The sequence below is a fragment of the Pelecanus crispus genome, chromosome 7 (genome assembly GCF_030463565.1).
Source record: "Pelecanus crispus isolate bPelCri1 chromosome 7, bPelCri1.pri, whole genome shotgun sequence".
NCBI lineage: Eukaryota > Metazoa > Chordata > Aves > Pelecaniformes > Pelecanidae > Pelecanus > Pelecanus crispus.
In genome coordinates this window covers 13964658-14084090 of record NC_134649.1, presented here as the reverse complement: position 1 = coordinate 14084090, position 119433 = coordinate 13964658, and the positions used below count along the sequence as shown (strand labels likewise).

Here is a 119433-nt window from a genome sequence, read left to right as displayed (position 1 = left end):
TGAAGAATATTGTGTCCTGCCATTTTATGATTCATAAAATTAACCTGACAGCAATGTTTTACCAGCTGTGTGGCTCGAAACACCACTTAGGAAGATTGCTTTAAACTTTTATTTTAAGGTAGTTGGCAGTTTCCTCTTTGTGCCAATCTTTAATTGCTTCCAGTATAATTGCCATGTGAGTTGTTTGCAAATCCAGAGCTCTTTCAGCCAAAAGTTTGCCTTTTCCGGGAATAAGGATAGGAGAATATATGTTGCTGTTAAAACATTCTGGTAGGTTCTAGCATCTCCACGTTTAGGGCAAGGATTTTAAATCTGTCAGGGGTGTGTCTTCTGTGTAACTTAAATCATATTTAGCTAAACTGAGCTAAATACATGATGGAAAACTTGCAAGGAGGTGCTTGGTAGAGAGCTAGATCTCGACATGTTACATCTGCTCTGGCCCTGACACAAGCTTCTTGTGTATCTTCCAGGCACCGCTCAGGCTGAGCCTGGGCAGAGGCTGGTACCTGAAGGCAAAAAGCTTGTGCCATTTCCTCCACAGGGCTTGTGAGGGAGTCTCTGAGCCTGGGGACTGAACCGCACTACTAAATGCATTGAGCCAGCATCATCTGTTAGCTCAAGTGCTTGAGAACTTGGTGGAAAAACAGAAATTCCATTTGCTGCTGATGCATGTTTGTCTTGCGTGTGTGATGCAACAGAAATGTGGATTTCCGGTTTTCTTTTAAACCCTTAAACTGTCCGTCTGCCTTCCTCTTACCCTCACAAAATCTGGTCATCAAAGAGCATTAGGGCTGCAAAAGTTGAAGGTGACAAGACTTAGATTACACAAATTTCCTCTTTGTATTGCTTAACTTGAGTTTAACATTGGATGGCAGAATAAATCAAAAGGAAACAAAGGGCAGTAATCACACATTTTTTAATCCACAAATATGATAACACGTCATATACTTAAGGTGACCTGAACATTGCCCGTATTTTAGCAATGTTACTACATACCAAGCTACAAGTACAAAAGTAAACAATGAATATACAGGATATGCAAGTATGAGAAATACTTGAAAACATTCTCTTTCCTTAAGGCTACTCAGATTTATAAATAAAACAACAGATGTTCAGCTGGTTTGTCTAAAATACCAGAATCTGAATATTGATACTTGCAACACACAAAAAGGTCACAGATACAGGATATCCCTTTCCTTTGGATATCTTGAATGTTGAATAATCTCTTTTTTTTTTTTTTCCCCGGGTTTAAAAAAAGAACTTGAGTTTGTCACAAGTGAAACAAACACGCAAAATCTGACGTGTGCACTGGGACAGGAGTGTTGGGTACAATAAATACTGTTCAAAAGCATCAATTGATGAGTACGTGCTTGGAAAAAAATGCAGCTAATTGTGCATGTAAATATGGCTCTGCAAATGGCTGAACTTGCAACCCCAGATGTTGGTATTTCATTACTGTGCTGTGTTGCAAAGGAATTGTCTACCTTCATTGCTACTAAATACACTTTTTATGGTCAAAGGAAATACATGAGGAAAATTACATCATTACAAATTGCTCTGGTAATGTGCTGCCATTTTTACTGTGCTCCAAAATGAGTTCTCCTGGGAACAGAGAAAAATCCATCTAGCACAACCCTAGTGAATACATGAACTGGGTAGGTGTATTCTCAACTGTATAAAGGTGTGATAATCAAAATTGTTGTTGCAAGAGGTACAATATAGTTATTCTGGGGTGAGGAAAGACGGAAGAAGAATAGTATTTTGAACAATTTTCTTTACCACCATAGTATTTAAGAATTTAAATGAGAAACACAAATTTTTCTTATCCTAAAGTAATGGGTGATCAACACGGGAAGTTTTCCTTAGAGAGGAATGGCTTTCAAATATATTTTCTTGTCTTTGCCAATTTTTAAGTACATGCACTGTGTATTATAATATCTTTGATATGGAAGGTGTTACCCCCAGATAATGGGATTGTCTGCTATCCCTGTCAACTAAAAGGAGATGGTACACGACACTGAAGTGTCAGTACATAGAGGTGAGTCTGGAGGGTAAGATGCAGAGGGCAAGGAGAGGAGAGATTTCTGAACATACTTCCTTTACTTAGGGTCAGCCAGCTCCTTCTACCCAGCTGCAAGATTCTGCAAGTGGCAAGCTGGTCTCTCTGCTCTGCTCCCATTCTCCCTTGATCCTAACAAAACTGTACAGAAACCAGTACTTCTTTGCAAAATGTTTTCAGTTTGAAGACACTATATATATTTTTTTTTTTAAAGAAAAAAAAAATCACTGAAAACATTCTGAACAAATAAGTCAGTCATGAAGCTCAACAGAGTCACTAAGACTGTTCTCTTAAGACTACTATGGATATACTACACTTAGATGGCACTGCAAGCATAGCAGATGGCATTCCTTTTTTATCACACCTCTGTTTTACTGTAGGCACAAATTAACATCATGGACATGTTAAACTGAGAGTTTTATCTAGGCTGAATATTTTGACGATAGGGAATGTAAATGTCGCTTCATAGCTCCATTGGTGTCTTAGTTGTGCTCCTCTTCACAAGTGCAATTTCAGAATCTTCACGAAGAATATTTTGTTCTGGCAGGCAAAACAGTAAGAGCACAAAGAGCGGTACAGCCTTCAGCCTAAACTCACCTGATGTTACCAAATACACAAACCCTGAGAGTGGGGAAATGGATGCACTACTTTATCTAGTTTTCTGGTTACCCTTGAGCTTGAACCACTGAGCTGCTTTTCAAAATTAAAATGAAACCTTCTCTCTCATTAGCAGGTATAAAACAAAACTCTCTAATGAAAACAGTGCTTCATAGAGCAGCTCTTCAAATTTTCTCCCACTTCTACACAGTTTTTATTGTTTGTTATTCCTATTAGACTTAAATACTATGTAAAATCAGAGATGCCTTCTCATACTGATTCCTGATCCTTTTGAAAGAAGTGAGCTTAATCCATTACAGCCCTACTTTCTGTCTAGGCTTTTTTCAATTAGCGTGGGAGTAATAAAAACATAGATACCAAGGGCAGCCTGTGGGTAAATTCCATGTGTTGCTCATTTGCCTTCACCTGTCTGTTTTTACATAGCCATGCGTTTGAGTTTACTTTCTTTTCACACGTTCAGCCTTGAACACAAAGCTGGTAAGATCATGGTGTATAGCAATCTGTTTCTGAACAATATATATCAGCAGCCTTGTTCACTCCGGTCCTTGGAAAAGACTGAATTATCTGAATAAAACATTAAAATTGATAGCTTTTTGATTTAAGTTTGCCACTTCATCATGAGCCTGGTGAGCACTTTCTGGCCCCTGCTGGAGACTGTAGTAAGAGACCGGTAGGAAGGAAGCTCGCTTGCTCACCATGGCTCATGAAGGGTGGCCAGTTCCAGAGAGAAGTTTTTGGTTGGTTTCTTGGTTTTGAGCGTAGTTTCAAAGGACCTTCTCATCAAGTAGTTTGTTGATGCCATCGCAGATCTTTTTGAGGTACGGCCGACAATCCCCATCAAGACTGTACAGGGCAGTTAGAAATTCCACATCCGCAAAATGATTGAAGACATGGTTGATGCGCCCGTGGGATCTTGGTGTCAGGTGTCGATCTACTAGTTCATGCACAAGGTCTTTACATTCATTCAGAAGTTCTGCAAGAACATTTCTGTCAAAAGTGTATTCTACCTCGTAGAAACTGACAATTGTCATGGCAGTTTGGTTCAGCTTCTTCCTGAACTTGTCTACGATTTCCAGCTCTTCTTGGTTGAACTGATTATTTCGATAGAGGATCCCGATTTTTATTGCCACTTTAATCAGGTCTTTCATAATTTTATGGGCTTCCTTTTTGTTTCTTGTGTGTTCCTTTGTTACTTTGTACAACTCATCGAAGATTTCACTGCTTGTGTCATCAATGAGCATGTTAGCCATTGTTTTGGTTGCCATTTTACTCAGGATCTTTTTCTGGGCTTGCAGTGCGAGGTTCTTGGAACTGAAACAATCAGGACCTGTTTTGGGATAGCAGAGAAGAGGGAAAATGTTAATTTTATTTGGTGAATAATTTTCACAGTCAGTTAAGGAAAGTAGTACCTATGTGCTTAACTGAGACATTACATGTATCACTGATCATAACATATAGTTGTGATTGCAATAACAGGAACAACTCCAGCACTGTATTTCCATGTATCCTTGGGGTCTCAGACATCCATGTTTCAGGTCTTGCTGTTGGTGAGGTTTTTTGCTTACAAATTAAGAACAGAATATTCTGGTAGGGGATATCTATGCTGGTTCTCTGCTAGTCTTTTAATTTTGAAGTTCAATATTAAAGCTTTCTTGGCAGAGAGATGTGTTGAGATGTTGTGGTTGAAATAATACATAAGCTATCAGAAACGAGCAAAATGAGATATGGACAAATAAATACACGAACCTGAAAATTATACTTTTGGTCATTGGGAGGCACTGTTGTTCCATGGTTAGACTAAGCAGCCTCTCAGGTAAGGGCTAATAAAGCAGATTCATAAGTGTGGATTTGTTTTGCTTTGATCTCTAGTAATGGTGCCTTTCCTGTTTGTTACCAATTTGCAAAATTATAGAATGGGATTTTTGTAAAACATTGGTGCTTTAGTACATCCAGTTCCTGCCAGATGAAGATACCCGAGCTATTTGCTCTACATTTATCAAATATCTTGGGATTTTTTATCTTTTACCCATCTGTGCAAGTTTCACTCAGCATAGCACCTGAGCATGTGGCTACTCCTGCTGGACTGTATTCAATGAGCATCCATAATTATTGGTAGAGATTAATTTGACCTTCCTCTGGTTTTCATATCGATGTTGGTTTTTAACTGACCCTGTGTGGACAAAGTAAAGGAAATGGAAAGATTTCATATGAAATAATCATCCAGTTTAATACTAGGGTAGTGAAGTCTCTGTCGGATCAAAGGGCATTTTATCATTGTAGCAGAATGGTGATGAGTATGTGTATATTCAGGCTTACAGCCGGTGAGTGCCAAGCGCCAGCAGAGTGGCCTCTGTGGTACAAGACACCTTCCTTGCCTTCCCCTGACATCTCTTCTTGGCATTTGCTCATGCAAAGGAGCCGCCTGTATTTCCCTGCCAGCTGGGGACCTTGCTCTGCTCACTGGGAGGCTTGGCTGGTACAAGGGGGATGGAGGTAGCCGTGTCCTTCACCAGCTGCAAGGAAATCAAACCACTGAGATTAAAACCAACAAAAATTAAATCTTCCACTGCTGCTGATTTTTTGGAGCCTGAGTGGGTCTTAGGCTGGTTGGTTGAGCTCTGGAGGCCCTTTCCAGCCTTCAGCGCATGAATGCTCAGCTGAGACAACCACGCTGTCACCCCCCTGCGCAGCTGTCATCTGTCCGTGTTTGTCGTACGCTCTGATCCACGGCCTCGCTCGCGCTGCTCTGGGTTCACCGCAGCCTCTCCTTCCTCCTTGCACTCCCTACATTCTCGCATGAGGCAAAAGCAGTGCTGGGCGCCAGTGCTCACTTGGAATAAATAACACTGAATTTTAACAGTCTTGTGTTTAAATCCTATTTTTCAAGTTAGCTAGAATATTAAAGTTGTCATCTTTCTTTGTGTGCTGCAGCTGTACTACTGAGCCATATGAAAGAGTAACATTTAATTTCAGCTGAACCACCACCTGGAAAAAATAATTCAATGTGCTTAAAAGAATTGCCTGTCATTTGGAGAGAAAATTGTGGGGCTGAGTTGCTGACTGGAGGAAATAGAAAAATTGTGATTTAATCTAGAAATGATAAAACCAGGATGAAAGCATTATTTCACTTAGCAGCACGTGGGTATATAAATAGTATTCGTGGCGAATAATTATTCACCATTTGACACAGTAAAATGGAAGATTAATATTAATGTCTGTTTCTGTAGTAAGTGTTTGCTATTAATCAAGTTGACACAGTTGTTCAGTATCTGTTTTCATCAATAACTGAAAATAATTGCAGTAGATTTTTAGAATATTAATTTTACTAACGTTCATGACGCTTTAGCCTCTGTGCCATTTTCACCAGAGGAGAGCCTACTTGGCTCCCGCCATGCTCAGCTCCGCTGCAGGGAGAGCTTTGTAGAGCCATTGCAATTCTATAGGTCAAAGCAAAGCCTGCAGTCGTGCATGCAGAAGGGTGGCCAGCGCAGTACCGCGGCCCCCATCGCATGCCCTGCCTCTTTGTTATGCCAGCGCATCTGTGGGAGAGCCGGGACCAGTGCAACCACCAGCATGTTCTCAAACACACATGACCTCCCATCTATGTGATTTCTGAGAGACAAAATTCAATGCTAAATTAGCACACAAAAGTTCCTAATAAACTTATCAGAAGAGAGGTTTGTCTGGCACAGAAAAAGTGGTTCCGGGGTATGTTCCTCTATTCAAAGTCCTGGCTCTCCAAAAAATAACAGAGTGTGATCTTCAAAGATGGGTTTCTTTCCCCCGTGACCCCCCTGGGTTTGGTACCTCAAATGATGATAACACAGCTCCTAGTGAAAGGTTCAAGCTATGAAATGGGCAGCGCAGCCAGAGAGCGTCAGGCTGAGTTTAACTAATGTTAAGGCGGGAGTGTTTTTCCATGGAGAGGCCCAAGTGTGGGATCTGCTATTTAACAGCATGAGACCAAGCTCCTTCTCATCTTTCTAAAAATAAAATAAATAAATCTGTTATTACATTGGAGCTGCTAAACTTTTCTCTAGGAGCTGTATTCGTCTTTCCTCTATCATTTCCTTTACCAGGCCCTAATGCTACGTCTTCCCCTTCATCTCGTATCTCTTGCTCCGTTTTGCTGAAAGCAGGACCCCAATTTCACGCCTCAAATCCCTGCTGTGGCCCCCTTCACCACTTCGAGCTGCTGTCTCTCCAGCCTGTCTCACCGTGGCATCTCTAGCACCAAAGCTGTGCCAGCCACGAGTGCTCAGAGCCCTCAAACCAGGCAGATCCAGATACTTTGTGCACATTCCTTTTCCATGATATGCACTGCTCTGTGTATTGTAAAATCTGTAATAGCTGGTAATTAGTTTCACCACCGTGACTGCCACGTGGTCTCTCCCAGTCAACTGCGAAGCAGACAAGGTGCCGGTGGGGAAGGCAGGGCTTGGCGGGGACGCAGGAGAAGCTTGCGCATCGGTAGCATACTGCGGCGCTCTTTGTTAAATACGGAAGCTGCAGCCTGCTGCCGCAATCCCTCCATGTCGGGAAACCACTGAGGAGCTCAGGGAGGAGGACAACTGGTGCATCCCAGCTGCACTAGCAAGCCGCCGACCTGGCCGCGGGATCGGTGCTCTGCAGAGCCTCAGCCCGTGGTCTCCTCCCGCCCGAGCGCCTGCTGGTGGGCTCAGACAACGTGGGTGCGATGAGGGCGAGGTAGGCAACAGCCATCGGCTTGTGTGCGCAGCCTAGACGATGGCGTGGGGCAGCTTGTGAAGGGCTATGCTCGGCTTGCTTAAATTCAGGGCGTGCACGGTTTTCAGCAGTGTACCCTGGAAGGCGCATGAGAGAGTGGATTGATTGTTTGGAATCCTGCCTCCAAAATCACGCAGTGCTCAGACACCAAGGTGACGCCTTGCCTTTCAAAGATCACAAGTGGTTAGCCACATGATTAAATTCAGGCTTTCATGGGGACTGCAGCTTTACTGTGGCGGTCTTTTCTTACTGCAGCACATTACTCATTACACAAAATACAACATCTTTGCCTCCTACATACAGCAATTCTATTTTCTGCTTTCTTTCATACGGCAAAACAAATCAGCACAACATTACAGATGCCATTAGCTTTCAAGAATGTTACACCAAAGCTGAGAAAGACAGACCAACCTCCGAGCATACTGCTTTGCTGGGTAATGATTAGCTTCCATAATAGAAAGTCTGACATCTGAGTTTTTACTAAAGTAAGGACCAGTTCTGCCTTCAGATCTGCTCTCTCCCTCTCTCTCTGTCTGTCATCTAGAGAGTTGTATATGATAAAAGCTATTCAAAAAGCCCCATGCGATGGGATTAATCCCATAGCAATCTTCCATCCTTCAAAAAGTGCAACACTTCGGACCTGTATTTCCACAGCTGTGATACCCGCTGTGGAATGGCGCATGCCCAGCTGCAGGCGGGACGAAGGGGAGAGGCTCCCTGCCCTGGGCAGTCCTGCGGTCAGGGAGCTACACCACTCCCCGCCAGTGACAGCCCAGCTTCTGGCACGCAGTGCTGAACATGACAAAGATGTCTCACATCCACTAAACTTAATAACAGGATTGCTTAATAACAGAGTTGCTTAATAACAGAAGTGTGGAAAAAGTTTGGCAACTCTAGAGAGTGGATGGAAGTGTTTTATATTTTAAGAGTTTTTGAGACTAACATGCAAGAGCATCTGTAATATTCTCAAAATATTTTAATTCCAGATGGCTGTACCAAGTACAAAATGATTAGAACGAAATGCTCAGCAATAGTATTTTCATGTAAATATCCATTCAGCCTCTCTGTACAAAACACACGGCAGAACCAGTGAACCAGAACATGCTCCCACTATGCCCAGGAGAGAGCATGGTCGACGTTTTCTGAAAGCAATTACGCGGACGTGGAAACAAACCCCCCGAGCACAAGAATCCATTTCCCTCCCAGTTGGCCACTTCTCAGTCAAAGCCTTAATAAAGTTTTGCAGCCAGGATATTTTCTCCTGTGGCAAATGGCTGAAAGGCATGTTGAAGTGAGCGCTGGAGGGAGTGCTGCTTCACAGGTAAAAATGGACAGAGCAGGAGTTAACCTGCAGAGTCTCTGTGGAGTTTGTCCAGTGCATTTTTAATTATATTAACAGGCTGGCTTGGAGAGAAGGGATACAAAGCAATTTCTTTGGTTTTGCTGCACCTGTGGTATTATGCCTGACACTGGGACTTGTTACTGTAGTGCCTGCTGCAGCTTGTACTAATTGATTACCTCAACCATTGACTTCACCTGGTCTAAAGTGAATTGCTCTTGGAGCTGTGTGCCTTCTCTCCCACTTGGCTGTGAGTGTAACCCCAGCTCCCAGCAGCTGGTGGTGGGCTGTGTTTGAAGCTGCTGCCAAGCAGTGCATGTGTGGGGGGCACCGAGTTGGCTTGAGAGCACCCTGAAGAGGTGAGTTGAGCTGTTTTAAGTTAAAGGACTGAGCTAAAAACATGAAGAGGCTGCAGGAGCCCACTGCAGTCCTGCAGCCTGACAGGAATGGGAGGTGATGGGAATCAGAAAATGTCCCTGCATCTGTGCTCCAGCTGTACTGTAAGTAAGCGAAGGGCTGAATCTGAACTGAACAAGAGGGAAATACATAAGAAGGTAAAGATGATGAAGAGGCTGAAATATTTTTAACACTCCTGAATCCTCAATTTTCAGATACAGTGCAGCCTCTGCAGCAAAAGACAGGCTTTAAGGAGTCAGCAGTGCTGCTGGAAATACGGGCATCCCTCCAGCCGCTAGCAGTTGCTCAGGCTTGTGGGAGATGGACTAAGCCAAGGCACAGGCACACTCTCAGAGTCTGCTACAGCATGAGATAGCTGGGTTGTGAAAATTGTTGTAGGAATGTGCTGTTTCAATGACTTGTGTGACCCAGTTTGAATGCATCTGTGTATTTTAACCTAGTGACATACCTGCCCCTGAGCCTGGAGAGTCTGGGAATGCCAATGAGAAGGAATAAGGCAGCCGTATCATAAAGCTCTTGCAGAGAGTTAAATGAGCAGTGGATATCTGAATGGTTAATCCAGTGTTGCTGCTCCTGTTGATAATTTACTGGGCTGGCAGCTTGTTTCATTATCACCTGCAGTTACCTGTAATGTCTCTCTTTCTTGACATAAATAGTTAAGAAAGCATAAATAACCTTTGAGGAAAATAAGAGCATGGAGTTTTATTAAGCTGTTATGTAAAGCTATAAGGACAAGAAAAAACTAGTGCAGATTTGGAAAGGAGAATGTAGAAAAAACAGCAAAAAAATCTAGCTGCTTAATTTGCAGCATTCAGGCAAAATGAGGTAATGAGCTGCAAAGTTGTGTGTTATATTTGTCCTTTAAGTAGCACTTACATGCTATAAGATTGCTTAGAAAAGTGAACTGCAGAACTCGGGATTTCAAAATAGCTCTAAAAGCAAACAGGAAAAAAAGTGCAGTAAAAGCACTTCTCCCGTAGTATTTTAGTTCTGAGCAGCCAGGGAGCTAGCTCTAAGTGTGTGTATTACTCTTGGACAGCTACAGGATCACTGCAGAAGAAACATTCAGTGTTTCCAGTAACTTTAAGCCAAGAAACCAATAGACCAGATGGAATGTATCAGCTTTCAGGGAGGGCCAATTTAAACATGTGTAAGCACCAGGGGCCCGGCGATCAAACTTTTAACACTTCTAAATTGTTACTATGAACATAAAAGCGTTGCTCATTTCCATAGTGGAACAGGAGATTACAGACTGATAATTATATGATCCTGAGAGAACGTACCGGTGTCCAAACATCTGAAGGCAAAACTTGGACATACTGGAAATGGCAGCAACAGCCCTGTGCAGAGGGAACATGACTGAATGGAAAAAAGAAAAAGACCATGTTTCCTTTCAGCGCTTTATACGAGCAGCAATCATGCAGCAAAAAAGCACTGTCTGGGAATCTAGCGACTAGAGATTCCTAATGATAATCTTACTTCAGCAGCTGGCTTGTATTTGGCATTTACTTTACTAATAATATATTGTTGCTATATACTGGAGTGTGCCTTTCAATACCTGGCAGAGGTGGTGGTAGGCTGGGGAGCCCCTTCTGTAAAAGGGAAGAGGTGCAATGCAGAACAAGCAGTTAAACTGTTGTCCTCATCTCGGTGATGCCTCCAGAGATGATATCCAGGGGGAGAGGAGCTCAGCTGCGGTTTCCATCAGCTCTGCTGGAGTTGCCAAGAAAGGGGCTGGCGAAGCTGTTCTCCTGCCACCCCCGGTAGCTGCCTGGGAATTGAACTACACCACTGTACTCTCCCAGCTACTAAAAGCAGTAGCTGGCAAGCAGTGTCTGGACAACAGTACTGTCCTGTGGCTGAAAGTGGCCCACAGTGTGGAAACCTTCACAAGAGCTCCCTCGATTATATGGGACAGCTGACACGGTGCTGTGATTTCGTATGGCTGCTGCTTGACGTTACAAATGAGACATTATACTCGATCACATCCTGAAAACTCGTATCCAGCTTGTGAGAGAGGAAACCACTCCCTGACAAAAAGGCTAAGTGAGGACCACCTCCATGGCACTGTGTCTCTGCCACAAACCAAACGGAGGTACCAGAGAGCAACTGCTTAGCCAACGACCCAGCCCTCGGGTCTAGCCCGCCAAGTATGAGCTTGGCACACCCACGCAGCAAAGTCACCTCTCTGAAACTGGCTACCAAAGCTCTTAATTTTTTTAATCTGATAACATGTATCAGAACCAAAACCTAAACCAGGCTGAAGCACAGGGAATGGTATCTTTGAAGAGTGACTTTCAAGTGTTCTGTTTAAACTTTGGACCTCCCATTTTGTAGCATGCGGGGAAGCTCTGCCAAGGCAGCAAACACATCTGGCCAACTTTGGCAATTGGTGGCGAGCCTAAACAATGCAGAGCCTGCTTACACAGCACCCTGAGGTACACGCACGGAGTACAAACAAGGCTTTGCTCTTATCTGCAAGTGCTCAGGTGCTACAGAAGTGAGTAAGTCTGTCTGCCAGGAGTGATAGTAAAATGCTGTGGTGTTTGGGTTTTTTAAGCTTTGCTATACCACTAAAAGAGGTTTTGATAAACTGACCACTGTATTTTATAAACAGGCTTAAAGTCTTTCAATGTCAGCTCATTATGTTGATAGCAAGTGCAAAATACATTGAAAAGACTGAACATCCCTACCCCAGAAAATGCTGTTTTAACTCTGGCTGGCACTGCAAGACAAAACACTTTCACACGGACAGCAAAGGCTTGACAAGGGAGGTATTTGCAATAGATTGAGCCATCATAGACCAAGACTTTGCCTGGGCTATCTTTAGGGAATGGGAATCCAGGAGGATTGGTTACTACCTGTTGCAATGACCTATCGCTCCTGTTCCTGTATTTTGAGACAGATATTTGTGATTATATTAGTGTGTTTTTTCTATAAATGCTAGCTTTGCTCAAAAAAAGTCTTTTAGAGTGGAGAAGCATGCTGACATATCTAAAACACTACAGCAGGATCTTAGGTAAGCATGAAGAGCTCAAAAAACTCAGCAAATAGCGCTTTGGTGGCAATAGGGGGCATTGGTTAGGATTTTTTAGCCTTCAAACTGTCAGTGATCCCCCTCACCATATGTGCTATATAGCAAATCCTGGGCAGTAAGTGTTGAAGAGTTTAACTTCAGTCTCTGAAACATTTTGTGTTTAATCTCCTTTGTTTCCTCCACAATTACCACATTTCTTACACCTTCTTTTTAAAGACACTGTATTTAAAAATAAGGTATCATGGTAACTATGTAGCAAAAATGTCTAATTAGATGAATAATTGTTATCTCTATAGGAAAATTATGCTTGTTTTAATGTGTGGCCATGTAATTTTCACAACAGGACAGTAATGAGTTCTTTGATATGTGCTAAGGAACTGTTTATTGCTTAGATGGGACAGTCTCTGGCGGAGCATCAGGCATATAATGAATGATAAACCAATCATCTTGTTAAGGAAAAAAGCCTCATAGGCTTCTTTAAAAGGACTCAACCATCACATTCTTCCACGCAAAAGTAACAATTATCTAGAAAAGAAAGGATTTTCTTGCCAAAGTATTATTTGCCACTGAGACTCTTACAAGCCATGAGAAACCTTTCAAGGTCTTGCAGCCACCCTGTTTTTATCTAGATGCAATTATTGTAGCAACTTCTCATTGTAGACGAACTGTAGAAGTTGCTCGCACTGTTACTGTATGATCAGTTGCCAAACTGGTAGATTCTGGTTTGAGCAAAAACTTGAAGAGAAAAAAAAAAATTGCAAGCACTGAATAATAGAAAATCCAGCCTGTGTTATCTAAGTATGGGGGATACAGCTATGTATGCTGGAAGCCAGCAGCTAGAATCGCCTCACTTAAAGCTGCTGAGGCTTTCTGTTTTCAGTACATACAATCTTTCTTGCTCCAGGAATGTAGTAACAACTTAGTCTCTCCCTTTGCCTCTTTAAAACAAACACCCCCCACCCCCCCCAAAACCACACACAGAGGAAACAGAGCCAGGACAGACAGTGTACAACTACATGGCAGGTGCTTCCCACCTACTGCATCTGTGCTTTAGTATTCACTTGCAGTGGCCCAGGAGCAAATCTCCTGGTCAACCTCTGGCTATGTTTTCCTGGTATAGATCAGGGATTTGGTGCCGGGGAGCAGCTATGCCCTTTTTCTGATGTTTGAGTGTTTGAACACTGTGACACTCGCAACAGATCCTGGGGGAGTTGAGTGCAATTTCATTGATGACTTGGATTCTTGATCAGGATGCATGAGTTTTCCTGTGTATTCTTTCATACCGTCCTCTGGTACGGTGAGGGAAAGAGAAGGGCTGTGGAGGTATTTGTGCTTTTCTGGGCTTGGAAATTACCACAGTCATCACTCCTGGTTAACAGGAGGTGTGGATTTCCCTGTGCTTCTGTAGCTCAAATGCTTTCTATTCCTTCCACAGAAGTCTCTTTAGCATGCAGGAGCCAATCATTCCCAGTAGGAACACAATAATATGCCATTAGTAAAGCAGAGCCTGGCAATATCAGCCCAAAATATTAAACAAGGCCTCCATGCAATATGCATGCTTTAAACAGATAAAGTGCAGCTAAGAAACAGGCTAGTGGGTACTGGTTCACCAATCTCCACCACCCCCACCCCCCTCCCCCCATTTCTCATCCCCTCAGGAAGAAAATTCTGAGTGTTTATTTTTGTGCCTTGGAGTTGCTTGTTGTTGCAGTATGCTGCTCTTTCTCCAGAGATAGAACGTCCTTGCCTTTTATATAGAGTAATTCTATTTTTGACTCTAATAAATTAAGAATGGCATGAAAAACAACCATGTCTATGCTCTAGGGATGCACAAAATTCCATGAGAAAGCAAGCAATTGGGACCCCAAGGATAGCTGGTCTGAAGATGCTGTGAAACTCCAAAACAGCATTTCTCTGTAGCTTAATGTAAGGCTGAAAGAAAATGGGGGGAACAATATTTCTGCTAAACCAGGTCAAGGTGAATAAACTTTCAAAAAACACACAATAGGCTGCAACTGCAGAAGGTGTCAAGCTGCTGCTGACCGAGTTGCAAGTTGACCAGCTGCGCTAGGCTGAGCTCTGCCACATCCAGGGGCAGAAGGTGGGGGGTGGCAGCTCTGGCACCGCAGCCCTGCAGAGCTACACCAGCGTTGCTGCTGAGCATACGGATCTCTGCACCATCCTCCAGCACGCTGCTCAGATACACCCAAAATAGCCCACCTTGTCCCGCAGAGGGGGAGTGAGTAGAAGCAAAATGGCAATTCACTCCTGTTGTGTGTGTTTGGTTTGTTTTTTAAAAACAAAAAACCCCACTGACAATACTACTTAGCCTTTGCTTGAAATGCTTTGAGGACACTGACGCAGTGCAAGTGCCGTAGGTAGGTAGGGGTAACGGAACACTGTGTGTGTTAATGAGAGGAGGCCAGGGAAGTGGGGGGGTGGAGGAGAAAGGCAGGCTGTTTAAGCTTGGAATTGATTTAAGTTAATGGCATCTGTGCATCTCGCAGACGAGGGAGATATTTTTTCATGAACACCATGTGCTATTGTTTTACTACCTTGGTATTTGCTTGCTTGACCGCTAGGGTTTGAATTAAGAAGGTGATAGACGGGAGTGAACTAAAACAATGGCAGAGATCAGGTACATCTGGAAAAACATACAGTGGGTCCCTAAATAAAACACCAGAGGGGCTATTAATTTTCCCAAATAACTCAAGCCATGCTTCCAAACTCCGTTTAAACTAGCGAAGAAAGTCAAACGAGGGGAAGATGAAGAGGACAGTAGGGCAAGAAGTGTCTGATAGCAGTTAACACCGCCAAGTCAGGAGCAGACACTCTAGACTGATCACAACATATTTAAAACTGTTAAGAAAAGGAAGTTTAATTAACCTTACACATAGGCTATTTATCATCTCATTTTTATTCTTTGCTTATATTATGCTTATTATTATATCATGATCTTTGGGGGAGTCAACTAATTAAAAGAAAAAAATATTTCAAAGATGCTGGTTAGTACTTACAATTCAGCTGCTAGTCACAGGGCTGTGGAAGATGAGGGCCTACAGGTTATAACATGTTTGGACCTGCTGTTTGGCAGTCAACAAATAGGGACAGCTATGGCTATAATACAGCTCGAACAGTAGGTGCATGATGTGACTATCACTAAAGAAAACAAAGGATGCCAAACCTGCTGCAACATGAGGGCTTGATAAGGGCATAAGGGAGTTTAAAGTGTGGCTTATCCTGTGACTGATTAATGTTCTTAAAAAAACAACCAAACCACCCCCCCAAACAACCACAAAAAAACCTCCCCGTAACAGACCGAAACTCTTCACAGAAGAGACTCTGCAGGTGTGTAAGTCAATTACTAAAGAAATATTCTTCTGAACCCCCACCTTGAGTCATACCTAGTTATACTATTTTGTATGTCACAGCATCCTTTACTTACAAGGTATGTGGGTGTTACCTGTGTCTGTGTATTTATAACGGTTTTAATTTCCTATATGAACGCAAAGGCCTAGATTTGTAAAGGCATCTAACGTATCACTAAGTGCAGTCTGAAATTTTAATTCCGAGTCTGAGAATATTCAGGAGGGAAAAAGGAACTACAAAAAATCTGGAAGAGTTACTGCAACTTGTGAAGTCTTTTGGGGTAAAGAAAATACTCCTAATTAATGCACCACTCACCATACTAGTGACCCTCCTTCTGCCTCCTGGCTGCAGAGCACCCCTTGCTCTCTTTGCCCGACGTCCTTCTGCCCTAGCGCGCGGTGCCTCGGCACGTAGCCACGCGCCGTGTTCTGCTCTGTGCCCCTCTGCAGGGTGGAGAGGGTGTCTGCTTTTCCGATTCAGGTTTTAAACTATTCCACTTCACTTACCGTAATAGGTTGCAGGATGCAGGTCCAGGCTCTGCCCGCACAAACGTGGCAGGGAGAATGTCATTGCCACTTGAAGCAGACAGTTTTGTTTCGCCCAGCTCCAAATAGCTGATGCTTTGTGCTGCAGCTTTACAACAGGGGTGCAATACCAGATGGGAATGTTGCTTGTGCGAGTCCATAAAAGACCTGAGGGCCTGCTCCCTTTCTGAGTAATTGCTGCTGATAGTATCACTGTCTGAATGGTGCCTGCTCTGGTTTCTTTTAACTCATTTGAAGTATTGCCCCCGCCCCCCCCCCCCCCCCCCCCCAAAGTTTAAAGATTGCTTTAGAGACTTTGAACAGACAATCCCACTGTGGCCTTGCTGAAACAAAACCTGTTTACTGTTTGATTATAACCATCAGAATTGATATTGTAGAATCCATCTTCAATGAGTTAGTTCAACGGTAAGTTATAAACGAACCAATGGCGTTACAAGTTTCAAAAAAATATGTTTTTAAATGTCATCTGCTTATCTTGGCTGACAAGCAAACGAGTAAATTCCTTTTCCTTGTAGTTTAGGGTTTTTTTCCCTTCTTCAACAGAGAACAGATTAAGCACGTGCTATACTGAGATAGCTGCCCACGCACAAGCACTGGTGCTCTGCATACCTTTACAAGAAAAATCTAAACTAAATGTGTCAATGCTTTTCATCCAGGGTGAAATCAAGTGTCTTGTTTTCAGTCTGAAAGTGCTAGAAAATTAGTTCTTAACAACAGCAAAGCTGAAACTGAAAAGGCAAAAGACATGAATACTTAAAAAGAGTCTGCTTATGCCTGTTTACTGTTGTTCCCAAAAGAGGACAACAAAACTAGAAGAGTCTCCATTTACTTATTATTTTAACCAATACCCTACTGTTTGCCTGGTTATTTTAAAAAAAAAAAAAAATACAGTTGCAGAATACTAGGCTGTGTGGAATCCTTTACTTTTTTTTTCTTTTTTTTTTCTTTTTCTTTTTTTTTTTTTCCTTCCCCCCTGACTCTAGAGAAGGATTAGCTGCTGGGGAGATGGCCAACCCAGATTCTAAATGCAAAACTCCTGACCAAAGGAAAAATTAACGCTGGGCAGTGCAGCTGGGATTCATCACACTCTCCATCTCTTACAAGTTTTTGTGTATCTGATTGGGGATTTGTTGGTAGGAAGAAAGCACATGTTGCCTCATGCCTCAGATATGATCTATAACCCTGTTTTCCTTTAAGATGAAGCCCGATTTTGACTTTAATATATCCTTTGGGTGATCTGCTCTGCACTGCTCATCTGCAGTGTTAGGTCAAGCATCTGATCAAGATGCACAAAACACTAAGAATGGAATACGTGATGGCTTCCATCCGTGTGGAAAAAAAGACACAGACTAATACGTATCTATCCACCCCACATGAACTAGACCACCTGCTGTATTCTCCATACTTGTTCTCTGTAATCCTGTCATAAAGAATGACCGCTGTTTATCCAGCATTTTAATAAAAAGGAATAATTTTTAAACCATGAAAACCTTAGTATAGCCAAATGAAAATATAAGCTGAGTCTTACAGTAAGAGCAAAAGATTATTTCCTGTGGAAGGATACAAATCTCAGCAAGGTGGGTTTGCAGGTCAATTCTGTTCCTCCTTTGTTCAAGATCTGCATGAATAATATCTGCCAAAAGTTACAGTGTCTTGCTGTCTTGCACTAATGAAAGAAATAAATCATAGAATCTTTTAGGTTGGAAATGACCTTTAAGATCATCCAGTCCAACCATTAACCTAACACTACCAAGTCCACACTAAACCAATTAAGGGCAGACTAGACTAAACCATGTCCCGAAGTGCCACATCTACCCGTTTTTTGAATGCTTCCAGGGATGGTGACTCCACCACCTCTCTGGGCAGCCTGTTCCAATGCTTGACTACCCTTTCCATGGAGAAATTTTTCCTAATATCCAATCTAAACCTCCCCTGGCGCAGCTTGAGCCCATTTCCTCTTGTCCTATTGCTAGCTACTTGGGAGAAGAGACCAACACCCACCTCACTACACCCTCCTTTCAGGGAGTTGTAGAGAGTGATAAGGTCTCCCCTCAGCCTCCTCTTCTCCAGACTAAACAACCCCAGTTCCCTCAGCTGCTCCTCATAAGATTTGTTCTCCAGACCCTTCACCAGCTTTGTTGCCCTTCTCTGGACACGCTCCAGCACCTCAATGTCTCTCTTGTATTGAGGGGCCCAAAACTGGACACAGTATTCCAGGTGCGGCCTCACCAGCGCCGAGTACAGGGGGACAATCACCTCCCTGCTCCTGCTGGCCACACTATTCCTGACACAAGCCAGGATGCTGTTGGCCTTCTTGGCCACCTGGGCACGCTGCTGGCTCATGTTCAGCCGGCTGTCAACCAGCACCCCCAGGTCCTTTTCAGCCAGGCAGCTTTCCAGCCACTCTTCCCCAAGCCTGTAGTGTTGCATGGGGTTGTTGTGACCCAAGTGCAGGACCTGGCACTTGGCCTTGTTAAACTTCATACAGTTGGCCTGGGCCCATCGGTCCAGCCTGTCCAGGTCCCTCTGCAGGGCCTTCCTACCCTCCAGCAGATCGACACTGCCGCCCAACTTGGTGTCATCTGCAAACTTGCTGAGGGTGCACTCAATCCCCTCATCTAGATCATTGATAAAGATATTAAACAAGGCTGGCCCCAAAACGGAGCCCTGGGGAACACCGCTCGTGACTGGCCGCCAACTGGACTTAACTCCATTCACCACTACTCTCTGGGCTCGGCCACCCAGCCAGTTTTTTACCCAGTGAAGAGTACGCCTGTCCAAGCCATGAGCTGCCATCTTCCCAAGGAGAATGCTATCCTGACATTATACTGGAAAAAAGGGAGGAGAAACCAGACTACACATGGTTGTTTCCTTGTTACGGGTTTAAACCAAAGTGCTAAGCATGGCGTCAGTCCTTTCACAGTGATCTAACTGACCCAAGTAGCATAAGTAGTATCTTACAGTCAAAGCTCCTGTAGAGGATAAATGCTAATGAAGATAATCTGGTTTCATACTTTTATCTTGTTCATTGTGTGTATATGTATTGCAAAACATATCATGCCAGGAGGAATATTCTGATAACAGGGATACTTTCTCTGTCATCAGGGAGTCTCTAATAACAGTTTAACAGCAGTAGCTGTAACCACCCATGATGTAGAAGTTCACTCTAAATGCAACTCTCTATTTCAGGAGAGCAGAAATGGCAAAGATGCTGGAAAAGTACTGAAATGATCAAGACAGTTCTTAAGAGGCCTGTTTCATTATTCTGAGGCATGTGAGTAACAGCAATGTGTTGTGTTTTTTTTTAAATATATGTGTATATATATGTATCCCCATTATATGATACTGCAGCTATATGGAGTCAGGATTGAATTTGCAGAGGAAAAACAAAAAAAATCACTGCCTTTGTTACCTAAAGAAAACCCTGCAAGGACAAGCCTCAATGATAAACACAGATAAGCAGAATGTGCCATCCCTCATGAGGTTTCAGTTCTGTGAAATCTCTGAGTACATATGTACTGAGTTTATTTGTGGTGATACCTACATATGTACTGAAAGCATCCAGCTGAATATCCAGGATAATGCAGAAATGTTACCTCTGAATACAGCAGCCACAACAGTCTCTAGAGAGACTCTACATGAACTGAATCAGGCCCAGCCTGATACTTAGAGAAAGAAATGTAGCACAGCCCACGTGCTGTTATCATCTCGCTGTTTCAGATGCCAGCAAAACTGCTGCCTTTATATCTGGTTAATGGTAACAGAATAATAGACAATTCCACAGCTCTGCTAAAAAATAAAAATTGTACCTTGGATCAAAAATTCATTCCACCAAAAAACCTGCTACTTCTGAAGGTAATTTGCTCAATTTTGCTGTTTCTTAACCTTGAGCATGAATTTCTAGAGTGTCTGTGGTACATGCTGAAGAAACAGAGCCACCGTCATGCTAGTTTTTCTTCTGGAGCTATTCTACGCTTAGGCAGCTTCTCAGGGCTGATCAAGAAAATTTCCAAAGGTGAGTTTAGACTCATCTGATCTCTCCTGGATTTCACATGGTATTCAAATAGTGAACAGCCTGTGGAGCTTCCTCAGATAGTCTAGGAGTTGCCTGAAGGGAAATACTGCTTAGTTTCCTCTTACTGCTTTTTAGGACTTGGTAAGTCCTTCTTTCCTAGAGACCTAATCTTGCATTTCTTAGTCCTGTTCTAAGGCTCTGCTGGGTTCAGTGCTCTTTCTGCCTGAAGAAGCGTGACAAAACCTACTTCTTGTTCAGCTCTCATCAGTCCCATAGGAACAAACTGGATTCCGCCCAATCTCATGTATCCAATTCAACTTTTTCTACAATGAAGAAAAACATTAATTCCTTTCTTGAAGAGGGACTTGAACAGTTCTGGTCTGTACTGCTGTGTACAGGCAACCCCTCAGAGCAGACTTTGTCAGGTAAGGATGGGCCAGACCACTTGGACCCCAATTCTGATAACTGGTCCAATTCCCTTTAGCAGAAGAGTCTAACAACCCCTGTCATATGCTTGTCTAGAGAAGTAAGACTACTATGCTCTTGCGTTTTGTAGGGTTCAGCTTTTCCTGAACAACATCTGTCCGTAGTTCCTGCTCTGTACTCCTGCAGTTGCCGTAGCATAACCCAGGGACATTCACATCTAATTACATAAACAATGAGCAGAAAGCAATCACTGCCACGGAGAGCCTTCGATCAAATGATACATTTGTATGCTTTTAAATGGAGACTGGAGCCTTAGAACAGAATGACTGTATATCTGTCATTCATTACTATATTTCACATACCAAGATAATCTCAAGAGTTTCCCATGGGTTTGCACCACAAAGCCTAGAAAACAGTAATCCAGTGTTTGTGCTCTGAATATACGTATTGCTATATTGCTCATAAGGAATAAACTGTTAGCAGGAGCATTTAAATAAACTCTATCATCAAGTTGAATGATACTCTGAAATAGATCATTTAACTTTTACTAGCAGTCGTTATTAATTTAATGAAACTTCCCAGGATGATTTAAGCCAAAAGGGAGAAAGTTTGCAGTCCTCCCCATAGAGATATAGCACATTACATACTCAACATAGAATCATAGAATCATTTAAGTTGGGAAAGACCTTTAAGATAATCAAGTCCAAACATTAACCTAATAGTACCAAGTCCTCCATTAAACCATAACCCAAAGTGCCGCATCTACATGTCTTTTAAATACCTCCAGGGATTGTGACTCAACCACTTCCCTGGGCAGCCTGTTCCAGTGCTTGACAACCCCTTCCATGAAGAAACTTTTCCTAGTATCGAATCTAAACCTCCCCGGTGCAACTTGAGGCCATTTCCTCTTGTCCTGTCACTTGTTACTTGGGAGAAGTGACTGACACCCACCTTGCTGCAACCTCCTTTCAGGTAGCTGTAGAGAGCAATAAGGTCTCCCCTCAGCCTCCTTTTCCCCAGGCTAAACAACCCCAGGTCATAGAATCATAGAATCATTTAGGTTGGAAAAGACCTTTAAGATCATCCAGTCCAACCATTAACCTAACATTACCAAGTCCTCCACTAAACCAATTAAGACTAGAGTAGCAATTTTGTGTTTCCTGGCTTGGAGGCTGGGTTATTTTTAATGAAAGTAAAAACTAGGAATCATTAAGGTTGGAAAGGCTCTCTAAGATCATCAGTCCAACCATCAACCCAACACCACCATGCCCACTAAACCATGTCCCAAAGTGCCACCTCTAGTGTTTTTTGAATGCTTCCAGGGATGGTGGCTCCACCACCTCTCTGGGCAGCCTGTTCCAATGCTTGACTACCCTTTCCATGAAGAAATTCTTCCTAATATCCAACCTAAACCTCCCCTGGCACAGCTTGAGCCCATTTCCTCTTGTCCTATTGCTAACTACTTGGGAGAAGAGACCGACACCCACCTCACTACACCCTCCTTTCAGGGAGTTGTAGAGAGTGATAAGGTCTCCCCTCAGCCTCCTCTTCTCCAGACTAAACAACCCCAGTTCCCTCAGCCGCTCCTCACAAGACCTGTGCTCCAGACCCTTCACCAGCTTTGTTGCCCTTCTCTGGACACACTCCAGCACCTCAATGTCTCTCTTGTATTGAGGGGCCCAAAACTGGACACAGTATTCCAGGTGCGGCCTCACCAGCACCGAGTACAGGGGGACAATCACCTCCCTGCTCCTGCTGGCCACACTATTGCTGACACAAGCCAGGATGCTGTTGGCCTTCTTGGCCACCTGGGCACACTGCTGGCTCATGTTCAGCTGGCTGTCAACCAACACCCCCAGGTCCTTTTCAGCCAGGCAGCTTTCCAGCCACTCTTCCCCAAGCCTGTAGTGTTGCATGGGGTTGTTGTGACCCAAGTGCAGGACCCGGCACTTAGCCTTGCTGAACCTCATACAGTTGGCCTCAGGCCATTGATCCAGCCTGTCCAGATCCCTCTGCAGGGCCTTCTACCCTCAAGCAGATCAATACCCCCAACACCCAACTTGGTGTCATCTGCAAACTTGCTGAGGGTGCACTCGATCCCCTCATCCAGATCATTGATAAAGACATTAAACAGAATCAGCCCCAATACCGAGTCCTGGGGAACACCACTGGTGACTGGCCTCCAACTGGATTTAACTCCATTCACCACAACTCTTTGGGCCCGGCCATCCAGCTGTTGTCTAGGTAGACAACATCCGCAGCCTTTCCCTCATCCACTAGGCAGGTCAGCTTGGCATAGAAGGAGATCAGGTTAGTGAAGCAGGACCTGGCTTTTATAAACCCATGCTGACTGGGCCTGATGCCCTGGTTGTCCTGTACGTGCCGTGTGATGGCATGCAGGATGATCTGCTCCATGACCTTCGCCGGCACTGAGGTCAGACTGACAGGCCTGTAGTTCCCCAAATCTTCTTTCCAGCCCTTCTTGTAGATGGGCATCACATTTGCTAACCTCCAGTCAACTTGGACCTCTGAAAGGTCTGGAATAGGAGCCCTTTTGTTTATTCTTATTTCATTTTAATTAAAGCTAATTTGAGCTGCTGGAGTTATGCTATTAAGCCCTATACTACAAGCTATTTGAAGCTTCCTTTGGAAAATAACTGAGCAGAAATTTAATTCAGCTGACCTCACTTTAGTGGAGCTGGTTTTGCTGCCAAACTCAAGAGCTGGCACGCTTTTTTTTTCCTCTGCTCCCTCCCCCCCCTCCTCCCCCCCCAGTCTATTCAAATAGTTTCTTTTACAGCAATCTGTTCTCTTCCTCTGGGCCTGATGGTTTTGCTGAGGACCCCTTGGCATAGTGCTAACTATTCAGGCCTGCCTTTGCCTTTGGGGTGAACTTGCTCACCTGCATTTCTTCTGCTTCTGGCAGCATTGGGCCCTCCCTAGCTACGGATCTCTCAAGATTTGTTGTAGGAGTGATGCTACCAGCATCTCCCCATCAGTCAGCTGTCTGTCTGTCCTTTCTTCAAGCCTAAAGCTTGAAGATGATTTACCACTTGCTTCTTTTCAATAGTCTCTCCCCAAATATTAAATACTCTTGTGCTTACAGAGAAAACACATGCAGAAGCTTTCCACCCTGCTTTACCCTTCTAGCATGCTTAACAACCATCCTTCCAATGCAAAATATGCTCATGATAAAGTTGCATTTTCTTACAGCAAATGGACACCCCAGTGAGCTTCTCAGACTAGCTTCCCACTATGTGAACTCTCATGAAGTGCAGCCCAGTGGTGCTAGCGTAATGTTGCATCAGTTGGCACTTATTTGACTTTAATATACACAGACATTGCTTGTGCAAAGCTTTTATCAAATAAATAAAACTCTTAATTCCAGAAACTTGTCTTTTATATAGTGAGAGACTGCATAGAAATCCAAGCAGTGCATTACAGTTTGCAGAAGTTCTGAGAAACAGAGACAGTGGGTAAAAAAATAAAGTCAGCTGTCATTGCCTACACTTTGGTCCCATGTTCATGCTCAGAGTTGGCTGATACTTTTTCTTCCTGGAACTCACAGAGAAGATACATCCTAAGACAGTAACTGAAGAGAGATTTGTGTCTAGTGACTTTTGGTTAACAGAGAATATTAAAAAGCTATAAACACAAGTCTATAAATGTGCTGATACGCCGCAAGTATTTATTCAGGGCAGTGCTGATTGTCTTAATCTAGATAGTTGTAATAATTATACTGCTTTGTAAACCGGTGTTGCGGTTTAGCCCCAGCCAGCAACTAGAGCACCACGCAGCTGCTCGCTCACTCCCCCTGCCCCAGTGGGATGGGGGAGAGAATCGGAGGAGTAAGAGTGAGAAAACTCCTGGGTTGAGATAAGAACAGTTTAATAAAGTAAAATGGTAATGATAATAATAACAATATACTAATAATAATAATATACAAAGCAAGTGATGCACAATGCCATTGCTCACTACCCACTGACTGATACCCAGACAGCTCCCGAGCAGCGATTGCTGCTCCCTGGCCACCACCCCCCCAGTTTATATACTGAGCATGACGCCCTATGGTATGGAATAGCCCTTTGGCCAGTTTGGATCAACTATTCTGGCTGTGCCCCCTCCCAGTTTCTTGTGCACCTGGCAGAGCATGGGAAGCTGAAAAGTCCTTGACCAGCATAAGCAGTACTTAGCAACAACTAAAACATCAGTGTGTTATGAACATTCTTCTCATCCTAAATCCAAAACACAGCACTATGCCAGCTACTAGGAAGAAAATTAACTCTATCCCAGACGAAACCAGGACAACTGGTCAAATGGAAGCTGATAAATCTCATTAACATTGTGGTGGGTATGGTCTGTAAAATTCTAGAGATGCTTGACAATTCTCCACCTGTCTGCTTTATTCCAGAATAAAAACCAGACCAACACCATAAAAGCAATGTGGCATATTTCAATATTTAAAAAACATACACCTGAATGTCTGAATTTGGATATGCCTGTAATGACTTCTTCTAGTGTCATTTACTTACTTACTTGTTTCATATTTACATATAAAAGATCTTTATTTTTAAAAAGCAAATATTATCTAATACCTATGTATTGACAGAAGAATCAATGAAACTATATGCACTTGGAGGCAGCTCTCTCCTTTGTTTTCTTTCTAAAGAGAACTTCATAAAAATTGAAATAAATGGCCAAGATGATGTGGTAAGAAAAAGTTAGATATCTGCTCAGATAAACTACAGAAAATTAAATGTTCAAAGAAAATATTTGCTCTTACTTTGTTTACCTTTGTAAAGCTAAAGAAAATGCTACCTTGTGGAGGAGCATTTGCTGTATGAGGATCTACCTCTGAAATACCTGTAGACCTAAGGTTGCATATGAACAAGGAGGTTTAGGACACAATTCTACCTCCTTTTGCATAGATCAGAATTGTTTTGCTATATTCAGTGTTTCATGAAAGAAAGTGTTTACTGATATCAGTGATAATGGCCTAACGTGGCCATGTAAAATTATGATGTATACAACGACAGGGAGATTATTTTTCCAAAGATGCTTCCCTACTTTCCGTGATGCACTCAGGTTTGTCTCCAACCATTTCTCCTCCAAGGCTAATTTAATATCCAGTACGTGCTCTTCCCTAATTCTTTTAGAGGGAACTTGCTATTTAAAGGGGACATATTCCAATCAAGCATATTTTTTTGAGATTTCTTGCATCATGTTTCTCAGACTGTATTGACTCAGAACAGGATATCTGGTGCTATCATTCTAATTTCCCACAGCTACCAGAGGATAACCACGCATAGTATGGTGGCTACTGCCTGAATTAATGTCCCAAATACAAAAAGTATGTCTTTGTCATACTTGGGTCTCATCCTCCAGACTGGGGACTGGATCAGTAAGTGCAGAGAAGGACTATTTTCTGATTTCTCCTAGTTATGTTTACTTTTCACTATGACAACTTCTCAAGCAGAGAACAAGCTGAAATCTTGCTGTGTCTGTTCTTGCCTCGTTCCTCCTTTTTTTTCATAAAATCATTATGCAAGTCATCTGGAATATGGGAATATATATTACTTGTGTCAATGGCTAGATTTAGGAATGACTTTTAATAGCATTATCTTTGCTTTAGCTTCAGAAGTGAAGAGACCAAAGGCAGAGGTCACCCAAGCAGTAAATGGAAAAACCAGCTTCAGAGATAGGAATGGAGAAATGTGTGCAGTGGATGATTAAAAAACCACAGAGTTTTGACATATTATAGGCTAATTCTACCAAGCTCTCATGATTTATAAGATCTCTGGAACTCTTAGTTCTATGTTATTTTTTGGCTGTCATTCTTATCACATATGCTAGTTAATGTGTCTTGGTTAAATACAGGCAACTATAATCACACTCTGTTCTTAAAGTCCTGCTTGTGTAATCTTTTTCCTTTTCTTTTTTATACAAGAAAAATGGACTTTCCTCTACAAATAAAAACCCATGCCAAAACCAGTTTAGACCTCTGATAATGTCTAGTATGGTCTAAGTGATAAGGGTATATTTCTATGAAATTTAGTATTCTCCTGCATGTGAATTTTGATTTTATTTATTTTCCCAGTTGATTGTAGGACTACCTAGGTATTCATTTGACCTGGAAAATCTACAACACGTCTCTATTTGGGTGAGGAAAGTTTAGATGGAGAGTGTTGAACAACACATAATGCATTAGCTTGCTCTTTGTTGTTTAATAGACAGTTTGTATTGCATTAATAGCAGCATCTCCTGTTCTGTTCATCCCCTTTGCAAAACATACCTGGTTTGTTTTCTTTAGTGGCAAAAGTGCAAGCTAAATGGACTTTTCCTTCCTCCCTCATTTCTACAACATCATGTTCTTTCCGATATCTTGTTTTATAGTAATCCTTCAGTAGACACACAAACACTCCCCTGCTCTCCTCCCCGCTTCAGAATAGGTTTATCTGTGGGCCGCTCACTATGCTAGCAGCAATGATGCAGAGGTGGAAATTGTTCATCAGACACAGGACTACAATTATGACACTGCAGCTTCAACTCGTCTTGCCATAGGAGTGAGTTGTGCTGTCACTCTAGGGGCCAAGGAAAATTAATGTGGCTAGAAATTGCTTTGGGTAATAACTTGTTTAGCAGATAAGTGCAGGGCAGGATTAGGTCCTTTAAGCACTGCTTTCTTGGCTTCCTCAGATAAGATACAATGCCTGCACAAAATCTAACAAACACGGCATTCTCGGCACTTTTGTACCTCCGGAGCACTGACATAGCAAAGGAGCCATTTGTAAGTGCTAAGTAATCTGTACAGAAATGTTAGCATGGGAAACAGACTCATAGATGCAACCCTCGGGATGACATGAAAGTAAACCACTGAATTCCGAAGGGTCATCGCTTCCCTTTCACAACTACATGTCTTCTTTCTCATACAAATATATAGTGTGGTACTTTCCAAGAAAAGTGTTCTGTAATTATAGCAATTCCCAAAGTGTCAGTGAGTTCTAATTGCTGCCTTTTGCTGGTTTTTTGGACTTGCAGCTTAAGATGGTCGCTGTTGGTTTAATGTTTCAGACTTAATGTTTACTTGGGGAGGGGAAAATGCTTAGCTGAATTTCATGGTAATAGACATGTTTACATGGAGCCTTTAAATGATTGCGTGGAAGAAGCTTCCTCTGATTCCTTACAGAATTTGCAACATTACATTGCAGCACACTGTTAATGCATGAGTTCCAGGGAGTAAAGGTGTTTGCTTTGCTTTCCCTAAATGAGATCTACAGAAATGAACTGAATGATCCAAGTGGTAAGTGGAGCAAAGTAACACTTTTGAAGTCCTAACTAACTGCGAGAGGTTAGTAACACCAGCAAAGCCACCTCCACATAAAAATATAAAATCCTTATCCTTTGAACAGGTATAATAATGAGCTTATTCTACTCGGTTAGTCCTGCCTAAGCCACTGAAGTGGGAAGAAAATGAATGAAAAGCCGTTTCTTTCTCCATTGCCAGAGAACAGCTCTCAAAACAGTGCTTTTCAGCGGTACCCTGATTAGAATGGCTGGCGGCTCAGGGGAATCCCAGTTGCCAGCCTTGGCACCTCGCTGATTTTCAGCACTATTTGTTACTTTTTTTAAACCCAAAGCAAGTTGAAACTAATCAAAACACTCTTCTTTAACAGCCAGGGATTTCACAGCCAAGCCCTGCTTAAACTTATTCATGGAAATAGCTTTGTCATTTTATAGGGTATGTTCTGAGTAAAATGAACAGACCTTAGTGTTAAATTGAATTTAAAAACTCTTGATTTTTTTTTCCTTCCTCTCTCATATCTTTCTAAATGTGTCCTAAATTTTTTGCCTGTAACCTTGTTCATGCAATCTGATGTTTAATAGCCATATTGAATAATATTCCAAAGATGAGTCAGAGCGTTGCTGAAATTTGCACTGAAGTCACAGAAAAACATAACCCCTTAATCAAGAAGAATCTGTGGTCTTTCCTCTATCTCCTGTCCCAAGGTACAGATCCAGCCTCTGAAACTATTTGCTCTTCTTTAAAAGAAGCAGCTAAATCCTCTGGTGTACGCTGGCATAGTTCCACCTGCACTGATAAACTGGTACAGTTCTATACCAAGGGAGGAAGTACTCCCCTCATCAGATTTATTTTTAATAGGTTGACTCAAGAACAATAATCACTCTGGACCTAAAGAGACTTAAGACTGGACACATATTATGGCTGTATCTCCTTATGCAATTGAGAACAGGGAAATACATGAATTAGGGGCTATCTCTAGCATTAATATAAGCTGGAAATGTTCTTATTAATCTATTTTGATGGAAAATGTTGACTGGTTGAAATATTGTTGGAAATTCATGTATTTTTCATAAAATTCCATATGATTTCCTGTCAATCTCTTGTTACCACAGCCCCTTCTTCCTGTGTCTGCCGTTTGCATTACCTTTGCTGCACAGATTTTGGCTGAAAAAGTTAGTTGTTCCTGTTGTGCAATAGGGAATCCAGCTCTCTGCCTCCCTTCAAACTAACAGAGCTGATACTGCCCTTGGTCTTGTAGACTCGGTGTCCTTTTGGAAAAAAAAAAGAAACAAAAAGAAAACAAAATACCCCCACCAAAAAACTGTGTGTATATGTATGCATAAATATGCATACACACACATATATTTTTAAATTTTCTCAGGAAATTTTTCATTCTTAATGACAACACAGCACCACTAGATTTTGCTAATCTTTCAGCAGTGTAAAGATTGCCTTTTAATCGGGTCTAATCTTGCATACACTTACATAGATTTCCCTAATGATATTGTAATTTCATCTCTGCGACACCATAGGACTGATAATAATTGTTTCAGCATTTGTTATTACCTTCTGTCCAAAGTCTTTGTCATTTCATAGGATACCAAATGCATTTATTGGGATACCCTACTTCTAAAATATACATTGGAAATTATTGTTGTCATACAACGTTCTAAATGTATGAAGCACGAAGGGAACAGCCCTATTTCTCACAAGCTCTGGAGGATTAAATCACATACTTTGGGAGAACTGTTGCTTATTAAGAAATTATTTATGAGCTGAATTATATCACATCTAAATATATAAAGTGTTGGGATGGCTTCCAACAATTATTAAAGAAGCCAGCTGAGTGATGCTTTCCAATTAAATCAGGCTGACTTTTTTTTTTTTTTTTAACTTCTCGGTGTCCTGTGTTCTTTCTTCTATTTTTCCATGATTCAAGTAGATAATGTATTAACCTTGTACAACTGAAGTCTCGCACATCTCCTCTTTGGTATCCTTTCATGTGGTGGTGATCAGTAGGAGTCTCTCTGTAGGTACTCGCTACATGAAAGGTTTCTTTCTTGTCCATATAACTGCTGCTGGTGATGCTTAAGTTCTTGCTTTTATTTAGGGCCAGTTGTTATACAGAGCTTCAAAGCTTATAACTTCTGATGGCTCATTTATATTTGTATTGTTCATTCTTTGATAATGACTGTGTTAAAAAACCTGCAGAAAACAGTGCAGCACAGAAAACATTGACTTCCATGGTAGCGCCTATGCAGTTGAAGTTATGCAAGGAGACAGATGTAACTCCACGACCTAATTTATTAGCAGGGGAATAAAGACAGATTAATTAAAACCAAAAGTGCCAAACAAGAAAATCCACTAAACCATAAATCGTTCCCTTTCCCACTTGTATTGGATGAAACTCAGATGTTTACAGAGAGGTTATGCACCACTGCTCATGTGCTATATAGCACTCATACCAGCTCTCTACAGAGTAAAAAATTTCACAACTCTCCGCAGAGGTTTGGGTTTATTTCCTAGGTAAACCATATAGAAAGTACAGTCTAGTACTCAGCCTAGATAAGTAAGACCTGGGTGGACGTACCCAGACTAGAGCAGCCCATGAACTTTTTCCAAGATGTCAGTGAAAAAGGTAACGAAGAAAACCTAGTAAATTATCCATAAGCTTAAATTTACTATATAAGCGTGCTCAACTGAAGAAAAGTTAAGTAATCTGCAAAATGAAACAAAATATTGAAAAATCACTGCAGTAGACTGTTGGGTGAGTGTTTATTCCTTGGCAGATCAGCCTTCCCATAGCTGGCTATAGTCATCGTTGCTGCAGAGTTCACTTTGTTCTATGCTAAAGGAGCGTGTTTGCTCCAGAGTACATAGGGCCTGCCTTTATTGCTGGGGTTGGAAGTTTGCCACTCAAAGAACTAATCAGAATTATTTAGTTTTTCCAGCACTTTGGAGTAGATAGCAAGCTCATTTGGGTATCTGGCGTATTTATTTAGCTCTGTTACTGGTTCATCTAGTTACCGATGATTGTTTACAAGATTTAAATAACGGTTTTTCCTCCATTAGTGCTGGAAAATGAAACCTGATTGTGTCACTTGGAACAATGATTTAAAATGATGGAAATTATTCTTGTACAAGACAGACAGAAATAGCCCAACACAAGTGTATTCCGCAGTTGCCAGTTGAAACAGCAGCCTATTTTGTGCTATGCCTTTCACTGATTCATTTCTAGGGTTGTTCTCTAAAAAGAATCTACAGTTAGTGGGTCTTAACTGCTGCTTTCTGTCAAGTGGAAACCGAGTGGCTATTCCATAGCCTTTTTCCAAAAGCTCCTTTTGAAAGCTGAAACACTGGAGCACAGAGATGTGCCAGAGTGCACCACTAGGAATGCAGTCCTTGCCTAATGTCTGTACGTCCTGCCAGCTCCTCCCTTTCTGCTACGATAATTCATACGCTGTAACAGCGGCTATCGCTGCTCATGCCACATGTAGGAGTTTTAGCCAGAGGATTCATGAAGCCAAATCCATTTGTCACACATCCACATCTCCACCAGCATTTACAAGAACTTCACTGAAACAATGTTCAACAGTACTCGGACTTGCAGGCAGAGTGCAGCTTGACAAAAATTGCTTTCCTTCCTACAGAGTGGAATTACCCTGTCATGCTATTCCATGTGACCATATATTAAAGGGTTGGCACTTACAGAACTATCTACTGTTTTCAGTAAAGGCTCCTTTAGGTTGGTTTCAGGACCTCAAGTTTTCTGGGCACAGAACTACCATCGGAATTGATGCTTTTAGGATAACTGCAACCATCTCTGTGTGGGAGACAATACATTGGGTAGTTCTTGCTGAGACTGATAGAATTAAGGTAGTGAATGATGTGCCTTGGGTAGGGGGAGGACAGTCTGACTGTGTGCAGAATACCTCTGCTTTTCCTTTACACTGTATACGGGCAGCCAGAACCCTGGCTACTCCCAGTGAATGCAGTTCTTGCTCTGAAAGTCCGTAAGAGCAAGCCAGAAGAGGGGTAGTCTGTGAGGCATTAGCCAAAGAGCACTCACAAGGCAGTGGATGAGTCTGTGGTTATTATAGTTGAGCTAGTCTAACTCATGGTTAGTTTTATTCACAGATTAATCTCATAAAAGATAATTTAAAGCCACTGTGCTAGGCTCAGGTAGGGCTGTCAGTCCCTTGGGTAACATTCCGTACACTCAAACGATGCATTAGATTTGGGAATCAGCTATAAAACTCGCCTTCTCATTGAATTATACCACACCTCACTACATTTTCACAACAACATTCAAAGGGCAATGGCACACTGAAATACATATTTGTGTACTTTAAACACATGCCCTTGAACAGATTTTTGTGGAATGTCTACCATGCTTTTTAAAACTGCATTCTCACAAGCCAGCAAGCTTTTGTAAAACTCTTACCAACCACAATCAACCATGGATAATCTTTTATGGCTAGAATTGAAGATTTTTCTTAATACTATATTATCTGGGGGTAATGGAACTTATAAAGAATCCCTGCAAAACTCTTCAAATTGCTTAAGGCCAACATAAGCACTTAGCAGTACATGGACCTTAGGCCCTTACTGAAGTGTATCTTACAGAGATCTTTTTTACCCCTACGAATTTCACAGTCAGAGTTGGGATGGATAGAGGAAGGAGTGTCAGAAGGGAAAGCCTTATCCCCCTTCCACCCCCACTTCTGCTCAATTCATTCATTTCGTTACGTGCTTGTGGCTGTACAATGTATCTTCCTCCCCTAGGCCAGGGCTGCATCCATCCCTGCTGATGGTACTTTAGCATCCCGCTTTAACCTTCTTCTGCCCCTTTGAAAACAATTAAGTTGTTCAGCTCACTTCCAAAATAGCCCTTAGCTGCTCCAAAAATTATCATAGCTTCTCTTTTGCGTCACAGCCAATGTGGCTTCTGTCAAACTGTTTATTTACAATACATCTTAAAAGCTCTCTGACATCCCAGTCAGTAGTAAAATGAAACGATCATTGATTTCTTACAAGATATATCAATCTTTATACCATTATGGAGAGGAAGGAAAATAGAGGCTTGAGAAATAATCAGTAATAACTTTTGAATCTCAGTCTGGAAATAGCAACACACGCACACAAATATACACATATATTTAACAAATAAGGATTTTAAACATATTTTCTATATATTTATAATTTGAAAGCTCTCAAAGCATACTGAACACAAATATCTTTCAGTTTTTCGTTGCAGAGTATATCCCGTTTAATAAACCATCACCACATAGCATGTTGGCTCTTATAAATAACTGCTAAAATGAAGGCTGTCTAACAGAGTGTAGATCTAGCTGGTTATTAATGTCATTAACACGCAGCACCTAGGGAGTCTACAAAAGTCTCCGCTCAGTGAGAACTGAGAAGTCCCTTGCATTTGTGTTAGAAAGGTCTTTCTGTAACATCCCTATTTGGAAAAGAAAAAGGAAAAGACACAAAAGCAACTTGTTCTTTTCCTTGCCAAGCAGAAGTTGTGAAAATCCTCTCCATTTAAAATTGTACAAAGTGGGAAAAAAAAAAAAAAAAAGGCTTTCACAGCAATCAGTTTCTGAGGTATTCAAAATTCCTTTACTTGACTTAGTTAAAAAGTAGTATTACTGCTACCACAAATTTGCTAGAAAGATAATGACAGATCTGTCCTGAGCTTCAAATAGCAGGCACTTGTTCATTGTTCTTTCATAATGAAACACCAAATTTTCACTCATGTTTGGAAATCAAATGACAAAATCCTTTGACTACAGCTACACACAACAAAGGCACTAATTAGAAAATTCCCTGGCAAATAACAAAGCCAGGACTTATTTCTGTTCAAGACCATGATGTTTAAACTTATTCAGGTAAATAAGAAATGCAGAAGACAAGGATAATCAGATATATTTGTGTAACCTAAACATTTTTATTCCCAAATAATTTGTACCAGGTTCTTTTTTTGTACTTCCATATACAAAATATACCTTCAAATTTTCTACAAAAAACCCAGCAGCACCTTTTACTTCCCACCTTCTCCTAAGCTGTAAATCTCTTCCTGCTGTATATGCTATCCATGTCAGGGAACAAATTCCACTTTTTTTTTAATTTATCCAATCACATCATCTTTGTCTTTGTATCCATCAGATTTCACACTCAAGCTGAGAATTTTCATTAAGGTCTGCAAAAGGACAGATTTTGGGACACAGCTAATCATGATTCCTTTATTCTACCCAAGTATTATAAAACATTCCAGGAAATGTAAAATTTCCAAAGCTTTTTGCCATTTGAACATGTTGATTTAGAATGAATCCTCAGTTCTTCAGTTGTATTGGTTTGTGCATTTAAACATAAACTTTATCTCTCTCTTCTCATGCTCGGAATCCCACTTGACACATAGGCTAATTAACGACAATTTAGAATGGAGTAGGAATGATTACTCTACTGTAATGCTGCTGTTTCTTAGCAACCATGAAAGATATGGTGAAGGATGTGAAAGAGAGACCCAAATAACATCATCTCCAGATTGAGAACTTCCACCTAGACTAACCTGCTAGTGGGATAGTAAATTAATTTTAAATTTCCATTTGCCTACTTCAGTGCTATGTCCCTTGCAGGCTCTAACAGTGTGATTATCACAGTCCGAGATGGCACTTAAGCATTTAATTTGTACAGAGCTGATAATACCTGCTAGCTACTCCAAAAAACTTGTATAATTTTATTAGAAAATATTTTTCTGCTTCCTTCCCACATAATGACTTATGTCTAGCACTAACTCCTCACTTGATGGGAGTTTTACCAAAGTGAAACTGCAACGTTAGGCCTTGCTTCAGTGTTAAACAATAAACAAAATTTATTTAATTAATAGCAAAATTGGTGATTACGTTTTTCCCCATAATGCTAATAAAGTATTTTGAGCATTTACATTGCTTTACTACACTCTGAAGATACTTATTTCATATATTAACCAATTTTACACTGCAAGACAAAGAAAGTTGTCACTGATTTTCAAAAATATTAATAGAATTTAAAAACCAGTCTGACAGCTGAAAGTCCAATTAAAAATCAAATTCCTTTAATACCTGCAGCATCTTTTTACCTTCCTATGTAGTCCTACTCTGCAATTGCTACTTGCATATGAAAATGTCAATACTGCAGATTTAATTTTTACCCTGGAAGGGATGGAAGATTGGTCTCTGTGATCCTATTTATATTTTGCTTTTTGAGCATGGGAATGTCTGAAATGGAAAACCACATAGCAGACTTCGAAGTACCAAAGTGAGGATAAAAATGAATTAATGACTCAAAATAACAGGAACCCCGTAATCAGATTTTGCTCTATGCATCTGACACACAGAACGTGCAGTCATGGGAGATACGCACCGTAACGCTGCTTATTCTCACAGCCTCTGGAGCCAGGAAAGCCCCAGCTGGAAGGGATGGAGGTCTGCGTAAGTGTCAATAGTCTCATGGCTAACCTGCGGCTCACAGCTCCTACCAGTACACAAAAGTCCCACGTCCTCACCTCCAACGTGTAAGACAGTGCTGTAGCCTGTCATGGGAAATGCACCTGGCACAGAACGAGGGAAGAACAGCGGTGCCAGGATGCAACATGGCAATCTGCCGGCCTTTCTGCAGTGGGACCTTCCCAAGAGGGTGCCATGTCCAGGCCAAAGTGCCTTGCTGCCATCCCACCCATAGCACAAGATGCTCCTCATCAGCAGATCAAGGGCCTCGCTGACCAGCTGCACCTGGTGCTTGAAAGGGAAGAGAGGTGATGGGAGGGTGTGCTCTCCATTGTGGGGGAGCGTGGAGGAGAAGGCAGCTGTGGAAGGCTGAATCACAGGATGCGCAACTTGCAGGGTGGGTGTGCGTGCAGCTGGCGTGTCTTCTAACTTGGGAGCTCTTGGTGCTGTTGCTTGTTGGAGGCTGTGAGAAATTCTGGTGCTGGTGTTATAATGGACTTGGTTCTTGTCTGGGCATTCACTGCTGTGAGAGGTTGTGCGCTGGGCTGGCAGGAGCCTTAGCCTGACTCTGTGACCATTCTGTGTGGCCTACAATACCATGCTGGGGCCTGCATGGAAAAGTTCTGTAAAAGACAGATTTTTTTCATGGTGCTACAGAGTGTGTCTAGGGGTTCTGTGGTCCTGTGTTGCTCTGGCAGCAAGCACAGGTGGATCCAGGGTTTCTCTGGGTGGTCACCACAGTCTTGTTTCATTATCTCATGGAACTGAGAATGGATCCAACTGCTTGCATAAGCTGTTGTTTTTTTTTTTTTTCTGAAAGAAGCCAATCTAAACACATAAAAATCTCAAGCTGTAATTCTTTAGTCATAAACTTACAGTGGTGTCTGGCAGGGCATTCTGTAAAGCCCTGTGTGAACCAAGGAGTTACCCCTGAAGGCGCTGGGTGGTAATGCGTCCACCAGTCTGCCTGATCATGTATTTAAAGGACTCCTGTTTATTCTGTGACTTTAATATTAAAGGTTAGTTTGGTAGTGTTTGAATTTTTGCTTGTCTGGGTTGTGTGGTTTTCTGGGATTGTTTTGTTTGCTTGCTTTTTAAAGCAGATACATTCTTTGGTAGTCTGAAAGAGACAGAGGAAGGACTTGGATTAATTAGTGTAAGTAAATACATGCTCAAGTGGTGTTTGCAGAAACAAGTTTTCTTGTAGTGTAAGCTCAGATGGTCCCTGGGAATACCATTTTACTATATTTTAACTGCTTTTTATTGAGGTATTTTATTTTCATCTACGAGGCAGATGAATGTTTAATTCCTTTAATATTCAAATGAATATCATCAAGGCTTGATTAGTTTATTTTCAGCAGCAGAACAGCTGAACATTATGCCAACTGCTTTCTGTAGTAGTCTTGTTCATGCATTGTGTTTTGGCAATTTTGCTCTCATGTGCTTTCCTTGCATAGCCCAGAGTGACTGTAGCATGCTCTTTGAGAGGAAAAATGACTTTTCCTTTCTCTCTCCCATATGATAAAACTTAAGAAAACCTTTGTGTTCACAAGTTCCAAACTTGCCACTCCTAAAGGCTGGCTTGCAGGTAAATGGAAGGCAAGACCGTACTTGGTTGGAGTCCTATCTCCATAGCCTGCATCTCTTTCTCCTTTCATAGTCTGGAGCTGAAGAGAGCCTGTTTTCTTAGCCTTGCCATATTTTGAATTCATAAAAACAAAATGAAAGATTTGGTGTTCCTGGCTATAGACTCAGCAGAGCAACTCAAGACCTGGTCCTCAGTGTTCAGTTGAGCGACCACCTGGAAGGCATCGCACCTCCTTTACTTTGCATGGAAACCAAAGCCTGTTGGAGGAAGGCTGAAGTGTCTTAAGTCTTTCCCTTATGGATCAGGATGAGGCTGGAATTTGCAACAGGAGTCTGGAATACTCCATCTGTTAAGATGTAACCTAAAACCTACTAAACTTTGTTTCTTTCATCCATTCTTGAAAGTGAAAAAGTCTCTCTCCTTCCCCCTCCCCCTCCTTTGGTCTGCTTAGATTTTTCCAGGGGAAAGTTATAGCACTATGAAGAAAGGAGTAAGGCTAACTATAATTCATAGATTCTAACATTCCTTTATTTTTCCCTGGTTAAAAATCAGATTCATAAAGTAGATGGTCTGTTTAGTCTATCTTAGGTCACTTCAGGAACAGTCCTACTTTTGTAAGACTTCCCCCCCACCCTCCGCCCTGCTATATATGGCTTTGTTATAACAAGATTAAAATAAACTCCCCAGATGTTCAATGTATAAAATAACATTGTCAGGTTTGCCAGAAAGTGTATCTGCTCCTCAGCAACTGCACTTGGTATTAATTTGCCTCCTGGCCTCACTGCACTGTTAAGCTGTAAAACAACACATCATCAGTCTGTAGGCTGGGAGTAGATGGTGTATTTTTAATTGAGCAGAAATACACCTTTCTCTTTTCCAGGTGTAACCTACAGCCATAAAGTACTTTTAGTGGGCATTAGGCAAGTTGCATCTACAACTATGTACAGGAGATAGTTATATTTTAGTATTATTTAAGGCGGGGGGAAGTTTGCCATTAAGGTTTCAGTAATGGCTAGCAGCTATATGATACAAATATTATCGACAGTTCTACAGGTATAGTTTGCTGATGACTTAACTGGCTTTTTTTCTGCTTTCAAAGCCAGCTGGCACAGAAGGTGGCTGCACCTGGCTTCTGGAGGAACATTAGCTTCTGGAGAGGCGAGAGCAGTCTGCAGTCTATGGGGCAGTGCCTGCAGTAGCAATTAAGGATCAGTAACACCTGAGGTGGTGCTGGGAGGGATTAGTCTGAGTTTAATCTAGAGAGATCTCACAGCATAAGATACAAGCGGTGCACCCTGATCTCATGGTTTGACATAGAATCATAGAATGCTTTGGGTTGGAAGGGACCTCTAGAGGTCATCTAGCCCAACCCCCCTGCAGTGAGCAGGGACAGCTTTAACCGGATCAGGTTGCTCAGAGCCCCATCCAACCTGACCTGGAATGTTTCTAGGGATGGGGCCTCCACCACCTCTCTGGGCAACCTGTGCCAGTGCTTCACCACCCTCATTGCAAAAAATGTCTTCCTTATATCCAGTCTAAATCTATTCTTCTTTAGTTCAAAACCATTAGTCCTTGTCCTGTCACAGCTTGCTGCAGAGAAGGAAGAATAAGAATAATCAGGTGGTTTTCTTTAATTTTTTTCAGCTGTGTCTTTATGAGCCTCTGCAACTGAGCTGTCTGCATTTACATTTTGGAAATCAATGTTTGTGTTAAATCACCTGCAACTCGGTGACTAGGTAACTGACCAGTGAACAAGGCTCAGAAGCTCTCAAGTTGCAGCCAGCAAGGGTCATTTGGCTAATGTCAGGATCAGCGCGCTGTCTAGGCAATCTACACAGACATTAACTGAAGTAATGACACTCTCCGGAAAGATTGGAGCTTGTCTCTAAAAGACTATCAGTGTTGAAAATGAGATGGAGTTAGGGACAGATTTTTGGCAGAGGTTATTCTGTCTGCTCACATGGAAAGCGAAGTTAGGGTAACAGTTTGGTTTGGTGTAGAAAATTGTTGTTTACATCACTGAACTGTGCTTCAATTTGCTGTGTATTGTTTCAGTTTCAAACATGAGGTTGAAGGAGCAAACTTTTTATCACTACTCTAATCCACTCCTTTCTCTGAGATAAGTAGCAGGCTAGAAGAGATACTCGTCTAGTCTGTTCTTAAAGACCAACATCCTTTCATAGCTTAATGCAGTGCTTGCAGCTGTCACAGTTGGAAAGATTTGCCTAATGTCAGACTAAGTCTTCCTGGCTGCAAATATGCTGAGCGCTTCTTGTTCTGTCTCCAGCAGACATTGATCCCTGTGTGCATTAACTAACTTTAACAAACTTCCAGTATGTGTGAGTGGGGAAAACATTGTCCTGTAGTGATCTCACTGCCAGATTAAATAAACTGATCTTGAGAAGTGAGAGAAGGAAAATAACACTATCCACTACAGCTGTTTACTAGTAAATCTTCAACCGGTGTTTCCACAGGCAAGATTACTGTCAGAGCTCTATTAATGAAAAGCTATGCCTCAGATGGACCTGATTTCGGAGTTTGTTGTATTTCAGACCAGGTTTCATCTGGCTTTCTAGAATTGGAGGTTTAGTGCCAGGTTACTAGATCTCGTCACCTTAGAACAGGATTTGTTATTCCTTCCGCTAAGGCATTGCCTGAGATGAAGCAACAGAGGGCAGATGGCTTTAAAGCACAAATTCACACCCTAGAAAGCCAGCTTCCTGCAGAAAAGTCTTAACAGACAGGATCAGAAAATGTCCATATTCCTTGGCCTGCACACAAGTGAGCTTGGCAGCAAGCAACATCTTGAGAAGATTATGGTGTAGGTGGGTTATGGGTTGTATATGTAAAGTCCACACAGACTGTTTTATGTGGAAGAACTGAAACTCGGGTTATGAAGAAAGTGGTCTGACTCTACATGCTGTGGGGAATACTTTTCACTCTGTGACTTACAGTGCATTTCTTAGGAAGACTATGGTCTTAGACTGTGGTCTGTGTATCACAGTCATGGAAGAAAGGCTGTGTCCTATCACTTGACCAGGATCTCTTTTTGTGCTTGATCCCACCCTGTATTTTGAACGAGTTGTGTTGGAAAATATGCCAGCAGTCATGAGCATGTTAATTCTGGCAAATTATTGTCTTATTTTGTTCTGGTAAATTCTCTTTGGGTGAAAGGCTTTCCTCATCTCAGTAAGAAGCTCATGTATTAAAGGGAAAAGCAAAACAAAGCAACACACGATAGTTTCAAACTGTGGGTTCTATTTTTATTCCAAACATGCTTTCAGTGCCGGAGAGCTGACAGTCAGAATTGGAAGCAAATGGAAAGATGGCAGGGGGAAACATGAGTGTGTTCTCTTTAGCTGAATTGCTAAAAAATATGAATTTTCTACTTCTGTTTGTAACATTCCTTTATTGTCTTATCATATGCAGTAGCACTGCTTATTGAAAAAAATAATTGCAGTCATCTTTTTAATATGACAAAAAGTCAAGTGTGGTTAAGATAAATTAGCTCTCAAACTGCAGCCTTTTATGGAAGACTTCTGAAAGACTATATTGAATGCATATGTATTTTCATATTTAAGATGTGTTAACTGCAGAGGTGCAGCTTCTTTCTCAGGGATGGAAGTTCTCTCATAATATGCCTATAAAAGTATGTGTGGTGACCATGCATTGCATGGATATTAGTATTTATTAGCTTTTAAGAAGACATCTTGGGGTTCTTGCTGCACAAACTCATAGTGAAAGGCACTCCTGACCTAAAAATAGTGAAGGTAAACAGACAAAGCAGGCCAGAAGTGGGAGGAGAAATAGACACAACTGAAATACTTGCTTAAGGCTGTGATTAAGACCCTGCTGTCAGTCCAGTACTTCATCCATCAGAATTTGAAAGGATATCACATGGGAGGTTGCACAAAGAAATTAGACCGATACCTTTACCATGTCCTTAAATTTCAAATCTTATTTGCTTTGAAATTGAGGAAGGTGTTACTTAACAGAAATCTAAAGTGGCAAAGTTTGTTTTAAAAGATATACAAATGACAAATACCTTCTACAACATAGTAAATTGGTGGACAAACCATTAATATGGAAGTCCAGGCTTAATATGAATACAGTATTGCTAGTACACACACCTACTGGGATGTTACTTGAAGAAAGGAATCCTGCCACTTTTTTTAATGATGGAAAAACTGAAAAAAGGAGAAAGAAAAAAACCCTGGAAAACCTTACTCAGGTATTTTCTTTCCTCCTTTTTCTAAATGAGCATGTGGAAACATGGTGAAGCTTCCTAAATACTGCCATTTTTTGTTCCTCTGCATGTGTCTATCCCTGTGTATTCTGTTAGAACAGCTCTGAATTATGTAACCCCCAAATCAGTGTTCCATCTGTTGAAATCTGACATATCTGGGCGTATCCTAGGAGTATCCTCCCTATACCCTTTAACTGTAGCCATCTGACATTTCCTCTGTGATGTCTGCTGTACATGGGTAACTGCTATTGCAGAATTGGTCACCCTGCTTTCACTGGCTCAGGTAGTGCTATTCTGAGATTAATTTTTATTTGCTATTTCACTGTAAATTTTTTGTTTTAGGCAAGCTACCCTCTGTTTCCCTCTTACCATCATGAAAAGTATATGTGTGTATATATGAGCCCAAGTGAAAGTAACTTTAAATGCCAATTTTATGTGTGTCTCCATATATAAATGTTGGGGTTTGGGGTTTTTTTTGTGAATCTGCTAAAAAAAAAAAAAAATGGAAAAACCCCAATAAGAGAACCTACTCCAACTCCTGGCAGTCCAGGTGTGCTATCCTCAAGGCTTGAGAAAGAGTTGTAAAAGGTCAAGATGCATATTTTTTTCCAGTGCAACAGCAGCATTGTGTGCAGTTCTCCCTAGGGAGGCAGCTTCCCAGCCATGGTGCTCCCTGGGGCAGCTATGGGGAGGCAGAGATTAATTTATTCCCAATAACAGTCTGCAATTTTGATGGAACAAAAATGCCCCGTAACATTCTTTTCTTCCCCAGAGCTGTTATTCTACACTGTACCTCTCGAGAGTTGCAGAGCCTACACCTTCTATGACTTAGTCAGGTCTTGACATTTGTTAAAAATATTTAAAAACTTGGCTTTAGAGTCTTACCTACTGATGTGTGTGCACCTCCTGTTCACGGCAACAGGACACGATCATTATTAGAGTGAAAAATGTGAACCAACAGGATAATGACTTCCATTCTGCAGAACACTGCTTTTTTTACTTACTAATCTGTTTCTGTTTTTGATGTTCTGTGTATTCTTATGAAGGAAACTGCTTTTATATTGTTTGCTGTATTTCTGCCTCTCTAGGGATGATGTCAAAAAACCTACTGAAGCCTATGACTTGAAAGCATTTAGCTTTTCTATATATAGCATTTCCTTACTTAAGGAAAATTACTTTCGTCCACTTTGCGTACGTATAAAAACAGCTTAGTTATATTCAATCATATGCTGTTTGTATTTAAAAAAAAAAAAAAATTTTCAGCCCCCCAAAATGTTAGTCTAAACCAGGTTTCAAACCAAATGAACTCAAGTAGATAGCGGTACAACTTTCAGCAACAAAACTGCTGTGAGTTTTATGAACTTTATGATGTCATGTGTATTTTTATCACTTTATCATGGTAAAGAAGCCACATTGCTTTAAAAGCAAGCTAAGTACTTATTTAAAGATTTGTTTTCAATCTCTTTAATAACATATGATCTGTAGAGCAGACAGAATTTGTATTTTAGTCATTGATGAAGTGACTAAGCATAGGTATCAACTGTCCTTAAATTATAATCCCTATTAGGAAGCTAACTGCTGCTTTAATGTCTGTAAAAGTGAGGAAAGAAACAAAGTATTTCAGAATTAGTTGTTTAACGTAATGGCACACATACTATCTAAATTTCCATCAAATGTGGCTATGAGGAAAAAGGAACTCTACAAATATAGAATAGCTGTTTCAGTAATGAGTATATAATAAAAAAAAAATCTGAGAGTCTGTGGTTGCCTGCATTGGTTATTTGGTATGTTTAGTCATACTTTATTTCAGTGCACAGCCAGAGGTATTTCACATGCACCTTTCTACCTCCTTGTCATTGACTGCAGTAACTTCAAGGAAATTAAATTCTGTTCTATGAAAATATGGAAAAAATTGAATAATGGTTCCTCCCACCATCACCCTAAATTCTCTTCCTACACATCACTTGTCTCTGTCTTAATACTGCTCAGCTGTTGCTAAGGCAATATTTTCCTTGAGAAGTTCTAAAAGGTAAATACACAGAGCTTTAAGCAGTGCAAGAGCAACTGTTACTCATCTTCTGCACATGGATGGGCAAGTGCAGACATAGCTCTTGGGCACTGGAAAGCTGCACGGACATCTTGGCTGCAAAATCATGTAACGTGAGCGTGTCGCTCCTGCTGTGTTGCACCATGCAGACGGGGAAGGGCTGCACCAAGGCAGAGCTGTGCTCTCCCTGTCTGTCTCCCTATCTGCTGGGCAGGACTGCGTGTCCCCTTGGGTTCTGGCAGATCATACACAAGATGTTGCTGACTGAGGACAAATAAGGTGGGTCTGGCATTTAGGCTTAGCGATTCAGCAAGATGCTGTGGTGGAAAATGGGGACCCTGTTTCTAGCCACCCTGGTGATGGACGATGAAACCTAGGTGTCAGGGTGGCTGCTGGCCCTGCAAAGGGCAGACTCAGCTCTGATTTGGGTTTGATTCAGCTCAGCTAGGTCAGTGGTGGAGTGGAAAGGTGGATACAGGCGCTGTGTTGGTGTTCTGGTGAACCTGCACCATGCTGGCAATTCCCCTGCTTCAAGTCCTTTCCGTAAAGCCTCCCTTGGTGTATTTCTGTGCTCTCATCCTTGTCTCGTTGACAGAACAACACTGAAAGAGGCATTCTTGTCCTAAGTGAAGAAGAGTTTATTTTTTAGAAGCATCTCTCACCTTCACTGCCTCTTCACAGCTGTTAAAAGCTTCTGCTTGCTTTCTAGAGGCAACCTCTGTGAATCCTCTTACAATATCTTCATTAAAAATTATTAGAATTTTAAAGAATATATACTGGTAAACTTGGGTGGGGGAGACCGGCATGCCATAGTTCATCACAATACTCTGCAACAGGCCTAGGCTCTGTTTTCCTTTATTCCTTGTAATTAAGCTATGTCACTAGAAAGCCATGTTCTCCTCTGACATCATTTGATCAGTGACAGTCACAGGCTGCTGTGTCTGGAGAGAAATGCAATTCTCCCCTGGACCTGCTATTCAAGCCCAATGATTTGATCTTACGGGTGTGAGGCTATACTGTTTCTCCAAGTAGGTGTTTGCTCAAGAATGCACTCTGGAAATAACAGGGAGGCTCTTGTTATCTGTGGAGATGCTATTGTGTTCTCACTTTCTGGCAAATATTGCATCTACCTGTTTCAGTATTTCAAAATCAAATTAACTTCCCTGTTCTCAACGTGCTTTACTAATCAAGATAACACTGATCTCATTTGCAAGCCCACTGTCTGTATTGTTTGTTTGCCAGAGGAGGCAGGTTAGTTCCTCTGGCAAGGCAAATCTGTTTCTAATACCTGTAATTACGAAGACAAGACAATATCTTACTCCCATCAGCTTTCCTTTTAATAAACCTGACAGCACTTACTCCCTTTCATAGTGGCAGAAATCATAAACCCAAGCATATTTGAGAAGAAATGAGTTAAGGCAGAAGAATCGCATCAATACTGGAAGCTTGCAAAAGAATAGCATATTGGCCAAGGCCCAGGGCAAATGAGATCAGTTATATGCTAGAAAGATGTGAGTATGTGGAGGAGGAACACAAACAAATTGTTAGTGTAAAAGGTGAGGATGGATGGAAAGAGAAAGAATAGAAGAAGATTCTAGAGGGTAGAAGATGGAGAATATAGCCAAAATCTTGGTATCTGCATTCCTGCAAGGGATGTAGCCTCTTTGGTAGCGTGTGGCAGTCAAAGGGAGGGTGTGAGGAGGCTTTTGACCTTCCTTGCCTTCTGCATGCCACAGTACACTGCATCTGCTGGGCCTTTTTCCAAAGCAGGAGGCATTTCTGCATGCCCTCCCAGGGTGCAGTTCCACTCGCTGTTCTTGATGTAGTCAAAACATCAATTTTTGCTGGCACAAGCTGTTGCATGTAGCAACACAACATTGAAAGTGGCTATTCTTTGGTTCTTCATAACTATGCTTTTAAACACCTAGCACTGAGTAAAATCAGCCCAACTTTCTCTTGAACTTGTTGAAGTGAATGATACGAACTAGTTAAAAAGAACAATAGTTCACAGTTTGGAAATCAGCCTCAAAACTACAGAGATCCGTGGTCTGGAGGATAAACAGATACTGGCTGATTAACAACTAAGTATTAGGACTGCTCTAAGCCCTCAAGCATCTGATTTAATCCAAATTTTGAAGTTAAATCATGGAGAACACTGGTATTCATCTGTCCTTAAGATGATTTGTTCTTGGCTTTCCATCCATTCTGCATGATTTTCGTAAGGGGAAGTGCTTTGTGGAGAAATGCCAGTGGTGACTGTTTTGGATGAATATACTGGTCTGGGTTTTCTGGGGTTTTATTGTTGTTGGTTTTGTGTTTTCTGTGGGTTTTTTTTTTTTTGGAGGAGCAGGGGTGCAGGCAAGGGTGAAATCTCCGCCATATCTGCCCCAAGGATACAAAGTGTTATGTCATTCCTTCTTATGCAGGACGATATCTGTTACCAGCCTTTAAAAGCTGATATAGAAGTAGACTCTTAAAAACCAATGCAGGTAAGAGAGAAGCCAGAGAGACTTCGTAGCTGAGGTCAGGCTAGATTTATATTATAATATGATAGAAGCTGGTTTCTGATAGAGATGAGTTTAATCACTGGACAAAAGCTTCCTCTTAGTTATATAGAGCCTGGTATATTTAAAGGGCACCAGTTAGTCCAAGTTGGTAAGAATGGGACATACTGGCACTCTACAAAGTTTGCGGAAGTGGTCTTTACGTATACTTAGGCTTGAACTTTTTATCCCATTCCTAAATCTGTAATCCAAGTCAACATTTTTCTTTGCTGATTCTTTATCATTTTCTAAGAAATCTGGTAGCTGTGCATCATAATGACTGTACTAATTATTTTTGTATCTACTACTAAACATTTCTCCTAACAGTGGAGATAATTAATGAAATAATGTATCCAAACAGTGACAAGTATCAAAATAGTGAGGCACCAACTATAACTAGCTTTGAAGTGAACATGAAGGTCACTCTTGCTACCTTTAACCTACTTCCCTCTGACTTCTGGGAGTGAAGGGGAAATGATGCACAAATACACAAAGTTAAAATTAAATGCAAGTAAACAAAAGCCACAGACATTCACCTGGCATAACACTACGGCACAGAGGTTTTGTTGGAAAAATAAACTGAAAGATGGTTATCGTAATGTAAAAAACAAACAACTCAAAACCCTCACTTTGAAAAGTCCAAGAAACTTGTATTTGTTTGATCTGCATCTGTCAGTGATTTGACCATGTAAACTATGTGCTCTAAAAGTAAATGGAAAACTGCTTGGAAAGGAAACAGTAACACAGTAATAGTGTTAATACATTTCTTCAAAGAGAAAGAGAGAAAATCTAGTTTTTCCTGCAATACAAGCTGCTTGGATAAACAAAGTTAATGCCAGAAATGAGATGCTCATTGGAGGTAGTGAAGTATTCTGCTAATTTTTACTATTTGTGTTTCAGCAGATTACCCTTCACATAAACTAACACCAGTAAGAAGACCAAAGGGAATGTCTTCATGGGGAAGTGTTTGTTTTATATCGTAGATGGAAATAATCTTCTTGCTCTGTTTTCTGTTGTTACATCAACAGATGTCAGCCAAAACCTGTATCTGTACAGAAAGACCGGTCACTGTTCCTCTGTAGGAAGGCTAGACAGAACCAAGCAATAAAACTCGATTTAAAACAGAATCTCTACCAAGGAGGGATTAGTGACCACTGGAAAAGACAACAAAGTGACTTTTGCTCTTTCTCAGCCTTTTTCATTAAAGATGGCTGCCTTAAAGAGCAGAAAAATCACTGGCTACCAGCCAATGTCTGAGCTCAGCTCGGCTTCTCAAGAAGTTTGAGTGTTGGGTATAAAGTCATAATTACTGCAACAAGTTAGTCTCAGCTTCCCATGAGTCTCCTTCAGCTAGACTTGTCAGCCTATAAGATGACATCCCATAATCTAACTGGCAGAGAGATTTCTGCAGACAAACAGCAAATAATGCACTTTTAATTGGGCAAGGCTCCAAACCCAGGTCTTGGCCCAAGGCAGCTGCCCTGAGAGAGGTCCGCAAGCAGTCCAACAGCCTGGACAGCTGTGAGCGGTACACCGGAAGTCTTGGTAATAGTGAAAAATCTCTGCACCCTTCTCTGACCACAGGGTTTATGTCTGTAAATAAACTGGAACAGAACCTGTTGTACGTGCATCATACTGCCATCTGGATGCAAGCTGAATTCTTTCCCACACTCCAAATGTTGTTTAATTCATACTGGCCGCTGCTATCCTCTGTCTCATGCCAGGACATTTTGTGGGAGGCTATCTGGCATGGGCTGAAACCGTGCCAGGAAGTATATTAATAGATAAATAGTTTAGAGGATTGTGTACCACTGCTTGGGCCCACAGCACTGGGTCCTTCCTGCTTAGTTTACTAGAAAAGAGAGTGAGTGCTCTTAGAAAGTTACAAGGTTCTCCTACTTTCCTGGGACCTGGGAGGGCCTGTCACCCCAGGCCTTGTCACCACAAGCTAATGCTGTGGGTAAGATGCAAATACAAGACTTCTCAGGTGGGCCACATCTTCTGGAACTCTTTCTCATCTATCTGGCCTACTGTTTTCCTTTTTACCTGGGGTTTATAGCTTTGTTCTTCCGTTACCAACAAAATCAGGTGACCTACTATTCCTACCATGACTTTTTAGTCTTTGGTGTAGATGAGAGGAAAGGATAAAAGATTTATTTCTTCAAACAGGAAGTGTGAGATTTTGAGGAGATGCACTGATTGCTTTGTACAGGTCATCCACTATTGCCAAAATATCACATCAAATGGAACCCACTCTCATCCCAGGCCTTTGGCAGGGCAGACAGGAATGGTTGATGACTGCTGTGTGGCAGGATATTGCTTCATGTTCCTATCTATGAACTTCATCTGGCATCATAAATTCCTGCACCAAGGCTTGTCCATATCCACGTATTAGAAAAAGCAGAGGCTTTCTGTTCACTGACTGCTAGCAGCATCGTAATTCCAGGTGGGAACATGCTCAGTTTGGGGCTATGGAGATCAGCCTCCCTGCCTGAGAAATGGGCTATCTCTGACCTGGCAAAGTTGTGGCTGGCCTCTGCCTGCTATTTGTGTGGCTGGGTGGCACTAGCATACCCTGTCCTGAAAGTGAGTACTTCTGATCAAGAATATTGGATATTGATGCACTAAGGTAACTTAATACAACATCCTTCGTGTGCCCGCTGTCCCCACCCAGGAGACGGAGTCTGCTTCACCCATGATGACAAGTCCTTCTGAGGCCTTCTGTTTTCACATGCCATCCTCTGAAAAGTAGGAAGAAACTATCAAAGCTACTGACAAGAGTTGTTACCTCATACTATCATAGAATCGTTTAGGTTGGAAAAGACCTTTAGATCATCCAGTCCAACCATTAGCCTAACATTACCAAGTCCTCCACTAAACCAATTAAGACTAGAGTAGCAATTTTGTGTTTCCTGGCTAGGGGGGTGGGTTATTTTTAATGAAAGTAAAAACTAGGAATCATTAAGGTTGGAAAGGACCTCTAAGATCATCAGTCCAACCATCAACCCAACACCACCATGCCCACTAAACCATGTCCCAAAGTGCCACCTCTAGTGTTTTTTGAACGCTTCCAGGGATGGTGGCTCCACCACCTCTCTGGGCAGACTGTTCCAATGCTTGACTACCCTTTCCATGAAGGAATTTTTCCCAATATCCACTCTAAACCTCCCCTGGCGCAGCTTGAGCCCATTTCCTCTCGTTCTATTGCTAACTACTTGGGAGAAGAGACCAACACCCACCTCACTACACCCTCCTTTCAGGTAGTTGTAGAGAGCAATAAGGTCTCCCCTCAGCCTCCTCTTCTCCAGGCTAAACAACTCCAGTTCCCTCAGCTGCTCCTGCTAGTGCTGCTTAGCAGTCTCATTCACAGATGTTGCTATTGCACAAGCAGGTGAGCTTGGGCTTCAATCCAGTGCTTCACAAAGTTCATCTTTCCACTTGATTTTAAAAACCAGAAGCCTGAATAAGCTGACCTATTCAACTAAACCGTCTATTCTGCTTGCCCAAGTTGTCTATTCAACTTGACAGAAGTGGGATTATTTATGGTCTTTACTATCATCGCAGCATGATTAGATTTTTTGCCTTTCAAAGGTTTTACTTCCTTTTTTTTTTTTTTTTTCCTCCCCAGTTGGACAAGGCTCCCAGCCTGACAGTCACTGTGCTAAAGAGGGGTCTGTGTGTAAATCAGCAGTCCAGGTGTTTTCCTGGAGGGAACAGTAGAGACCCAAAGAAAATTCACCCAGCTGGGCTCTTGGCTCATGTGCCTGCCCTAGGTGCTGCTCTTACAGGCAGTTGATGCCTGCTCATCATGAAGTGTCTCTTGCCCACTCTGTCTTGGCAGAGAAACTTGGATGCATGCTTGCCTCAGCTTGCGGTGTGATCCAAAAAGGCCTGTAAGACAGTTTGGAGCATGGGTTCCCATGACATGCTAGTTCATGTCTGTTGTCTGTCTGTCTCTTTTCAACTAGCTTTGTTTTTCATTTGTTTTCCAGCAGAAGGGAAGGGAGAGCCCTTTGTTAGACAGGTGCTAGAAAGCACTTCATTACAGAAGCATCCAGCAGAGTCTGCACCTTCCACTCAAAACAGTTTTGGGGTTTTTTTTCCCTAGCTTCTTACAACATGTTGTTATCTATCGCTTCTGTTGGCTTGTCTAAAGTCCAATAAATATTATTGCATATCTGACTTGGACCTTTTTATGTAGAGTCAAAACAAGGCTTTGTTAAATCAAACCCCTCTTTGTTCAAACACACAAGTATTCCCTGGGGCAAAGTATACCTTTTGTTGTGATAAACATTGTTCAAATGACCAGTGTGATACTGCAAAAAGAGTTATAAAATACGTACTTGCATTTTATATCACATAAGCATGTTACTGGTGCCTCAAATAATTAAGTGCTAAATATCTTACAGTATACTTTCTAATTCATTTTATACTTACAAGCATATATTAGCTCTTCCATGGCATATAACTCTGTAAAACAGTGATTAAAATATATAACAGGCTTAAAAGATTAATATCACAAAAGTACAGGCAGTTCATGTAGCGTGATAAATAATTTGCAGAAAAAATTATTTGCTAAGCATTGCAAATCAAATAATATTACAGCTCCAGAAAAATTATTCATATCTGTCGGGGCTGTTTTACAACAGTAAATAATGTTTAAACCTGTTGGTTTTTCTAGCAAGTATGTATTCATTGTCCAGCGTAGAGTTCAGACAATTTTTTATCAAATAATTTTAAATGCATTAATATTTTTGTGCCAGGAGTTGCAGGGTAAGATCTTGGGCCTATTGAAGATGACAATAAGACTCCCACTGCTCTTATGGATGCAAGCCTGGTGATAAGGTTGTCTTCATTTTGTTATCCCTGTCATCATAAAAAAAACCCAAAACACCCACCCCCCCATCACCCATCACCAGTTTAGAGCTCTACTTGGAGTGCAAGCTGCTCTCTTTCCTAGGCCAAATGTCTTTTGACTTCAGTGGGAGGAAAGCCAGAGAAGGGGCCAGCAAGTTTCCTCTCCAAGATATGTTAAACTTAATTAAAAAAAAAAAAAAAAAAATATTGTTTCAAAGACCATACAGGCAAATTAGCCTCTAGTTATCATATGTTAATAGTGTGACATAATAGTTGTGTTAAAATAAACATGCAAATCTATGTTCTGACTTAGTAGCTTGTAGAAAGGCTTAAATCAATATTACATAAAAGCTATATGGCTGAATTCCTATCTGTTTCAGCCAGGGAACCTAGGACAGGGCACACCAAATGAAGGTCTGCTGCCTTCTTTCTCTTACATGCAGAATCTCCAAATCCACTGCAAAATCGCTGTGGTTGGTGATGACCTGGATTTTTGTGAAATCCTACTCTGAAAGATGGCACAGAGGATCATACTTTCATGTGGTAGGCTGCCTATGAAAGAGCTGGAAAAAAGTAGTCCATTGCTCTACTGAAGTTTTTTTTTTTTTTTTAATGTCCACTCAATAGGTGGACATTAAAACTGAGAACAATGTTCTATTTTAAGATTACCTGTTCAGTTCTCAAAAGCTTATCTATAGGACAAGAAAAGAAATGTGAGTAGTCGCATGTACAGTAAAACTCAAGGAAACTTCACTGAGGGTAGCGCTAGGAAGCATGTAACAGTTTCCTTTTGCATTACAATATGTATTTTTTTCAGGATCATGAAGACCTGTTTCATGCTCTTAATAGGGATCTGTCTCATGAGTAACATTGCGGAGGGGGGGGTGGTGGTGGTGGTGGTGGGAATGGAACCAACCCCAAACCAAAACTTTCTGACTATATGGAAAACTCAAATGCAAAGTGGTAATGGGTGGGTGTGAGGAGACTTGTACAGACCATGGCCGTGGAGCTGGATGTTCTTGTGCGCAGAGGTGTGGTGCTTCTTGTGGTTTGTTTGTTTTAAAGTACAGCTAACATCTTACACTACTTGCATATAAGGAGCTTTTTGTTTGCACCAAAGAAATATGAAGAAGCTATCATGACAACACATTCAGAATAAATACAGAAAAAATACTTCTGCCTCCTTGGAGGCTCAGTTTTTAAGTGGGCTGTTAAAGGAAATGAGGCTGTTGGGATCTCGGAGTAGGACTCGAGGTGGCTCTTGGAGCCAAGAGTGTGTGGCAGATGGTGGGGGTGTACATGGTAGCCTCCTGTCCTGTGCACGCCTGTGTGAGCCCTGGGAATGGCAGGGGTGCCGTCCCACTGGGACAGAGCAAAAGGCTGAGTAAGTATTGTACGACTAGTCCAAACCCTTAAATGGGATGTGTTTAAACATCTATATTGCGTTAGTGTCCTGGAGCCCTAGTGATAAGGTAAACTGTATCAAGCTGGGCTTGAACAATTGGACAACCTAAGAAGTGGACAATGGCATTTTAAAGGAGTTTTAGTTTAAAGGACAAAGGAGTTTTAACTGTGTAAGCTGAAGTCGTTGCTTTACAAACTTGGAAGTGCGAGGACTGGTAATGAAGAGAGTAAGATAAACATTCAAGTTGGTGTCACTTTTGGTACAAGATCCTAGCCGTTCTAAAATCAACGGCCAGAATTGAACCATTACTAGGACCTCATCCCAACTACTTCTCCGAGGCACGCCGCCTGCCCTATAAACTGCAGGCAGAATGCGCTGGTCACTGGGATTTGTGGGGTGTGGCACCTCTCCGAACAAGGTGGTGACTGAATCCCACACCATAACCCCTCAGCTTCTGTGTCTGCAAGAGTGACTGACAGCATGACTACTGAACACCCACATACAGAGAGATACTGCACTGTACATATGGCAGAGTACAGGAAAAAAGACCAAATGAAAGCTAGCAAAAATGTCTTTTTCGGAAGAGGATGGCGGATACAAACAGCAAGTAATTCTTTAGTGCATTGCAAATGATTGCAACTGATTAGGACAAACCACCAGGTTTTCAGTCTATTCCAATTTTATGCTACTGCATAGGCATCTGCCATGTATGGTCAAAATACCAGATTTTTATTCTCTTAGTACAAAGAAGGAACAGAAAAGAGGAGAGGAGACTAATGAACATCAACTCTTGGCACAGCTAGCAAGCAATGACATAAAAAGCAATCTCTAAGCATAGTTATTTTTAATTTACTTAAAAGAAAATCCTGTTCAGAACAGGAGTAAGTTGTTGGCAGGAGCTATATTACATTAATTTGTCTACAAATGTAGTGTTTGTAACTTGTGCTTCAAGCACTGCTTTGAATATTTGGATGAAGACATATAGCTGTTGGTGGTCTTTGTTAGTAAGTTCAGCCTAATGGAGCTTTATGAGTATCAGGAGCTCTATGACCTGTTGCTACTCCTATTTCATTCTCTAGATCTTGAGTAGGAAAATATAAAGCAAGACAGCAAGAGTAAATATCCCTAATATTTAAAACTGAATTTAAGACTATGCTATAAAATCCTGTTCTGCTGGGAGACTAGACAAGATAACACCTATTTATCTTATGACTTCCTGATGTTGTTCATCACTGCTGTATTAATAGGGCAGTTAAAATATTTCACAAAATATCTGGCATTTTTTTCCTGTTATAGTTAAAATGTTGTTTGATGTTGAAACCTTTCTTTTTGGGCGTGAGGGGAGGTGCCAGCTGGGATAAAGGACACGTCTAAACTGGACAGATCACAGTGAAAAGTCTTTTCTCAAGGAGGATCTCGTAATGTAACACAGCAACTTTCTGTTTGGATTTATTATGATCACTAGGACAGTTTCAGACATCATTCCAATTGCACTTACTTGCGTCTGATGCCAGTTAAATGGCTTCAGAGAAGGTGCCTGTGACTTCCACCATGGGAAGCTGGAGGTCAGACGGGTCCCTTCCGCACCTAGCGTCAGTAATCGGTGCCAGCCGTGTGCGTGATACCGCTGCAGCTCTGCTGACGGCAGGGTAACACCATCACTGACTGGAGAAGAGTTAGACACCCGGAGACGTGCGTGGGGAAGCGGGGTGGCCTTCAGCCCGAGAGCAGTCCCCTGTGGACCCGCGCTGGGACGCATGCTGTGCTGGTACGGCAAACCTACCTCGTGTATGCTGGATTTCCCACAAGTTTATTGTCCCCATTTACTGTTTGTGCAGGCCAGCCTTTGATTATGGCACATCAGCGATGGTTTGTTTTGCGTAGGACACGGGAATGTGGAGATTGGGAAACAGCAGGAGTTGGTTTTTTTTTTTTTTCTTCTTCTTCTGTCTCATCTTAGAACTATGCGGGCTGCAGCAGTCAGCAGCATTTTTATGTTTTTTGGTGACAAGTTAGGACTTGAAAACAAAAGCCTAGCAGCCCGGGGGCCCTGCGTGCTGGCCTCTGAGGGGGACTCTCCCCTTCTGCACATGGGCTGACCGCTGCGGTCCCGGGGCGACAGCAAAATAACCCTAACCAAACCCAAAAAACTTTGCAGCCTCTGGATATAAAGCACAACGCATCAGGCTGACGCCAGCACCGCTACTTTGAGCGGCTGTCGCGCCATGGTTGAAGGCAGCTCTCAGCGCAGCTCTCCCCGCTGGCCCGGGCAGCCGGCTGGCGGGGGCAGAGCGGAGCCCCGGGGCAGAGCGGAGCCCCGGGCCGGGCCGGGCCGCACCCCCCTGCCCCCGCGGGCCGCCTCGGCCGGCGGAGCCGGCTGCCGCTCGCACCCCCCGCGGGCGGCCGGGCAGCGGGGGGCTCCGCGCCTCTGCCAGCGCCGGCCCTGCTGCGAGGCCGCGTTAGCGCGGGGCGGCGGGGACCCGCTGGCCGGGGAGCTGCTCGCCAGCCGCGGGACGGCGGCGATCTCCCCGCGGCGCCGAGCCTCGCAGCGCTGCCCGCAGCTGCCTCCGCGGCGGCGCGGGGGAGACCCCTTCCTTCCCGCCGCCGCCCCCGGCCCCGTCGCGGGCGGGGCAGGCGGCACCGGTCCGTGGGGCAGCGGCCCCCCTTACCTGCGGGTGAGACCAGCTCGCCTTCGCTGAGCTCCCCGGAGTCCGAGTCCATGCTGCGGGTAGCGGCGGGGGACGCGGGACCGAGGGGCGGCTCGGGGCGGGCGGCTGGCCGCCGCTGGCAGGAGCGGTGCCGGGAGCCGGGAGTCGGGAGCGGGAGCCGGGAGCGAGCGGCGAGCAGCGCCTGCTGCCTCCTCCTCTCCTCTCCTCCCAGCCCGGGCGCCGGGTCCGCGCCACCACATGCAGCCACCTCGCTTAGTGCCATTGGCTGCGCGGGAGGAGCGGAGACGGGCGGGCTCCGGCGAGGGGAGGGGAGGAGGCAGCGGGGGCGCGGCGGAGGGACGCTCTCCGCGCCGGGCCTGCCGCACAAGTTCGCCGCGCGGCCGGCCGCGTCCCCCCAGGCTCCGCGCTTTGGGCGGGGAGCGGCTCGGCGGGGCTGCCCGGCGCGGCTGGGGTGACGGCCGGGACCCTCCGCCGAGGGCTCCAGCCCGCTCCTGAGGCAGAACTTCAGAGCACAAAACGGACCGAACCGACGGTCCTTTACGTTGGCTGCCATCGCGGCTCCCGCTCATTTTGCCTTTTCCTCCTTCTCTTTTCTTGCGGGCACCTCCCCTGACCTTCAGTCGTCGCCTTGTCTCTTCTCATTAGCTCTCCCCTCCATCATCAGTTTCCTGAAAAATTAGTCATTAGAACGGTGGAGGCCGACGGGGAAGTGTCAGTTCTTACTGGATATTAGTGCCTGGAAGGATACTGAAGGAGTGAACTTTGCTGCTGCTTGTTTGCACGTTATTTGCAGGCTCAGGGGGACAGTGCGCTATTTGGTCAATGAAAGCTAAGTTGGAGGATTGTTTTGAACTCCGAGTCTGAAAACTTTATAGCTTGAACTCCGCAGGCTTCCCCTGCGTCCTATAGGCTACTGCAGTCCTGAGCCGTCCCTTAATTCAGATGGTTGAGGCTACTTGTTCAGGTCTGAGGTTAGGTAGAACTTTCTTTCCCTTTGCTTTTACTCCTTTCTACTTTTTCTTGCCCAAGATCACTTGAATTCTAGCACAGAAATCCCAGGAAAGTAGTAGTAAGAGCACTTTTCTAACTGGGAACCAAATGTCATCCTAAAACAGACCTCATAGGTCTACCTGATCCATAGATATGTCACATCCTAAAAGCCAGCCAGTGCCTTGAATGCTTACCTGCAGATTTCTGCAATCTCCACCCAGAGGCTTATGCCTGTAGCTATGGACCACAGATACCTGTTTCTTTACTCTGTAACTCTCTTTCCCCCAAACCATGCAGGTCCTCATTGCTGGAGAAAGCAATGCCTGGACACTGCTTTGAAGCCATGTATATGAAATTATCTATTGTCGTCGGATTATGCCCAACACTCTTGATGAATGTGAAGGCTTTCTCTGTTAGCGTATACTGCAACATCTAAAAATTTTTTTTGTTTTTGAACAAAGGGTTCTTTCGAAACTCAAACGGTCCTGTCAAATTCTTTTCCGTAATGGCTTATCCTGTGCAATGCCAAGTGTAAGAACTAGAACTACAGTAGTAAAAATGAAGCCAGAGTTTGCTTTACATTCTAGGGTGAATCCTGGCATGCTCCCCTGCCTTCAGATCAGGTTGAGCCTAAAGACGCAGAAGACCTCAAGATTTCTGGCCCTGGAAGACACACGTTGATATGTTGAATTTAGACACAAAAATCTTCAATCTCTGGAGTGAAGTTAGTTGTTAAGTAATTTGGCACTTTGCTGTCATACCCTGGGCCTGTAGTGTTAAGATGCTTTTTTTTTTTTTTTATTCCATGAAAACAAGTTCTGACTTTTGCTTGTAATTGCTTTCATTAAATTTAAAATGACATTCCAAATACTGCTGATTATAACCGTATAAATTCATATCATATAAGGAAAAACATCTACATTTAAGTGATTCTAGGATTCTGTTGTGAGGAGTGAATGCAGGATGTGGAGAACCGACAGGCATGATATAAACAACGTAGCAACAGAAAAATGCCAAGATTAAGTCACGAAAGATAATCCCAGATACCACACCAAGAACAGAATCTGAGAGCTGGAAAGAGTTTAGTCTCTCTCTGTCTCTTTTTCTTGGTGGTTGTTTGCTTTTTACCAGCATAAATGCAAGCTAAAAAGCTTCCTCAATAAGAGTATAATAGCTTAAGTCTAATTGAGTAAGTTTGTATTTGAGTGCAATTAATTAATTTTCTGGACTGTCCTTAACTACTTGAAACTCGAATGGTAATTTCTAACCTGGACAAATTCTGACTTTGTAATGACAATCGCTGTAATTAGGACATGTGTACAGTGGGACTCTTCCTGTTCTCCCAGTGGCAAAGGGGCTGCCTGGTACTGCGTATTCTGGGTCACGTAAGGAGCTGATACAGTGCAGCTGTGCATGCGCTTCCAAGGTATTCTAGGCACTGGCCTTACCCTATTTTCTGCGTGGGCTTTGTTTTCCTGAGTTCATAACCTATGTTATAATCGCAATTAAATGTGAAACTCTGAATAGTCACACTTCTCTGCCACTGATCATAGCTCAGTTGGTAAAAGGACAGGTTATTTTTCATGATCCTCTGAAAGACAAAAGTCTTGGCATGGAATAGTTAAAATGAAAACCAAATCCTACTTATTTTAATTCTTGTCAGTTTTTTTTAATCTTTGCATAACCACGCTAATAAATATTATGATGGAAATGGTATAACTTAACCACTATTGTATTGTGTCAGACTTGTGATACATACATTGGGCATTCTCATTACTGTGCTGTAATTATTTTCTATTCCACAGTAAACGCTGTTTCAAGATTACTTTCCCTCTTTATTGCTGCTAACTGTAAAGCAGTTACTAAAGTTTTCAGCTGTAGCAGAATGAGCATATTGTTTCATTTCAAAACATATGGTTAGAATTCATTTTTCTCCTTCTAATGTTCTCTGCCCAGCAGAGTCCAGCACTTGGTTTAACATGTGACCTGGAAAATTCCATATGCTTGGAGCTCTGAACTTCATAGTTTCCGCTCATTACAATACTGGTGCAGAGGAAAGCACAAAAGGTTTATTAACAGCATTATATGTATTAGCGAGGTGCATGTTAAATGAAACTCCACATGGAGAAAGTTGACATTTCATCATTTACTTATTTTTTGCATTTAGTACATATAGTGCAATTACATATTCATTGTTATAAGCTAAAGCTCTGTGATGGTAGCCCTGTGACTGTTTCCTTTATCACTAGGGTAGACCTAAAGATTGTTGGGATATTTAGAAACTGGAACAGTTTTTTCTCAAGGCTCAGTTAATACATTTGCCTACAAATCTCTACAAGTATGACTTACCAGAGGAGCTGGTAAGAAAGCCGATTGGAACTGCCTCATGTGTAGCATGTATTCCCATGTGTAGCATGTATTCCCAGTTACGTGATGCTGTCTGTAGTGGCTGCATTGCTGTATGACTCCTCCATTCACATTTCAGCTGCATCTGGTCTTGATCTTCATCCCATATGGAACGTATCTGAAATCCTCTTCTGCCTACTCATTGTATCTGAGTGCTGGAGATCTGCCTGTGAGAGTTTTCAGGGTTCATGTTTTTTCACTGTTCTGTCTGAAAATCATGCTTGCATGTTCGTACAAATACAATTTTTTTGTATTCTAAATACTTAAGTAGACCAGCTACCGTAGGACTATTGTGAAATAAGGTTAATAGTACTTCTCTCTTTCAGAGAGAGGGAAATGAGGTACTGAGGTACTGAGAAGCTGTGATTTAAAGTTAAAAGTGGAGCACAGGCTTTCACCTGTATCTCTTAGGTGTACCTGAACTGTTAGGTTATCCATTTCTGCTAAATAGAAGATTGGCAAGCTGCCTCTGTGCTTTGCTACTCAAGCTTTCCTCCTTCAAATTGAGCCTTAAAACCTATCCCAGGAAGCAGTCTCTCTTTTCTTTCCATTATTAAATCTAACAGAAGCCCCTCTGCACTACCATCTTTGTGTTTGACTTGTCTGTTTTAGACTGTAAAGACACATGGGTAGGATTGCATCTTCTTTTTGGTTCTAAATGTAAAAATGAAGATTATATTTTTTTTTCTCACAAATAATTTCTTAACATTATTGAAATAAGGTCTACCCTAGGATGTAGTGTTTCTAATATTGTTGCCTAATATTTTGCTTTGCAGTTTATAATATAATATCTTTCATATCCAAGCAGCAGTGCTACTGAATATATTAAACAGAGAAGCATCTCCCACAGGCTGATATACTCATGAAATGTACTGTAGCAGATTTTAGATTTTTTTTTTTTTTCCAATTTCTTTGTGGTGTCTGTTTTCTTCATGTAATGTATACGTATACACTATCTGCACCATTACTGGCAAAGCATGAATAATCGGTATCAGGGATCACTACATTCTCTGTCAACAACTTCGTCATGCCAGGAACTTAGATGCTTACTGATATCTGGAAGCTAGTCAGCATGCATATACATACATGCGTTTTGTATGCATTTTTAATAGATTTTAGTTGCAATAATGCATCTATGGGTGGTCTACAAACACTCTTCGTATTTGATTTAGATTTCAGATAATGAACAAGATGTCTGCATTACTTTAATTCTTACTCATGTGCTCGTAGATATTCAAAGATCTAGATTTTTGTAACATCTGATTTAGGCAGTGCATGTACGTGTCAAACCACCACAGTTGGGAGGATAAATATGGAAGAGTGCAGTATTTTTTGTGCCCCCCCCCCCTTTTTTTTAAAAAAAAAAAGTTACTGTAGTAGGGCATCAGTTCTGAATACCTACCATAGCATGGACATATTTTTAGCCATTGGACTTGCTGAATTACGTTCTGCCTTTGTCTGATGTTGACTTTCCAAAAAGAAGAGCTGAGGAAGCAGTCACAGACTGAGACTGCAGCCTGGTACTGGTGCTAACCTATGCTGTGATGTTTTTGGAATATCAGATTTAAAGCTAGGACTGAAATTTAGCTTCAGTTGCCTCAATGTCTTGTAAGGTGCTCTTATGAGATTTTAATCCCAAATGAAATAAAGTAGAATAGAAAAATACCGTACTCCTGTGCAATTTACATTGTGCCTAACTGCATTACCCTTGGTAGATTATCAGAAAGGATAATTTTGTCAGAAACTGATATTTTCACCTGCTTAAATAGGCTGGGACTGTGGGCTGATGCACAGGAAAAGTTATTGGTCTGATCCAAATTCTGACTGCTCATACTAAGAAAGGAAGAAGGAAAAATAAAAATCTTTTCCCTTGAGCTGATGCAACACTGAACAAGGGCAGCAACTTTTAAAGAAGGAGCAGTTAAATTGGGAGGCAAGCTTGCTGACATTTATGCTTACAGGCACAGAAAACCAGCACAGCCAGAGTAGTGCCCACTTTGTGTGTGTTGGGTTTCTTTTGGTTGTTTTTTTTTTGTTTGTTTTGCTTTTTTTTTTCCCCTAAAGCAGTAACTTGTCCTGTTTCCTCTTACCGTGTAGAAACAAGACTCCTATGAGAACTGAACAGCATAAATGTTCATGTTCATTTTTTGGCCAAGAGGATGTTGTTACTTTTCTGTTCATTTAGAGTAACATCTTGCTCGTAGAATAAGGTTTTCTGTAATTTGAATTGCCTGGGCATTTCATAGTTTTGTACTACTTCAGTGATCTTTGTTTTTATTTTTTTTTAAAGATACTTTACCACTCTTTTGTGGGATGATGGTTTGTCCTATGCTTAGAAGGATGTCTATCTTGCAAGTTACGTATGTAATTTGCTGTAGTTTGGCAAACTCTTGCATTCATAACCTTTCATTATAAGCCATTAAAGAAATGAAAGCTACCTTCCCAAATTGAAAATGGCCCTGTTAATTCTGCTGGTGGAAAAATTCTTTTGAGGAAATTCTGTGTGGAAATGTTATTGGTTAGGCCATGACCCTCACTTGTTTTAAATAAGCAGGGAATTAAGCATTATTATTTTAAAGCCCTGATAAATTAGATACTTATTTTACTTGCAATTTTAAATTTCATTACAGGTGGGATACTAATAATATTAAAGGGTAAGGCTGATGAGCCAAAACATGAACTTTGTTTCTGCTTTCTCTGTCCTGAGGTTGGGAAAATAAACTTTAAAGAATTTTTCTCAAGAGAATAACTGTAAAATACTGGATAAAGCAGTGGATTGTCTTTTGGTTTGTCCCCATTCTGATGCTGTCTAGAGAAAGCTAGGGGACAGGTGGCAGTCAAAACCATTTTCCTGTCTGCCACCGTCTTTGGGAATTATTTTTCATTCTTCTGGTGGTCACTGAAGTTATTTTAAAATATGTCCGATTCCTTACTTTCCATGTGTTGAGTTATGCTCTTCATTACAAGGGTTGATTATCTGATGGCTACATTTAAGCCTTTGACCATGTCTAAGATGCAAGTAAAATACAGTTAAACCAAGAACAGATGCTGCTTGTTACTGAACTGTGTTTCAGCAAGCTTTGAAACAGTTTTCTGCTTCTAGTCTGGAAGATGGGTCATTCTTGTTTTCATCCCTGATTTCAAATTATGTGTAGGAGGAGGATTCCACAACTTCACGATACTCTGAGAAAGCAGAGAAAATTTTGTTGCTAGGAAACTATGGAGGACCTATACTGCACTGTCTTTCCAGAATGTTTTATAGTTAGCATCAGTTATTTCATTACCTCTTCTAATCCTGTTCTTTATGCAAGCATCTACATTTTTTTCCCTGTAGTCACGATGTTTGTTACACACTTATGTATACTACAGAATACATTATTTCTGTGGTTATTGTTTTCTTCTATTCTTCAACACACTAAAAAGAACCCACCAAACATTTTGGATTATGTTGGTTTTTGAAGGCTAACATTTATTCATTGATAATGTTGCCTAGATGTCCTGAATTATTAGAATATGGTAGATCGTGCTTTCCCACAAAAGACAAATGCTGAGATCCACAGAGCTGCACATCTTGCGTAGAAACTTAATAACATTATCAGGAAAAGTCTTAAAGCATAGAGCATTTTGCAGCTGACTCGGTCTGGTTGTTCCTTTACACCAGATGTTGAGACTCCCGTTTCACAGCCATATGATGTCTCTGCACATTGTAAAGGTGAATGAATTGATGCTGTGGATTTCAGTCCAGGCGTGATGCACCTGTAGACTGAAATAGTGATGCAAGAGCTGAGATCAGTCTTGGTATAGAGCTTCTGCTAAAAAGTGCAGCACCCTTTGGACTAATCTCCAAGAGGCAATCATAGAGACAGAAAACAATTTTTTGTGGAGCAATTCGCTAACATCCACAGACTTTGCTCTAATGGCAGAATGTTAATAGACTCGTTCATGGTTTCTGTAGAGCTTGATGTGATTTTTAGAACAGTATGGAAACATCAACTTCATCTGACAGCATGTGGGCTTTGCTTCATGACCATTTCTAAGAGCACTGCAAAAGGCACTCTGCTACCCACCTATCTATAAATAACTAAATATCATCAACCCAGACATAAAATTGCATTTTATGGGTAGTCTTAGGAACATGCAACATAGGCAATTAGATTACATGTAGTCCTACAACATTCCCAGTAAAAAGAATGAAATTACTTAGAAACTTGCTGTCCAGACCACTTTCAAGTGAATTATTTCTCTTGCATACATTGAGAGACACAGAGCACCAGTAAATACAATATATGAATGACATGAATTCAACTTGGAGAACACGAATTTGTCTGTAGAAAGATCTAGAGCCTTTTCTTTTGTATGACTAAATTTTTGGAGTGTAGATCTTGGGTCTTCTATGCAGCTAAGGTAGCTGGAAGGACTAGAGGATGTGTACAAAGGCCCTTTTTAATACTGCTGGAATTTTGAAAGAAACAGAAAATGTAAAGGACGCTGATAACTTTCACTGATAGTCCTTCAGTGAGCTCTACAGACCACTCACCATTGGCAACCACTAAGGGAAACCTATGCCAGTACAAGATGTGGCCTTCAAGCCAGGATTTTTTGAAATAAAGCCCCTCCCTCAATCTTGATGGCTGTGTGTCTTTAGGCAGAATCCTTTGTTTAGCTGGAAATTCCTGTTTTTCCCAAAAAGAAGAATTTGCGGAAAAACTTGGTTAAGAATCTTACTAGTTCCACCTTCCCCCCCCTCCTCCTCCCCCCCCTTTTTCAGGGGAAAACACTGCAGATAAACAACCATTTCCTTGAGCATTAGAATTGGTGCAGTCTTTCTCAGTGTTTTGCAGGAGTGGGGAGGAAGATGGTACCTGGTTGAGAAGAACTTTAAGGTTTGGGACTGTGGAAAAAGAGAGCACAAGCAAGTTGCAGTCATAACCTACTTCTACTTTTTAGTATTTTCCTGTTGGATCTAGAGAAGCACAGATTCACAGTCCTTATTTACCTTATTGAAAATGTAGACTTGAACCTGTTTATTTATCTTACATCATACGAAGTGTCAATGAGTTGTTCTGATTCATTGCATGTATATATAGTTATTCAAAGTGAATAGTTCTAGCACGAGTGGTTCAAACTGGGCTACAGATGTAAATCAGTTGTTCTCTTGATAAATAGCACCAAGACTATCTTTCTTTAACATTCCTGAGGTCAGCACTGTGGGACATGTCTGCTTAATGGTGTCTACTCAACGATTTTATGTAAATTCTACCTATTTCCAGCATATAGAGGGAAAAAGTAATCTTGAGAAGCAAAAAAAATGTAGCAGGTAAAGCATACTAAAGGGCTAAGAAGGGAAAACGCTTATTAACACACCTGGTATTTTGTGATTGGGAATGAAAACCCTTGGGTGAGGTGTTTTTTGTGAAAAGTGCTTAATGCCTTAGTGCTGGTATGCTGATATAGAAATACCTGTGGCTGGCAAGTCAGAGAGCAGATGTGCTTCTGTCCTTGAACGTACAGATTTCAGTATTATGAGGAAAAATGTTGGAAGGCAGAACAGGAGTATTGCATTAATGTGTCTTTGTTTTTAGCTTTGTTAAGAAAACAAACTCAGGCTGGCTGTCTCTGTCTTTGCCTGAATAATTTCCAATACAACTAGCCAGTTTCAAAAAGTCAGAAGAGAAAAGCGTGCCTCAAAAATTATTCTGTTTCTACAAACTGTGAAAATTGGGTCTCCCTCCTTCACTCAGCAACCAAACTGGTTACCCTGCTAAAGGAAAAGCAGGGAAAACTTGTCTGTTGTTTGTCTGGCAGCAACTGCCTGGACAGTTGTCATGCATTAACTCAGATTTAGTTAGCATGTCACGTGCTGTCACTTTGTTGGTAGGTCTTTTGGAAGGTAAATTGTAACTTATTGTGGTGTGGGGAAGAAAATAGGAATGACTTAAGTGCTGAAGGATCCACATCTACAGGAAAGAAGGCATGTTAATTTCTGTGCATGTGGAACAGCATATTTGAAAGTGGAATTACAGTTGTACTAGTGCAGAAAATTACTGTTGTGACTCACTATGGTCCATCCTATTTTTTTTTATTCTGACCAGGAGGCAGTTAGTTGGAAAAAAAAAAAAAAAAAAACCCAAACAAAAAAAACAAAACCAGAAGAAATCCATAATGATGAAAATTGTAATGAGATAAAATAGTAATATGCTTCCACCATCAAACTGGAGTGTCAGGCAGATCAAAAGAGTGTAAAATGCAGACAATCTAAAAATTGTGGTGAGTGTGACTAAGTAAAATGTCTGATCTTTGAGATTATTGATTTTTTGTTGTTGTTGTTGGTTTATATTAGAAAGTCAAGTTATAAAGTGGTACAAGACATCTGGGGCTCCTCAACTCTGTAGAAGGGCCTGTTGTCAGCTGGTATATGAAATTAATGACGTGAGAATCAGGAGAAAGGGGAATGGTCAGATTTTTCAAGGCAGCATATTATTAATTCAGCTGAAGCTTGAACTAGTGCAGATATCATAGAGGATGAAAATATTACATGAATAGGCATATTCTGTGGTATATTTATCTAATGGTAGTTGACGGTATACTTTCAAGCCTTGCTGTGTAAGATCTAAAAAGCCAAGCAGAAACTGCCTGGGATTTTATGAGGATTGTTTTTTGTATATCTTGTAAAAAATAGTGGTGTTCATAAACTGTAGTGAGAAATGATGATAAGGTTATTTCTTAAAGAGAAATGAATTCTGAGAGTGGAGAAGACATTGAAAGACAAATGTAAAGTCTGTGCTGTAATGTGGATTGAATATGAAAAAATACATATTTTTATCAAACTGTAAAGCAAACCTTTGGAGCCTTTCAGCATACAGTGAATCATTTTATGGGTGAAATCCTGGTATCTAAAGTCAATGGAAATTTTGAGAGTTCAGTAAGGCCTCCATTTCATTTCAGAGGTGTAAAAGTGACACAAAGATGGACCTCGTGTTGTCCAAGTAGAACAACTGAACTCCTTTTCCTCACGCTTCATGTGTTATTCTGTGGGAGCACTGGGAGAGAGGATCTCTTCGTTTGCACAAATCTGGTCAGCTGAGATAAGAAGAAATGGTCTGCTGGGTCACATTATCATGCCATCATCTAGGTCAGTGGTGGTGAAGCGATAGGGAAGGTCTCAAAACAAGACTTGCTGGGAATTTGCTTTATATCAAAGCTCGTTCAAATGTAGAACTTTATTGTGAAGCCCTCAGTCTGGGGAAAACACTACACTGTCTTTCATTGGCCCTCTTTGCAGTTACTAACTGCATCTGATTTATGAATACTGGAGAAGCAGGCAGATTGAGTTGTCTGTATGTGGAATTTACTGGACTACACTCCCAGAGCATTTTGTACAATGGTGTAGCTGGGAGGCAGGACACTGAGTCAATCTCAACTCATCTGTACATGTCCATGGCAGAGCACATCCTAGGAAATGGTATTTGGTTAAAACTTGATGAATTCTCACAGCTTCAGTAGGTGAGACAGCTCTTGGGAGGCAGGTATTAGACTAGGACAAATATTGTAAGACTGGTATTTGCTTATGAAAGTAGAAGAATAACATCAGCTGTGTTGACCACACACTTGGACAGAGAAATCTTAACTTCTAAATCTTTCTTGGGGAATTGTCTTCTCCTACTGATGTCTGTGTGGGATGGGGTAAGAAGAGAAATGTTTGTTTCTCTGCTGCTACACGTGTTTTTATGAGAGAAGTGAAGAGATTGTGATTACTGTTTCTGCTACTTCGAGAAAAAGAAATCCTAATGTGCTTCCTGAAGGGAAGGAAAAATACCCTGAGTTTCTGGCTTTCATCACTGTTCCATGCCAAAGACCTAGAATAGAGAGTGGGACTTCAGGACAGAGCTGCAGTGGGGAAACTTAACATCGATATGCTTGAAGTTTCAAATTGCTTTCATTACATGATGGACTCCCTTTACTCTTCCACTGCTTTATTTGTGAAAGATGTGCAAAGAAAAGGACCTGGAAAAAACAGGATTATACAATGCATAATACAGCAGTGCTGCATTTGACTAGTGTAATGTTTGTGGCTGCCAATCAGTCTGAACAGGTTGTAATAGGAAAAGTGCTTAGGATCATAGGATAATTCAGATTGGAAGGCATCTCAGGAAGTTAACCAGTCAAACCACCTGCTCGAAGCAGAACTCTGCCAAATGTTTGTCTTTGTTAAAGACAGAGGATATAACATTTGTCAGTGGGGCACATTCTCTCTTGGTTTATTATGCACCTGTAAAATAAATAAATAATAATTAAAAAATTAGACCAGAAATTGTAGGCAGGAGAGAATCAGATCCGTTATCTGCAAGGCAATTTAGAGCCAAAGACAACAAGCCAGCCATTACTATAACAACTGTTTCTACCAAGCCTCTCGTCAGGTTAAACTTACCATGTCTGGTGGATTTGAAAAGAATGCCAAGTAAGGATCCAGTCACAGGAGGGGCTGAGCCTTTCCCGTTTTCAGGCAAGCAGGTAGAAGTGGAGGCTCAGCGTCTCACAGGAAGCACTGAGCACCACGAAGGGATTGGACTCTGACAGGGGAACTGAGTGCTGATGTGACGGATGCTAGGGTGTGACGATTTGATCAGCAGCATGTGGAGTAAAACCTGAAGAGGAGACAGCACTAGGCATTTTAGGACGTGAGAATCCAAGCCCTCTTTCTCTGTGCATGGCTAAGAAGCCCAGTTCATTACTGAGAACAAAAGTAAACCAACAGATTTCAGAGAGGATGCATGGGTTGGTTATATAACAACGCTTTCAGCTCTGTATCAACAGTTACAATGAGTAGCAAGCTGAGTCACTGCGGAGATTCATCATCACGGATATCACAAGCCCAAAGGCAGATCAACTGCTGCAGCAGGTGTTATAATGAAAGAATTTGAAGAATGATAGAAAGCCATCACAAAGTCTACAAACTGAAATGCTGCAGGAGAGCATCAGGATACTAAAGCAAGCATGCTATTTCATTAGATAAAGAAATGAGATAAGGTTCCCACCATTTTGAAGGACAATGAACTGTGACTGTCCTCCATAATTAACAAGAAATCATGCACAACAAACACCAGTCGTGTTAATGAGCCTACATGTCTCTAAACAGAGTGTTCAGAGCTTTGTTAAAGTCAACCAGGTACCATGAAGTTCTAACAGTGTACTGAGAATTTGAAGAGAAGGATCTAAAGTAGTTAGGGGCTGATGGCATTCTGGAGATAAAAATATCTTATCTGGGGTAAAACTGGGCCTAGCTGCTCATGTTTTTACTGAAGGACAGTATTCTTTGTTCTAAAGAGTTCTAGGAGTTTAAGCATTCTAATGAGCGATGTTTAACACTATGAAGGAGGTGTGGACCCTGTGGTGTTGCTGTCACCTCCTCATAGCACCATACAGTAGGAATGAGGACTGATTCAAATATTCACTGTTGAGGCACTATTGCAATCAACTTTTGATGTGAACTGTTGGAATTGTTAGGAGAGGTGATCCTTTGTTAACTATGTAACTTTTTAAATCTATCCCTAACTTGGAAAAAGTTTTTAAGAGGTAGAAATGGAAATAAATATAAGTAGAACAAGGATACATACAATTAACACTATGGAGCACACAGGCTCACACTGAACACTAGCCAAACCTACTTTGGGATAACAAGTTCAGTTTCAGAAATGGACTTTTGTTTAAAGTAAGATGCTCTTAATATTGAAAAATACTATATGAAAAGGCAACCTTACAAAGCATTGGACAAAGGGTATGTGGGTTAGATTTAAGCAGTCCATTTGTTGCATCCCTCTCACATGCTATGATAAAATGAATCCCAAAATACCTTGTGTAATGACTCATCTGATATTAAGATGTGTCAGTGTTCATAAACAATGCTGTTCAACTTCTGTGTGTATGTACATGTGTAAGAGGTGTAGGTGGAAGCTGAAGTTTTAGTTGTGATGACTCAGCCTTTATTCACGGTTTCTCTTATTTCTGATTTATGTAGAAATTATGTTCTTTCATGTGCACTTAGATAGGTGAAGTTCCAGGGTTCAGTGAGGAATATAATATGTTTGTTTCCTGGGACAATCCTGGGATTTTTATGTCTCAGATGTTTGACTGTGAAAAAGTCAACGTCCTGTCACAGGCAGTGATGTGGTTTTTTGGCTCTCATTTCCTCACTCCCTTTCTTGGTAATCTACTCAAGTTAATGGGGAAGTTTTACCTACCCTCTTCTCTGTCAGATTGTACATGCTATTATGCAAGTGCTTTTGTAGGTAAAGCTTATTAAGAGAAATATGCCTTTTATAATTTTCATATTCTTGAAGCAAGTATTCTCATTTTGTTATCTTGCCAGACTATTTGATAAGCCAGTGACCAATTAGGATACAATGCAGAATGTTTATACAAAAATTATAGGGAAAAGAGCAAAGAGTTTTCACAGTGATTTAGGTCTTGATCAGTAAATAGGTGAACTAGTCTGTTTAGCTTTCCAGTGTGTTTTTCTCTTATTAGGATTTGTATCGTTATAAATTTTAGATTCTGTAATTTGTATAATCCATCAGCTGATAAAATCTCCTTGAATAAAGTATAAAAAAGGTGACTTGTAACAGGACTAAGTTCAGGCTGAGTTCCCACTTGTATCAGCGACGTGCAGGCCGCACACACTAAGCGTAGCCAGCAGATGGAGGGCTGTACTAGCTGCTTAAAATGGTACTTGCCTGCCTGTCCGTGGCAGACACATTACGAACTGTCCGAAAGCTGTCGCAGTCATGATTTTTCGTATTTCTTACAAAGTAAAAAGCTAAGTTTTAAAAGATGGAGTCGATTATAATTATTTGAACTATCTGTTCTTCATAATTATGTATAGCTCCATTTGTGACTTTTAAACCTTTGTGGATGGTGATGGCGTTTAGAAACCAGGTGATCATTGCAAAGCCAGGACATACACACACACATATATAAATAAATATGTATATGTGTGGGTGTTGGGGGAGGATGACTGCATTTCTTAATGACATGAAAACTCAAAGGTCTGTACTAAGAATGTACCTGCCAGTCTTGACACGTTGCAATGATACGCGGGCTTTTCTGTTTCCTTTTTTTTTGGTAAAGGTTGACCAGTGTAATTCACCACACTAAATGAGGTTGCCTGATGCATCATATCAGGATATGGCTTGGTAACAAAGCTGAGCTGACCTCAGGTCACTTGAAAAGGCCAGGCCTGCTTCTCCCCTCTCCTCTCCGTCTCTGTAAATGCTGGCACTCTGCTTTTGCCATTATTGTCACAATGCTGTCCATCTCACCTGCTGTCTCCTCCTAAGAGCCAGTAGAGTTAAACTGGCAGAAAAATAGCTTTCCAAAATAAAAGTGAATAGGTTTCTACTGATTTAGTTCCTTGAAAAATTTAACATGAAATCACGCAAGTGTCAGTGGGAAAGGGTTAGGCATTTGTGATCAAGGTAAGGAAAAGTTTGAAAAGGAAAAGAAAACTGTTTTAGTTTTCTATATGCATAAAAGGTACCATCAGTATAGCTCAGAATTAATGATAGTTTGCGAGGTTGCAGGAGCAAGGTAAGTACATAAATATACACCAGTAGCTGCAGTTCTTCCATAATGAAGGGTAACTGTTGACTGCAGACATTGTTCTGGAACTTCTCAAGCACATTGTTACACGTGGTCAAATGGACACAATACTTGTTGATACGGTAATCCCTTCTTTTAAGGCATGCCTAACCTGGGACTTTCTCCTATATCTTTATTTTGTTACCTGCTTACTACGTGAATGGCTAAAGCGACTTCAGTACGAAAACTTATGGAGACTGTGGCAGCCTAAGCAGTGACGATAGCAGAGAGGAAAGAAGCAGTTGTGCCAAGTGTTGTTGGTATGTGAATCAACCAAGGCTGCCATTTTCTTTGCCAATTTCCACTTTGTTCTGACCCCTTGCACTTCAGGGAATAGGGGCAGCAGCAACAGAAGCAAGCGGCGTGTGATCGCCCCCAAGTTTTCCCCTTCTCTCATCCACAATGGGTCTGCTGGACCATCTCCCTCTGTTTCTTTTTAGCTGGTCAGCCAACCCAGCATGAATTTCCCTGGCTGCCTACCATCTGCCTGTAGACTCTCTTCTCCTTTTGTTCCTCTTTAAAAGCTCAGTCCTGTGAGGCACTGAGAGTCTGCAGTGAAGTGCTAAACATGCATATTTCCTACTGATGTTTAGGACAAGTGATTGCTTGGAATCAGTTAAGAGAGTTAGCATCTAGAGACAAGGTATCATGACTTGTAAAAAGGACACGCCAGCAATGGTAGCTCAGTTTGAGCCATCTTTTTCATAGCCTTGTAATGATGTCCTAATGAATATTTATCATTATTTGTGAGACCCTATTTTCAGCAGTCGTGTATTATAGTAACAGCTGACAAAATGTTCATTTTGGTTTGTAATGAAATTGTCTCTGTTTTAGCTGTTTATTATGATGGGGATGTCACTCCCATGTCATTGTGTCTGCCATTGTAACACAGCTGGATTATTGGCAGGCTAGTAAGTTTGAAGGCATATCTGATTAGTTCATTCCATGTCCGGATGAGGGTCTCTGAGTGGAAATGTTAACCCTTTGTACCGGGCATTTGTCTTGTAGCAGAGGTGAACAAAGTCCAGACAGGTTTGACAGGGTTTTTTTAGTATGAGAACTCTTCCAAAACTTTCCAAGCTTTTGCTTTTAGTAGCAGTCACTAAAATAAAACTCCTTCGGTAAGAAGCAATACAAAAGAGTGTTCACTGGTAAAGTAAATTCAATTGAATTAGACTTTTACCAACTTTAAATTGTTTGGAATAGATTATAATGTAAGTATTGCAATAAGGAATGCTTGTTAGGTATGTGCCGAAGAAAGCTGTGTATGCTGTTCGGAGAAGTGTAATTAAGTAGTACTTTATTTTGAATGATACCCAAGTCCTTGGCTCGTGTTGGACTTTGTACTTCACCTTTCCTGTATCCTTGTTACACTGGACTGATCAACACAGAGATGTTTGTGATGGGGAGGATTAGCGCTCATTTTGTACATACATGGTCCAAAGTTCTCAGTTGTCTTGTACTCTTCTTCCTTTAGCCCCAACCGGTATATTAATTCAGTGAACTTATAGGGCCTAGAATACCTTCCCCAGTTTTATACTTTTTTAAAAAATGTGTTTGAATCAAATAAAAGCTTTAAAGTTCTTTTGCTCCTGTCGCTTTAAAGTAACTTTCTATGTTTTCTTTCAATCATCAGACTTCAAACTAAAAAAAATTAAACTGATTTTGCGTAATTCTCTCTTACATCAAAATAAGTGTCCGCAGAGAGTGTTCATTAGTAATAGATATTGTACTTTAAAGTCATACCCACTTTAAGCCAACATTGCATTGTCTTTGCACTGCATTGTCTTTGCTGCCACATTTTTATCATATCTGACATAATAACATAAAAGTATGTTTTTGTCTTTTGGGGAACTGCTGATAGTGGCTTGAGGCCTTACAACATGTAAAACAAGGCCTGACTCATCTGCCAAAGAGTTGGCAATCTAATTCAGTGGAATATTGGGCAATTCTGCACTCAGTTTTCTGAAGGAAAAAAAAAAAAAAAAAGAAACCCAAACTTTTAAATATAATGATGTCTTTTCTCCTGCAGTTATTCATTCTTTTGGCCTGAATATAAGATAAGGCTTTATCAGAAAGTAAAATCTGAAATAATATTGCTTGCCTTATTCCTCAAAGTAACACTTGAAGATGGCAAATGTTTTTTTGCCTGGTACCAAATTTGTTTTTAAAAGTACTGCTACTAATTTTTTTTGGTGCCAGCCCAAAGTTCTGTTGGTGTCTAAGTTGGAGTGAGCAGCAATAGTTTGGCACAACCGCCTGAAGCATTTATCAGGTTTCCTTTAAAAACCACAATGGTTATTCTGGCAAAGACAGCGGTGGGAGCTTCTGGTGGAGCTGCTCCTGGAATTCAGGACTTGTTTGAAATATTGGTCTGGCAGAAAGGTGGGAAGGTTGTGACCTGCTGTAGGTCCAAAAAGGAGTTAAGAACCTTCTAGCCTTCTCACTAACCACCATTGAAGTTCAGAGCCAAAGAAAAACTTGTAAGCAGTGGTGTCATACTGTGGGAGAAGTAAGCTGTAGGGCAGCAGTGGGGGTGAGGGGTGAGTGGGGTGGTTGGGCAACTTTAACTGGAACCTTAAGATTGCTCCTGTCAGGAGACCTGATGAGGTGTGACCCTCTGATGTAGCAGGTCACTTGCCTTGGGCGTCGTGTGTACATGTAGCACTGTACTCTGCCTGCCCTCTGCAAGGATCCCAATCATTCAGCAGATGACAAAAATGGGGTAATGAGCTAAACCTGACACTAGGGATTGGAGCACTGTAGCAGTGGTATATGCGGAGCAACCAGGGGATTGAGCTGTAACATGAGCAACGAGGGAAGTGAGTAACGCAGCATGAAAGAGTCATCAAGGAGGATTGTGGCAATGTGCATGGTGGTGTAGTGGGGAGAAAGAGATCAGGTTTGGAGCTAGAAACAAGGCTGAGGAAAGCAGGCTGGAGAGCAGGTTCCCTACTGCATGGGACAGCATGGCACATTTTGTGGGTTTAATGTAGTGTTTGTTTCAGTTCTAAAACATGGGGTCACATTTGTATTCATGACCTCCTCATTATTAGGCCAACACAGTAATCCAGAGCCTGATTCCTATAACATGGACAATGCAGCCCTATGTGTGTTTTTGCGTGTATGTTCTTTCTTCCACTGCATGAGCAAGTTGACACAGAGGATTTGTAAGGAATCCAAGGAAAGATGTCTTGGAAGCAAGGATGTTTATTTTCTTTCCTGGCCTGGTCCACTGACCTGAAGACTTTAGTGATTCATTGATAATAAACCCTGAACCTATTTAATCTGGAACACAGCCTTGGGTTTTGGCTACCAATGCAATTCTTTTAGATCTCATCAGGGAAAGGTATTTGCAATCTTACACTGACATTTAGGAATATAGTCAAAATGTTCTATTATTGTTTTTCCTGACTTAAGTGTTAGTCTGGAAACCTGTTTACACTATCATTTTTTTAAACTATGAAACAAAAGAGCATGGAAATGCTCATTAGAGAGGCTTCAATCTAAGTTCTGCCAACAGAGAACAGCTTTAAATAAACCAATCTTACTTTGGGATTACTGTCTCCCTTTTCTCAAGTAGTGCTGCTGTTCTGAGGGTGCTCAGTTTAGGCAAATGATATTTTCAGATAAAAAGATAATTTATTAGAAATTGACAAGCAGCTCTAACTTAATGCTGTATGAGGGATTAAACCATAAGGTTGCCTTTGTGGTGTTAATTTTGAAGCTTCAGACCAAAGCTGGTTTGCGTTCAGCCTCAATTATATAAACTGAAATTCATTGAAATTTGAGTGGAAAAGGAATCTGGATGATTGATTCCACCTTTGGCCTATCTCCCTTTCACTAAAAATTGTGAATAGGGCTGATTTTGCTGTAGAAAAGTCTACTGCAGTTGGGTTTTGGCTTTTAAAAAAGAACTTGGAATGATTTGGGTTTGGATCCCATTTGTTGTCCACAAATTCCAACAACTTGGGAGGGAGAAAGTATCTCTTATTTGTTCTGTATAACACAGACCATTAAGTACCTAAGTTTGTCACTGCAGTGCATATTGCACTACATCTGGTTTCTTCTTACATCCTCAATTTAGAAATAGAAATTCAGCTGTTACAATAATGAAAGGAGAGAGCTGTGCTGGCATTTTAATTTTTAAAAAGCACATTCTAGAATACTTAAGTTAAAGCAGGCTCATTCTTTCAAAATGATTGTCTGTGTTCCTATAAAAGTATGTAGAAAGTGTTAATAATATAACACAGAACACAAGAACAGATGTCCCATGGCAAAGTTTAAATAAAATGGAAGAAATTAAGACCCAGTTTGCTAATGCGCAGCGATGGAAACTTTGTTCTACATGTGGGGGCTCAAGCTTGGACGCCTACATCCCCTCCCCTTCATTATTGAACAAAGAGGAAAATAGGAACACAATAAAAATAGAAACTGATAAAAAAATCTCAATCAATGTGTTTATTTTTATCCTGTAGCAGAGTTTCATTTGCTGATCTGTTTTCTTTGCATAATTGCCAATGAATTGAGCTTACCTTTAATCTTTGAAGTACAACTCTTAATTGCATAAATGCAATATATAAAGACATGCAACATAATCCTAGTTCCAGAACATTGTTACTTTGATCTTCTTCTAAGCCATTATCTCATTAAATTTTTATCTCTATGAAATTGTTCGAAGTCAACTGGACTTGGAAATTTAGGAAGTTTAGATAAATGACTTCAGGTTTGGCCTGTCCTGTTTCAAGTTGAGATGAGGGAAAATCAGTATCAGATTGAATAAAGTCCACTGTATCAAGTTCCTGAAAAATTGTTGAGTAGTTTTACACATTGTAGCTTTGTAAATTTACAGGGTTTTGCCTTCGTCACAGTTCAGAAATAAATTTATATACATATTTAGTATTCAAATCTCTTCTTCCTTATTTGATATTGAACAATCTCAGGTCAGCAATATCACAGCACAGTGCTTAAAAGCCCTTTTTTTTATGTGTAGATCTTGGTTGGAGGTTTTGTTTTTGCTTTTTACACTGTGTATTATTCTGAAGAGACAATGAGCCAATGACCCCTCACAGGTGAGGACTGTCTTTGAGATGCAGGAAAGCTCTCTCACACAAATATTATTCTTTCCTGTGAATGAACCAAATATATATTGCTATATAATTTCCAACAGAGCAATTATTTTGCTGCCCAGTAAGGACTGACAGTTGAATTACTTTTTTTGGCTTCTTTATCAAAGGGATTGTTGAATATCAGTCCTTTTTAAGACTTGCGGAGTCAAGGAAGTGTGTTTAATTTTCCTCATCAGAATAAACTTATTTACCTATAACAGTCCAGGATATCAGAATTTTACAGTACGATCCACACTTTATGGATTGTCTGAGAAGCTGGCATTTCTACTGTGTTCGGTAGGTGGGAAAATGCTGTGGTAACTGTATTGTGATGACTGACCAGCGAAGAAATTCTTTGAAGTAGATTATTCAGAATGCAAATTAAACCTTTTTCTTCTTCTTTTTTTTTTTTTTAAATTGATTTTAGAAATATTTTGTTCTTTTAACAAGGTTTATTGGAGTTTTACCCTTTGGTCTGTCAAAAATTATGATTCCTTTTGTGAGTGCCAAGCATTAGCTATTGTTCTTTCTCATCCAGAAAACAATGGATCAGTTTAATCAATCAATTTAATCCTATGCCTCTGCTCCTCCATTTCTAATAAAATTTAATTACAAAAAGATGCAGTGCTCCTTTTATAGCAGTTGCATTAATTAGACTTTCTCCTGGATATAATAATTCTGAGTACTTCAGTGCTTTTAGTTTGGTAATTCACTACATTCAAGCAGAGATTGTGGAGCTATGTTAGCATCATTATGTATATTTTACCTTGTCACAAAGAAGTTTAAGTTTCAAATTTTATGCTTTCAGCACTTTTGAACATCTGCCTGGAAAAAAGAATTCTTAGCAAGTTTGACATGTTGAGGTTTTGGATTATTTGGTCTTTGTTTATCCAGAGACTATCTGGAAATTTCCGTTTGTGTGTCTGATTGTAAGAAATAGATTCAAGTCCCTCATTTCATTATGTCTCAGTGTTGGGGAAGCACTGTTGAATAGGGCTTGGGAAAGGACAGATTCAGGCTGCTTAAAAGATAAGTATTGCAGCACTGACCTCTGTATCTTTCTGTCCCCATGTGATTTACATCTTGAGTCTTTGGGGGACAGTGGGACTTTTGGCTATCAGGAAGTAATATCTGTGATATCACTGTCTTCTGTAACTTCTATCATATGTCCAAAATACTACTCTTCGGGTGTTTTTTTGGTTTGGTTTTGTAGTTTGGTGGTTTTTTGTTTGTTTGTTTGTTTTTTCCTCCAAGAAGACTGCAAGAACTTAACTTCAATTATTGTAACACCGTGCTCAAACTACCAGGTCCCACTGAAAAGCGGATTCATTGTGGAGCTAATGAAATTGCATGATTCCCTCCTGGTTCAGAACCATGGACAAAGCATGCTCACACCTGCCTTCCAAATACCTTGTAGATACTAATGTAAAGAATAGGCAGTTAAGTTTAAAGGTTTTCACCCAGTAATTTAGTGACGTGCATCCCAAGTCTAGAACAAACCTCTATCTTGTCATTTATACTAATATTTTAAGTCCTATTCGTTATTATTTTGTACTGGTTTTATAGATTAATTTATAAGAGGAGGTTTGGATTATGTATTAGGCAAGAACCTGGACAAGGAAAATCCTCCTCTTTTTACTTCCAGAACAACTCCTACTGATATATTAGTCTGCTCAGTGTATCATATGCAAATGTCATTTGCACTGAATACAGCTGCAATATTTTGCCATTTATGGAGCACTGGAAATACAGCAGGCAGCTAAGTATGTATTGATCCACTGTCTAATCATTAGAGACAACCTTAATAGAAGCATAAAATGGCTTAAAGCATAATACAATTGTCAGCTTCTTTTTCTGGAAAAAACAAAAGTGCTGAAGCATTATGGAGTAGTGTGTATATATATATATATAGTACTGGGAAGAAAAGAGTTGTAGTTAGTATGACCTTTAAGCTGTGATAATATGTACACTTGATGTTGTTCTATAGGGGAACACTATGAAAGAAAGATAAATTAGCCTGTAAGCCTTCACAGATGCAAGAGTTTTGGATGTTTATGGTGTCCTGTTTTCCTAGAATAACTAGAATGTGCTTAAAAAATAAAAATCTTTTCTATCATTTGGTAATATAATATAGGAGTTTTGAAAGAAACTTTTTTTTAAAAAAAAGGCATAAAACTCCCAGTAAAAACTCAATACCATTTCAATGAGCCTTTGATTTCAATGAAACTGCACTGGATTAGTCCAATGATTCAATTCCTCATGTTCACTAAAACTTGATGAATTTACTACAGTACATTTTAGTGTTTGTCACTTATGAAAAAAATGCAGTGTGTAGTATTTGATAACAGAAGGCTTACATTCCCCATTATAGAAACTCTTTTTGACTTTAGGGCAAAATACTTCTATATTATGACAGAAATACAGTGACACAGGTCACAGAGAGAGAACCTATTGATGGTTATATACTTGTTTCAGCAAGATTTTCTGTAGCCTAATCAATCCTTTTTACATATGTTAATTGGTCTTATCTACTGTATTGTATAGAATTTTGCATCTAGTTTGAGTGATCCACACCTGAGAAATATATGAAAAATCACTTATTACTGGCTGCTGTGATGGGACAAGTGTCTGAGGTTTGGTATTTTGAACTGTCAAACAGCAGCTTCCCTGAAAAGCAAGGGGAAGGAGTAGAGTCTGTGAAAACTTCTCATCAAGAGACAGACTAGGACCAGGCAGTCAGGAGAGAAGGGATTTTTTTTTTTTTAAGCTATTGTTCCAATAGGACTCATAAGGAATGTCTTTAATAATTTTGATAAAAGAACATTTCACAACTTGCAGTGGTGATATAATGGCTCTGAGTGCCATCTGACTTTGAGATCTGTACAATATGTCCTATATAATACCTAGTTTTAAGAACTACAGTGTCTGAAATGTCTGAGTAGCAAAAGGGAGAACTTTGATAAAAGGGGAAAGAGAACACTCAACAAGATTTCCTAGTACTGTTGAAAGCCAGCCATTGTCTGCTGGCTGCTAGCTGACTTGAACAAAGCAAAATAATGCGTTATGTCTTGGCTCAGGTCTCTGTGTGTCAACAGGATGTGTTAAATAGGAAAAGATCCTGATTTCTGAGATGGTGGGTAGGGAAGACAGAGGGGTGCACACCTTTATGAAGAAAGGCAAGGGCAAAAGGCCTGTAAGACTTTTTGATAGGAAAAAAAAGTAAGTTACTACTGATTAATTCTTCAGCTATCCACTATGATGGAACCAATCTCATTTGATTAAGATAGTATTTCTGTTCTGGTTTTTATAACTGACAAGCACAGTAAAGCTGTTAAAAATTATAATAAAACTGTACTATTTCTGAAGCATATTATTAAAGCTTTATTGATTTAACATTGGGATGGCTTGTGAGGAGAGCCTGTGTGTCCTAGTGATCCAGCAATGCCTGACTATAAGTCATAAGTAAGGGCTAAGTTAGACAAGTCAATAACTAGAGAGGAGAAGAAAATTAGACTGCTGGTTGCCAAAACAAGTCAACAACTAGACAAGAGATGAAAATTAGCCTGCTGGTTGCCAAAACTAACAGGGAGAGCAACACATTCCTGGAATGAACTACACTATGTCGTCTGCTGCAAGCAAAATGGTAGTAATAGTGGAACCTTGTTCAGGCTCTTTAAGCAGCATTTGGCAGTGCAGGAAATGTCTGCAATCCGATATGTCTTTCCTTTGTTCCTTCATCCTGTCACTCATCAGTTGTCTTATTTTTGTAAAACATACAGAGCTTGAGCTAAAGTGCGCAGAAGGAAAAGCTGCTTGTGCCTTCAGTGGGCTTCATGTAACCACCGTTGTGAAAGAGTATTTGATTATTAAGAAAAAGGATCGTTAGAGATAGAATTTATGATCTCTGGTTGTTCTAGTAAAGATATTTTCTTGTAAGCTTTTGCTTTTATTTAGGGATATGTTTCACATAACATTTTTTCTGTTTTCAGCTAAAGAGGAGCTGGTGCTCCTGTTTTTTTGTTGTGAAGACATTGTGCTCATGTAGGTGCGAAGATGAAACATTAATTTGCATAAGAATTGTATGAAGTGGTCACTTTTTTGATGGAAATGTTTTCCATTTTGTTTTTTTTTTTTCATTTTGTAAAATGTAAGAGTGTGGGGGTTTTTTCCACCCCCTCAACAGCAAACATTTGGGAAAGCAGGAACATGACATACTGCTCTACTACTGAATGGCTTTCAGTTGTCACGCTTGGTGTGTTCTGTGCATCATAACAGTGAAGGACAAGAAAACATTGACATCTGCTGATGTTACTACACCTGATCTCTAGTTTGGAAAGTTTCTCAAAAGCTTGAATGGCTTTAGAATCTCCTGTGGATTTATGCTAGACCGTAGTAGTAGAACTATCTGTATAAGTCTGGGTTCTATAAGGATGAGGGCAAGAGTATCCTTTTCTAATGTTGTTTTGAAGCAACTGTTGTTACTGATCAGCCCAAAATCAGGATACAGAGTGCCTGAAAGACAGTAATTAAAAAATGTGATTCTGAATATTAGCCAAAAAAAAAAAAAAAAAGTGAAATGTATTTATCCTGTAATGGCATTACCAGGCTGACCAGATAAAGTAAAGTAAATAAAATATGCCATGTACGTCACTGTACAACATATTAATGCTGGGAGGAAATGAGCTTTGATGCAGAAAATCTTTCTGTGGTATATTGTCACTTCAAAACTGGGTGTCAAGAATCCTCTCACATCCATTCCAGATGGTTTATGCTTCCCTTGGAACTGAATGTCTCATGTAAAATTAGCTCCCTGTTTATTCTCAGTTAATAATAGTTGCAAAAGTGAAGAAAAGATTAATCTAGCAGAAAAGACATGTGAACAGCAAGATGTTTTTCTTGTAAAGTAGTTAATACTGAAAGATACAATTCCAATGTATGAGCAGAAGGATATGACTGCAAGTAAGCAGTTTGATTTACTACATGTCTTCAAACGTATGATGGCATGCAAAGAAAAGGTATCTTTTCCTAGTAAGGAAAGGCTTTGTTTCCTTTCAAAATGAGGCCAGGGGTGGGGGGTGGTGGGCAGGGAAGGTAGGGAATATATATATATTTTCCTGACTAAAGAGTAAAAGGAAAAATCCTGGCTGGACTCAGGAACTTTGTGTGATTTCACTTCCCACTCTGAGACCTTTATAAGCAGAATTTGATAATTGTGTGGATTTTTTTGTTGTAACTGCTAATAACTGAGATTTAGGATGAAATCATTGAACTTAACTTTTTTAAAGCTATTGTTCCAATAGGACTTATAAGGAATGTCTTTAAAAATTTTCATAAAAGAGCATTTCACAAATTGAAGTGATGATATAATGGCTCTGAGTGCCATCTGACTTTGAGATCTGTACAATATGTCCTATATAATACCTACCTAAAATAGTAGGCAATCCTAGACATTATGTACCAATAAAGAAATGCAGATTCATCTAACATTCCATCCTTACAGGCTAAAAAGGGATCTTACATGTGTTTTTCTGTGGTAAATATTGTGGTCTAATGTTACTTTTTTTTTCATTTAAAATGAACGTGCCTCAACACACAACTCGAAGTATGTTCTACTGGTGGTTAGATCTATGGGTTTGACTTTGCATAATTGCTTTTACAATAATAAATCTTGCCTTGTCCATAGGTGAGTTGAACTTTTGCTGCACAGATTGAAAACAAAACAAGACAAAAAAACCCCAACAAAAGTTCTTAATTTCACATTGTCATTCTCTTTATCCTATTCAAAAACTAGAGATTTTGTTTCCCTGACAGAGCAGCAACTGGAACTGAATGAGGTACAGCATGCAGTATTACTGCACTGGAGCAATGCAAAATCAGTCTTTCTGTTTTCTCTCTCTTCCCTCTCACAAGTACTAGGCATAAAAACATTTAACAGTTCATATGAAACATGGTTACCTGTTTTGAATTCTCTGTATCCATCTGGCTTGTACTTCAATTAGATTTTTAAGGACGAGTAAAAACGTGGCTTTTTGAGGTTGGTTTTGGGTTTTTTTTTTTTTTTTTTTTGTGGCTTTATGTATTTATTTAAATGCTGCTGGCAACCTTACTTATTTACTCAACTCTAGATAACAAATGAAAATTCCAAAGTTTGAAAGCTGATGAATAAAAGACATGATCAATTATGGCTAAATATTGGAATTAAAGATAGATTTGCTTTTTACATGAGTAAATAAGGTCTTGTTGTGATTTAACCCCAGTTGGCAACTAAGGACCACACTGGTTTACCCTCCCCACGCCGGTGGGATGGGGGAAAGAATAGCAAAAAAAAAAAAAAAAAGTAAAACCTGTGGGTTGAGATAAAGGCAGTTTAATAGGACAGCAGAGGAAGAGAATGTAATAATAATGATAAAAGAATATACAAAGCAAGAGATGCACAATGCAATTGCTCACCACCTGCCAACCGATACCCAGACAGTTCCCGAGCAGCGATCGCAGCTCCCCGGCCAACCCCCCCAGTTTCTATACTGAGCATGATGTCATATGGTATGGAATAGCCCTTTGGCCAGTTTGGGTCAGCTGTTCTGGCTGTGCCCCCTCCCAGTTTCTTGTGCACCTGGCAGAGCATGGGAAGCCGAGAAGTCCTTGACCGGCATAAGCAGTACTTAGCAACAACTAAACCATCAGTGTGTTATCAGCATTCTTCTTATCCTAAATCCAAACCACAGCACTGTGCCAGCTACTAGGAAGAAAATTAACTCCATCCCACCCAAAACCAGGACAGACCTCCTTTGGTTCAGGTACAATTACAGTTTCTCCAGTATCTTCTTCCAAAGTCTTAAAACTGCAGAACTGGAGCAACTAAGTGGAGAGTTGCACTCTGCTTCAATTCTAGCTATGAAAACATCAAAAAGGCACTTCACCACTGTGAAGGAGAGGTCTATAGGAAGATGTACTTCCCTAATACCATGGCTATTGTGAGAAAATATTGCTGCAGAGTTGAGTGAGAACATAAGGCTTTCCAGTTGCAAAAGAGTAAACACATAATATCCTTAATTAAGGTACTGACAAAACCTCTTTTGGTGAAAATGGGAGCAGGATAAAGTCTGGTTAGGCTTTTGTATTGCTTTTTACTTGCTTTTTAAAATTAAAGACAGCCAAGATGTCTTAGATAATCTGGTTTGACTGCCTGTTGTGAGGCAAAAATCTTATTGCATCTTTAAAAACATTTTTTGAGACCTTGTGGTTTTTTCCCAGTGTTTTTGTGCAAAATTGCGTGGGAAAGCTTTGTTTTCCAGAAAGTATTTTTGTTGTCAGTGTCCTGACCAAGCATCCAGTGAAGAGTGATGGGGTTTTGCCATTGACTGTAATGGGTAAATAAAAAGTGTAAAACCTTTTATATACATACACACACTTAATGTAATTGTCACCTTATAATAATCAGTCCTTTGATATTTTTTAAGAATAACCTAACAGTATAGTTGTCATGGACAACTCTGTTGCTTATCAGCTGTATATCTTGTACACAAGCATTAATGTTAAAATTAATTATTTTTGTGAGTCATTGTTCTAGGCCCAAAGATATTATGCCCACTTGGCAAAAACATATTGCTATTGATATATGAAACCTGCTCTGAAAAATAATTTGAGCCAGTTTGCAATGATTGCTTTGTTCTTGTTGTTTTTCTTTAAAATGTATTTAATTCTAAAGAGATATTGGATGCCGGGGATTTAAAATAGATCTGACCGAACTTTTTCCCCAATTAATTTTAAAAAGTCTTGATACAGCTTCTTTTGCACAGTTAATTTTGAATGCACAATTGGCCCTTCTTTACAGTCTAGATTTATTATCTGATGTTTTTACTACTGAGGGATTATTAAGCTGAATATTGTTTGGGAAGTGTATTGTCTAAGCATTACTCTTGATGGCTATATTTCATCCATGTGGTGCTCTGTCATCTTCTAGGGGATAACAGATGTGTTCAAGTGACCAGGCAGTTTGCTCTTAATAGAAGCAATTCCTTTTGCTCAAGAAGTGCAGTGGTTTAGATCTAGCTATTCCATTTTAGTCTTTGCTGCTGTTTGGGGTTTTGTGCTGGTTTTGGCTGGGATAGAATTAATTTTCTTCATAGCAGCTATGTTTTGCTATATGGGGCTGTGGAGTAATTGCTGGAGGTGACTTAGACATTAGACTTGTATTTATGATTTCAAGAAAGGCACAGCATTGAAGAAGCTGCCCAGGTGGTATGCAGCTGGAATTGATTCCACAGGAAGTTCCCTTAGCCTGTAATCTTGGATGTTGCAACCCAGGGGAGCCTGGTGTGCTGATTCTAAGAGGAGCTGCCCAGGGGGTGCAGTGGTGTGGAGACATCACGGCCAAGCCCTGCGATAAGGGAACTCGGAGGGGCATCAAGCCACTGATAAGCTGCATAAGTGATACCCTGAGTCAACAAACTGTCATGATTTTGACAAAATGCTGTCCTTTTGGTAAACTTTGCTCATTATAATATCATTATAATACCAAAACACACCTCCATCCCCAAAACTACCCACCTCTAAGGTGAGACCACTCCTCACTGAGCCTGCGCTTTGAATTTTTCCAAGCCTATACCTTTAAAACAAAGCGAGAAAGTTTTACACCAATTATAACAAAGTATGTATGACTAGAGTCCCTCAAGCTCCGCCTGAAAGGTAAAAAATAGTACAAATTAGCCTAAGAGAGAGGGGATGTTAGGGAAGATACCATCGCGCGCTACTCTGACCTCTGGGATCAGTCGATGGGCTGAGCCTCTCTTCCCCCCCATCGGGACGCCTTTGGGTAAGAATCTAACACTTGGTTCTTCCAAGTGCCTCCCCGGGAAATTTAGAAACCTCTATAGAGTCACCTTTATGTCTGTCCTGGTTTTGGCTGGGATAGAGTTAATTTTCTTCCTAGCAGCAGGCATAGTGCTGTGTTTTGGATTTAGTAGGAGAAGAATGCTGATAACATGCTGATGTTTTTAGTTGTTGCTAAGTACTGCTTATGCTAGTCAAGGACTTTTTCAGCTTCCCATGCTCTGCCAGGCGCACAAGAAACTGGGAGGGGGCACAGCCAGAATAGTTGATCCAAACTGGCCAAAGGGCTATTCCATACCATATGGCGTCATGCTCAGTATATAAACTGGGGGGGGTGGCCAGGGGGCAGCGATCGCTGCTCGGGAACTGTCTGGGTATCGGTCGGCGGGTGGTGAGCAATTGCATTGTGCATCACTTGCTTCGTGTACCATTATTATTATTATCATTATTATACTGTTACTATTAGCATTACTATTTTACTTTATTTCAATTATTAAACTGTTCTTATCTCAACCCAGGAGTGTTTCTCACTCTTACTCCTCCGATTCTCTCCCCCATCCCATCGGGGTAGGGAGAGTGAGCGAGCGGCTGCGTGGTGCTCTAGTTGCTGTTTGGGGCTAAACCACGACAATGTCTTTTGATGCATCTGTGTTATCCAAAGCTTTGGTATTTGCATGTGCCTTGCAGTCAGTGAATTTCTCACCAGTAATCCAAAGAACCTGTATGTCTGTTGCTTTAATAAATTGCTTTGATTTATTGGTCTAGCCGTGATAGTGGTCATTGAACGCGACCAGACGCTGTAAGTGTGGCCGTGGTAGTTCATGCAGCACGACTAGACGAAAGGTGCCTACGTTATTTGTGCATCCATAATCATGATAGTTCAGTGTACTGAATGCGACCAGACTTAAAACGATAAATTGGGTGCCTTCCAAAGCCTCTCTTGATGCAACAGGGGCTATGTTCTGGATTTGTGCTGAAAACAGTGTTGATAATTCAGGGATGTTTTAGTTACTGCTGAGCAGTGCTTACACACAGTCAAGGCCTTTTCTGCCTCTCACCCCACCCCACCAGCGAGCAGGCTGGGGGTGCACAAGAAGTTGGGAGGGGACACAGCCGGCACAGCTGACCCCCACTGACCAAAGGGATATTCCGCACCATATGATGTCATGCTCAGCATAGAAAGCAGGGGGAAGAAGGAGGAAGGAGGGGACATTCAGAGTGATGGTGGTTGTCTTCCCAAGTAACTGTTATGCATGATGGAGCCCTGCTTTCCTGGAGATGGCTGAACACCTGTCTGCAGTGAATGAATTCCTTTTTTTGCTTTGCTTGTGTGTGTGGCTTTTGCTTTGTCTATTAAACTGTCTTTATCTCAACCCACAAGTTTTCTCACTTTTAACCTTCCAATTCCCTCCCGCATCCCACTGTGGGTGGAGTGAGCAGGTGGCTGCATGGTGCTTAGTTGCCAGCTGGGGTTAAACCACAGCAGGTTTACAAAGGCAGTTTCTCTCCCTGGTATGTGACTCCCTAAGAGCTGGAAGGAAGACACAGAAGTTCTGTTTGGTGAAACCAAATGGATGGACAGTTCTATGGCACCAGGACTAGGAAAGTCTGATTTCTTTCTTGAGCTTTCTCTTGTTTAATGAACAGTGAGCACTAAAGTTGGATATACGTAAGCGGGCTCCATCACATGTCCATTAGACATGTTCCGATGTCTAATAAATTGTTTGTTTTTTTTTTCCCTCCAGTTAAAGCACTTCTCTCTTCTATTTTGCTGCATGTTTTAGACAACTTGTAGGATTGAAAATATTTTTTAAAAATTTCTTCCCTTCCTCTTTCAATTTTTTTAGTGCAAAGGTTTTTGGGGAGAGAGCACACAAATTAAAAGAATGCATGACTGTATAATCCTTATTTCTGCAGTAAATGGGATTAGCAATGGATGTGTCTGTCATTCTTTGATTTCCACACTTATCTATGCATATAGGAGGTAAAACAATCTATGTTTCTCCATTTCAATATCCTACTAGGTTACATACAAAAGATATAATGCATCAAATTTCTTTTAATAAGCTACCAGAATCATCATTAGCAAGGGGAAGGCAATTATTTCTCTTCATTAAACTTCTAAGTGGTTATTTTAGAGTAATCAGGAGACCGTATGCTTTATAGTTGTGCATAGCTAATGCAAATCCATTTCTGCATTTTCTGTAACACCAAAGCTCAAAATTATACTGAAGGGTTCGAACATATCTGTGGTCATATGGTGATTTCAGAAATGGCTGTTAAGAGTTGTTAATTAAGTTCTTAGTTTTTATAGATACGTGTTTTAAATTTTAAACAGAGATTAAAAAGTCTGGCTACTACAGGAACCTGTAAAAATGTGTCACTGAACATTAACCTGAAGTTAAATCTCTGAGAGTTGAAAAGCTTTAAATATTCCTTTTTGTTTGTTTTATCCACTGGAAATGGATTTGAAGCCAATATCAGATATGAGTGCCTCTTTATCAAAGGGAGTTTGCAATCTCAATCCATTTTATGTGCTAGTCTTAAATCTACTTTCTACTTTCACCCAAAACTAAAGAAAATTAACTAGGTTTAAATAGAAAGGCTTGGGCTTCATTGGGTTTTATTTCTTCTCTCAGCAGGCCATTTAAATGTAATTCAGTAGCAGAGGGGGGAAAAAAGCTTGGTAAACTATCATGAATTCCGTTGGAAATGGACTTAATTCCTAAGAGCAACGAAACACCTTTTAAAAACTTCAAAATACATATTTATTTCTTATCACATGTTTTCCTGATGAATTCTATAGTTTCTTCCATTCACAATGCCTTATAATGACTCTGAATGTTTGGGGATGTTTACTTGTGCAACAGTAACTCCCTGATTTTAGGAATTATCTGCTGCTAAATGAGAGGGCTAAGGAATGAGCTTGAGCACAAGACCTCTTGTTTGCCTGTGTAATGTTAGTCTGCCCCTTGGCTGCGTTTTGGAGAGCTTCAGCTAGCTCTCTCCAGGACAGAGGGATAGTGTGATAGATGTATCTCCTCCAGAATCCAAGTGTTGTTTTCTCCATTATGCCCGCAGGCTTTACATCTTTCACATGATCTCATATTTACCTCAAAGCATGCATTAAACTCTTTAGTTTTGTGTAGCGTTATGCATAAAAACATACTGCTTTGGAAGGCTCCAGTACGACACTTATGTTATTTCAGACATTCGTAAGCAGAAAGAAGAGATCAAGGACTAGATACCATGTAGTATGTGGCCTAAGTCTCTGCTCTTGAAAGTTTCTCCCTTGATAAATCAGTTTCAGCTGTTGTAGATGTATTTTGTCACGTTACTGAAAAATGGATGGCTAAGTAAATGAAAGGTTTCGGAATGCTATAGAAAAAGAATTTATTAGTGTAATGAAATAGCACAATGAAACTACAAATGGGAAGTAGTTATAAAAGAGTAAAATGTGTATTGCAATAGAATGATCACTGAAAAAAAAAAAAAGAAAATGTTTGGACTTGGTGCACAAAACCAGATTGTGGCACAAACTACATCCTTATTATTTCAGAATTAAAATACTATGAAAAGTAATAATGCCAGTGCTTTGCAGATGAGGTAAAGCATAAAATGCCTCATATGACAGGCTGAAGAAAGGCTCTTACTGTAGGATTTATGTTGTACATAGGTACTGCTGTTTATTGCTAATCAATTGGAAGAACATGATGTCTTTGCTATTAATTTTAAAATATATTTAGAATTAATTTTTCCTTGCTCTTGGGAGCAATCGTAACATTTAAACTTCTAAATCCCACTGACTTTACATGTCATTTCATTAGACTTGCTCAGAATACTGAAATGAAGCCCTATAAATCACACATTGTAAGTTTTAAAAAGGCTTGGTGAATAAATGTCACACTTCAGTTTATTTTTTAACTTTTCAAACTGTGGACTAATATATAAATAGTCATTGGTTTGCAAAGGCTCCACTGCAGTAATATTCATTAAAGGTTTCTATTCTGATCCAAGTCCAGTCTGTGGCATTTTGTTTGAAAGACTATGGTGTCACAGAAACACCATGCTAATTAATGAGCCTCTTCAGGAGCCAAATACTGAAGCAGCATTTTGGATTGGTTTAAACTCCTATTGCTCTGTTCATGCTCTGTCCCTATGCCCTGTTCTACAGAGAACTCCTTGAGTTTTCAGAGGAGAATAGGGAATTTAATTATTTAATAATAAAAAAAAAATATGGAACCAGATTCATGTTAGCAGACTTCAAACAGAAAATTCAATAAATGGTTTGAAATTTAAGTAGGAATAATATTATGCTTTAAGCTGCTCAAAAATTGATGATCTGTAGCTTGACAACTGTAAAGAACATGGCAAACTTGGGCTTTCAGTAGTTTATGATGTTTAGAGACTATTGCTGCACATCGATACTGCATCATTGCCCTCTCTTTCAAAAAATATGGTGGGTTGTGGGTTGGTATGTTTGTTTATTTATCTATTTTTTTTTTACAATTACCCAAACTTGGATTCTACTGTTAGTGGTAATAGCTAAACTGCAAAGCCTTGGCCTTCTTAAACTCGAGCTCTTCCACAGGGCTTTTGAGGATAAGCACAGAGCGAGCCCAGGAGAGAATACTTGCTAGGGAGTGTATCCTCTTGGTGTAGTCTGCATAAAATTCCTTGTCCTGTGAATCACAAGCCTCGCTATCTCACGCTAGTGTTTTGTACTATCATGCTGTATGAAAACCTTTTAACCCTGTAAGATGTAGTTCTCCAAAACAAGTTATCCTTTGTTGGGCCATGATACAGTTCCCATGGAACTTTTCAGAAATGACTGATGATAAATGACTCAAATGTAGGAGAATTTCAACAGGCTTTTGTATTTGCTAGGTGACGTTCTCCTATTATGGCTAAGAGCTCTAGAGTGTAGCTGGAACTGAAAATGGGGAGTTGTAATTCCTTGATATAATTTTAAATAGCTGCCAGAAAACCCAACCAACCAACCAAAAAAAACCTTGAGGTTCTTGCACTTGTTATTAAGCAGGATACTTGCAAGGATTATGGTCCCAGTGTCTTAGGGTTTTGACCAAAGATAGTCATCTGAGTGAAGGGGCCCTCAGGCAATCAGTTCCTGAGCTACACAGTAAATTGGGTTTTGCTGTAACCTTTCTATGGGGCATGGGTTTAGCAAGTGAGCTCTGTTTCAGAGACCCAATTGATACTCGTAACATGCTTTGAGATCCTTAGGTGAAGTAATATAATGGATTGATAACGTTTCTGTAGTATGAATTTATCTTCTTTGCATTAATCTTCATGTAAGAAGGAAGACAAGACCAATGAATATAGTTTCATTTGTATTTATACATCTGAGCTGGTGAAATTTCATTTGAAAACATTTCACTTCACATCAAACAGAAAAAGATCCGTTTGCAGCTGCTTTAGTATTCATTCAGTAGCTGGATCTAATCCTTTTGCAAAATTTAATTATGTGCTTTCTGAAATGGAAGTAAGTGGCAATTTTCTTAATGCAGTTAGCACCATACTTAATATTATAATAATACTGATTTATACTCTTCTCATGTCTCTCTTGAACTATTATTGTTTAACACTGAAAAATATCTTCTAACGTTTGCTGGAATGAAAAAAGGTGAATATAAATACAAATATGCATAGGTGTTAGAAGGTGCAGTTTCTGAATATGGCTATTTTGATCTATAATAACTTGCCAAGAATCTTTCAATGGCTGCTAAATGGAGAATGAAATTCAACTCCATCTACATATCATTACAAGGTAAGGGTAAGTTTATAAAGCATTGAGTGAGATGCTAATCAGTTCTTCTAAAACTAAAGAGGAATTAAATGACTGCAATCCAATGGGAGGTATTTTCAGCTCTAATCAGGCAGTTTAATGGAGTTGTGCACATTGTGCCAAAAGTATCCTTTTTTGCAGCTGAGTTGACGGGTCTTGATTTTGACCAGCAATTATTTAAAGAATAGAGAGTTATTATGAAGGCCTACTCAATTCTTGGACTGATAAGTTTGTAACTACTGTAGAAGTGTGGTGAGGCTGCAGGAAGTATTGGGGCCTGAATTACTCATTGAATGATCAATACACAAAAATCAACTTTCCTTCAAAGACTCTAATGTTTCATTAGAGATTCCTGTTCTACTGTGGGCTATGGAAGAATGCCATAGAGGCACTAAATGAAATTAACCAAGTAACTGGGTAAAATATCATATAAAAATATCATATTAAGAGAAAGTGAGTTAGTATCAATGCATCAAATTAATTAATTTAAGCTGAATTATACCTAAAATACCGGCAGAGCCTTACAATTTCTCAGAAATCATTTTGAAACTTACTAAGAAGGGTTCTATCAATCTTGATGCCAAATGATACATACAGGTTCCACTCAAATAGACTGGGAGAACACTTTCAGTAAAAGGTGATATTTGAAAATAATATTCTAATGCCAGTACTAATTGGAATAACATCAATAAATTTTTTCTACACTATTGGTGGTTAGTTTTCTCTCCACCTCTACACTTTCAATGATGCTAGAATGACCCTACCTCTTCCTAAAGCAGCGTTTAATAACTGAGTAAGATCACAGGAGTCTATTGGCTTTTAGCTTTTGTGTATCAACAGGGACTTCAACAATACATAAGCTGTTCTTGTTGCATGAATAAATTTTCTGTGTGTGCCATCTGCTGGACCCTGCTCAGAGTGCAATGTTAACTCATATATCTTTCCAATTATATTTGTACCTAAATAAAGTTATCTGCAACTAAAGAGATGATAGCAAAAATATGAACAGCATAACATCCTCTCATTTTTGAAAGCAGTAGGTTTTTTTGAGTGAGTGTAGTTCACAATATATATTTCTAAAAAGACAATTCTGGGTGATTTTTTTTTTTTAATGCATTGATGCATTTGAATGGAATTATTGCTATAGTAGTGTAGATCTATGGAATCAAGTGCTTGTCTGTATTGTAAAATTAAAGGTCTGTGTTTGAAAACATTGGACTTAAAACAGTATGCAAAACCAGCATTTTTATAAATAGATCTCATAAAGTTTAAGGCTTACAATAGTAGTAGATAGGTAATGTTCTGAGCCCTAACAGTCTTAACTTCTCAAGTCCTGGGTAACTGCCACTTTGAAATGAGTGTGTTAGCAGCAAATTCCAGTCTTAGATTAGAGAAGGATTTATTTTACCATAGATCAGAGCAGATTTGGCCCAACATGTTAACCATTTTCAGCTATCCAACGGTAATACATTCCTTTCTGCTGTAAACTTTCAATTGGGATTTTCTTCTAAAGTTAAGAATTGAATTTAATGGGATATTAACTGAGGTTATAACACTGGAATGTATTGGAGAATGCAGAAAGTGAACAATCTAATAAAATTACAATTGTTTATCAATGTTTAAAACTTACTAATAGAGCTTGTAAGATTCTAGGATAAATATTTTCACTGGGAGTCTCTCGTGATCAGGTTACTGTCTGAAAAATCTATACATTTACAGCTATGTTAAAGAGTTCTTGTGGTTTGGTGGTCTTGGTTTTTTGTGTTGTTTTTTTTTTTTTTTTTTAGTGTGCTATTTACTGCCTTTCAGTTTTCTGTCACTTATCCAACAACAAGAATTATTACTCTGAAAGCTTTCATTCGAAAGTGAAATAGATTAGTTATACAGATATAAACTGAATTTGTCATGCCATCATGATATGAGTAGAAAAAGAGCTGAAATTTACTTTGAACAATGTAGTCAGTTTATTTCTTTGCTTTGTTTCATTTTTTTACTTTAGCTACTTTTCTCACAGATAGTTGAGCCCTTTGTATCATCAAACCAAGCTTTTTTGTTACATCTACAAATTCCTATTACCTTAAGAATCACCAAAACCTACCTCTTATCCCTTCTTTTAAAGCTTTGATAAAGTGTGCTCCTAGGCAAGCAGTCTTGTAGGAACTTAAATTACTTAATCTATTTCTGCTTTCTTACTATTATTAAAATATCTTCACAATACTATATCCTCTGAAATCAGTGGGAAATTTGAGTTTAGAACATCCAAGATTTCATCCTTGTATCTAATACTTTAATAATCATTTCATGCATGCATACACACATACATTTACACACTTTTTTGTGATTCTTAAATTGGGAAAACATGATGAAACATGACTTAAACTTGGTTTTGTGCATACAACTTTTATTTGATTATTATTTTATTTTCTAGCAACATCCACATTTATGTGCTGTGAGCAGCCCATAATCACAGTGATGTATAAAACATAGTCTTCAAGTTTGGTCTATGTTGATGTACTGAACATTAATTGCTTGATGATAGTAGACTTGATGTGGTTTTAAAAGTCGCTTAAATTTTTACAGTACCTGGTAATAGAACACCATTTAAAATCAGAGCTCCATTTTGTACAATGGCATATATACACTGAAAAGATTTAAACTGTTTATATCCACATGGTAAGCTTTGAAAGACTGCTTCACCAGCTGCAGTTCTCAAGCATATGTAAGTATATAAGGAGGCGAAATGGACCTGATCGTGCAACTATTCATGCAAAAAGACCACTGCATAACAGCCATAATAAGGATATGGAGAATGGGGCTCAGATTAGCTAACAGCTCAGATTAACTAACAGGTCTATTGTCCAAATGTGGACAAAACTAAGTACTGTAGAAATTTGAGGACCAGAAACACTACGTGCAAAGCATATCAGAAAGAACATACTTAAAATACAATAGGAAATAATTCTGCAGGCTTGCTTACAAAAAGTAAAAAATGAAACAGCTTTATTTCTTCCATAGAATAATTATGGTCATCATGTTTCTGAAATTCCAGCCTACAAATTCAACAATATATAATACATTAAAGAAATCAGAACAGCATGCATTTTCCATATATCTACATGATTTCACATAATTATTTCAAAATTTGAATAAAGTAATTTATTAATTCTAACCTTGTGAAAAATTTTACTCAGGGAGAGACCTATAATTAGGTGATGGAAAATCAGAGAGTAAATCATCACTGTAAAAATGTTTTTGTGTGTGAAATAAGTGAAGATGCATACTGTGTATAAAATAGTCATTTATTCCCAAGAAAAAAGACCCTTCAGTGGATTTCTTTTTAAAGTTCTCATACGAATGAGAAATGTGTGTCCACTGAAGTACCCTTTTTGGTGTTTTACAATACAGAATGAGTAAGAATGGGATTTAATCGGTTTTTTGTTTGGTGGGTTGTTCTTTTTCTTCTCCCAACAACTCTAACAATTTCCTAGTTTAAAGGCTACAGAGAATGTAGAAATAGAGGTTACATTAGATAATGTAAAGGTTCATACAACTATATCACTTCATGACTTAAAAAGACAGAAGTCCTAGAATCACAGAATCATTTAGGTTGGAAAAGATCTTTAAGATCATCGAGTCTAACTGTTAAATCCTATTTCTATACGTCTTAAAATGCCCAATTTTGTCTGTATTTACAGGTGATATGGGATTTCACTTCACTATTGTCATTTTTGGGTACCATGCAAATGCTATGGAAAAAGCTTTAGAAGTAACCTAGCTACAATAAATTATTCTCCTTTCAAGTTTGATTTTTTAATTACTCTAGAAAATTTACCTGCTGTTTTGAGAAATGACCTAAATGTGCAGCTGCTCTTCTTTGTCACCAGTCATAACAGTTACCACAAATATGCAACACATATTTATTTGTTGGGTTTATGCAGTTTTTATATGCTACTGGATAGATCTTCCTCTGCTGGACCTGCACCTGAGAGCAGAGGTCTGAGGGAACAGATTAATTAATCTAATTAATTTTAATTAGATTTTCTAAGTAAGGGCGTAAACAATTTTTGTTTTTTTTCTTTTTATAGTTTAAGTGACTCAGAAAGAAAAGGTTAATATGAAGCTTATTGTACATTGGTTGTTTGGCTTTATCAAGGCACTTTATCCAGAAAATCCCTTTCTTTGGGTTACACATTATGAAAACTCAAGCTTACTGAAAATGGAAAGTCTCTGTCGAGGAATGTTGTCATTAAGCCAGGAAGGTCTTTTTCTTCTTGACCAAACTAACAACTCATCATTAGGCTAGTACAGATATCAATGAATGTCAAGATTCTACAGATTTCAAGATAGGTCTGTTTTCAACAAGAAACGTTGGGTAGTTATGTATCTTAGTATTATGTATCTTATGTATTAGTCCTGTTAAGGACTAAGTATAAAACTAAGCCTAATTTAAAATAAAAAACTCTGTGCGCAAAAACCCTTTAAAAAATGTTTTCTAGAAATCTGCTTGTTACTTCAGAACTTTTCTCCTTTGTCACTATGAAACTCTGAGCATTTACCCAATGAAACTTGCATCTTACCTTGAGTAGACGAGTGAAGCCCATTTTACCTTTAAAAAAAAAGTCTACCTCTTGAGCCAGTGTTTCTCTTCTTATGCTACTGACTCTCTTTAAATCAGTGGGCATGAAGCAAGGTGGATTTGAGAGCAGGGTACAGCCCTGTGTTCTTGCAGAAGAAGCAAGTAGAGCTATGTGAATAATTAGGGAGGGACTTTCTCCCCTGCTGTGGTGTGGGAACATGGGCAACAACTCCAAATCTTACTATCTGAAGCAGAATTGAGCAATTAAAACCAGATTGAAACAGAATTTGGTACTACTTAGGCAGCTTAGAATTTGAACTTTTCACCAAATTGAGGTGAGGTGGGAAATTTCTACAGTTAACCAGATGAGGTGGAGCTGAGTGTTGCCTCCTCACCTCGAGTAATACTGGTGGTAATGTTTCCTATTCATTACCTTATTCTCAGCTGGTCATTACTAAAATGTTCACAAATCCTCTGCAGCATACTCTGTAGCCGGACACTGGGTTTTCAAAACATGGAACAGTTATCTCAGCTGTCATATTACCTAATACTCTGCCAATTACTACCATTAGTAAAACCTATCTGGCACTGAAAGTCTTTGGTATCTGTTTAATATGACAGCAAAACACGGTAAAGAAAAATGTTTTAATGACTTCTTGTACAAACTTTTTTTATAACTTATATATGTCCTGAATATTTTAAATTATTTCATAGTCTTAAAATCAACTTTAATATTATTCATTCAGATGTTTTCCGAAACAGATAGTTAGAGCTTTTTCAGTAGTTAAATACTGGTAGGTCCAACTTTGGGGAGGTGGGGGGAAGGGGAACACATGTAGTCCTGGAATTAAGCACATCAAGCATGTTCTTTTGTTGTCCCCCAAATCTCTTGAACTTTCACTGTTTGAAAAGCAAGCATAATTTCATCTGAACTTGATGGTTTTCAAAAGTAGCCAGGAATCCTGCATATAGTGGGGCATAACCTAGCAACAGGACTATTTTGTAATTTTGGTTTTGCTTTATTACATTGAAGTTGTGGCCAGAACCTGGTTCTGCTGTGCAGGCAGAACAAGTTGTCATCTGAAGCTGTAGTGATTACGGGGCAACAAAATGTTTTACTTTATATCTTTACATAGAAATGATGGGTATTTCTTAGTGGCTGTGGCTGAGAAAGATCTGTAACTTTAATGCTCATCCATTTTAGTCACCCTAATTATTGTTTGTGTTTCTTCTTGGTGTGAAAATCATCTCTAGCAGAGGCTGCCTTTCTATTGGGTGCATGGATAAGTCATTGTTTTTCTGGATGTTGTTAAGGCCTCTTCCTTTCATTGTCTGTACTCTGCACCGTCTCAGAAGAGTCACCAGAATTGCTTTCATCATTACCATGGCAATAAACTTTCCTACGCAGCCCCGGGGGCCAAATCCAAATGGTTGGAAATAGCGTGAAGGAACCTGCACAGAATAACATGAGGAATAAACTTTAAGACAAATTTTTCTTCATAAAAGTAGCCAAAACTATAATGGAAATTGGTAGTAAATATATTCTGAAAAACTTGTGGAAAGAATCTCTTAGGAGCAATTACTTCTTTCCTTTGCACTGAACAGTCTTCCCACCCAATTCAGGCCGGAACAGAGAGACACCTACAGAAGGTATGCCATTTTAAATGCTAAGATATTAGGGAATGTAAAGTTAAGCAGGTGAATTCTGGCCATGTATTTCAGTCTGTTCTTCCTGTGAACTACAGGGATTTTACCACAAGCTGTGAAATGGAGTGAAGCATTCTCTCTTTAATATACATTAAAGTTCATTAAAAACTTTTTCAGAAAACATTCATTATAAAGCTCATAAAATGCCTGAGATACAAGCTGGTGCCTTGTCTAAAGATAATCATAAAGCCATTGTCTACATTGTACTACAATTGTCATTAAAAACCCAGTGTTCCTGAGAATGAATTTGTCGTAAAATGTAACATTGAAAATTTTATTTGCTATCGAATAGAGAGCTAACGCTTAGAAAATGATTGTCTCCTGACCTATAAATGAAAATGAGAAATGCAGGATTCCCAGAACTGTTGAAGACTGCACAGCCAGGTTCTTCTGCTTTTATTGACATTGAATAGATCAGTTATCCAAAACAGTCCCAACAGCATGAATAGTACTGCTGATGTGGTACAAAGGCACTTGTTATGAGTAAGAAAAAGCACGTCTGGCTATGAATAAATTATTTTTCTTATCTCTGTAGCTTTCTTTTAAAAAAGTAAGATGTTAGCTGTGTTCTGATTTCTTATCTAACCCAAGAATGGAATAGAAAAGGTTGCATTATATTGTCTCAAAAAACTGTCCTTTTTTTTCTCATTTTCAGACTGAGAAAAATGTTTTCTGTTTAATTTTTTTCAAATAAACTGAGCTGTGCTTTTTGAAAAATGGTAGGTAAATACAATTGTTTATGATACAGAGCAAGTGCAGCAGCTGGCAGTGCAGCCTGGGAAAATGGAAAAATGTTTAGATTCCAACAATGCCATCTTATAAATAATGGTCTAGATTGCTATTCACTTAGAGAACTGTGTGAAAATTGTGCCTGCTAGAATAATTATGTGGCAAACAGAATGCGTCGTCAGATCGAAAATGTGTGGTTAAATATTTGGTCAAGGGGAAATATTTTTAGTAGCAAAGTGTACTTATAAAATAAGCAAGAAATCCATTTTGATAGAAATACTCAGAATGAAAATAATGGGTGGCAAAATGGAAACTATTCACAGCAAATACTTATTGAAATAAACTTAATCACTTTCTTTTTGAATTTTCTACAATGACTTTTTTCTTGTGCTGTTGTTTCTAATAATGTGTGCAGAGTTTGCTATGGCTAATCAACCAGCAATTTAGAAATATTAACCAGGTTGTCTAGTGCTCATCTGTGTGTGTGACATACATGATACTCCTAGATTTATTGATAGGAAAAATGTAAAACTTAGAGGTGTGTTTCTGGCTTGAACATTCATGTCTTTTGTTTCTTTATTTTCCTAATTATTTCTTCAGGTGTTTTTACTAGTAAGCCCATTTTTGGTGTATCAAAGTGGGTCATCTATTTATTTCTTTAAAACTGAAATTACTCTCTGTGAACGTTTATGTGTGCAGCTGCTAACACCTCAAAAGAAAAATGTTTTGCCAGGTAATAACAGTATTTCCTAACTTTTTTACTTAGATGAAATGAGAACTATGACAGCTGTAGAAAACATTAATCCTTTAGCTTCAACCCCATTCAACCTTAATATTTGACAAGCCACTAGAAAATGTAAGAGAAAGCTTGCATACCAGGAAAATGTGAGTATCTATGATAGTAAGGCTACTATTCTGCAGTTGAGATTCCCTTCATAGAACTAAGTTGATTATACCCTCCATTCTTGCATGGCTATTTATTCCAGAGATCTTTCTAATTCCATCACAGGAATGCTAACCAAACCTTAATATTTCATATTTTATGCTGTCTGTCACAGTATCTTCTGCTTCCACCTGCACTGGTTAATAGTCAAAACCAAGGAGTTAAAGGTGCTATAGAATCAGTCTTTTTTTTTTTTTTTTTTCAATACAATTCTAATCTCTCCAGATGATTGTTGCTGAACAAATACAGTTTTGAAAAACAATTTGTTTAATCAGTAATCAGAAGAGCAGAGGTCTAAATGAAAGTAAATAATCTGAGGGATGATTTACAATAGTAGGGGACTACAAGTACAAAAAAAGCTCACATATTGCTTTTGATACATGTAGGCTAAAGACATTTCTAGTTATTTTGGCAGTTCAAATATAACTTACATTGAACTGCTGTGCTGACCTGGGACTGAATTACTCTACATTTGCGGTACTGAGTTGGTTAAAACCCAGGATTTCCATTTTGGTCTATAAAAGATGTTTCTTTTTATTTGGGAATTAAAAAAAAAAAGAGAGAGAGAATAAAATGGGTGGTAGATTCTCAGTCTCTCAGGAGTTACTATGCTGCTTCACCTCTCCAGAGAATCCTTATATGGCCTCAGCTCTGTGTTGTACTGCTCGCATGGCTCTAGCTCCCTAAAGCATCTTTATTTTGGCCAATGTCAGGGGATATAATGGGAACTACATGTGTCTCCTCTGACAAATTTCATGAGAAATTTTTAATCAAAATTAAGATGCCTTGGAAACCTTTGTTTTCAATATCATAATTATTTTTTAGTTAAAAGAGACTTTGATAGGAAAATATCTGCCCAGCTTTAATAATAATAATAGTAATACGCAGGATGTATTGCTAACTAGGCACTTAGACAAAGGGAAAACAGTCTTATGGTCACAAAGTTCTTGATCAAAATAAGAGGAAGATACATTGTTGATAAATAGTACCCAATTTCTGGTAAGAAATAAGATAGAAGACTTACATTTTTCTCAAAATTTTCAAGAGAAAACTCATTCGGCTTTGGGAAGAATTCAAGCTTATGCATACGTCCAATATTGAGAATAATGTTTGTCCCCTTTTTCACAGGATAGCCATCAATTACATCGTCTTGTAAAGCTTTTCTCATGATCAAGTCCACAACTGGCTGATATCTCATGCTCTCATAAATAAAATTCTCCACAATTTTTAAGTTTGTCATGTCATCACTCTGTATGTCTCTGTCACCTTGAGGAATAAAACAGATGGTGAAGAAGTTGGTTATGAATTTAATCGCTTCATCGTACAAATACCAAAACATTTTTTTGGAAGATTCTCAGTTCCTGAAATGGTAGGAAGGATCCAACAGCTTCTAAGTAGTTTTATGTAGCCTTACATTTTCAGGAAATCTGGCATATAGTTCATCAGCATAAACCCTATTTTATTAATTTATGATCTTCTCACCTTATCTTCCTCTTAATACGAGTCTTTGTTCTGCTTTCTTGTCAATGACAAAACTCTGAAAGTCCTTCCCTGACTTTTGTATGACTGAGAGCAACAAGACACACCAAAGAAATCTTCTGAGAGCTGACGGCAGACGGAATCTGGGAATAGTCTGCAGATGGGAGATAACTTTGTAGGGACCTTAAGTTTTCAGTGTGTGATTGAGTTTGGCTGGATGTACAGCTAGGTCCCACCGTGGCCTTGCTATTTCAGTTACCATGAGCAACTTCCCCCCAGCTTGCTTCCATCAGCAACAGTGTCAATGCCATGACACACTGCCAGTGGGAGCCCTACTTTAACTTTCAAGCCACAAGCGGTTGAAGAACTACAGGCTGACCACTGCAGTGGTAGGTTTTCAAGATAAAAGGTCACTTTGCTACGCCAGTTGGCCATTTGCTTAAGGAAAAGGCACCAACATTCTACAGCCTCAGAAATCAGGGCTATCAGAAAGGAATAGGGAAGATGAATAAGTGAGTACTCAACTCTCACGAGAACAATAAAATAAGGTTTATGAAAAGTACTTTAGAAAAAGAGTAAAGATTTGTTATACACTTTTCAGTGTTTAACTGACCAGAAGTAAATGTTGAATAGGAGTGGATGAAATTAGTTTCTATACTAGTCCAGTGTCAGGCTTTGAATGAAGTCTAGAGAAAGGGAAGAATACAAATTTGGAATACCTTCATTGTTTTGAATAGTTAGTAATTAGTACTTAAAGAGGAGACCAGTTTGATATCAAAATGGATGACAGCAGAATGTAATTTTAATTTTCTCTAATCTTTCCCTTCTGCAGTTGTAGTGAAACTTAGACAGGTTCTATATATACACAGAGAAATATTGATGATTAGAAGTATTTGAAATGAGTGTCCCTTTTTGCTGTTTCAAGGTAAATGGAAAATAATTTCAGTGGAACTTATGAGGTGAGTGATGATTTGCACAGCTGTTGCTGAGGAGTCAATATAGCGCATTCTAACAGATTGTCAATTCTGATGATTCCTCTTTGAATTTATCTTACAAATTGCTCATCTTCTTTCATTTGATCTTGAATAAAATCTTCTACATATAATGGTAGTTCATATATTTTACAGCAAATGCTTCTGTTAGAAGAAAATACTTAGAATTTTCAGCCTTTGAATAATTGAAATCAGATTACCACTGAAGCAAAATTATATTCCCACATCGCTGACTTTGCAGCTCCTGCTTACCCATAACAGTTTCAATTTCTCTCATCATCTCCTCTTCCACTGTAGGGTGCTCTGCAATCAGTATTAGCATAAAGAAGAGAGTCACAGACAGAGTATCAGGAGCAGCAATCATCATCTCCAGAACACACTGGTTCACATTTTCGGCAGTCAGATCCCCTCTGTTCTGAAAAAAATCGGAAATTTTGGGAAAAACTTTGATTGCTGAACTTTGATGCCAACAAAGGTCCTATAGCAGTAGAATGGGAAGGACCTAGAATACCCGCATTAAACAAAAATAAAAGTCTTGACAATCTTTTTCTCTCATATGCTAAATAGCATTTATTTTTTGTCTTTCAGAGAAAAACAGAAAACTCCTGTTTTGATGGGTGTGTATTATCTTACAGAAAAGCAAGAGTTTGTTCTTAGCTCAGATTCTTATTGATTTATTGCCCTTCCTTACAGAGTTTGTGAGCTGTCAGAGAATATACAAGATAGGATTTACATCGCTTTTGAAGCCTTTGCAAACAAAAGGCAATACATCAAGCTAAATTACAGGGGTTAGGGGAAGACTGGAGGACATTCAGGGATAGATGCAAGAGCTTTAAGGATGTTGTTTAAGCCATGAAAATAATCAGACAACTGCCCGTTCCCCAAAATGCAACTATTCAATCTTTGAATCACTGTTAGGAATTCCCCAGAACCCAGCAATTTGTATCCCTTTATGATGGCATGACTGTCCTGATTTTAGCTGGGATAGAGTTAATTTTCTTCCTAGTAGCTGGCACAGTGCTGTGTTTTGGATTTAGGATGAGAAGAATGTTGATAACACGCTGATGTTTTAGTTGTTGCTAAGTACTGCTTATGCTGGTCAAGGACTTTTCAGCTTCCCATGCTCTGCCAGGTGCACAAGAAACTGGGAGGGGGCACAGCCAGGATAGTTGATCCAAACTGGCCAAAGGGCTATTCCATACCATATGATGTCATGCTCAGTATAGAAACTGGGAGGGGTGGTTGGCCGGGGAGCAGCGATCACTGCTCGGGAACTGTCTGGGTATCAGTTGGCATGTGGTGAGCAATGGCATTGTGCATCACTTGCTTTGTATATTATTATTATTATCATTATTATATTGTTATCATTATCATTACTTTTTCACTTTATTTCAATTATTAAACTGTTCTTATTTCAACCCAACTTGTTTCTGATTCTCTCCCCCATCCCATCGGGGTAGGGGGAGTGAGCGAGCGGCTGCGTGGTGCTTAGTTGCTGGCTGGGGCTAAACCATGACACATGACTTTCAGATAGATACATGAAGTTTAAGTTGCAAAGCCTCTGTTGTTAGTGACAGGAGAATGTCAGAAAAATCAAAGTTAGCCGTATTTTAAGTACATTGCCAATACCTGTGCAAAAATCAGCTGGGATGCAAAATCCATGTGTTCATCCAGCTTTTCAACAGTGGAAAGCATTTGTCGTTTCTGTTCTATTAAGGTTTCCATTGCTCCTTTCAGATCCTTGCTGAAAACAGATAACATCCAACATATTGGTTGGTAAATATGTGCAGACTTTGAGTATACACTAAGATATGATTAGAAACATAGAAATTATACCAATAAAAACATCTAAGAGTGGCAGAAATTAAGTATTCCTAAGAGTGGTTATATGGCTCTCTGCAAAAGCAGTAATACTAAGGGAAGGTATATTTTCCGCACTATTTCTTATTAAGTAATTGCTTGTTGATTTAGACTGAAATCTTACTCTCTTTTTATAGGATAGACTGAAAAAGATGAAAATATGTTCATATATTCTATTAATTGAGTTTTTAAAGATTTATTAACATTTCCAAAGAATTTGTTTATTTCCTTCTGTTTTATACTGTATTTTATTAGTAATAAAATTAACTTGGAGAACATGAGGGATAATTGTTAGAAAAATGTAGATAAATGTTAGAAAAATTGTACTATCTTCATGGTAGGGTTGATCTAAATTTTTTATATGTAAATAGTCAGCAATACTGTGTCGACAGTTTGTATTTCAGTGGTGGAAAAAAACAAGTCCAACAGTTTTTATAATTTTATTTGGGATTTTCAATTAGCTGTAGATTTGAAGGCAGTTGTTTTTTAAAAGGATTTTGAAAAGTTTCTGACTGAAATCCTCAGGCTTTTCCATTTGTGTTTGTTATTGTTGGGGTAGAAAATTTGGCTGGGTTTGCAGGGGTAAATGCATATAAAACTTCAAACCTGGTAAAGTTCTCTTTATTTATAACTTTTTTTTTTTTAATGTATTAGAAATAGCAAACAGTCCTTTTTGCGAACTTTATCAGAAGAATATTGGAAGTCATCATATCCTGTGGTGATTCTTTGCATTGCTTTAAATCCAGCAATCTTTATCTTCCCTTTCCCCGTAGAAATTTATGAATATGTCCATTTTAATAGGATTGCTTTTGAAACATCAATATTTGCCTGCAGGGTCTTTCTAGTAATAACTGGGCCACCACAGCTAGCTGTTATTAGAATCACAGAATAAAGCACTAATCGGTGCCATAATAAAACTGGCAAGCGAATGTTTGAGAAGGTAAATCTTGTGTCTAGCTCGTAAAAGAGTTGTCAATTACTTTACATGAACATCCATCTTTCCCTTAAAGCCTTTATGTTATATAGCACTATCAAAACAATTTATTACACATGCTTCATAAATAGTAGTTTTTCTCAGTAGGTGGAATCCAAATCTAAATCCTAAATGAACCAACTGATTGCCAGTTCTTTTTATAGCTAGTCCTCTTTTGGCAGAAGACAGCAAATGAGATCATAAAAATAGAAGAGGCATTTTGTATTTTTGCAGAGAGGACGATGGCAAAACGTATTTGTTCCTTATTTAGGAAAAAAAAACCTTGAAATGGATTATCATGCTGAGCACCAAGTTTTAACTCAAAAAGGAGTTGTTGACTCAAAAATGCACGTTGAGGGCGCCAATAAATAGAATTATGCTCAGGGGTTAACTCTTCTGGGACAGTGCCATGAAAATAAATGGGTTTTCTTGTTTTGATGAACCGTAGCCTATTTGACTGTCCTCAACTAGATAGCAAATGTCACTTCACCCTGTATGATGGCTTTTCCTTGTCTGTGTGAACTGAACCAGTGATTTCAATTTAGTTTCACATTTGAGCTGGCATTAACTAATATTTTGGTCAGTAAACTAGGACTGAATAGACAATCGTCCCCTGAGATCAACCACTCGTAGCATCAGTGGCAAATCTTGTTCTGTTGCTATCTTGGGTCTGCAGATAGGAGACTTCAGCCAGCCACCTTTGCAAGTTTCACAATTTATTTTCTAAAAGGCAGAGGAAAATGTCAAGAAAGATCTCCTCCTCAGAAAGAAAAAATCTTATGCAAATGATTTGTAAAACTGTTGATACTTACGCTGCCTCTTCATATTTCTTGCACAGCCAAGAAATCTTAAAAAAGATGTCGGGCTTTAATAAAAGTGCTTGCCAAGCATCGAAGTAGTTCTGAATCTTAAGTACAATGGCACTTTCTGAAAATAAACATTAACAAAAAGCAGTATAAAATATAAATCTCAGTAGTCAAATAACACCTATGCTTCAGAAAAATTAATAGTAAGATCCTGTTCCCTACTCTGACTAAGTTCATGGGAATTTGATGAGCAATTCGGTTTAATATGTGGTAGATAGTGTTAGGAAATATTTGTAGCACACTGTAGAAAAGGTATAGATCTTTATAAAAACTGTTGGTAGCTAGCTCAAGGGAGATAGTGGTGTGTCAACCAGAGCCAGATAGTCTCCCACAGGAGAGCAGAAGCAGAACTCTTGCAGCGTATTGAAATGGGATAATTTATAAATCACGATAATGTTATTTCTGTCATACAGTTTTGAGAGTGAAGAAATCACGGAAGACATAAATTGTCAGGTGAACTTTTCAAGGCAATCATTTAGTTTGGTGGAAAGATTCTTACATGCATATAATATTGGGATTGTACCAACTCAGTGCATAAAAATCTCTTTAAATGGTAATTTTTATTAAGGAGAGTGTGACAAGATAATGCATATTTTTGGTCATATAAAATTCTCTTTTATGACTAAAATCACTCCTAAATTAATTTCAAGTAATTATACGGTGTATAAGAGTCTGTTCTTGCTCTGTTTTCTGAAACAAAACTGCTGAGTAATGTCAATGAGTTTTCCTTGGACATGCACTTTAGACCCATCATAAGGTATTAAAAGAAAGCTACCAGTACCATCCAAAGGTATTCCGAGAAAAAGCTTATTAGATGTGTCAAGCATGATCCGTCTCATAAGATTCAATGCATTGATGTTTCCTACTTCAGTGGTTACTTCCTTTAGATTGTCCAGGTGATCAATTGTTGATTCAACACAAATCGCTATCATACGTACAAGACCAGGACCAGACAGAGCTGAAATATATGTGCAAAATGATCAAAAGATTGGTTAACTTTCATACCTTATTTATAACTTAACAATTGGAGGTAATGGTGTCAATAACACATAAAACATTATTATGTGAGCGACTGGTATAAAATCATTCTGAAACTTACTGGTTTACCATTGTTTGAAAGAAAAATGTAAGCCTTTTGAGTTAAAATGGCAATGAACTCAAAGTCCAAACTTTCCTTGCATCCAGCCACTTTGTATCTCAGGTTTATGCTAGGTTCATACCATGTTAAGGAAAGATATTTGGCACCATCTGTGCTACCTGTCTGTGTGGGAGGGTATCCATATCCTCATCTGCATTACAGGCACTATGGGTGTCCCGTCTCATTTGATTGCAATGACACTGAACAGGGAAGATAGTTTAGGGATTCATGGGGAGGATGACGGGAATTTCTGAAAACATAAGTCCTGGGTGCTCTTAAACAGCACGGTAGCTTTGCAGTAGGCTACTGGCGACCCGTAATGTCGCTGCGGATGTACTGAAGCCTTAGCCTGGCAGTATGCTGTGTGTTAGCCTACCTTAGTCTGTCCGCCTATGAACAGTGGAGATAGTGTCATGATGGATATATTGCATTTTAAGAATTCAAAAGCAACCAAAAGCAGTGGTCAGTTCCGTTGCTATGCAATTGAGCGGGATTTTGACAGGCTCCAGCTGGAATGGATTCAGATAATTTTTGAATGACTTTGGAAATCTTGCCGTAATTACACTGTTTAAATTACATTTCCATACAGGAATTGCTGTAATTACCTCAAGGACATTATTTTATCAAATACACGTTGAGAAGGATTGTATGTTTGTAATTGAGAAGAGAGGAGGTCTATTTTGTAAATAGAGAAAACTGGTAGTTCTAGGAATAAGTAGAAATTTTTTTTTTTCCTGCCATCTTCAACCAGTACAAAGTTGCTGATATTTTTCAATAGCAAAATCGTGTAGGAAAGGCCTAAGTGTCATAAAGGTGCACAGATGTATCAACAAAATAATAAAGAAAATTTAAGCCAACAGATAATTACTTTCTTTTAGGTGCTGCTTTACTTTCATTTTCAGGTTCTGGAATCACTCTTAGAAACTACTGCAGTCTCAGCTGGTGAGAATATTTTCTGAACTGTGGAGCTTGCAGAAAAACAAGTGTGGCAGTTTTGTTAGGAAGGCTGTAAGATCATTGGAAGTAGCTAATTCTAATGATATGTAAATACTGAAAATTTTCAATTTGTGGAAAGAAGGTGAATAAAAAAATTGCAGACTCATAAAATAGTAACACTGGGGTTTATTTATGTAATTTCCTATTTGGTTTCAACCTAGTGATATTAATTACTGCAGTCTTTTTCTCTGTTACTACATTGATTCCTAGCATATTAAAGGGATTAATAAATAGTTCTGCTGTGCAGATCTGCTAAATGAATTTTGAAACTAAAGTGTGGTGGTTTTTTTTTTCCCCATTAGAACAAGACAGAAAAGTCTTTGAACTCAGTGGAGGCTGGGATAGGAACAGCCAACTACATTTATGGAAGTGCCAGTTGAGCTAATGTAAATACTGGACTTGAAACATAAAAACATTTAAAAATATGGCTTGTGGGCATCGTTTAACTTTGTTTTAACTGGATGAGATTAAGAAACTGCAAAACTACTTCAGGACCATTTCAAATAGCATACCAAGCAGGAAAAGTGTGAAAGAACATGTGCAATAAAATACTTCTATGGGACATGTAGAGAACTGATTTCTGTAATTTAAGTATGCAAAAGGACAAACAGTGTTTCAGAAAGGATAGACTGTGTGCTACAGTGATGCAGTGTATTAACGCACACTGATTTACCTTTGGTGAAAAAGGGTCGAATTTCTTTCCAGTGTGCTGGGTTGTTATTAAATATGATCCCATTTTCATACATGCCAATGCGCTGTAATCCAAGCTTGGACCCAAATCGAGAAACATAATGCCAGTGTTTCATTACATGGAACACGCTTGAGGATCTGGGAAAGAAACAGGGGGAGAAAAAAGCCCAAAACAGAAATACATAGAATTTTTATTCTGACATTTTATAGTTGCTCTGAAGTGTTGACTTCCATTCTCAATTTAGCAGGAAGTACAATGCTTGACATTAAATGTTGTTCCTTTTACATAATTAAAAAACTTCATGACAAATGCCTTCAAAATATATATTAGAGCAATAATGTATTCTGTTCAGATCTAAAACTATTTTTCAGTTAAAATGCAAATGGTTACCAAAAGACTTTGATCTGAATAGTGTGCAAACATAGAAACAAGTAGGTGTATAAGATACACTCAGGCAATGACCAGTGTCAGATATTTCAGAAGATGAGGTGTAAAATATTTGGCAGTTGATAATTTCATCATGATGCGTATTAACTTACAGCTATGCTGTAGGTATTTGGTAATTCCCAGACACATACAGAAAGCATAAATATACATGCATCATTTAAATATGCAGCATCGTAATATGATGATATGTGTGGGATAAATATTCCTAAATAGAAATGTTAGGGAAATCCATGATATGTATAATTCTTTTTACAGTTGAAAAGGTTTGTTTACACATGCTGGCAAACAGGTTGTGACCAGCATTATTGTTCTAAGATATAATTTCCTTTAGAGGGAGCTAGCATTTTGGAAATGTTGATGTGGTGAAAACCTGATCAAATTAAATCCAACAGAAAGAAAGAAAATCAGAACAAAGATTGAGATAAAACAATACGCTACTTTCTGTACCATGTAGTATACTCTATGGACCAAATCCCAGACTTCTTACATGGGTTAGTTTATTTTTTCAGTCAGGCAAAGTAAATGGGACTTTTGCTATTGACTTCAGCAGTGCTGGGTTTTCACCATAGTTTTGCGTGACCAGAGGTAAAGTTAATGGCGAGATGCTATATGGTACAAATAAACACGGATTAAGGACTGGAGTAAAAACAGGGAGCAGTGTGTCTGTGGGCCCAGCCTTCCAAGGAACTCTGCATATTCTCTCTTTCCTACACTTCCCCACATCTGCTCTCTCTTCTAATTTCCTTAAAGGTTTTTTGCACATCAAGGAACATAATCTGTATTTTCACAAACATGAAAAGATGGTATTGAATTATGACAGCTGTCCCCAGGAATGGAAAGGTGCAGGAGGCTCATTTTGCTTCCTTCCATTCCACATATCTACACAGGAGACACACAGTAATGTTTTAAAGAAGGGTTTTGACATATGACCTTGTATAAATAGATTTTCCTTATGAAACTATTTAATGAAGTCCTCCAGAAGACAGCATCTGTTGTAGCCAAGATTGCAAGTCCTTCTCTCTGTGCATTAGCATCTTGGTGTGATTAGATTTGATGGTAAAAATTCAGAATACATTCATGGAAATAGTATACTTTTACAGAATTCAGGTTATGTTTAGTTTTGCAGTGAATTTATCATCCACTGAAAACTTTATTCTACATTATTGGTTAAAAAAAAAAAAAAAAAGTTAAGTGCTAGTGCTCTATGTACTGTCAGTGCTTTTAGGCAAAAAATATGTCCGAAGAAAAGTGATGTATTGACTGTAAAGTCTGATGCAGCTGTGGCATTATCAGCACTCCTGATTTGTTTCTGATGAATTGGTAGTACAGAAAGTGGAATATGGCAGTAAGAGTTCATAGCATTTTACATTATCAAAACATTATGGCACATTAGTTGATATTTACAACAACTATGTAGGATAGGAATGTAAATAGTTTTCCTGTCTTGATTACCTCTTTTTACAGAAGTAAAACAAACAGAGATGAAGCTGACTTGCTTCACATGGCAAATCCCATGATAGTCCTCTATACTTCGTTGTCTTTCAAAAGCTTTTACATAATAAAAGCTGAGTATGGATTGATAGATACTGCTAATAAAAAGGTTGTGATTCTTTATTGATTACACTTGGTAAACTTTTTACTGGTTTTGTTTTTCATGGCATAACTCATAAGCATCCAGAAGATCCAATGTAAAACAACCATCCACTGGAGCTAATAAAATGATAGACTGCGGTTTAGCATTATGTTTAATACAACGTATAATCAAAGGCTATGAGTAATCCCACTAATTGGAGTGGAATTACTCATAATCTTATAATGCTGCATTTGCTTAATTAACTTGCTGAATTGGAGCCATAATCGTCAAGCATTACTCCCACTTTAAGAAGAAATTTAAGAACACAGTAAACTAAAATTTGGCTTAATCCTGCATTGCAGTCAGTCTAGGTTCCTGTATAGTATGCAATCCTAATATTAAATGGAATAGTAAAAGAGACAGTGAACATTTGTTAGGATTGAGCCACAGTGTTTAATCTTCCTTTCCATGACGAAAATGAGAGAATTCACATAGACTTCAATAGTAGCGTCTTTAAAGAAACAAGAGACTAGAAAAAGGCTGTGAACAGCAGGAATTAAAAGGTTTATGTGAGGATAACTTGTGAAAATAGTAACATCAATTCTACTTTAGAAGAAAAAAGTTAGCAAAGAGGTGGTAAAAATATGAAAAAGCTCTTCATATTATTAAGGAGAGAAAATAAGGATTTACTTGCTAATTATAAATGTTTCTTCACCGCTGATCCAAACTCTCACAAATTCTCCATATGTCTTATTGTAGTAGTTGCAGGCATTACCTACTCCCATCCAGAGAAATCTCCCATGTGAAATGAGGGGACCAATTCCCATACAGTATCCTGGCCCTAAGAAATAGGGTAAGAGAAGTTTGGTCTCAGCAGTGCTTACTGACAAGAATATACCTTCGAGCATCACCCTTTTGAAATGAGCTTTTTAACATGACAGTCAAGGTCTGCATTGGGCCATTCACATATACAATCCTGTTCTGGAGTTCTGTCTTAGAGAAACTTGCATCTACATTGTTGAAGCCTCACTCAATAGCTATGGAAGCCTGCAGTCCTTTCAATGTACTTACCACTAATGACATTCATTACTTCTCTGTACAACTTCAAATTGCTGCTTTGAAATGGCTGACATTTGCAGGGACAATGGCTAGATATCAGAAAAAAGAAATGATATAGAAAAAATGCATATGGATTATTAATTTGTGTTTTAACAACTCCTTTGAGTGATTTTTGTGTTGAAGTGTCATAGTAACACCTACAAAAGTCAATGTCCTTCTGCTGTAATTAAATTTAATTAATTACACTTCTCTTAAAGTCATTAATACTAGAGTGAGAAAACAGATATTTAAAGGAAAAAGTACTTTTACTGCTGTGAACTTATGAAAACATGCTTAAGTAGGAGCTAAGAATGCATTAATAAGCATTTAGTCAACAAAATTCTCAAGTGAATACTTCCACTGTAACTCAGAAACCAGTTTCCCTCTTACAAAAAAAAGGAGAAAGTGGAAGGCAGAGCAGGAGAGAATTTGCCCTTAATTACTTTTAAAAGGAAGTTTCCTTCTTTGGGGAAAGCTTAAGCTGCCCCTTTTGTCTGTAAAACATAAATCTAACTCGATAAAACAAAACAAGTACTTACAAAACTTTTGTATACTGTTTAAAAATGTAAAAGTGCTTACAGCTCCACCATTTACTAATAGGAATTGCAAGAACCCAGATTATCTAAATATCTGTAAACTTAAAGCATATTAATTTGGTTCTGTCTGCTGGTTGATCCATTCAAGCTTTCAAATAGAATGCGTAAACTTCTGTGAATACTTTCCCCTGTTCCCTAACTTTTGAAGAGTTTTAGCATATTGAAGGATGTTTGGCGAGGAACTTTTCTCAGAATTTCATTCAGGTGCCACTGTATTGGTTTAGCATTATTCCTGTCAAACACCTTTGTGAGAGATGTACACTGTTCTCATTCATGCAGTAGGTCTTTCCATTGCAGCTAATGAAAAATAAGCTGAATCAGTAATGTCTACTGTAAGCCCCCAAAACGTTACAGAAGGGGCCCTCTGAAAGGGAAACCATTTGATGTTGTTCTGTTCTGGAGGGTCTTCAGTGCCAAACATGGAGAGGAAAATTGATAATCTACTAAAATCTGAATAATTTCCTAGATAATAGTTTGTTTCTAGTAAAGACAATTTAGAAAGCTTTAAACTTAAAACATGTAAAATGGAGTTTATAATGCACGTGACAATATGAACACCTACAGTTTGTAAAATGGTATTATATTTTTCTAGCATGTACATAATAAAGCAGAAAACTAAATGTCATACATTTATGTAGCCAAGCCAGGTTTATTATGGAAGTTCTGAGGTTAAATAGAGCCTGACTTCTTTTATCAGTTATTTTAAAAAGCTGTATTATTTAAACTGACTCTTAGTAAATTTTGTTGGCATGCAATCATTATTCAGCATTACTTTCTCACTTAACTTTGAGAACCAAACATAAATACTCTGATGGCTTATAGGTGATACTATAGCTAAAATTAATTTACCTGGTATCGATGAAGTTTCTTCATGATTCCATATTAGAAACAGAAAGCACATGAGAATGAGTATGGGCACTGTGGCCACTGGCATCCGATCTGGTATTAGGCTGGTGATGTTGTAGTGCATTGGATTCAGAGTTTCCAGTACCATCTTTTCCGAGTGATTCTGCTTTGCTTTAGAGAGAAAGTGGAGAGAGGCAGAGTTGTTCAAAGCTCAAAGACATATTCAGCTTAGTTGGTACCTCTCAACCCCTTTGTAGGTCTTGTAAGTGAGCAAATTAGCTCTTGAGGTAGCTTTATTTTATAATGAGAGTGACTGCCTGGACTGCTTGCCAGGACGAGCTACATCACAAGTCGAAACAGACATGCAGCAGACACTCTTCTTGCTTGGAAATAACAAAGCTTTCCTGACCTTGATATTGAAGCATAGTTTTGGATACTTTGGCTGACAGACCTCTTATCTCTGATACGGACTTGGCTAGCCAACGCTGAGGTTTACTCCTTGCAAATTTCTAACCAAAACACAAGTTACACTTTCAGCACATGTGGAACTTTTTCCTTCCTGCATGCCTGTAGTGCCAGAGTCCTTGAACTTCCAGAATAACTACATTAGTTTTTCATGAAGCAGGTAGAGTGTACCCCAGGTTTTTGTTTGAAACAATGTATTATGGGTTTTTTGAGCGTCTTGTAATGCATTGCATTTCTTTGTGGTTATTCTGCTAAATACTTTGAAAAATATAGTGTATGCCATACCAAAAAGGATCATGGATTGCCTGGTACCATATTTTTCCTCAGGCAGTAACCAGCACTTGGCACAGGAAAGAAAAACCAAGAAAAGGACAGGTCTGTTATGCATAGGGGGAATAGAAGGTGCATGCAATGCTTGGGTATTTTGGATGATTGCTATGCATGGCTTCTGGTTTTATTGTGATCCAAAATGACCATGACACAATATGCCAGGTGACGTTTTAGAAACATGCATGCTATTCCAATAGCTAGCAGTACACCTCTTGTGATATGTACGTGGACGCTCTCATATCTTGTACACGTTCAACTGTTGTACTGTCTTGCATGTTGTGAAAAGCGGTTTTGTAGTCACAAGCATTTTTTTTATCATGTAATGGTATTTATTAGTTTCGCTAATGGACTGTTGCACACTAATGCTTTTTCAGTACAAGAAAATATGCTAGCTTGAAATTTCCTTGAGTACTATTCATTACCACAATAAAAGCATGCCTGCATGTATATGTAAATACTTTTATTAGTTTCACTCCCTTTCACTATATGAGCTTACAGCATTATAGAAGGAAGTAACTACACCTAGGGCATATAGTTTCACTTTTTTGTTGCTTTCTCTCTGGATCTGGATGAACTTCATCTTTGTACTCCATTGCCACAGATAGGCTCTGATGTTTGTCGCTTTTTTGTTGTTTTTTTCATCCCCAAGACATTCTGGTGTGTCTGTACAGTGGTTTCCCTGCCTCATATTCCCTATGAAGAGAAGTACATAGGTGGTTATGCATTTGGGTGGTATGAAATAAACACGCCTATATGTACAAATGTGCATCTATGAATATTATATCTGTAGGTTAAGCCCTGCTAGAGTTCGAGGTGCTGATGTGTTTGTACAGCGTACTTTGCAAGCATGAGTGTCCCCCTTTTATTTTCTGAAAACCAACCCTGAGTTTTAATCTTGCTCAGTTCTTAGTTATTCACAGCTAAAGCGTATCTTTGTATTGACAGAGAAAAGGAGGCAGGTTTCTGTGGTTTCAAAATGAACAGATTGTAATGGCTTGGGGTTTAGGTTCTAGATTACCCCCACTTCATAATTTTGTAACTTTTTAGTAAAAGAATAAAATCTTTTCTGCTGTGATATGATATCCAATACATCAGTGTGCACCTTGCTGTTAGATTTATGATTTTTATATCCTGGATCATGCTCTCATGTAGATAAAAGGTATTAAAGGCACTGTATTAAATTTGAATCCTTTTTATACTCTTGAAATGATCTGAAGCAGTCTTATTTTTAGTCAAAGTGGCTCCTCAAGCTTTTAAAACAAACAATTGATATTTCTGGCATTGAGAAGTTCTTTGCCTCATTTCAATGAGTATGATCCAAGCAGACTTTCAGAGTTTGCATTTCTAATGCTTTTTTTATTGCAAGAGCCAACTGGACCATGAAAAATTTGTCAAATTGCTTCTGATAAAAACTCAGCCAAGTAGATTTTGATAGTAAGTAGTCAATGAATAGACTGAAGAAACTTAGAAATGGAACAAAGCTAGAGTGCCCATTGTGCACAAAAGAAGCTTTCACTATTCTTGCTCATTTTGTCTTGAAATCTTCTATAGGTAATTTACCTTTCCTTGTGGCTGGTTGAGGTATGTGTCTATCAGAAGGATTTGTTGGTTCTGATTGTTACTTATATGGTGAAGGGGGGACAGGGATGGGGCAAAAAAGCTTTTAAAATCAAATAGTGGGAGGAGAGAGACTTATAATAAGCTAGTGCTTTTGTGACAAAATAGATGGATGTGCACAGGCTGCCTGATCTGACAATAATTGTGGATCTTAACAGCTGGGAAAGCATCTGCCAGCAGAGGGCCCTTTAGATTACTGATCTTTAAGTCTTGACTATAAAGCACTGTGAGAAAATTCTAGGTTCTGTTAAATGTTTTCTTGCAAAAGGTGATATGGTGAATAACGACAGCTTCCACAGTAAAGCAGAAAGTCCATATATCTAAAGGCCAACTGTGTTGACCCCTTTTCTTCCAGTTAGAGCTTTGTACTTTATGATTGTGTCAGTGAAAGAGCAAATTATGTATCATATAGAATTGGAGCTGAAAATTTCTAATAATTTGGAGAAGGAGCTCATAAAATTGCCTAAAAACTCTTGGAGAACCATTCTTGAGTGCTGGAATTCTTTCCTCTGTAGTGAGTCATCTGTCAGGAGGGACATAAGGGAAAAAAACCTGCTACTTGTTATAAATCCCCAAAAGCTAGTGACCAATATTAGCAGCATTTGAAGCAACTGATCAAGGTTTAACTAAACAGTGTGGAAAAATAAAATTTTACATAGACTGATTTCACACAAAAATAAATCTATTGGCTTATATAAGCCCAGTAAGACTTTATTTTTCCAGATAAAATGTTGTAGTCTTTCTCTCTTTCTAGAAGTTGATTCTACATATTGCCTGTTTTTACTCAATTAAGATTGACAGTTTCATGCAGACTGTAAATGTTCAGCCTTCTGTGTGTAAATATGTAGAGAGGTTTTGTTGTGCATTTCACAACTAGAAGGCTAATGTCTGGCTAGGTAAGTAGTGCTTTTCTTGTATTTGTTCTGTGTAAGATGCCTGAATGTGCAATCATCCAGGAGGACAGTGGCTCATGGTGTCTGCACTGGTGTTTTAGTTTGTATCGGGGTATGCTTTGATAGCAAACCTTCAGATTATTCCCATTCCCATGCTTTAGTATGTATCACAGAGCAGTCTCAGAGCATGCAAACTTGGGTCTTTTTGGATGAAAATAAATCAGGCAATGTACTCCAAAGGTGTGTCTCATGCACACCAGCTTTTAATGGGGATTCAAATGACAAAACCAGTTTAGATCTATATTGAAGTGAACTCCCATGAAACGTGTATAGTGTAGGGAGCGGATCGACACCAACAGGTTTATTTTACAGATCTGCTCCCATTGTACCACAGTGTTTGCCAATGTTGATATAGCCTAAAAGGAACACAGTACCTTTTGACAAATACAATAGTTGTTTTTAATTAGTTTTAGGCATGTAACTATCTTGCTGTATGGGGATTATAGCACTTAACATAGGATGAGAACTGTCTCTTACTCTTAACTGCATGTCAGATATCTTTAATAGAGCTCATGCTGAAGGAGCTCCATACAGCTATTTTAACATTGCCTTCAAATTGTGGATTTTATTGCGAAGTTGGAAATGCTTTTTACAGCTGTTGAATATGTGGAACTACTGTAAAATCAGTTGCATTTGCATGGAACCTATTGTAAGAACCACAAAAAGAATCTACCTTTTTGTTAAATGGTTACATTAATTTTAAAAAATTAATTAATTTGAAGTGGAGAATTATCACCAGGAGTACAGTATGTATCACAAAAGCCTTGATACAGGGGTTGTCTTGTTCCCTTGAAAGTCTGTAGGGCTTAAAGTTGAGAACACATCAAAGACTTTTTTAAACCTGAGAGTGCTTACCATTCCTTGTAAACTGAGCTGTACAATTATTCTGTAAGCATCGGATTGCCTGTTTATTTAGTGTCACCCTGGAAGTTGATCCCTGATATTCTGTGGTCTCTTGTAATGCTGTAATTGTCTTAGGATGCAAGGGGGATGTCACTGAGAGATTTCCATCACAATTTATTGGTCATCTGATATTGTGTTACTCTTGTTGTGACATTCTTTGACTATAATATTTTTTCTTATTCATTCTTCACTTGTTCTGAATCTGTGCTTTAGTGATCTGATCTTTTGCTCCAGATGACATCTGTCTCATTATAGATTGTTTCATTTGCAATTACAATGTGCAGAGCAGCCTTTTTAAAATTAGGTGCTTATATTACTCTGCTTTTGAAAGCACTCTGGCTTGTTTAGGTCTGTTTTCTACTTTGAATTCAACCCTCTGCAACTCAAAAGAAAGATAATTATGGTAAAATGTGAACATTAGGGTATGAATACGCTGCACATAGTTACCTTTTTCAGTAATTTCTAGAGTTTGAGTCAGTGGGCTAGAATTTGTGTAGTTGTAGAAGTCTATCACATCTAATTACTACGAAAATGTATTCTAGCAATGTTGGATGATTATTACAGCCTTGTAAAATAATCCTGTACCACTTGCTTACTATGCAATCTAATCTAAATGGCACTTCCATATTTATCTGTTATTTAGGTTAGAGGAGGAGGAAGAGGGAAGGAAGAGGTGACAGCTCTCAGCAGAAGCTTGGAAGTGGGAATTTAACAATGATCATCCTGGCAATCTAATGGGGCTCTTGACAAATAAAGGAGGAGGTGGGACCCTAACATTGTGTCGGAGGACAAGTGACAGAGAAATGTAGAACATATCCATGATTTTGTGGTGTTGAAATAATATGTCTGTACTGTGAGATAAGAAAGATCGTTACATTTGATGCCTCTGCTATTATTTGGAATTGTGTTTTTCTTAATTTTGGTGACCCTTCTTATGACAGTGTTAGCTTCTTTCACAGCTGAATAGGATCTATCCCTAGAGCATGTTTCTCTGAGTTTTTAAGTCCTGTCAGCTGCCTTCAGTATCACTTCTAAACTGCTACTGCATATTGTTATATGTTAGTGGTGGCCACCAGTGGCTCATACACAGCTGTGTGTATATATATGTATGTGTGTGTGTATATATGTATATATACTTGGTTTTTCTTGTCTGCCTCTCCTACATGCAGTGTGCTGTAAGTTTGCAAGGTGCAGAGAAGGTTTGAGTTGCAGTACTATTGTAAATGCTGATGTTCCTGTTGTTTGGAGTCTGTTTGGTCAATTAGTTTTCTGAGCACAAGCTAGTACTAGCATGAGTCTGGGACTTAACTGGTCAATGCAGATTGAACCCCTTGACAGGGAAACAAATGCATTAAAAATATCTTCTATGAATGTAGGACTCTATTTGAATATTAGTATTTGTTTGGATAACTGTAGTAAAGGCAATGCTTCTTTTCTGTGCCTTTACATGGTGGCTTCAACCTTCATTTTGTGAACTTACCGTCTTTGTGCCTGTCATTCCAGGTCATCTACTGAGATATCTTTTGGGTTAAATCAAAAGTTGTTATGTATCAAACAGGGAGTCTTTTACACACACATTTAGGTGTCATGGAGGAGCCATTTGAAGCCACTATAGCAAGCTTGGAGCTGTAATTTCTGTAAGGTCATAGTCAAATAGGTATCCTGCAAGCTGTTCTCCTTGTGAATTATGTAAATGATTTCTCTGGTACAATGGAGCTGTAAGTCCTGCCTTTAAACATCACAAAGATTTTATGGGATCCTTTTAGTGATCCTTAATGACAAGGATCTGATATTGCTAAAATAGGAAGAAAATTAACTCTATCCCAGCTGAAACCAGGACAATAACCAAGTACTGACCAAAACGATAAATTATTGCTGAAATGGCTAAACGAGCTTTTTATGTTGCTATATGATCATGGAGCTTAGTGATCTTCCAAAATAAAGTATTTATAATATACTGTCAGGTTGGTTTGGATGTTGTCTTTGGGACTAGCCAGTGAAAGTTCTGATGTTCTGAAAGTCTTGATTCAAATGTATCCTCCTAGATATTGCTAGTTGCTTTAGATGTCTAAATTGATCTTCAGTGGATGAATATTCACATCATGAAAAATCACTTTCCACTAGAGCATGAAGCCTTCAGAATAACTAGCCAGTTGTAAAACCACAATTGCCTGTAGTGAGCAAGACTTGGAGTGATAACCTGCTCTGTGTAACTAAATATTTGGTAGTCATCTGCCTCCTTTCTGGCCAGTGTCCATACTATTTTCTTGTAGCTATTTATACAACATGGATGTATTAGGCAAGGTACACTATGTGCTTCCCAAATGACTGTGCAACAAGGGTTTCTACTTTCTGAACAATCTGTAATTATATGGTAATTTTTCTTTCAGAAGAATAATGATCTAAAATTAGAATTTGGACTGTGTCCTCTTCTGAGGTTTTAACTGCAGTCTGATGTATGATTTGGAAAAATAACTTGCCAGTTTTAGACCTTTCACAAAAGGTCTCGTTGTTGCTTAGGAACCAACATAATGTCCATGAAAAGTACTATCCACATTAGATGGTAAAAGGGTTTCGTCTGAAACGTACATCTCCTGAAGCAGAATAGGTATGTCAGTGCTTGTAAGCCATCAAAAAGAGCTATGGAGATATGCAAACTTCTGCTGTATTTGTAACAATATATTTTACTGCCTCTACCTCAAAGTTTCCTTGGAACACCATAAGCTCTAATTAACTGAAAACTAACCAGAAAAAGAGCTGTGGATAGACAACTGAAATTCCTCTCTAACACGCTTTTTATCAGACTTCCTTGTTATGATTGTGGCAAAGCAGACCTATATGAGGAGGGGTTTTTGTATGTAGCTATTATCGGTTTGCTATTACTACTGGGTGGGTGGTTTTGTTTCTAATTTGGCAGACAGAAGGCAGCTCGCTCTGCCATAATTACATCTCTGCTGCAGTACTTTATTGCTAGCAAATACTTTGACCAACTTAAGCAAAAAGTTAGTTGACATAGAAAGGATCACTCTGCAAGAAATGTAAATTAAATTTTTGACTTTTTTTGTCTGGCTATAAATACCAAGTATTCTATCAAAGTATGTAAATTAACCCTGAAGAAAAATTATCTGGGTATTTGAAAAAACAAGACTAAGGAAGAATACATGACTATTCTCAAACCATTCTTCCTGCAAATGACTTAATTAATCAGAAATAATTATTAACTAAGAAGTAGTAGCTTAAAGAAAGATAGCACTTTTCCACAGGAAGCACCAACCGAGGGAGATCAAGCTATGATAAAATAAACAAATTCTCTGGGTCAGTTCCAGACTTGTTCTACCTTATGACCCTTTTTTAACCTCACTCATAATCCATTTTTTCCCTGCTGTGACAATGATGCTTGGAAATGTTGGTTTGTCCAAATTCACTCACTTTCCAACTAATTCTACATTGCTATACATCATCAACAGTTGGCAGCATCCATTCCATGCTATGTATGCTACCATAACTTTGTCATGATACACATCTTTGCATGGAATGTAGTGAATGGAACGAAATCCACTTTAGAGTAGATAAAATGACATCAGAGACCACAGAAACACTGAACAGGTTTGGGTTTTTAATTAGTGGAGCCTGCATCTGTAAAACCTAAAAATTTTTAGTATTTCTTGATGTAACATAAACAGTTTGAAAGGTTGAATGAAGCGAACACTTTCTAAGGATGACTGTTCTGCAAGAACGCTGTGCCTTTTTTTTAAAAAGAAACTTTGTAGAATACTTACAAAATATATAACACGTTATTGTTATTTTAATACCAAGAATTTAATTTAAGACCTGCAGATTTTCTACTAAAAAAAGAGACCAACTCTATTTAAATAGTGACAACATGTAATTTACACAAAGTTAATTACAGTAACTTAGATCAGAACAGCATTTCTGAAGGCATTCTTCCCATTCAAAAACAAAATAAGAAACATTTCAGTAATGTCTTACTCACACTGTTTGAAGAAAAATGCTAGAATATGAATTAAAAAATTACCTGTGTCCTCTTCTTGATTTTTACCGGTGAAGAGTGCTATCTTTGTTACTGATCTGCTCCTTTTAAAGATCTGAATAGGTTTTCTGCTGATCACTCTCTGTGGCATCTTTTATGCAGGTGCTTC

General features: G+C 39.4%; 2 protein-coding genes across 2 annotated transcripts; both read right to left on the bottom strand.

The window, feature by feature from the left end:
* Positions 1 to 3441: 3441 nt before the first annotated feature.
* TNFAIP8L3 (TNF alpha induced protein 8 like 3) lies at positions 3442 to 54958 on the bottom strand. Its single transcript, XM_075713692.1, is given in 4 exon segments — positions 3442 to 4004; positions 54720 to 54821; positions 54824 to 54914; positions 54917 to 54958. Coding segments are annotated over 4 exon segments (798 nt in total).
* Positions 54959 to 95280: 40322 nt separating this feature from the next.
* Positions 95281 to 111369, bottom strand: CYP19A1 (cytochrome P450 family 19 subfamily A member 1). The gene is made up of 9 exons (XM_009492641.2): positions 111009 to 111369; positions 109156 to 109306; positions 106428 to 106582; positions 104402 to 104578; positions 103567 to 103681; positions 101551 to 101665; positions 100174 to 100336; positions 98475 to 98716; positions 95281 to 95523 (listed from the first exon to the last, which is right to left on the bottom strand). The coding sequence occupies exons 1-9, from the start codon at positions 111151 to 111153 to the stop codon at positions 95281 to 95283; spliced, it is 1506 nt and encodes a 501-aa protein (XP_009490916.1). The 5' UTR covers positions 111154 to 111369.
* Positions 111370 to 119433: the final 8064 nt, after the last annotated feature.

Coding starts and splice junctions, on each gene's coding strand:
- CYP19A1 (XM_009492641.2), bottom strand. CDS start 111,153: ATGGTACTGGAAACTCTGAATCCAATGCACTACAACATCACCAGCCTA. Junction 101,666..103,566: donor AAGAAATATGAAGAGGCAGC/GTAAGTATCAAC, acceptor ATCTGTTTTCAG/CAAGGATCTGAAAGGAGCAA. Junction 100,337..101,550: donor CCCAGCTGATTTTTGCACAG/GTATTGGCAATG, acceptor GATTTTTTTCAG/AACAGAGGGGATCTGACTGC.